We start from the raw sequence: 144,179 nt of genomic DNA on the forward strand, positions 1-144,179 counted from the left end.
TCAGAGTTTAAAACATCAGCAACGAGAAACAACATTTTCCTGGGATAGCTGTCTTCTTCCAGTTCCTTGCCCAAGTGACCTTCACTTACATGAAAAACTGAACAGTGTGTAATAGCTACTTGAACATGGCTGGGTGGGAGCGAGAACCTTAGATCTATGCCTGATCTAATCTCTACCAACTATTCACATTTACACATGTCCCTAACCAATATTCACAAATATACATATCATAGTATCCCTACAGCACTGAAGGAGGCCATTCAACCCATGGAGCCTGCACCGGCAACAATCCCATCCAGGCCCTATCCCTGGAACCGCATGTATTTACCCTGCTAACCCCCCTGACGCAATTTAGCATGGCCAATCAACCTAACCCACACATCTTTGGACTGTGGGAGGAAACCGGAGCCCCTGGAGGAAGCCCACGCAGACACGGGGAGAACGTACAAACTCCACACAGACAGTCACCCGAGGCTGGAATTGAACCCAGGTCTCTGGTGTTGTGAGGCAGCAGTGCTAACCACAATGCCACCTTGCATATCAAGGATAATCTGTTTACTCAGTACCAAAAGAGTTGCTGAGGATGATCGTAATGCTTGTGTCAATACGTGACACAAAAGTAGCTAATTCAGGTCATCAATCCAGGGACCTGGTTTGCACAAGCATTACTCACTGAGGAGACATTATAAACTTAATAGAATTCTTCCCATAATAACTTCTTCGTTTACAAGTGTTAAAATATTTATAGTGTTATAAAACACACAGCAACATGATCAATTAAATTGCCAAAAGTTGTATCTTTCTCCCTTTGCATTGAGTGGGCAGTAAAATGACCCGTTATCTGAAAATGGGAAATGAAATTTATTTTATATTTACAAGTCATGATAAAATTTTCAGGTTCCACTTCCACTGATGTTTTTCGAAAGGCTTCTTGTGATCATTCTCTGTAAACTGCCACACATTCAAAATATCATGGGCAGTATCTCCACCTTCACAGTCTCTTATTCTACTCACTGTGATCTTTCTGAGTCCCACCATCTTCCCACTCCTGAGGAAATTGATCTAGATTCTTGTGCTCACTTTCAAATCCTTCCCTTGCCTTCACAATGCCCTCAGCTGTACCGCCGTTCAGGAACTCTGTGACACCAGGGCCTAGCTTTTTGTGGAATCACGGAGACTCCATGCTTTATCCATAATGGCTTTGGGAACACCAATCTTGTCATGTGTTGGCATTAAGTTAGAAATTTCCCAAATCTTTGGACCCACCTCAGGAGTGAAAATTTGGGCTGTTAACCCTTTGCGTCCAAAAACCTTTTCACCCCCACCCCCACCCTCGGTGTGCCACCATATCAGGACACTAAGGGGCAATTTATCATGGTCAATGCACCCAACCAACACATCTTTGTGGGATGAAACTGGAGCAACTGGAGGAAACCCACGCAGACACGGGAAAAATGTGCAAACTCCACACCGACAGTGACCCAAGCTGGGAATCAAACCCATGTCCCTGGTGCTCTGAGGCAGCAATGCTAACCACTCTGCCAATGTACTGCTTGAATCAGGTCATAAAACTTTTTCCTGTATTACACCCATGTCTATCAAGCAATACCCAAGTATTAACCTCAGTTGCTGCTGCTTCCGACTTCATCCTAAACATGTGTCAGGAGGGTTTCCTGCACCATAGTCCACCCCCATCCATGAATATAGGACATCTCTCCTTCGCTCCATGTCATACATTGAGACCTCCAGGACATCGTCAGAAAATCTTGCTCATTCTCTCACATATTCAGCAATTCTTCAGAGTAGCCTGATCTCGCTTTTCAAAAAACTCCCACCACTTTTTTTCCAGCCACAATGCATATTCCCTATAAGAGGTGTGCAGAATGCCTTTAACTGCCGCTAGCCAGGTACCTTATCAGACCGCATGCTGTTGTGTGCATTCAATGAAACAGCATGAGAAGTGTTAGCTGCACACAGCAATCATCCAAAACAGCAAGCAGCATCAATTAAACTGCTGCTTGGAACGCAATGAAGAGTGTGGCTTAATCTGGAACCACAATCCTGTAAGGTTTTATCTGTATTATCTGTTAACATTGAAGCAGAAAGCAGTATATCATCCTTGAAGTAGTCACATCTTTGACATTGTCGCATAGGGCTGCGGGGGGGGGAATGGTCGCTGGCCAAAGAATTAGTCCACCCTTTTCATCCCCCCTGCCCCTCCCCCCCCCCCCCCCCCCCCCGACCTGAAACAACCGCTAGTAGCAGCCTTAATAGTTTCAGAGTGGGACTTCCATACTCATCTGGGAAAAAGTCCCATTCTAAAGAGCTCGTGGCCAATCAGATTATCTGGCATCTCTGTAGTCCCAGCAGCACCAGGATTGTACAGTGACCACTGCTGGGACTATAGGCAGTCCCTGAGGGAGAAGAAATAATGTAGCCTGGACTTCAAGCCAAGTCAGAGTTTGGCAGATCCCAATGAGAGATTTAGAGGTCAGAGGGAAAGGGTTAAATAGGTGCGTATGATCTTGGGGGTGCATCTTTGATGGCTCAGCGGTCCCCCTCCAAGGGAGGCAACCTTCACTTCCTGCTTGTCAACATCCTGTGCAGTAAAAGCTGTTGGGCCTTGCCTCTGCCTGTCCCTGCCAGCCCCAGAGGCAGAATGAGGCCCTTAAGTGGCCATTAATTGGCTTTAGGGTGGGTGGGCTGCCTAACGCCTTCTCGGCCATTGTAATATGGGAGACAGGTCGGGATGGGCATGAAGATGGTGTGAAGGCCATCCACTTTATTTTCTGAGTTGCCCCTACTTTCGAATATTCTGGTAGGGAGGGGAAATGTGGCCTGAAATCCAGTCCATAGTTTGGGAGCAAAGTGAGTCACAGAGCACAGCAATAAATTATACTCAGGGACAACTATAGTGGCACTTGTGAAGTTAAAAGGGAAATATGTTTTTGGGTTTATTAAAAATTCTATAGCTGAATGCTTTATCGTGTTTTCCTAATTCTGTTTGTCAATAGCTTTTGGTATGCTTTAGAAAAATGACATTAGAAAATGAAATATTGTGATATTTGCTGATGTCCTGACAGACTTATTTGAAATGGTTTGCTGACTATTCACATAGCCAAGGTCTAGTTCGACCAATTATTGTTCTTTTTGTCATATGCCAGATAGACTAATTATGCTTTAGATTTGCTCTGGCTGTGCTGGCAATATTTAAGAAAATCCTGACATTTTGAATTTTTTTTATTCATTCGTGGGACATGGGCATCGCTGGCTGGCCAGCATTTATTGCCCAGCCCCAGTTGCCCTTAAGAAGGTGGTGGTGAGCTGCCTTCTTGATTCGCTGCAGTCCATGTTCTGTGGGTTGACCCACAATGCCATTGGGGAGAGAATTCTAGGATTTTGACCCAGCGATTACAAAGGAAAAGGGATATATTTCCAAGTCAGGTTGATGAGTGGCTTGGAGGGGAACTTGCAGATCCCATGTATCTGCTGCCCTTGTCCTTCTAGATGGAAGTGGTTGTGGGTTTGAAAGGTGCAGTCTAAGGATATTTGGTGAATTTCTGCAGTGCTTCTGCTGGTACTGAGTGTCGGTGGTGGTGGGAGTGGATGTTTGTGGATGTGGATGTGGTTTGTGGATGTGGAGCAGGCTGCTTTGTCCTGGATAGTGTCAAGCTTCTTGAGTATTGTTGGAGCTGCACCCATCCAGGCAAGTAGTGAGTATCCATCACACTCCTGACTTGTGCCTTGTAGATAGCAGATTGGCTTTGGGGAGTCAGGAGGTGAGTTACTCACCGCAGTATTCCTAGCCTCTGATCTGCTTTTGCAGCCACTGTGTTTATGTGGCGAGTCCAGTTGAGTTTCTGGTCAATGGTAACCCCAAAGATGTTGACAGTGGGGGATTCAGTGATGGTAACACCACTGAATGTCAAAGGGCGGTGGTTAGAGTGTCTCTTATTGGTGATGATTATTGCCTGGCATTTGTGTGGCGTGAATGTTACTTGCACTTGTCAGCCCAAGTCTGGATATTGTCCAGATCTTGCTGCATTTGAACATGGACTGCTTCAATGTCTGAGGAGTCACGAATGGTGCTGAACATTGTGCAATCATTAGCAAACATCCCCACTCCTGTCCTTATGATGGAGGAAAGGTCATTGATGAAGCAGCTGAAGATGGTTGGGCCGAGGACACTACCCTGAGGGACTCCTGCAGAGATGTCCTGGAGCTGAAATGGCTCACCCTTCCATGTGTCAGGTATGACTCCAACCAGCAGAGTGTTTGCCCCCGGATACCCATTGATTCCAGTTTTGCTAGGGCTCCTTGATGCCACTTTTGGTCGAATGCGGCCTTGATGTCATAGGATGTCACTCTCAACTCACGTCTTGAACCAAGTCTATAATTAAGTCAGGAGCTGAGTGACCCTAGTGAAACCAAAACTGGGGCATCATTGAGCAGGTTATCGCGCTGTTGATGACCCCCTTCCATCACTTTACTGATGATCAAGTGCAGACTGGGCGATAATTGGCCAGGTTGGACTTGTCTGCTTTTTATGTACAGAACATACCTGGGCAAATTTCCACATTGTTGGGTAGATGCCAGTGTAAATGTACTGGAAAAGCTTGGCTAGGGGAGCTGCAAGTTATGGAACACAAGTCTTCAGTACTATTGCCGGAATGTTATCAGGGGCCATTGCCTTTGCAGTATCCAGAGCCTCCAACCTTGATATCATGTAGAGTGAATTGAATTGGCTGGAGGCTGGCATCTGAGAAATACTGGGGACCACTGGAGGAGGCCGAGATGGATTGTCCACTCGCCATTTCTGGCTGAAAATTGCTGCGAATGCTTCAGCCTTATCTTTTGCACTGGTGAGGGGGACTCCACCATCATTGAGGATGGGGATATTTGTAAAGCCCCCTCGTCTAGTGAGTTGTTTAATTGTTCACTACCATTCACGACTGGATGTGGCAGGACTGCTGATCCATTGGTTGTGGGAATGCTTAATTCTGTCTATCACTTGCTATTTATGCTGTTTGGCATGCAAATAGTTCTGTTTGATATCTTCACCAGGTTGACACCTCATTTTTGGGTATGCCTGGTGTTGCTCCTGGCATGCCTTCCTGCACTCTTCATTGAACCAGGATTGATCCCTGTGGTGAACCATAGATGGTTACCACTATGGGTACTTGTACATATGTTACTCTTGTTACTGTTGCGGTTAGGGTTTGGGTGTTCCACCTGTTATTATTGTTTATGTGGTACACTCCGATCGGCTCCGCCTTCTTACAGGAGTATAAAGGTCACTGCTACTTCCTAGTAGCCCTTAGTCTGGGATAATATTGTTAGGTAGTGTGCTCCAATCTTGTTGTGAATAAAAGCCTTTATTCCCGGATACGTCCTAGCCTCCCGTGTGAATCAATCGCGCATCAATTTTATTCACAACAAAATACTGAAAATGTTGTTCGGAAAAAAATGGAGCAGATGCTAAAGCCCGATCGGCGAACCTTGGATCCGCGTGCCGCTGGGGCATCGAATACTTTCGACCATTGGTTGAAGTGCTTCGAGGATTACGTTGAGGCCTCGACAGCAGTCCAGTCCGACGCCGACAGATTGCGGGTCCTCCATGCCAGGGTGAGCGACACTGTGTATGCAACAATTCGCGATTCCCAAAATTACAAAGATGCTATCGAATTGCTCAAGAAGCTGTATAATAAACAGCCGAACGAAATTCATGCTCGTCACCTATTGGCCACTCGACGGCGGCAGCCCGGCGAAACTACGGGACAGTACCTGCGCGAACTTCAACAGCTAGCCAGAGCCTGCAACTGCAAGGAGGTGTCGGCTACTCAATACACCAACGACCTTATTCGGGACCCGTTCGTGGCGGGAATCGGCTCATCCTATATTCGTCTGCGGCTGCTAGAGCAGGGTAACCTGGACCTGCCTAAGACGGTAGAATTGGCCGGTGCAATGGAAACGGCCCCCAGAAGTCTCGAAACCTACCCCACCGACCACATGGGAACAGCGTGGCAAGCACAGCCGCCGCTTCAACTGTACTCGGCGGCTCCTCGGAATCTGCCCTATTCCATAGAGGATGTCAGGTCGATAACTCGAAGCTGCCAGGTTTGTGCAGAGTGCAAGCCGCACTTCTACCAGCCTGACAGGGCACACCTCATTAAGGCCACTCGCCCTTTAGAACGATTGAGTGTCGACTTCAAGGGGCCCCTTCCTTCGACAGATCGGAATGTGTATTTCCTCAACGTGGTTGACGAATACTCCCGATTCCCTTTTGCCATCCCCTGTTCTGACATGTCCTCTGCCACGGTCATCAAAGCCCTGCGGAGTCTTTTTACCCTGTTCGGCTACCCCAGTTATATCCACAGTGATAGGGGTTCGTCGTTTATGAGCGACGACTTGAGGCAATACCTGCTCTCTAAGGGAATTGCTTCAAGTAGGACTACAAGGTACAACCCCAGGGGAAAGTCGTGCTTGACGAACATGTTGGATTTTTATGAAGATGTGACTAGGGCGGTTGATGGAGGAGAACCGGTGGATGCGGTGTTTTTGGATTTCCAAAAGGCGTTTGATAAGGTGCCCCATAAAAGGCTGCTGAAGAAGATTAGGGCACACGGAGTTGGGGGTAGTGTGTTAAAGTGGATTGGGGACTGGCTATCCGACAGGAAGCAAAGAGTCGGAATAAATGGGTGTTTTTCCAGTTGGAGGAAGGTAACTAGTGGCGTGCCACAGGGATCGGTACTCGGGCTGCAACTGTTTACCATTTATATAGATGATCTGGAGGAGGGGACGGAGTGTAGGGTAACGAAGTTTGCAGACGACACAAAGATAAGTGGAAAAGTGAATCGTGTGGAGGACGGAGAAGATCTGCAGAGAGATTTGGACAGGCTGAGTGAGTGGGCGAGGATATGGCAAATGGAGTATAACGTTGATAAATGCGAGGTTATACACTTTGGAGGAAATAATAACAAATGGGATTACTATCTCAATGGAAACAAATTAAAACATGCTACCGTGCAAAGGGACCTGGGGGTCCTTGTGCATGAGACACAAAAGCCCAGTCTGCAGGTACAACAGGTGATCAAGAAGGCAAATGGGATGTTGGCCTATATTGCGAAGGGGATAGAATATAAAAGCAGGGATGTCTTGATGCACCTGTACAGGGCATTGGTGAGGCCGCAGCTGGAATACTGTGTGCAGTATTGGTCCCCTTATATGAGGAAGGATATATTGGCATTGGAGGGAGTGCAGAGAAGGTTCACCAGGTTGATACCGGAGATGAGGGGTTTGGATTATGAGGAGAGGCTGAGGAGATTGGGTTTGTACTCGTTGGAGTTTAGAAGGATGAGGGGGGAATCTTATGGAGACTTATAAGATAATGCGGGGGCTGGATAGGGTGGAGGCGGAGAGATTCTTTCCACTTAGTAAGGAAGTTAAAACTAGAGGACACAGCCTCAAAATAAAGGGGGGTCGGTTTAAGACAGAGTTGAGGAGGAACTTCTTCTCCCAGAGGGTGGTGAATCTCTGGAATTCTCTGCCCACTGAGGTGGTGGAGGCTACCTCGCTGAATATGTTTAAAGCGCGGATGGATGGATTCCTGATCGGTAAGGGAATTAAGGGTTATGGGGATCAGGCGGGTAAGTGGTACTGATCCATGTCAGATCAGCCATGATCTTATTGAATGGCGGGGCAGGCTCGAGGGGCTAGATGGCCTACTCCTGCTCCTATTTCTTATGTTCTTATGTAACGGACAGGTCGAGAGAGAAAACGCTACAGTCTGGAAGGCTGTTTTACTGGCGCTAAGGTCTGGGGGTCTTCCAGTCACCCATTGGCAAGAGGTACTTTCTGATGCGCTCCATTCGATCCGGTCCCTCCTGTGTACGGCAACCAACGCTACCCCACATGAACGGATGTTTACCTTCCCTAGGAAGTCTTCCTCTGGGACCTCACTGCTGTCTTGGTTGACGTACTCAGGACCTGTCCTCCTGCGGCGGCATGTTAGGGCCCGCAAGTCCGACCCTCTGGTTGAACAGATCCATCTCCTCCACGCCAACCCTCAATATGCCTATGTGGCATATCCTGACGGGCGAGAGGACACGGTCTCTATCAGAGATCTGGCGCCTGCAGGGGACCTGGAAACCCCCGTCACTCCCGCACCCCTGGTTAGGATTTCTTTGCCCATTCTCTCCCCTCCTGACACAGCGCGGGCAGCATCGGGACCTCAACTTAATCCTCTTACTCCCGTGTGCAGCTTGCCTGAGTCCAGGAGATTGTCGCCATCTCGAGGTCGACAGGCGGGAGAGGAACTGAAGGAGTCAGTGGACACCACCTCGGAGAGAGGGTCGTCACCACGGTCACCAGAACCGGCACTGGAGCCAGTGCTGCGGAGGTCGCAGAGACGGTGCGGACCCCCGATACGGCTGAACTTGTGAACTTGTGGACAGTTCGTATTGTCTCCTTACCCCACTGGCCTTTGTTTTTAAAGGAGGGGTGAATGTGGTGAACCATAGATGGTTACCACTATGGGTACTTGTACAGATGTTACTCTGGTTACTGTTGGGGTCAGGGTTTGGGTGTTCCACCTGTTATTATTGTTTATGTGGTACACTCCGTTCGGCTCCACCTTCTTACAGGAGTATAAAGGTCACTGCTACTTCCTAGTAGCTCTTAGTCTGGGATAATATTGTTAAGTAGTGTGCTCCTATCTTGTTGTGAATAAAAGCCTTTATTCCCGGGTATGTCCTAGCCTCCCGTGTGAATCAATCGCGCATGAATCCCCTAGCTGGATGGTAGTGGTTGAATGAGGGGTATGTGTGGTAAACCACTGTAGCTTATTGCCTGTGTGTGTGTGTGTCATGCCTGGGCATGCCTCTGCCAGCCCTGCCTGAGACTCCTCCCCCCCTGGTCCAGGTATAAAGGTGGCTGCTCCCAACCCCCCTGTCTCAGTCCCCAGGCCAGTTCATCAGCATGGGTGTGCTCCAAGTCTCTTGCGAATAAAAGCCTATTTGTTCTTGCATACAAACTAGTCTTTGCTTGATTGACAGAGCATCAGTATGCTGGGCCGTGAGTTTGCAGATTGTGCTGGAGTACAGTTCTGCTGCTGTTGATGGCCCACAGTGCCTCATGGATGTGCAATCTTGAGATGCTAGATCTGTTCGAAGTCTGTTCCATTTAGCACGGTGATAGTGCCACACAACATGATGAAGGTTAATCTCAATGGGAAGGCGGGACTTTGTCTCCACGAGGACTGTCATGAAACGCAGCCAGAGTCTTGCACCCTTAAAACTTGCACCGTAATCCTAGTTGAAAGCAACATGTTGTATCTGCCACCTGGATTAGGCAAGACAGTCCTTCATACTTGAATCTATTACCAGTATGAAGTTAGTGTACCTTTCAGAAGTGTTTTTTTTAATCATGTACTCTGCAGTTGTAAGCAAACTTTTTCAGTTTGTTTTTCTCATTGTTGCCAGGCTGTCTACAAGAGTCTTTTTATTGCTGCTTAAAATGGGTTTGTTTATTTTTACTGGGATGTTTATGATTGCATTGTTTGGAGAAAAACTGCTTGGCAGGTCAAGTGACAGAAGTTTGTTTTTCATTTTCAGCTTGGAGCTGCAGGTTTGAGTTTTAGTTTTAGAAGGGGCATCAAGCTGAAAAGAAGTCCCTCTTACTCTCTCCCTGGTTTTGGAAATCCTGCTGAAATTCAGGTTAGCTGAAAGCAAGGTCTTGTCTTTCTGAAGGGGGGAGTTGGCTGTTGGTGGCTTGCCTAGAGTCCCTGGTGTTTTGGGAAGCTGTTCATGACTTCAAACTGTTTTGAGTCTATCCAGAGAACTGCAGATTTCATCCAAAGGTCTCAAATCCAGTATCACGTGAACTTAATCTTTGCTGTCTTAAACCTGTGAAAAGGCTCTTTTGTCTACGAGATTAGTTTGATTGGAACACGTTCGATATATTTGATAAGGGTTATACATTATAGTGGTTGTTTTGTTTCTTGTTTGTAATTGATGAAAGTTCTTGCTAATTTTCTTACTATACATGTTAAATATATTTTAAAATAAACTTTATTTGATAAAAGCTCCCTCGTGGGTCATTTGAATCATACCTGAAGTGAATCACCTCATGCTTGTCCTAGCCAAATTCAAGAGGCAAAACTTATGATCCAGGTGGGCTCCATAAAACATTTTGGATTTTCTGACCTGAACCATAACAATAGCTGCTCTGAACTCCGATAGCCATTTCCAATATGAATGACTCGGCCATGACTGCTGATACTACTGGAAGAAATATCACAGTCACCTGCGAGAAATGGTCTCACACTGCAAAGGTCGGTCATTGGTACATCAAAGTAACTTGATCAAAGCTCTATCTAAAAGCTGTGAAAAATGAAGCACCATTCAATGAGAAATAGGTCAAACAAAAGTGCTTCTTTTGTTAACGGACGGAAATGGTTATCACTCAGTCATCTGTTGTTGTTTACCGCACTATGCCATGATAACGACATATTGAGAGAGTGGCAGGTCGGGCAGTTTGATTGATTGAAATGGTTTTCATAAAGAGCTCAAGATTTGAAGAGGGTTGCTAATGCTGTTGAAAAATTAACTGAAACTCTTCAGTTGCCTTCAGCACCACATTTTATTTTGTTTCTTTCCCATCTTGACTGTAATTATGATACATTGCCGTACCACTTCTATGCACAGTAATTTGTATGTCATCAATAAAAATTTGGCTCCCATCTTGATATTTGCAAATATTTTTTGAAATAGAATTGATGATAATTGGAATGCTTTGCCTGATTTTGTTCTGAATGTTGGAAATGTGGTGACTTTTAAAAGACTTGTCAGAAACTGTCAGTGTGGAGTTTGCACATTCTCCCTGTGTCTGCGTGGGTTTCCTCTGGGTGCTCCGGTTTAGACCATAAGACATAGGAGCGGAAGTAAGGCCATTCGGCCCATCGAGTCCACTCCACCATTCAATCATGGTTGATTTCAACTCCATTTACCCGCTCTCTCCCCATAGCCCTTAATTCCTCGAGAAATCAAGAATTTATCAATTTCTGTCTTGAAGACGCTCAACGTCTCGGCCTCCACAGCCCTCTGTGGCAATGAATTCCACAGACCCACCACTCTCTGGCTGAAGAAATTTCTCCTCATCTCTGTTCTAAAGTGACTCCCTTTTATTCTAAGGCTGTGCCCCCGCGTCCTAGTCTCCCCTGTTAATGGAAACAACTTCCCTACGTCCATCCTATCTAAGCCGTTCATTATCTTGTAAGTTTCTATCAGATCTCCCCTCAACCTCCTAAACTCCAATGAATATAATCCCACGATCCTCAGACGTTCATCGTATGTCAGGCCTACCATTCCTGGGATCATCCGTGTGAATCTCCGCTGGACCCGCTCCAGTGCCAGTATGTCCTTCCTGAGGTGTGGGGCCCAAAATTGCTCACAGTACTCCAAATGGGGCCTAACCAGTGCTTTATAAAGCCTCAGAAGTACATCCCTGCTTTTGTATTCCAAGCCTCTTGAGATAAATGACAACATTACATTTGCTTTCTTAATTACGGACTCAACCTGCAAGTTTACCTTTAGAGAATCCTGGACTAGGACTCCCAAGTCCCTTTGCACTTTAGCATTATGAATTTTGTCACCGTTTAGAAAATAGTCCATGCCTCTATTCTTTTTTCCAAAGTGTACGACCTCGCACTTGCCCACGTTGAATTTCATCAGCCACTTCTTGGACCACTCTCCTAAACTGTCTAAATCTTTCTGCAGCCTCCCCACCTCCTCAATACTACCTGCCCCTCCACCTATCTTTGTATCATCGGCAAACTTGGCCAGAATGCTCCCACAGTCCAAAGATGTGTTTCCTCCCACAGTCCAAAGATGTGTGGGTTAGGTGAATTAGCCATATTAAATTGACCCTATTGTCAGGGGCATTAGTAGGGTAAATGTGTGGGATTGCGGGAGTGGGGCCTGGGTGGGATTGTGGTCGGTGCAGACTTGATGGATCAAATGGCCTCCTTCTGTACTATCGGGATTCTATTCTATGATTCTATGAAACATAAAACATAGGGTGAAATCTTACAGAGAAATGGCAGTGTTGGTTCTGGCGCAAAAAATGGAGTGTTGCACGCCGATGGCACAGGTGTATTTTTGGTCCGAATCTTATGGCTCATGAGTATTAATTTTTCGCAGAGGTTTCGTGCCGCTCAGACATCCCTTCTGATTCACCTGCCGCGTAACAACTTAACTGCTGCAAGCACTGGGGAGCTCCATATAAATGGTTCCTCAGCACTTGTTCCACAACGACTGTAGGGGATGGCAGCCAAGAAGGCAGCACTGCGCTTCACAGAGATTTCACTGAACAGCCTGCTCGACGGAGTGATGCAGAGGCTTGAAACCCTATACACCCGCTCCAGGTGACGGCCGTCTAGCAGGGTCACCATCCTCACCTGGGATGTAATAGCAGCTCTGGCCAGTGCAAGTGCACTACAGAAGAGGACAGGGTAGCAGTGTCAGATGAACATGACTGATCTTCGCTTAGGCAGGGTAAGTGAACCACTCCCAGTATCCCACTGGAGACCTTCGCACACATCTCATATGCCCAACAACTTCTCTCACTCAGTCACTTTTGCCTTTGCCAACACCAGGCCCCCAGGCCCCCCTTACCCTCCTCCCTCCCACACTCACCATGTTTCCCCAGTAGCTGCTATGCTCCGTACATTCCAGCTCCCACCCAGCCCCACGCCTGCCACACCTCATCACCACCTTAAATGTCCACACTCCCAACTATGCTGTCCATATCCGTGTCACTGCAGGACAAACTAGAGCACCACAGGCATCAGCGGGCACAGCCAGCTGGAGTATTGCCTAGCTGGAGTACAGCCCATGTCTCCCAAATCCTCTCTGGTGCCTTGAACAGTGCACACTGCGAGGGTGCTGGCTGCCTGAGTGCTGACTTCCGAAACCCCCCTCCGAGGTAAAGGCGCTAGGTTCCCGCTTTTGTAGAGCTGTGGTAAATGGCACCGGCTTGATGTCATGCTGACATCCGCTGAATATCTGGTGAGGTTTGGGGGGGGGGGGGGGGGGGGGTGGCGGGGGTGGGGGGGGGGGTGGAAGGGTCTCGGAAAGAGTGCTCGCTAATGACATGCTAATGTATTAAAATGAGCATTCTGTGTTCCCGGCATGTTTCACGCTACTCCACTGGCAAGGGTCCGGGAGGTTCAGAGCTCAGAAATTGAGCACATGCCGCCATTCCCGCAGACGGAGAGTGCAGACGCAAAATCACCCCCGGCGTGTGATTTCTGTGTAAGTATTGTCTGATGTTGTTGTCACCGTTCTTGTTTTTAATACTGTGCCAATGTGCTTTGAACTGTATGGCAATAAAGATAAATAAAGAAACAAATTTTATTTGGCCTATCATATTGCTGTTATATTAGATAAACCAAAAGAGCAAACAGATTAAACAAAGGCATTACTGATTGGTTTGAAGGACATCCAATTTAGGGTTTTGGTTACCTGCCAGGAGCATAGAAATAAGTTGGATCCTGAACAAAATAAAAGGATTGAAACTGTTGGAAAACCATTCAGAAAAGCCACAATAGTTAGAAAAGCACATGGCACATAATTGAAAAGCTGATAACTCAATTCTGAATGATGTGGTGGCAATCAGATAGAACAACAATGCATTGTGGCACATAATGGTGAAATATAGCTGCACCATTCTGTTCAGGAATAAAAAAAAGTTTAGCTAATTTCCGGATAATAGGGAAATCACCAGGCTACCTGATGCACCTTATAGTTTAAAGCTACCCAGGATCTGACAACCACTTCAAATTATTAGGCAGTGACAGCCTTTTCTTCAAAGGATTTATGCAGCCAAATTTCAGGCTGAAAATGTAGGTAACCATCTTGATGTAACAGACAACATAGCTACTCAGATCGTAAAGGAAGAGTTGTGGCAGCTCATCATAACGGATTCACTGAACTTGAATTAGAGATAGTGTGGAGGAGGAAGGATGTCAATGTTGAATGCTGCTACTGAAATTCCCAGTCGATTTGATAATGATGTTGGATAATAGTGTCATGTGACATGGACAAGTTACTTAATTTATTAAATTATTGCCTGATTTCAGGAGAGTAACATTACTTCTCATAGCAAACCAAATTAGAACCAGTTTTTAAAATATTTCACGGATTTTAAAGACCTGTAAAAATAATTGAGCACTTTCCAAGAGATGTTCAAATCTCACAGTAGGAATTTCACAGTAACTTCATTGCAGTGTTAATGTAAGCCTTAATTGTGACTAATAAATAAACTTTAAACTTTAAACTTGTTGTCATTGATCTTAAAAAAATGATTGGCTTCCCGGCAGGTTATGCTGTGCACCCAACATTATGTTGTGTACATCCACCAGCCTTTTTGTGTAAGCTGACCCACAAGTCCTCTGCGCTTGATCTCGTGGGCGGTCTCACCCTCTGGTGAGCTGGCATCTGGTCTATCATTTCCTCTTGTCTTGGCTGCAGCCCACTCAGGCCCAGTGTCTCACAGTGTGATCCCTCCACCTTCCAATCCTCAAAGTTACATGGTCTGAGCTGCTGAATGTAACTGAAATGGAGTGATGTTGTTTCTTCAGCTCCACTTTTTTTCTACTCATCCACTGCTCTCTGGTATTGATATATCTGAAATGAGGAAGTTGGGTTATGGTGAGGGACTGGAGAGAAGAAAGTAAAAAGTCTGTGCTCACACCATCAGCAACTTCAAAGTCAGATAAGAATTGGAGACGAAGGAGAAGAGAAATGTAAGAGGGGAGATTAGCTGGGAAAAACAATTTCATCTTCAATGGCTTCAACCTCTTCGATAGCCATGGCCTCAGTAATGGCCCATCCCACGGTGACTGTCTCCTTCACATAGGTTAGAATCTGCACGACTTGTGATTTTCCCCATTTGCTTAGTTCTTGCTGTCTCCAGTCTGGCCCCTCTCTCTCCTGCAAGAGAGAGAGGTAAGCCTGTCAGTAAGAGATGTGAGATTTGGTGGGGTGACATGGTTGAATAGCTGGTGGCATGTGCAAGCTGTTAGAATTGGATTTGAGACTTGAAAAAGTGTGAAGTATGTGCTGGGGAGGTGAAGCATGTTAAGTGTGGCCCTGATAGACAAACATTGGTGGATTCTTTTGACACAAAATCCAACTTCTTAGGACCCAGGTTTTCAGTGCAATTAATGCAATTTTGCTCCAAAATATGTCCACACACATTTCTGGCATGATTCCACTTTGGTAAAGATGTTACCATCTGCTACATGTAGGCAGATTGGAATGGAAACCTGCTAACTCCCTACCTTAATGTCTAAATATTGTGTGAGAATAGATCGTGAACTATATAAGTCATTGCTCAATATCCTGACGGCGGTTATGATTCTTTCATTCTGCAGCCATACACTATGCCATCTCTATTTGAGACATTGGCCACGATTCTCCCATCCCCACCCACTAATGTTTTGGTGGGTCAGGTTGGGAGAATTGCATGTGCGCTGATTCACAGGATTCTCGCATGTGTGCCCGACACACGCGCACATCTCCCAGAAACGGACATCCAGCGCGGTCAGGACCATGCTGGAAACTAACAGGAATAGCAGGTAAGTTATTTTAATCTCATTTGAATGTAATTCAAATGTGATTATTGGGGCTGGGACTGAAGCCTCTGAGCCCGATAACATCTCCCATCCCGCCAGTGCAATTTAATTCCAGCAGGGTTTAGAGTAGCTCCCCACTTTCGGGGAACTAGCGGGAGACTCTGCCGGACTGAAAGGGGGTGCATTCAGGGCCTCTCAGGGGGCCGGACAGCGGGTGGTGGTGCCCCCTGGGCATGGGCACCCTGGCAGTGCCAATCTGTGCCCCCTGGCACTGCCCAAGGGGCACAGTGCCCATGCCCAGGTGGCATCTTGGCACTGCCCACCGGGCATCGGGCAATGCCAAGGGGCGGAGCCCAGGGGGCGGGGCCTAGGGACGGGGCTCAGGGGTGATTGGATGGGGAGGGGGATCTGCCGGGGGAGGGGTCTGCCTCGGTAGAGGGGAATGGGGGGATTGTCACTGCTGGGGGGGGGGGGGGGGGAGGCTGGAGATCGGAGCGCTCTAGAAAGGGGTGAGATCGGCACTGGCCCATGAATGGACAGGGGGGCTGCGATCGGGCCATGGGGGGAAGTGGTTGGAGGGGCAGCACTGCGGGGATCCCAGGCTGGCCAGCAATGGAGCTGGCCAGCGAACTGTAGGCTGTCAGTTTGGGGCCACTACACATGCGCAGAGGCCCGGAACTGTCAGGCGCTTGCGTGAATAGGCCCCACCCCCGAACTTTTAATGATAGTCACGATTGTGACCTCTGCATTGCACAGAGTGTGGGAGATTCGAGTCTGAACTCGCACTAAAAAAACAATCATGATTTACATCAGTTTTCCCACGAATCTAGCACTTAGAACCTTTTTGGGAGAATTGTTCCCATTATTACAAATCAGAGAGGGTGGCTATTGGGTGACTATGCCCCCCAGGAGGAAAAATTAGATCTGCCCATTTAGAAATTGGTACCAAAGAAAAGCCCTCAGCTGAGTGCCTTAATAACTATCTTCCGGTGGCTCTGACATCCATCATTACGAAGTGCTTCAAAAGGTTAGTCATGGCACGAATCAATTCCGGCCTCTCAGATTGCCGGGATATACTACAGTTTATCTATCGCTGCAACAGATGCCATCTCCCTTGCCCTACACTCAACCCTGGAACACCTAGAAAACAAAGACACCTATGTCAGACTCTTATTCATAGACTACAGCTCAGCCTTTAACACCATTATTCCCACGAAACTCATCTCCAAACACCATGGCCTATGGCTCGGCTCCTCCCTCTGCTACTGGATTCTAGACTTCCTAACCCACAGAACGCAATCAGTAAGGATAGGCAACAATACCTCCTCTATGATCATCCTCAACACTGATGCCCCACAAGGTGTGTCCTCAGCCCCTTAGTATACTGCTTATACATCTATGGCTGTGTGTGGTGAACCATCGTTGGTTCCCACCAGGTAGTACTGAGCCAGGGTCTGGCCAGTACTACGAGTATGTATATATGTTGCTGTTGGGGTTAGGGATGGGTTGTTCTACTTGTTGCTGTTGGGGTTAGGGTTGGGCTGTTACACCTGTATTATAGTTATTATGGTACATCCCAGTCGGGCTCCGCCTCCTGGGAGAGGTATAAAGGTCACTGCTCTGTCTGGGACCCCTCAGTCTGGGATCGTGTACTATACATGGTAGCTTCGTTGTAATAGTAAATAAAAGCCTTTTTTTCCTTGAGCATCCCAAGCCTCGTGTGTGATAACGCGCATCAATTTTATTTACGATTGATTAAACTCTCCTCGTTAAAAAAAAAGAAAACGATACAGAGAGTTTGGAGCAAATGTTAAAACCCGAACGTCTTACACTGGATCCACGTGCGGCGGGCGCCTCTAACATCTTCGACCACTGGTTGAAATGTTTTGAGGACTACCTTGCAGCCTCCGCAGCGGTCACCACAGACGACGACAGACTCCGGGTCCTCCACGCGAGGGTAAGCGACACCGTATATCTCGCGATCCGTGCGGCCACCGACTACACAAGGGCCCTCGAGCTTCTTAAGAAGCGTTACATTAAACCACCAAACAAGATGCATGCTCGATACCTCTTAGCCACTCGACGACGGCAGCCCGGCGAAACGACGGAAGAGTACGCGAACGAGCTCCTACAGCTAGCCAGGGGCTGTAACTGCAAAGCAGTGTCGGCTGACCAGAACATGAACGACCTCGCTCGAGATGCGTTTGTGGCAGGAATCGGATCATCTTATATCCGACTCAGACTGTTGGAGCAAGGTAATCTTGATCTCACTAAGTCGATAGAACTAGCGGATACGTTGGAGACGGGCTCCAAAAGCCTAGTATTGTATCCCGGAGATCACGTGGAGACAACGTGGCAGGAGCAGTCGCTGATCCCTCCTCGTCCCTCGGGTTCGAAAAGCTGCGTGATGGCGTGCCCACACTCGGGCCTGACGACAGCAGCAGCTCCAGGCGGCCCGCGGTGTTACTTCTGTGGGGGAGTGAAGCACACTCGGCAGCGATGTCCCACTAAAGCTGTGTTGTGCTCCGCCTGCGGTAAGAAGGGGCACTATTCGAAGGTATGCCGATCCAAACTTACTTCCAGGAACAGCAGTGCGGCCTGTGACTCCCCGGAGCCCGGTTCTTTGTCGTCGGCATCGTCGAAGGTTTCGTCCACGTGCGAGGCCAGGACGCCGCCATTACAGTCAACGGAGTCGCAAGAGATGCGTGACCACCAGGGGTCGCTGATTTTGGCGCTATCACCCACGTGCAACCTATGGGAGCAGTCATGTTGGTCGGCACCGACCGCGAACGACCAGCAGGGGTCATCTTCATCTATCTCAGCTGCCTGCAGTGGCGCTCACGAACCAACGGTGGCGTCGATCATCCTGGACCAGGCCAAGCCTCACAGACTCGACAAGTCTATGATGGACATTCAGGTAAACAAACACTTGATTTATTGTCTGTTTGACAGCGGGAGCACTGAGAGTTTTATTCACCCAGACGCTGTGAAGTGGTGTGGCCTCCAGATCCAACCTGTCAAACAGATGATTTCGATGGCATCAAGGTCCCGGTCTGTCACCGTGCTAGGGAGTTGCGTGGTAAATTTAACGGTGCAGGGCACAGTTTACGAGCGCTTCAAACTCCTGGTGTTACCGCACCTTTGCGCGCCAATACTCCTCGGACTAAATTTCATGGTCCACTTGAAGAGTGTAACCCTACAGTACGGTGGGCCACTCCCTCCGCTTTCAGTGGGAGAACAGCAGCTTCCAAATTGCCCAACGCGCCCCGCCTGTAGCCTCTCGACGCTGAAGATTACCACACCCCTGTTCCAGAATCTTGTGCCAGGCTGCAAGCCCATCGCAACTAAGAGTAGGCATTACAGCGCTGAGGATCGGATCTTCATTCGATCTGAAGTTCAGCGGCTCCTCAAGGAAGGGATCACACAATCTAGCGCTAGTCCATGGAGAGCTCAGGTCGTGGTGGTCAAGAGTGGGAACAAACCTCGGATGGTCATTGACTATAGTCAGACCATTAATAGATACACGCAGCTGGATGCGTATCCCCTCCCGTGCATATCTGACATGGTCAACCAGATTGCGCAGTACCGGGTGTTCTCCACCATAGACCTCAAGTCTGTCTACCACCAACTCCCCATTCGCCCAGAGGACCAACAATACACGGCTTTTGAGGCGGATGGTCGCTTGTATCACTTTCTCAGGGTTCCCTTTGGTGTCACCAATGGGGTCTCGGTCTTCCAGCGTGCTATGGACCGAATGGTGGACCGTAACGGACTGCGGGCTACCTTCCCATACCTGGATAACGTCACCATCTGCGGCCATGACCAGCAGGACCATGACACAAATCTCCTTAAGTTCCTACGCACTGCATCTCGCCTGAATCTGACCTACAACAGGGAGAAGTGTGTATTTCGTACGTGCCGTTTAGCCATCCTCGGATACGTGGTGGAAAACGGGGCCATTGGCCCTGATCCAGACCGTATGCGTCCCCTCCTTGAACTTCCCCTGCCCACGAGCGCAAAAGCACTGAGAAGATGCCTAGGCTTCTTCTCTTATTATGCACAGTGGGTTCCCAATTACGCGGACAAAGCCCGTCCGCTCATCAAGTCCACCTCTTTTCCCCTAACACCAGAGGCTCGATTGGCCTTTGATACACTAAAAGCCGACATCGCGAAAGCCACGATGCACGCTGTTGATGAGTCCATCCCCTTTCAGGTGAAGAGCGATGCATCTGATTTCGCCCTGGCCACCACACTTAACCAGGCGGGCAGGCCCGTCACCTTTTTTTCCCGCACCCTCCAAGGCCCCGAAATTCGACATTCAGCGGTGGAAAAGGAGGCCCAGGCCATTGTGGAGGCCGTCAGGCATTGGCGCCATTACTTGGCGGGAAAACGGTTCACCTTGATCATGGACCAGCGGTCCGTGGCGTTCATGTTCAATAACACGCTGCGGGGCAAGATCAAGAACGACAAGATCTTGAGGTGGAGAATCGAACTCTCCACCTATAATTACGACATCATGTATCGTCCAGGGAAACTCAACGAGCCCTCGGATGCCCTGTCGTGTGGAACATGCGCCAGTAAACAGGAGGACCGTTTGCAGGCTCTCCATAATGACCTCTGCCATCCTGGGGTCACTCGGCTCTACCACTTCGTAAAATCCCGCAATCTGCCCTACTCGGTGGAGGATGTCAGGTCCATAACGAGAAGCTGCCGGGTATGCGCGGAATGCAAACCGCACTTTTACCGACCTGACCGGGCACAACTAGTCAAGGCCACTTGTCCCTTCGAAAGACTGAGTGTCGACTTTAAGGGCCCCCTTCCCTCGACAGATCGGAATGTGTATTTCCTCAACATCATTGATGAGTACTCGAGATTCCCTTTTGTTATTCCCTGCTCTGATACATCCGCTGCCACGGTTATCAAGGCATTCCGTGATCTTTTTACTCTGTTCGGGTACCCCTGCTACATTCACAGCGATAGGGGCTCGTCGTTCATGAGCGATGACTTGAGGCAATACCTGCTCTCATACGGGATTGCCTCTAGTAGAACCACGAGCTACAACCCTAGGGGTAATGGACAGGTGGAACGTGAGAATGCTACAGTCTGGAAGGCTGTCTTACTGGCGTTGAAGTCAAAAAGCCTTCCAGTCTCCCGTTGGCAAGAAGTGCTCCCTGATGCGCTCCATTCCATACGCTCACTCCTGTGTACGGCAACCAACGCTACTCGTCATGAGAGGCTGTTTTCATTCCCTCGGAAGTCTTCCTCTGGGACCTCATTACCGTCTTGGTTGACGTACTCAGGACCTGTCCTCCTGCGGCGACATGTAAGGGCCCGCAAGTCCGACCCGTTGGTCGAACAGGTCCATCTCCTCCACGCCAACCCTCAGTATGCCTATGTGGCATACCCTGACGGGCGAGAGGACACGGTCTCGATTCGAGACCTGGCGCCAGCAGGGGACGTAGAAACCCCTGTCACTCCCATACCTCCTGTTAGAGACCCCCCCAACTATTGTTTCCCCTCCTGACACGGCACGGGCAGCATCGGGACCATTACTTAACCCTTTTACTCCCGTGTACAGCTTGCCTGAGTCCAGGAGATGGTCACCACTTCAGGGCGTGTCGGAACTCAATGGATTATCATCACCTCGGGGTCAGCCGGCCCGTGAGACTGTGGAGGAACCGTTGGACATCACCTTGGGGAGAACGCCACCGCGAGTGCCTACTCCGGTGTCATCAGCGGTGTTGAGGAGGTCACAACGACGGTGCGGTCCCCCTGACCGTCTGAACTTATAGACTGATGACAAATGATTCTGTTTTTTTTGTACCCCGCCGGCCTTTGTCTTCAAAGGAGGGGTGAATGTGGTGAACCATCGTTGGTTCCCACTAGGTAGTACTGAGCCAGCGTCTGGCCAGTACTACGAGTATGTATATATGTTGCTGTTGGGGTTAGGGATGGGTTGTTCTACTTGTTGCTGTTGGGGTTAGGGTTGGGCTGTTACACCTGTATTATAGTTATTATGGTACATCCCAGTCGGGCTCCGCCTCCTGGGAGAGGTATAAAGGTCACTGCTCTGTCTGGGACCCCTCAGTCTGGGATCGTGTACTATACATGGTAGCTTCGTTGTAATAGTAAATAAAAGCCTTTATTTCCTTGAGCATCTCAAGCCTCGTGTGTGATAACGCGCATCACTGTGTGGCAAATTCCTCTCCAACTCGATTTTCAATTTGGCCGATGCCACCACAGTCGTGCGTTAGATCTCAAACAATGATGAGATGGAGTACAGGAAAGAGATAGAGAATCTGGTGAGCTGGTGCGATGACAATAATCTCTCCCTCAATGTCAACAAAATGAAAGAGATCGTCATCAACTTTAGGAAGTATAGTGGAGGACATGCCCCTGTCTACATCAATGGGGACGAAGTGGAAATGGTCGAGAGCTTCAAGTTTCTAGGTGTCCAGATCACCGACAACCTGTCCTGATCCCTCCATGCCGACGCTATAGTTAAGAAAACCCACCAACGCCTCTACGTTCTCACTTCCCACAGTGTTTCCATGATCAACTCCCTGCCTGCACTTCTTCCCTGACCTCCTTCCACTTCCATCCCTTTTCAGCTGCTGAAGCAGCCCCAGCGTTTCTATCTCGTTGCGCATAATTGTAGTTTTCCGCAAAATGAAAATATATCGGAGCCGCATCTTCAAATGATTATTTTCTTTTATGACATTCTCAAAATAAATTTACATGTCTGTAAAAATCTGTGTACACAGAGAGGAGTCATAATAGTGGCTTTGGAGATAGATACATCTACTCAAATAAACAGTATTATGCCTGTCAGCTGAATGAAATTTCCATTGTCGAGGATATAAAAAAAAGTCAATACAGTTTCAATTCACAAACTTGATTGCATCTATCTTCCATGTAACTTTGCAGCATAGGCTTGCATTCACCCTCTCACACATCATGCATTCTGTTAATTTCACTTGGGTCCACCTATGCCTTATTGGGAAATAACTTGGCTCATTCCTTACCTGCAATTACAGTTCATATCAACCCAGAGCGATTGGGCCTGAGACACATGCCTCATTTAGTGCCATGCTGTTTGGGAAATATGCAACATAGCTCATGTCACTAAGCTCCATTCTAACACTGCCTTGGTAAGGATGGCAGATTTCTTTCTCTAAAGGACATTAGTGAACCAGATGGGTTTTTCTGACAATTGGCAATGGTTTCATGGTCATCAGTATATTCTTAATTCCACATACTTTTTATTGAATACAAATTCCACCATCTGCCATGGCGGGATTCGAACCCTCAGAACATAGCTTAATTTCTGGATTAATAGTCTAGTGATAATACCATGTGGCCAGTGCCTCGCCTGGCCAGGGAAGTCTCTCTTCAAGGATCTCCTGGGATTCATCATGCTTCTGCTTCGAGCTGAAATATGTGAAGCAGAATTTGCAGACTAGTGCTGAGCTTGCAACTTGCCATACAAGAATGGCAGACTCCACATGAGGGGGAACTTATTTAGCATTTGTGAAATAACCCCCTGTACTCTTTCAACTGTTACTTCATGTGCCAATTGCAAGATTCAAAGGGTAAGCATGAATGTGTCCACAAAGGTCCCCACACGCTTTAGCAGAAGTGTCATTAAATGCACATTGTTTGTCATGGCAGCATCACCATACAGCTTCTGTGTCCTTGCCACAAATATGTAGACCAAGGCATGAGAGCTGCTTACCTCATCGGGTGCAATTGATTTCTGTGATAGGATGAAGGAAACCTGGACAAGAACAGCTTAGTGCTCCAGATATTCATCATTCAGAATCCCCTTTAGTCATGGCAGGTTGTACCATTCTGAGGCCTCCAGTATTTCCTGTCAGCTAATGGTCTCAGTGCCCTCACCACAAAACTTGGTGGCATTGGTTAAATCCTCTTGCCAGGGATGGTTGTTTCCTGGCACTTGTGCAGCACAAATTTTATTTGCCACCTGTCAGCCCAAGCATAGATATAGTCCAGATCATGCTGCATGTGGACATGATTGTTTCAGAATCTAAGGGGTCGGGAATGGTGCTGAACATTGTGCAATTGTTAGCAAACATCCCCATTTCTGACCTCATGATGTAAGGAAGGTCATTGATGATGCAGCTGAAGTTGATTGGGACTAGGACCTACTACCTTGAGGTACACCTGTAGTGATGTCCTAGAGCTGAGGTGATTAACCTCGAATAATCACGTCCCTCTTCCTTTGGGCCAGGTATGGCTCCAAACAGAGGAGAGTTTTCACTGATTCCCATTGACTCCAGTTGTTCTGGGGCTCCTTGATTCCACACTCGGCCAAATGCTGCCTTGATGGTAAAGACAGTCACTCTCAAGTCACTTTGGATTTCAGCTCTTTTCTCCATGTTTGAACCAAGGCTGCAATGAGGACAGGAGCTGAGTGACCCTGGCGGAACTCAAACTGAGCTCAGTGAGCATCGGCGACTATCTTCTTGGGCGGGGATCCTGGATTCAGGATTCAATCCTGGACCGGGGAGCGGCGCGGGCTTGGAGGGCCGAAGGGCCTGTTCCTGTGCTGTATTGTTCTTTGTTCTTTGTTCTTCTGATGGTCTCTATTTTTGCACTTCCCCATGGGTGAAAACATTCACTCTGTAACTAGTCCATCAAAATGCTTCATAATTTGAAATACCTCTAATAGTCACCCCTCAGCTACCTTTCTTCAAAAGAGTAAAGACTCAGCTTGTCAAAATTTTCCTGATATAAATTTTTTGTATAATCCTTAGTCAATCTTCTCTGAACTCTCTCTAGTGTCTCTATATCAGTTTTATGGTACATTGACCAGAACTGGAAGCAGTATTCTTAAGTATGGTCAAACAAAATTTCGATACAGGTTCAGTATACATATGAGCAATACATATGAGCAGATGACATACGAGTGAGCTCTGATGAAGGGACATCCAGACTTGAAACGTTGGCTCTATTCTCTCTCCACAGATGCTGTCAGGCCTGCTGAGATTTTCCAGCATTTTCTGTTTTTTTTCCCCTTAGGATCTTAAAGGTTTTGAAAAAAATCACCTCTTCTAAACTCTAGTGGATACAAACCTAACCTGTTCAACCTTTCAGCATAAGACAACCTGCCTATTCCTTGTACTAGTTTAACATTTTTAAAAATTCATTCAGGGGCACGCTTGTTGGCCAGCATTTATTGCCCATCCCTAGTTGCCCGAGGGCAGTTAAGAGTTAACCACATTGCCGTGGCTCTGGAGTCATATGTAGGCCAGAACTGGTAAGGATGACAGATTTCCTTCCCTAAAGGACATTAGTGAACCAGATGGGTTTTTCCGACAATCGGCAATGGTTTTATGGTTATCAGTAGATTCTCAATTCCAGATATTTTTTATTGAATATCAAATTCCACCATTTGCCATGGTGGGATTCGAACCCGGGTCCCCAGAACACCAGCTGAATTTCGCCTCCCACGAAACATCTCTACTTTTCAATTCTGTATAAATTCTATTCTGGTCCATGTAAACTTCAAATCCTAAACAAACCATTTTACTTCAAATTATTTTAAAAGTGACAGGATTACAATTGTTTTATTTCTGTTCAGTCGAAAGTGAGATTATGATTCTCAACGTGAATTTTAAAATGAACAGCAGACAAATTGATCAGTCCTGGACTGCACATTAAATGATTGTTCCAAATGCATTGGGAGTGATGTTCTGGCTTCTGAAGAACTAACAGTGTTGCTTCCATTCACTGAGTTAGCAGTGGGAAACCTATTTTCTATTAATTAAATCAGATCAGATTGCTTTAACCACAATCACAAAAGAGGTTACTATGTTAAAATATTCCATCTGCTGTTTTGATGTAGATTTGATGGGTTATGCCCCGATTGCTTTCTGTGTGTGCATGGCTAACAAGTTGCTTCAATCAACCTGTTCAATTACCTGCCCTGCACTGTGTGCAGAGTGGTCGTGAGGTACAGCCTGACCTCTAGGCCAGAGGTTTCGGGTTCAAGTCCCATTTCAGCACTGGATGGCCACAGAAGATGTGTTCATAATGTAGGCAAACAGGTTGATCATCAGTCCGTAAATCCATCCAATGTTCCTGATGGCAGGCAGTAAGAGCAGGATAATTTCCTGGTGAACCATGTTGTAGAAGGCAATGGCAAACCACTGCAGTATTTTGCCAGATTTATTCGTGAATCAATCCAGTGGAAGTCCATGGTCACCAATGCCTTCTTCCGGCATGGTGTGAAGAGCAAAGTATGTACACACTTGGGGAGACAGAATCCAAAGAAGCCCTCCACCATCCTCCTTTCCATAGGTAGGCACTTAGTGAACAGCAAGGGCTGACTTTTCTCTGCCCTGCTCTCAAATAACTTTCAAGAATGGGTGCAATGCAAGGAAAAAGTAAATGCCGAATACCTACTTCCATTTTGGTCCAGGGTAGTTCTGCAGTGTTTTTTCCCATGGTCATGTCTGAAGATGCCACAGAATTATAAATTACTTTCAAATGAATGTCAGCAGCCTGATCACAGAGATTTCCTCTGACAGCACCAAGTGCAACTTTTCCCCCATTTAAAACTAGTTACTAGTGCTAGCAGTATTAAATAAGCAATATATCAGATGTTGCAAAGAGCTGAAACTTCGGTAAATTGCTTGCTGATTCATTTTGTTGCGTCCATTGTTGCCTGTAAAGGCTGCAGTAGTGCCTGAGTACTGAAGGGGCTAGTTAATTCACTCTGCAATTCAGCCACAGGGGTACTATTTAGTATACCCTTATTTAAGTTTGATTAAGAGTGGGTGGATGAGGAGGAGAAAAAATAAAGCAGGGATGGAAATTGCTGACAGGGATAGAAGGGAAAATAAAAATCTATAATTCATCAGTATACTCCAGACAACCATGCAGATAAAAGCAACGCTTTGAGGAACAGTGACTACTTCGACTGAGATGCCTCAAAGATGGTAGAAATTGTGCCATCTGTTATATACAACCTTCCTTTCCTTTAATACCCAGTTACATTCCTAGATGCACTGATCTATCTGTGAGATTTGCAACTGTTTTTTTCAGTGGTGAACATTAGCTAATCTGTCATCTATAATTGCATATAGCCCTCATCACAAATGGCATTTTTAAGAGGACAAAGTTTAGCTTTAACAACAGCATACCAATGCACTTCTTTAAAAAGTTTATTTATTAGGCACAAGTAGTCTTACATTAACACTGCAATGAAGTTACTGTGAAAATCCCCTAGTTGCCACACACTGGTGCCTGCTCGGGTACACTGAGGGAGAATTTGGCATGGCCAATTCACCTAACCTGCACATCTTTGGATTGTGAGAGGAAACTGGAGCACCCGGAGGAAACCCATGCAGACAAGGGGAGAACGTGCAAACTCCACACAAACAGTGAACCAAGCCAGGAATTGAACCCGAGTCCCTGACGCTGTGAGGCAGCAATGCTAACCACTGTGCCACCATGCCGCCACCCCCCCACTCCCCCCCCCCCACCCCCTCCACCCCCCCCCCCCCCCCCTCCCCCGGCCCCCCGCCCCCCCAGTTCTTTCTTTGAGCAGCAGAGTACACCAGAATTCCATATGTCATGACATGGAATCAATTTGACCTTTAACGTTCTCACAGGAAGATGTGTCCCGTATACACATTTCATTGTCTTCTTTTCCTTTAATACCCAGATACATGGTAATCATCACCCATGTGTATAAATGTGAGATATTAGAGATGAGCATATGATTCTTGGTCAACAAATGAGATACGGTCTGTGCAGTGGAACATAGGAACAGGAGTAGACCATTCAGCCGCTCAGGTCTGTTTTGCCATTCAATGAGACCATGGCTGATCTGTGGCTTAACTCCATATACCTGCAAGCAGTGGCATAGTTGTATCATCATTGGACTAGTAATCCAGAAACCCAGGATAAAGCTCTGGGGACCCAGATTCAAATCCCACCATGACAGATGGTGGAATTAAAAATCTAATGGTGACCATGAAACAATTGCCAATTAACATAACAACCTATCTGGTTCACTAATGTTCTTTCGGGAAGGAAATCCGATATTCTTACCTGGTCTGGCCTACATGTGACTCCAGACCCACAGCAATGTGGTTGACTCTTAAATGCTTCCTCATGGCAAAGAGCAACTAGGAGTGGGCAATACATGTGGGCCCAGCCAGCAATGCCCACATCTCATGAAAGAATAAGAAAAAAAAATACCTTCGCTGAACAAAAAAAAGAATCTATCTCAGATTTAAAATTAGCAACTGATCAAGTATCAATCGTCATTTGTGGAAGACAGTTCCAAACCTCTACCACCCTTTGTGTGTAGAAGTGCTTCCTGAATGGTCCGGCCTTAGGATGTGTGGTGAACCATCGTTGGTTCCCACTAGATAGTACTAAGCCAGGGTCTGGCCAGTGCTATGAGTATGTATATATGTTGCTGTTGGGGTTAGGGATGGGTTGTTCTACTTGTTGCTGTTGGGGTTAGGGTTGGGCTGTTACACCTGTATTATAGTTATTATGGTTACATCCCAGTCGGGCTCCGCCTCCTGGGAGAGGTATAAAGGTCACTGCTCTGTCTGGGACCCCTCAGTCTGGGATCGTGTACTATACATGGTAGCTTCGTTGTAACAGCAAATAAAAGCCTTTATTTCCTTGAGCATCTCAAGCCTCGTGTGTGATAACGCGCATCAATTTTATTTACTATTAATTAAACTCTCGTCGTTAAAAAAAGAAAACGATACAGAGAGTATGGAGCAAATGTTAAAACCTGAACGTCTTACACTGGATCCACGTGCGGCGGGCGCCTCTAACACCTTCGACCACTGGTTGAAATGTTTTGAGGACTACCTTGCAGCCTCCGCAGCGGTCACCACAGACGACGACAGACTCCGGGTCCTCCATGCGAGGGTAAGCGACACCGTATAGCTCGCGATCCGTGCGGCCACCGACTACACAAGGGCCCTCGAGCTTCTTAAGAAGCATTACATTAAACCGCCAAACGAGATGCATGCTCGATACCTCTTAGCCACTCGACGACGGCAGCCCGGCGAAACGACGGAAGAGTACGCGAACGAGCTCCTACAGCTAGCCAGGGGCTGTAACTGCAAAGCAGTGTCGGCAGACCAGAACATGAACGACCTCGCTCGAGATGCGTTTGTGGCGGGAATCGGATCATCTTATATCCGACTCAGACTGTTGGAGCAAGGTAATCTTGATCTCACTAAGTCGATAGAACTAGCGGATACGTTGGAGACGGGCTCCAAAAGCCTAGTATTGTATCCCGAAGACCACGTGGAGACAACGTGACAGGAGCAGTCGCTGATCCCTCCTCGTCCCTCGGGTTCGAAAAGCTGCGTGATGGCGTGCCCACACTCGGGCCTGACAACGGCAGCAGATCCGGGCGGCCCGCGATGTTACTTCTGTGGGGGAGTGAAGCACACTCGGCAGCGATGTCCCGCTAAAGCTGTGTTGTGCTCCGTCTGCGGTAAGAAGGGGCACTATTCGAAGGTATGCCGATCCAAACTTACTTCCAGGAACAGCAGTGCGGCCTGCGACTCCCCGGAGCCCGGTTCTTTGTCGTCGGCATCGTCGAGGGTTTCGTCCATGTGCGAGGCCAGGACACCGCCATTACAGTCGACGGAGTCGCAAGAGATGCGCGACCACCAGGGGTCGCTGATTTTGGCGCCATCACCCACGTGCGACCTTTGGGAGCAGCCATATTGGTCGGCACCGACCGCGAACGACCAGCAGGGGTCATCTTCATCTATCTCAGCTGCCTGCAGTGGCGCTCACGAACTAACGGTGGCGCCAATCATCCTGGACCAGGCCAACCTCACAGACTCGACAAGTATATGATGGACATTCAGCTTGCCTGAGTCCAGGAGATGGTCACCACTTCAGGGCGTGTCGGAACTCAACGGATTATCATCACCTCGGGGTCAGCTGGCCCGTGAGACTATGGAGGAACCGTTGGACATCGCCTTGGGGAGAACGCCACCGTGAGTACCTACTCCGGTATCATCACCGGTGTTGAGGAGGTCACAACGACGGTGCGGTCCCCCTGACCGTCTGAACTTATAGACTGATGACAAATTATTCTGGTTTTTTTGTACCCCGCCAGCCTTTGTCTTCAAAGGAGGGGTGAATGTGGCGAACCATCGTTGGTTCCCACTAGGTAGTAATGAGCCATGGTCTGGCCAGTACTACGAGTATGTATATATGTTGCTGTTGGGGTTAGGGATGGGTTGTTCTACTTGTTGCTGTTAGGGTTAGGTTTGGTCTATTATGGTACATCCCGGTCGGGCTCCACCTCCTGGGAGAGGTATAAAGGTCACTGCTCTGTCTGGGACCCCTCAGTCTGGGATCGTGTACTATACATGGTAGCTTCGTTGTAATAGTAAATAAAAACCTTTATTTCCTTGAGCATCTCAAGCCTCGTGTGTGATAACGCGCATCAGGATGTAAATGCAATGCAAGGCAAAGTGAAATCCAGCAGTTGTGCATGCTATAAAAATTAATAAAATAATGCAAATAAAGCCAAGAAAGGCTCAGAAAGGAAATATGGAAAAAAAATTCAAACAATACTAAAGTTAATAAGAGTTTTTATTGAGAAAGAGAGTCATAAAGGGTAATCTGAGTTCATTAAAACCAATAAGACATGAATGAGAGAAAATAGAAAATGCATTAAGTAAGAATCCATTTTCACAGTGGAAGAAAAGGACAAAATACTACTGGCACAAGAACACTTAAAGTAAATCAACCTGGGAGACCTTATTGGCATCAATTCATAATAATACATTTAATATATTGGAGAACATAGTGGAACTTTAATTATACAAATCTCTATCACCTGATACTCTAATTTCCAGAGTATTAAAATAAATAGATGAATAAACAGTCTAAATTTTTTAAAACTCGAGATTCGCCAAAGAAATAGATGAATAAAATTATGATCTCTTTTTTTTCAAACTCTACAGTGTGTTGTTGGATTGGAAAATTGAAATTAAATTTGTGATTTAAGGAGGGAACGAAAGGGACACTAAGCAACTACAAACTTGTCAGTTTAACAGCAGTTATGGGATAGCTATTGAGAGACAGCGTGACTGAGCACTTAGACCAGTGTGAGCTGATCAGAGAGTCAGCAAGGAGATGCCAGGAATTTGAACACTGAATACTGAAGCATTCACTCCCTCCATCACTGGTGCAACATGGCTACAATGTATGTCATTTGAAAGATACACTGCAGAATCCATCTGGTTCACTAGTCTTCTTTTGGAAAGAAAATCTGCCATTTGGTCTGGCCTACAAGTGGCTCAAGACTGTGGTTGACTCTTAAATGCCCTCTGAAATGGCCTAGCAAATCACTCAGTTTAAGGGCAATTAAGGATAGGCAGTAAATGCTGCCCCAGCCAGTGATGCTCATATTTTGTGAATAAATTTAAGAAAAGTATCTCCTATATCCTCAAACTCTACCACCTCTAAGGACACTCGTCTGATGCTCCGAAAGCTCCTGATTCCAAATAAACCTGTTGGACTTTAACCGAGTGTTGTGAGACTTCTTCCTGTAGCTCTAAGGATAACTAGGTAATGGAAGCATCACCATCTGCATGGATCCCCTTCAAATCACACACAATCCTGATATATTGCTGTTCCTTCATTGATGCTGGGTCAAAATCTCGAAACTCTCTATTTAACAGACTGTGGGAGTACATTCACCACACAAACTGCAGTAGTTGTAAATGACAGTTCACCACTGCATTCTCAAGGGCAGTTAGGGGATGGGCAATAAATACTGACCTTACTAGTGATACCTACATGGATGAACAAATAACTTTTTTTTTTACAAGAAATCAAAGAAGGCCCAAAGGATGTTCAACTGCTCAGCTCCTGATCCCCATAGTGCACTTCTGCTGTGCCCTGCACTAATTGCCTGCAGAAATCCATGGGAGGCATGATCATGTTCTATTTATAGGAGATTTCCTTCCCTATAACTCTTGCATACTTTCTTTTAAAGGTGCACAAATCTTCAACAAACTACTGTTTGGAAATTGAAATTTTTTGGTCCTACCTTTATCTCTCTACATTTCCATCTAATATGCTGTGCTCTTCCAGCATTTTCTACTGCTATCCCATGTGATTTTTAGCTGATGTCCATACATTGACCAAAATATTCTGGCCCTTCCCACAAGCATGATCCTCCGGTCCGGCTGATGGCATCACACCGCCCCCCTGCCCCCTCCCCCACCACTCCCACTACCCCCTGCATTGTGGTACGCAAAACCCTGCAGATATCGTCAAGATGAGAATATCTCATCACTGGCCAACGGTGGGCCATCTCTGCTGCCAAAGTAGGTGCTGAAGGGGAGGGGTGGAAAATCCTGCCCATTCATGACTTTAATCATAAATTACTTCAAATGAGTTGGGGACCTAGCTGATGCTTTTCATTGTCTACCTCAGAAACATTGAGGCCAATTGTAGCACTCCTTTGCTGCTCAATTGAGCTTAAGTTTAAAGTTTAGTGTCACAAGTAGGCTTACATTAACACTGCAATGAAATTATTGTGAAAATCCCCTATTCGCCACACTCTGGCGCCTGTTCAAGTACACTGAGGGAGAATTTAGCATGGCCAATGCACCTAACCTGCACATCTTTTGGACTGTGGGAGGAAACCGGAGCACCCGGAGGAAACCCACGCAGACACGGGGAGAATGTGCAGACTCCGCACAGACAATGACCCAGCTTTACCATCACCATTTATTTTCCCTCCTCATGACTATACACATGAGAGTACCCAGATGAGACTGGGAAATCTGCCTGCATTCTCCCATTCTACTGGATAGCACGTAGGTCATCTTCTTCTGCTACCCTAAAGTCAATTTTTAAACTTGTTGCCATCAATAAAAACACTTCCTGAGAAGAAGGAGCTTGGAAATGATTGATTTTTTTTCAGTCAATCAGAGAATATGATGATGTGACTCATTTCCAATTAATTTCATGCAGATGATTCTATCTTCCAATGGATTGGATCGTTTGAAGTACACCTTGAAAATGGAAATTGAACAACAGCAGCAATTTGCTAGCTTTGTTGCTGATTTAATACCGAAATACTCTCTTCTGTTCATCAAAACAAAGAAAATGTAAACCACAATTACTGCACATTTATATAATCCTGGCTTGTCTTTGCATTAAATCAGTGAGTTGCTTATAGAACAGGATTGAACCCTGGGAGCAAGGGTCTTTGGGAGGCTCAGCGTGTCCATTGTCAGCATGGAAGAATGGGTTTCCTGAAAAGCCAGTCGAGTTTAACTGTAGGGCTGTTATAATTCTGTTTTCCCTGTCGGTTTCCTGCCCACAGGAAGCATGATGGACTCCTGCTCCTACTCCACAAGCAGTGCTAACCTTCCACAACCTGATGAAAGTAGCTGCCCAGATAAAGAAAGCAGGAAACCTGGCCCAGAAACTGGCAGGCACAAGCCGAGGAACATCAGTGTCAGTACTTTGGACATCAGCAATGGCCCTTGTGTACTCTGTTTCTGAGAACTAAGCAGGTGCATGGATCAGAAGTAGCCACCTTTGACTTGTTGATGTCCAACTGCAATGCGGTAAATCCTTGGAATGCCTAACATATTTTCCAGTGCAAAGCTGATGTTGAGTATAAATCAGAAGTCTCACAACACCAGATTAAAGTCTAATAAGTTTATTTGGAATCACGAGCTTTCAGAGTGCTGCTTCTTCATCAGGTGAGTGGAGGTAGTTTCACAAACATGGCATAGATAGGCAAAGACACAATTGCAAGATATTTACAGATTGGAATGTGATGAATGGCTGCGGTGCACGTCTTTACAGGTAATCAAGTCTTTACAGGTACAAACAGTGAGAGTGGAGAGAGGGATAATCACAGTTAAAGAGATGTGAATTGTCTGTACTCCACATCATGAATATAAGTTGAATAGATTAGATTTCTGATTTTTCCGAACTCCATTCATATACAGGTCAAAGTGGCGTATAAGATGCGATCAGACCAGATCAGACCAGACCAAAAAATGGGTTCAGTTCAATTCAGTTCAAATTTCTTATTAGTACATTTATTAATGAGAAAGAAAAATCATGCAATACTAACACAATAAATTTGTAACAGGCAGCTCTGCCAAGACAACTGCAAAACCGTGTTGTGTTTTCTCTATGTTAAGGGTTGTGGGTTTTCACAAAAAGAAACGATGTGCTTTGCACACATAAATTCAAAGTAACATAGTTTGTTTATTGAAAGAGATATTCTCTGCACTGCACAGATAATGAAGAGCATTAAATTCAACAATTTTACAATAAGAGGCTAAGCAGATAAAACATGAAAAGGGCAAATCCTAAAATTTTAATATTGTTAGTAGCGCAGAAACATGGATTTTATTTTAATAAAGTTACTGATGTCGACAAACTCTCTAAACTGAACTTGTAACTCTCTAATTCTGCTCCGTGCCCAAGTTTCTGCATGATCAGAGTGGCACCAGTTTCATTACTGATGTAATGCAATAAGGAGGCATAGAGATTAATGGATACATGACAGCAAATCACAGGAAGTAATTTAAAGAAAAGTCTTGAGGTGACATTGCAAACTTCAGAAGCAATGCTTGAAGATTTAAATTTAAGTTGAGATGCAGCCTTGAAATAACTCGAGTTCAAGCTTTTTAATCAGTTTTCCAATGGTACAAGTTTCCTGTTAAAGAAGCCTGACCTCTTGAAAACAAACATTCATGTGCCTTGGACTGCTGTCATGATCAACAATGATAGTATTTTGCAGTGACACCACATACTGGAATTTGCAGTGTTACTGAAAAATAAGGTAGCAATTTTCATTATATGTCTAAAAACAAGAAACAGTACAAATCTAACCTAGCCAATTACTGCCCCATCAGTTTACATTCAATCATCAGTTAAGTGATGAAAGTGGTTATCAACAGTGCTATAAAGTGGCACTTGCTTAGCAATAACCAGCTCACTCACTGATGCTCAGTTTTGGTTCCACCAGGGTCATTCAGCTCCTGACCTCATTACAGCCTTGGTTTAAACATGGACAAAAGAGCTGAATACCAGAGGTGAGGTGAGAGCGACAGCCCTTGACATCAAGGTCACATTTGACCGAATGAGACATCAGTGTGACATCAAGGAGCCCTAGCAAAACTGGAATCAATGTCAGCCAATGACCATCTCCAACAGGAGATGATCTAATGTCCCTTGACACCTAATGGCATTAATATTGCTGAATCCCCCACGATCAACATCCTGGGGTTACCATTGACCAGAAACTGAACTGGACTAACCATATAAATACTGTGGCTGCAATAGCACATCAAAGGCTAGGAATCTTGTGGCAGGTAACTCACCTCCTGACTCCCCAAAGCCTGCCCACCATCTACAGGCACAAGTAAAGAGTTAGATGGAATATTCTCCATTTGCTTGGATGAATGCAACTCCAACACACTTGAGGAGCTGGATACCAACCTAGCCAAAGCAGCCCCCTTCATTGGCATCCCTTCCACAAACATTCACTCCCTCCACCATGATGAACAGTAATAACAGTGTGTACCATCGACAAGATGCACTGCAGGAACCTATCAAGGCTCCTTTAGCAGCACTTTCCAAACCCATGGCCAGAACCATCTGGAACTACAAGGGCAGCAAACACATGGAAGCACCAACACATGGAGGTTCCTTTCCAAGTCACTCACCAACCTAACTTGGAAATATATTGTCATACTGTTGGTAGGTTTCAAATCTAGTGTGACTATCATTTTGTAGTTTGAATTAATATGTTTTAAGCATTTTTTGCTAAAATTGATGGAAGTCAGTTTAATAAAAACTAAACCAGTATTATTGGAAATCAGCCAGATTCGCTAAGTAAACAGCCTTAATTATGAGACAATTAAAGAATGAGTAATTTATTAATAGATATGTTAGAAAGGCTAGAAATGTAATTTGGAACACAAATATAATTATAAACATATCATTAAAACTGTTTATTAATACAGAGTCTTAAAGAGCTGTGGGAATTAGATTATTATGTATTATTCTCAGGCCACAGAATAAAGAGGTAACATGAATGTTATCCTTGACTCGGACTGAGTAGGCCCTAGTCTAAGGGACCTCAACTTCAAATGACAGACATTGACCAATTATTTGGTGTGACTCAGCCTACCTCAAGATATGAGAGAGATTTTGAGAGGAAGCATTGTCTTAAAACTGAGGCAACATGCATAATTAGCTGAACACCAATATCTTGATTTTGATTTGAATGTTGACAAGTTATAGACTATTGGCTATTTTTCCAACAATTTGCTATAATGGGCTTTCAACTTGTAAGGTATAAGAAAGAGGTCTCGAGAGATCATTTTGGGAAAGGAAGGGCAGAGGCAGAGAGAGATGTAAAGAGAAAGATGTGGGTAGCAAGGGGAGGGGGTGGTAGAGATGTTTCAGGAGGCAGAGGCAAAGAAGAGAAGTGGGGAAAGAGTGATGTTTATGGAGAGGTGCTGAGAACTGTTTTTGATTTTTCTTGGGATTGTAACTTCACAGCTTCGTCTGAGAAGGGTGGTGAGAATTCTGTTCAATTATTAAAGTTAGGCTTCCACCTCTTACTGTTAATTACGGCTAATTGCTGCATATTGGTATTTTGCTTTTATCTTTCCTGACTTGTTACCTTTTTAATGGTTAATAAACTTTCCGAATTCATCATTTAAAGTGTTCTTTCTTGCTATTTGCATAAGGGTTATGATGGCGGGGGTGGGGGGTGGGGGGGGGGGGGGTGGTTATTGCAAACAAATGAACCCCATAAATCTTTGTTCAGACTTTTAAAAAACTCATGATTCCTTCACTGTCACTAGGTCAAAATCCTAGAACTCCCTCCCCAACAGCACTGTGGATGGACCTCCACCTCAGGGACCGCAGTTGTTCAAGTAGGCAGCTCACCACCACCTTCTTCAAGAGCAATTAGGGTAGGTCACTGAATGCTGGCTTAACCAGCAATGCCCACCTCCCGTAAATGATTTTTTGAAAACCAGAAAGTGTCATACTCAGGACAGAACTGTACAGGTTAAAATTAATAAAAGTGCTTTTAAGGGCTGGAATTCTGTGGTCTCAGACACCCCAAATTTATACTTTGTCACAGGGTATTTTTGAGTATCTTGGGAACAATTTTGTGTATGTGTCTTTGCTGGATTCTGTTGGTAGCTGGCTGATCTGATTAAAGGCTAGTCTGGTCATTCATTATCCTCACACATATTACTTTAATATATATCTCTGCTCTACTATTACAAGTATCTGTGCTGTGATTTCTTTGATCATGATTTTCAGCATTATTTCAAAGAGTTTTCAACAGAAGAACATTTCACCATTCAGTAGTTCAGGCATTAGGATAATATGTGTTCTGATTTATGGAATTTCGTGACCGGTTTTGTTCACTTATTCAGTTTTGTCTGTTGGTATGTGGGACACTTCCAAAGCACAAAATTACATGATAAGACTTCTCTGGTTCAATCGAAGAAATTATTCAATTACTCCCAAGAAGTATATGGGAGACCAACCAGCATTGGAATAGTGAAGTCTGGAGGTAACAAAGGCATGGAGAAGGACTTCAGCAACAAGACAGTCGCAAAGTCGGGCCATGTTACACAGGTAGAATTACACAGGAGTCAGAATCAACATTTATTCTTCAACCAGCACTTGCAAAAACAAATGTATTACTCCTTCGCATCATTTGTTTTTTGTGGGACATTGCTGTGCACAATTTACTGTGTAACTTGTTTTTTTTTTTGCCTACATCCAGTTGCATTTCTAAAGAAAATGCAGTTCATTATTGAATTGCTTTGTATCATCCCGAGGGTGCAATGAAGAAATCTATCAATGCAATTTCTCTTCATCTTTCTTTTTTCAAGTGCAAAGCTTGAGCATTGAGCTCAGAAAAGATTATTACCGTTAGATCATTGCATATTGTACATGTAAGGTACACTATAAATTTTTATTCAGATTCAGGAACAGAATTTGTCAAAAGCAGCTCTTATTTGCTTGTGTGCTGCATACTGGCAGGAAGCACGCAGGTGGGGTTGCATTGCTGGCGGGACCGGAGAATCCCACTGGCGTGAACAACTGGAGAATTCTGACCAATTTAATTGAACCTTCCCTGAATCTAGGGCATTTGGGAAAATTAAAACCAATGCATCAACTATCTCAATGGACACTTGCTGCACCTTTTCATTGCTGCTTTTGGCATGTTGCTTGTATCCTCTTAGTGAAGACTGATGTAAAATGCCTATTCAATTCATCGGCCATCTCTTTGTTTTCTATTATCAATTCTCCAATCTCAGTTCCTACAAGACCAGTGCTTACTTCGTTAACTTTTTAAAAAATATTTATACAATCTCCGGTTATCTGTTTGTATATTTTTGGTTAGCTTTAACTTGTACTCTAATCATTTCCTCCTTACTAATCTTAGTAATGCTTTGCTGCTCCTTTATATTCTTTCCAATCTTCTGAAACTGACACTTGTCTTTGCACAATTATCAGTTTTTCCTTTAAGTTTGATGCTATGTTTTCTTTGCTAGTTAATCAAGGATGGTGGATCGATCTCTTGGACTTTTTCTTCATTGTTGGAATGTATCTACTCTATGTATTCTGAAATATCCCCTTAAACGCTTGCCACTGCATCTCCAATGACCATCCCTTAACATAATTTTCCAATTCACTTTAGCCAGCTCAGCTTTCAAGCATTCATAATTGACCTTCTTAAAGTTTAGAGACATAGGACAGGATTTTATGGCCTCGCAAAAGCTAGACTGGAAATTCCCGTTCGAGGTCAATGGACATTTCCGTTGCCACCCCTCACCTGCTCCGATTCCAGGGCAGGCAAGGCAGTAGAATTCTGGCAATAATCCCAGACCCACTCTTCTCTCTCTCAAACTAAAAGTAAAATTCAATCATATTATGGTCGCTGCTACCTAGGGACACGTTCATTATGATGTAATTAATTACCCCCATCTCATTGCACATTATCGGATCTAGTATAACCTATCTCTGTTTGACTCCAGAATGTACTGTTCTAAGAAACTATCCTGAAAATATTCATTTAACTTTTTTTCCCGGCTACCTTTGCCCATCTGACTTTTCGGGCAGCGTTTTCCAGCTGCACTCACCCCAAAACCGGAAAATCTCACCTGACGTCAACGGGTCTTTGCATGTTCTGCCCCCCACCCACTGCGATTCCCATGGCGGGCAGGATGGGAAAGTTCTGCCTTTCCAGTCTATTTTGCCCATGATTTTTGTCATGCCTTTCTGACAAGCTCCCATTATTTCTTCCTTTATGCTCCACCTTACCATGTGGTTATGGTCAGCGGGTCTGTATATGACTCTCACAAATGACCACTTGCCTTTATCATTTCTCATCTCTACCTGAACTGTTTCCACATCCTAGTTTCCTGAACTTAGTCAACCCTCTCTATTCTACACATCATCAATAACTAACAGAGCCCCTCCATCTTTCATTGTTCTTAAATATCCAGCACTCTTCAATATTCAGGTCCTAATCCATCTCCTCCTGCAGCCATGTCTTTGTAATGGTTATCAAATCATACTTATTTCTATATGCACCCACAGTTCATCTGTTTTCTTTCAAATGCTACATGCATTCAAATACAGAGCTTTGAGTTTTACCATTTTATTATTTTGATAACTGAAGAAGGGAAAGGGTTAATGTTTTTTTTGTACTCAATGTATTTTGTACCTAAAAGGTTGAACTTTGTACCTGGAATGTATCACAAACATAACCCTTCCTTATGGCTAGTCTCCCTTTGTTTATATTGCTCCTGGTAGTAGTATAAGCCATTTGTTCATGTCTTTCATCTTTAACTTTTAGTAGCACAAGCCATTTGTTCTTGGTTTCATCTTTAACTTTTAGTAGTATAAGCCATTTGTTCATGGTTCCCTTGCTTGTTTATATCATTCTGATAAAACAGACAGTTAAATGTAACTGTAGGGTTGTAAGTCTTACTTTTTCCGTAGGCTTGTGTATGATTTAAACAAAGGAAGCAGCTACCAAATGGTAGAGTGCGAGAATGGCCGTTTGAAGGAGGACTCCCACTGGGACAGCTGCAATCGCACACAGTCACTTCAAAGGAAAGACCGCGGGAAGAGCAGGGGACCAGAGGTGGCACCTTGACTGCAACGACCAGGAGAATTGTGCTTTATGACCCAAGGATACCAGATAGTCTCTAACCATGATCCAGAGACTATCAGAAGCTGTTAAAGGAACTATAATTTATGATCAAGGACTGTTAACTGGACTTTGCTTTATGGCTTGTATTGGGAACCCTGATGTATAAATGTCCATGCTTCTTGTGTTCAGAGAGAACTTTGGCTTCTGCTTTCAAGGGGTCAAGTTCTCCCATAAGCTTGTGAGAATAAAGCCTACTCTATTTTGACTCATACCAGCCTCAAGAGGTATATTTACCGACTTCATTTGGTGCCGAAACCCGGGAGACCCCCGGATCTGTTTGCGGGCCTCTGTTTGCGGGCTCAGGTTGAATGGCCACAACCTGGGTACTGGAATAAAGTTCTGAACCTAATAGGGTGAGTCAAACTACAGTGGGCTGATCATATGTGATGAGAGAGTGTGAGAGTGAAAGACATCTGAGCTGAACACATACGGACAAGGAGGCATTTGTCTGTTATGGATTCTCAAGTGAGTGTAAAGACTGGAGAAAAGGTGCCTGAGGTGTGATGTTCAGACATGAATGAGAAAGAAACTGTCTGTGTGAGAGAGAGACTGTCTAAGTGATCACCGGAGTAGAAGTAAGCTTAATAGTGTAAGCTTAATAGTGTAAGCAGTGGTACGGAGGGATTTGATCACCCCTGACAGGTAACACTGGACTCTGATAAGAGCAGCCTAGGAGTGGGAGAGCGAGAAGGGAGAATAGAAGGCTCCAGGTGGTGAGTATAAAACTTATCTGTATTATGGTGGGATCACAAGCACAAGGACAGTGGGGACTTCCGGAATCCCTGATGACTGTATGACTGAGAGGAACAAATTCATTAAACAGATGAGAAAAGGGGGGTGGAACTTATCCTACCCTCTGGGCCAACAGCATAAGTGGTTGGATAAAGAAAAGAGAAACATTACAAAGAAAATAGGAGTATTGTTAATACATCAGTTAGCTGGACTAATTGAGCAAGTAGTCACCTCTACTCAGAAGTGGAGTGAGGATAAAGAAAGGATTAGGGAGCTAGAATGCAGAGTAAGGGAACTGGAGAAACAAAACCAAGTATTAGAAGAAAAGCAATGGAGAGGGGAAACCATTCCTCTACCTCCTTATGAGTCCACACAACAGGGACTAAACACACTTCCAGAGGAATGGGACGCACTAGAACACAACTTAGTGCCAGTAACCCAAGGGGGAACAGATGCACAGCCAAAAGTAAATTATGAACCCTTCACCCTGGGTGAGAGGCAGCAGATAATGACTTCCCTGGGTAAATTACAACCTAGAAGCGCAAACACTAATTTCTGGGAAGAATTAGACACAATCTGGGTAGGACGCCTATTAAACCTGAGAGACGTACACCAGCTGGTAAGGGCAGCCTGTCCAGCAGATAAGTGGAGAAAGGTAGCAGATGGACCCGCCGCTCCTCCAGCACAGGATTATAGTGGGGGACGGTGGACACATGTAGTCGCCCTAACATCAGAGATAGATGCCCAACAGACACCCTTCACCCAGTTTAAGGTAGAAATTCTGAGAGTATTAGAGAATGCTCCCACTAACTGGAGCAGAATGACCACAACGAATCAGCTAAAAGGGGAAGGAGCTTCTGAATGTGGGGGATGGTTGTTCCAGGTACATCAGGAGTGCTCTGGACAAGGAAACCCAGGTCGAGGAGATCGAGCGTTCATCCAGGCTTTTAAGGATGAATTCTTTAGTGTTCACCAAAAACTCCTTAAAATGGGAATTCTCAGTACCCCGAACTATGATGAGTTGGTAGAATGGGCTAATGGCATACCTGGAGGTGGATAGGAGAGATCTTAGTTTTTGTATTTCAGTGTGTTTGTTTGATCTATATGCGAGTCGAATGTAGGTGGTTGTTGTTGTATTAAATTGAGAGCAGCAATTGTTGAAGCTTTTGTTTGTTCTTGTGGAGTGTTTATTGCAGGTAATAAATGACCTTAGTTTAGCCTCAGGAGAGCTGGGGAGGTGTTAAGACTGTTAAAGATTAAAGTGATAAGATTTCTTGCATTTACTTCTGTTTTGAGTTTTAATTACAGTTTGGAAGAACGAAGAATAAAAGTGACTGTCTTAATCCAAGTTCTGTATTCTTTTAAATGTTTTACTTACATCTCAGTTTAAGATGTTAAGTTTGAATGAGTGTTGGAAGCTTCCATGTGTGTCTGTGTGTTTAACAGAGTTGTTTGTTGTGATGTAATTTTACAACAGTGGGTTTGATACAAAGTTTAAATAAAATTAGAAGGTAAATTGAAATTTCAAAATCAAAGAGCATAATTTGAAGTTTGAAATAGCCAATTTGAATTTTGATTAAACCTGTGTTTGAATTTTGTTAAGAAAGGATTTAAACCTTGGAGGGAACCATGTGCTCTCTCCTTTGTCTTAAAGTGAAGATTATGAGAGAGTTAGTTGAGAAATTGGGAGAAGAAATTAAGTAATTTTATGGAAAAGTAGATAAGCAAGAACAAAAGAATGAGGTAAATGTACTGTCTATGAGTCAGTTTAATATATATTAAGTTAAGTGAAATGAATTGTAATTCTGCTTATTTCAAGTTCCAGCAGGAGGTTAATCAGTTAAATCTTAGTTGCCAATGCAAATTGTCCTTACAAATGTCTGATAGTTTAATATTCTGTAACCTGGATAAAATTATGTACTGCCATTGGAATTTTATGTGCTATCTATTGTTCAAAGTTTGCCAAATATTGAGCACTGTCAAGCTTAAAATCTAGCCAGTTAAAATCAAACCAAAATATTTTTGATTAATTAACTAGTATGTATTGTACCTACTTTGGTTTTGATTTGGTGCCTGTTGTTTTCCTCGAGTGCGGGGGGGTTTTGATCTGGAGCTCAGTTTAAAATTGGAAACGGATTGGATTAAAGGGGTTTGGATATCACAGTTATGGTGTGTAAAGTATGATACAACTGCCGCTTGATTATTTTTATTATACAGTATAGCACTGCTATATGGACCCGAAAATAAATTCCTGAAAAGCCTTCACCAATTTTGTATAATATAGTTATATATTATACGTTGTGTATTGATAAAACATAATTCTGTAGGAGCTTCCTGTTTTCCTCGCCATACAAATAATTAAACTAGAGATAATGTCGGGGTACATTATATAAAGATTGGAGCTGTATGGTATGTGATTTTAATGAGGAATGCAATGTTTTTTGATGAGATTATATACAAATGAATAGATGTCCAACTGCAGCCAAAAACCAGTGTAAAGTGTTATTTAATTCACACTAAGCTTTCTATGGAAGGAGGGTGTGTAGTTAAATGTATAATGTACTAGCTAAAGCCATACAGATATCGGGAAATTGTGGACAGAGATATTGCCCACTATACTGATGAGATTAAGAATTACCACAAACCAGACAACCGGATTAACCCCTTATGAATTAATGACAGAATGGGTGATGATGTAGGTTCACTAAAAGATGAATTCAGGAGATATGTGTTGGAACTAAGCACCCAACTTAAAGGGATGCGCAAATTGGTAAAAGACAATCCGGAACAAAGAGACAGAGAGAGAGAGAGAGCTTGAAATGCTCCCTGACGGGCGGGAAGTTGCGTCCAAGTAAAAGCACTACTTGACAAACCTGGGTTCGCCCCTAAATGGGAGGGCCCCTATAAAGTTAAAATTGTGTAGTGTGCTTAATTCACAGATATGTGAGACGGTTGACCTCCAAGCAAGCTGAACGGGTTCGCGGGCAATAGTGCGCGGGCGGTATAGCCTTTGGACCATTGTATAATGGTCGCGCGGGTTATTAGTTTAGTGATAGGATGATTTTCTTGCTGCTTCTCACGACCCTTGCCCTGCTAGTTACGGAGGGGAAGTATAGATGGAATTGTGTAGACTTGAGGATAGAGCATCGCAAGCATCTCTGTAACGATGGCTCTGTCTATTGTAACCTTCCGACACATGGAATAAGTCCCTGGGAGGTAACCCATAGGGACCGCTGCTTGGGAGTCCTTAACCATGCCATGTTGCCAACTCTGTTGGAGGGGGCGAGGTGATTGGGGTCTCCCATGCAATGTAATGTGGTGTAACTGGAATTTTTGGTGTTTAGTTGAGGGACCGGGATGGATCTGTACCCGGCAACAGCAGAGGGTTCGGGAGGATGAGTACATCAACACAAGATTTGTTTGATCCAAGCGATCATCGTACCAATCCTCTAAAATCCGACCCTATCACATGAACACTTTCATGTATATATCTCACTTGTATGTATTGCAGTCAAAATTTTGAGCAAGTGCTGGGTCTGCTTACATATTCCCATGCACGAAGAAAAGGGGGGAAAGTCCTTTATTCCCTATCCCTTTGTCAACTCCAGGAATGGTAGAGGGGATTTCGAATCAGAATGGAACCCACGATGGGACAAGGAAAGTGGCATTTAAAAAACCCCATCAGGCATGTTGTGAAAAACCAACAAGGGGGGGATCTATCTGCTTGGTAAGAAACGGAACCATACCTGTGGGCCTCAGCTACTGTACCCAGCAGGTTAATGTCACCAGTGGTCCCTGGGCTTTGGTGCAACAGATTACAGTCCATTGCCCCACTGCTGATGTCCTGGTCAGCCTCTCCTCTACTTATATAAGCAGCATGACTGCATATAATGGTACCTGTTGTGTCTGTGGAAACAATGCTTACCCATGGCTTCCTTGGGATTGGGTAGGATCGTGTTATTTAGCATATGTGGTACCCTATATTCACCATTAGTGAGACAGAACGGTTCTTTATGATAGCTTTCCCACTTTATGGGACAGCAAAAGCAGCTCAGGAACTTATACATATGGCCTCGACCTTGGAGAGAATTGCAAATGAAACTAGAGACAGGTTCGAGGAGGTGAGCATTGCCTTCTCTGAAGTATCAACTGAGGTTGTAGCTATCCGGACTGTTGCTTTATAGAACCGATTGACATTTGATTATATGTTGGCTTTCCAGGGAAGAACATGCGCTATAATTGAATCCGAATGCTGCACGTATATCCCAGATGTTTCGGAAAATATAACTCGTTTGGAAGATCATATCAAACGAGTGACGATAACAGTACATGGTGAAGGGAGCCAAGATCATAATTATAACCCTCCGGGATGGCTGGGGCAATGGTTCGGGTTGTGGGGATCATACCTGATGCCCGGGTTAATTGTATTAATTGTCATTCTTATTGCTTGTTGTATTTATATGACATTATTGAACAAACAGCCTGAATTATGCCGAGTGCAAGTGTACAGGCAGAAGGGGCAGACTTCCTGATGAAGGAGATAGGCCCATATATATTGGTAACATTTGGCTCTGAGTTGGTCATGGGGCCATGTTTGGCCTCTGACCAAAAGGGGGGATTGAAGAAGTGAAAGGGTTAATGTTTTTTTTGTACTCAATGTATTTTGTACCTAAAAGGTTGAACTTTGTACCTGGAATGTATCACAAACATAACCCTTCCTTATGGCTAGTCTCCCCTTTGTTTATATTGCTCCTGGTAGTAGTATAAGCCATTTGTTCATGTCTTTCATCTTTAACTTTTAGTAGCACAAGCCATTTGTTCTTGATTTCATCTTTAACTTTTAGTAGTATAAGCCATTTGTTCATGGTTCCCTTGCTTGTTTATATCATTCTGATAAAACAGACAGTTAAATGTAGATGTTGGGTTGTAAGTCTTACTTTTTCTGTAGGCTTGTGTATGATTTAAACAAAGGAAGCAGCTACCAAATGGTAGAGTGCGAGAATGGCCGTTTGAAGGAGGACTCTCACTGGGACAGCTGCAATCGCACACAGTCACTTCAAAGGAAAGACCGCGGGAAGAGCAGGGGACCAGAGGTGGCACCTTGACTGCAACGACCAGGAGAATTGTGCTTTATGACCCAAGGATACCAGATAGTCTCTAACCATGATCCAGAGACTATCAGAAGCTGTTAAAGGAACTATAATTTATGATCAAGGACTGTTAACTGGACTTTGCTTTATGGCTTGTATTGGGAACCCTGATGTATAAATGTCCATGCTTCTTGTGTTCAGAGAGAACTTTGGCTTCCGCTTTCAAGGGGTCAAGTTCTCCCATAAGCTTGTGAGAATAAAGCCTACTCTATTTTGACTCATACCAGCCTCAAGAGGTATATTTACCGACTTCAATAACCTCTGGTCTCATCTATTGATTTGCTGTTAGATTTGCACTCTCTATCCCTTCCTGTTTTTCATTTCCCACCATTCTCTTTTGCCCTATCTCTACTCTTTGACTTACCACATCTTCCCCAATTTGGTCCCCTGCCTCCACTATTATTTTAAAACCATTTCAATATTCCCAGATACGTGGCTCGCAAAAGCACTAATCCGAGCACGATTTGGGTGTTGAAGATTCCAATGGTACAGATCCCATTTGGTGTTGGTGCCAGTGCCCCTTGAACTGGAGTCCACTTCTCCCCCACCAGTCTTTGTGCCACGCATTAATCTCTCTAATTTGATTTGCCCAATTCCACCTGACTCAGGTAATAATTCAATGATTGCTCTATTCATTTGTGGAACACAGGCGTCGTTGGCTGGCCAGCATTTATTGCCCATGCCTAGCTACCCTTGGAGGGCAGTTGAGAGTCAACCACATTGCTGTGGGTCTGGAGTCACGTGTGGGCAGAACCAGGTAAGGAGATTTCCTTCCTTAAAGGACAGTAATGAACCAGATGGGTTTTTTCGACAATCGACAATGGTTTCATGGCCATCAATAGACTCTTAATTCCAGATTTTTTAAATTGAATTCAAATTCCACTATCTGCCGTGGCGGGATTTGAACCTTGGTCCCCAGTACATGAGTTGAGTTTCTGGATTAACAGTCTAGTAATATTAACACTAGGCCATCGCCTCCCTTGCTTTAAGGTTCTCTTCTTAATTTGGTGTTTAGGTCCTCATATTGACTGTGCAAAACCTCCTTCTTCATCCTGCCTATGTTGTTGGTACCTACATAGACCACAACAACTGGGTCTCCTCCTCACACTGCAAGTTCTTCTCCAGCCCCGAGCAGGTATCCTGAATCCTGGCACCTGGCAGGCAACACAACTGCCTGGGCTCTCACTCTTTGCTGCAGAGAACAATGTCAATCCTTCTGACAATACTGTCCCCTACTACCACTACATTTTTTTTTTCCCCCACTTGAATAGCTTCCTGTACCACAGTACCACGGTCAGGTAGTTCATCCACGCTGCAACGCCCACTCTCAGTAAGAAGTCTAACAACACCAGTTTAAAGTCCAACAGGTTTATTTGGTAGCACAAGCCACAAGCTTTTGGAGCACTGCCCCTTCATCAGGTGAGTGGGAGTTGTGTTCAGAAACAGGGCATAGATAGACACAAACTCGATTTACAAGATAATGGTTGGAATGCGATTCTTTACAGGTAATCAAGTTTTAAAGGTACAGACAATGTGAGTGGAGAGAGAGTTAAGCACAGGTTAAAGAGATGTGTATTGTCTCCAGCCAGGACAGTTAGTGAGATTTTGCAAGCCCAGGCAAGTCGTGGGGGTTACAGATAGTGTGACATGAACCCAAGTGTGGTGAACCATCGTTGGTTCCCACCAGGTAGTACTGAGCCAGGGTCTGGCCAGTACTATGAGTCTGTATATATGTTACTGTTGGGGTTAGGGTTGGGTTGTTCTACATGTTACTGTTGGGGTTAGGGTTGGGCTGTTCTACCTGTATTATAGTTATTATGGTACATCCCAGTCGGGCTCCGCCTCCTGGGAGAGGTATAAAGGTCACTGCTCTGTCTGGGACCCTTTAGTCTGGGATCGTGTATTATATATGGTAGCTCTATTGTAGTAGTCAATAAAAGCCTTTATTTCCTCGAGCATCTCTAGCCTCGTGAGTTATATCGCGCATCAATTTTATTGACTACTAATTGAACTCTCGTCGTTGAAAAAAAAAAGAAAATGACACAGAGAGCATGGAGCAAATGCTTAAACCCGAACGGCTTATGCTGGACCCACGTGCGGCGGGCGCCTCGAACACCTTCGACCACAGGTTGAAATGTTTTCAGGATTACCTCGAAGCTTCCGCAGCGGTCACCACAGACGACGACAGACTTCGGGTCCTCCACACGAGGGTAAGCGACGCTGTATATTTAGCGATCCGTGCGGCCACCGACTACAAAGGGGCCCTCGAGCTTCTTAAGAAGCGCTACATTAAACCGCCAAACGAGATGCATGCTCGATATCTCTTAGCCACTCGACGACGGCAGCATGGCGAAACGACGGAACAGTACGCGTGCGAGCTCCTACAACTAGCCAGGGGCTGTAACTGCAAAGCAGTGTCGGCAGACCAGAACATGAACGACCTCGCTCGAGATGCGTTTGTGGCGGGAATCGGATCGTCTTATATCCGCCTTCGACTGTTGGAGCAAGGTAATCTCGATCTCACTAAGTCTATAGAGCTAGCGGATGCGCTAGAAATGGCCTCCAAAAGCCTGGCGATGTATCCCGACGACCACGTGGAGACAGCGTGGCAGGGGCAGTCACAGACCCCACTTCATCCAGCGGGACCGAAAAGCTGCGTGATGGCGTTCCCACCCTCGGGCCTGACGACGGCAGCAGTTCCAGGCGGCCCGCGGTGTTACTTCTGTGGGGGAGTGAAGCACACTCGGCAGCGATGTCCCGCTAAAGTGGTGTTGTGCTCCGCCTGCGGCAAGAAGGGGCATTATTCGAAGGTATGTCGATCCAAACTTATATCCAGGAACAGCAGTGCGGCGTGTGACTCCCCGGAGCTGGTTTCCTCGTCGTCGGCATCGTCAAGGGTTTCTTCCACGTGCGAGGCCAGGATGTCGCCATTCCAGACGACGGAGTCGCAAGAGACGCGCAACCACCAGGGGTCGCTGATTTTGGCACCATCGCCCACGTGCGACCTATGGGAGCAGCCATTTTGGTCGACACTGACCACGAATGACCAGCAGGGGTCGCCATCATCCATCTCAGCTGCCTGCAGTGGCGCTCACGAACCAACGGTGGCGTCGATCATCCTGGACCAGGCAAAGCCTCACAGACTCGACAAGTCCATGATGGACATACAGGTAAACAAATGCATGATTTATTGTCTGTTTGACAGCGGGAGCACGGAGAGCTTTATTCACCCAGACGCCGTGAAGCGGTGTGGCCTCCAGATCCAGCCTGTCAAGCAGGCAATTTCGATGGCGTCAAGGTCCCGGTCTGTTACCGTGCTAGGGAGTTGCGTGGTAAATCTAACGGTGCAGGGCACGGTTTACGAGAGCTTCAAGCTCCTGGTGTTACCGCACCTTTGCGCGCCAATACTCCTCGGACTAAATTTCATGGTCCACTTGAAGAGTGTAACCCTACAGTCCGGTGGGCCACTCCCTCCGCTTTCAGTGGGAGACTCGCAGCCTCTAAATTGCCCAACGCGCCCCGACTGTAGCCTCTCGACGCTTAAGATTACCACACCCTCCTTATTCCAGAATCTCGTGCCAGGCTGCAAGCCCATCGCAACTAAGAGTAGGCGTTACAGCGCTGAGGATCGGATCTTCATTCGATCTGAGGTTCAGCAGCTCCTCAAGGAAGGGATCATACAACCTCGCGCTAGTCCTTGGAGAGCGCAGGTCGTGGTGGTCAAGAATGGGAACAAACCCCGGATGGTCATAGACTATAGTCAGACCATTAACAGATACACGCAGCTGGATGCGTATCCCCTCCCGCGCATATCTGACATGGTCAACCAGATTGCGCAGTACCGGGTGTTCTCCACCATCGACCTAAAGTCTGCCTACCACCAGCTCCCCATTCGCCCAGAGGACCGAAAATACATGGCTTTTGAGGTGGATGGTCGCTTGTACCATTTTCTAAGGGTTCCTTTTGGTGTCACGAATGGGGTCTCGGTCTTCCAGCGTGCTATGGACCGAATGGTGGACCATAACGGACTGCGGGCTACCTTCCTGTACCTGGATAACGTCACCATCTGCGGCCATGACCAGCAGGACCACGATACCAAACGTCTTAGATTCCTACGCACTGCATCTCGCCTGAATCTGACCTACAACAGGGAGAAGTGTGTATTTCGCACACGCCGCCTAGCTATCCTCGGATATGTGGTGGAAAACGGGGTCATTGGCCCTGATCCAGACCGTATGCGTCCCCTCCTCGAACTTCCCCTGCCCACTAGCGTAAAAGCACTGAGAAGATGCTTAGGCTTCTTCTCTTACTACGCACAGTGGGTTCCCAATTACGCGGACAAAGCCCGTCTGCTCATCAAGTCTACCTCTTTTCCCCTAGCACCAGAGGCTCGTTTGATCTTTGAAAAACTAAAAGCCGACATCGCGAAAGCCACGATGCATGCTATCGATGAGTCCATCCCCTTCCAGGTGGAGAGCGATGCATCTGATTTCGCCCTGGCCGCCACACTTAACCAGGCGGGCAGGCCCATCGCCTTTTTCTCTCGCACCCTCCAAGGCCCCGAGATTCGACATTCAGCGGTGGAAAAGCAGGCCCAGGCCATTGTGGAGGCCGTCCGGCATTGGTGCCATTACTTGGCGGGAAAATGGTTCTCCCTGCTCACGGACCAGCGGTCCATGGCTTTCATGTTCAATAACACGTTACGGGGCAAGATCAAGAACGATAAGATCTTGAGGTGGAGAATCGAACTCTCCACCTATAATTACGACATCATGTATCGTCCAGGGAAACTCAACGAGCCCTCGGATGCCCTGTCACGTGGAACATGCGCCAGAATGCAGGAGAATCGATTGCAGGCTCTCCACAATGACCTCTGCCATCCAGGGGTCACTCGGCTCTACCACTTCATAAAAGCCCGGAATCTACCCTACTCGGTGGAGGATGTCAGGTCCATAACCAGAAGCTGCCGGGTATGCGCGGAATGCAAACTGCACTTTTACCGACCTGACAGGGCACAACTCGTTAAGGCCACTCGTCCCTTCGAAAGACTGAGTGTGGATTTTAAGGGCCCCCTTCCCTCGACAGATCGGAATGTGTACTTCCTCAATGTGGTTGATGAGTACTCACGATTCCCTTTTGTCATTCCCATTTCTGATATGACCGCAGCCACGGTTATCAAGGCATTTCGTGATCTTTTCACCCTGTTTGGTTACCCCTGTTACATCCACAGCGATAGGGGCTCGTCGTTCATGAGCGATGACTTGAGGCAATACCTGTTCTCATATGGGATTGCCTCTAGTAGAACCACGAGCTACAACCCTAGGGGTAACGGACAGGTGGAACGTGAGAATGCTACAGTCTGGAAGGCTGTCTTACTGGCGTTGAAGTCAAAAGGCCTTCCAGTCTCCCGTTGGCAAGAGGTGCTCCCTGATGCGCTCCACTCCATACGCTCACTCCTGTGTACGGCAACCAACGCTACTCCCCATGAGAGACTGTTTTCATTCCCTTGGAAGTCTTCCTCTGGGACCTCATTACCGTCTTGGTTGATGTACTCAGGACCTGTCCTCCTACGGTGACATGTTAGGACCCGCAAGTCCGACCCTTTGGTTGAACAGGTCCATCTCCTCCACACCAACCTTCAGTATGCCTATGTGGCATACCCTGACGGGCGAGAGGACATGGTCTCGATTCGAGACCTGGCGCCAGCAGGGGACATGGAAACCCCTGTCGCTCCCATACCTCCTGTTAGAGACCCCCCCACTATTGTTTCCCCTCTTGACACGGCGCGGGCAGCATCGGGACCATCACTTAACCCTTTTACTCCCGTGTACAGCTTGCCTGAGTCCAGGAGATGGTCGCCACTTCAAGGCGTGTCCGAGTTCAGCGGATTGTCACCACCTCGGGGTCTACCGGCCCGTGAGCCATTGGAGGAGCCATTGGACACCGCCTTGGGGAGAACGCCACCGCGAGTGCCTACACCGGTGTCATCGCCGGTGTTGAGGAGGTCACAACGACGGTGCGGTCCCCCTGACCGTCTGAACTTATAGACTGATGACCAATTGTTCTGTGTTTTTTATTTGTACCCTGCCGGCCTTTGTCTTCAAAGGAGGGGTGAATGTGGTGAACCATCGTTGGTTCCCACCAGGTAGTACTGAGCCAGGGTCTGGCCAGTACTATGAGTCTGTATATATGTTACTGTTGGGGTTAGGGTTGGGCTGTTCTACCTGTAATATAGTTCTTATGGTACATCCCAGTCGGGCTCCGCCTTCTGGGAGAGGTATAATGGTCACTGCTCTGTCTGGGACCCTTTAGTCTGGGATCGTGTATTATATATGGTAGCTCTATTGTAGGAGTCAATAAAAGCCTTTATTTCCTCGAGCATCTCTAGCCTCGTGAGTTATATCGCGCATCACCAAGATCCCAATTGAGGCCATCCTCATGTGTACAGAACTTGGCTATCAGTCTCTGCTCAGCGACTCTGCATTGTCGTGTGTCGTGAAGGCTGCCTTGGAGAACGCTTACCTGAAGATCAGCGGCCAAATGCCCGTGACTGCTGAAGTGTTCCCCAACAGGAAGAGAACACTCTTGCCTGGTGATTGTCGAGCGGTGTTCATTCCTCCGTTGTCATAGCGTCTGCATGGTCTCGCCAATGTACCATGCCTCGGGACATCCCTTCCTGCAGCGTATCAGGTAGACAACATTGGCCGAGTTGCAAGAGTATGTACCGTATACTGGTGGATGGTGTTCTCATGTGAGATGATGGCATCCGTGTCGATGATCCGGCACGTCTTGCAGAGCTTGCTGTGGCAGGGTTGTGTGGTGTCGTGGTCACTATTCACCTGAAGACTGGGTAGTTTGCTGCACTAAATTGAGTTTGTGTCTATACATGCCCTGTTTGTGAACACAACCCCCACTCACCTGATGAAGGGGCAGTGCTCCGAAAGCTTGTGACTTGTGCTACCAAATAAACCTGCTGGACTTTAACCTGGCGTTGTGAGACTTCTTACTGTGCTTACCCAGTCCAATGCCGGCATCTCCACATCATGACCCCCACTCTCACCCAGACAAACTTGTTGAACAATTGCTGAGGCTGACACTCTTGTCCTCCTGCCCTCTGGGTCGACTTAATTGCCTCTCTCATGGACACTTTCCTTTATTTCCTGCCCCTGAACAGTGACCAAATCTGAAGACTGTGTCCTAAGAGGTGTGACTGCCACCTGGTACAAAGAATCCAGGATACTTTCCTCCTCCCTGATGCGACGCAGTGTCTGTAGTTTAATTATTAGATCTGGGATTCCCTCTAATCTCAATTGTAATATTCAAATTAAGTACAATTGTTGGAATGAGTTGGGAAAGATATCTAAAAGGTATTCATAGGTCCTGACTAGTTATAAACCACTGTGGATGAAGTATGTTTTCACAAGTTTCACAGAACTTAAGTTAATTATAATAAGTACAAAATTACAATACTTAACAAAGGCAGTGGATCAGTCCATTCACTCGAACACCGGCTCTCAGCTTTAGTTGACTGTGGCACTATCTCTTGTTCTGTCAATCGCATTCTATCTTCTTTTTCCTTACTTCATGTTGTATTGCACACCTTGGGCCTGATTTTACCATTTTGATTCTAAGTTCTGAATCTGGGCGCAATTCATATCCGACTTGGAAACCTGCTCTCAGGCACTCCCCGTACGCACTTAGCCTGAAAAAAAAAATTGCAAGTCTGAATTGCGCTATGGGCAGGGCTTATCACGCCCGAAATACTGCAGCTCTGATCGAAGCTTTGAACTGCGCATGCGCAGTGAGAAAAAAATTTGAAAAAACGCGCCGCTGTCACATCGCTCCTGGGTCGCAAAAAAGTGGCCTGGGAGCAAAAAGCGGGAGTGATGGCCCCCACAGACATCACCCCACCCCCACAACATAACTGTCCCCCTTATCCACCCCCCCATCACTGTGCCCTCGGTACCCAGACTGATCGCGACCCTCTGCCCCTCTGCCCCTCTTCCCTCTCACTGATCACCCACAGAGTGGCAGTGGTCCCCCCTGCACCTGCACCCCCCCCCACCAGAGATCTATCTGGCCTCCTTCTCCCCTCCACCAGAGAACAATCGGGCCTCCCTCCTCATCCCCCCCAACCAGAGGTTCTGACCCACTTCCCTCCTCCCTCCCCCCACCAGAGAATGATTGGGCCTCTCACTGTTCCCCCCCCGCCCCCCCCCCTCCTCACACCAGAGAATGATCAGGCCTCCTCCCCTCACCAGAGAATGATCCCTCCCTCTCCCCCTCCCTCACCAGCGAATGATCTGGCCCGCCTCCCCCCCCCACCCATACCATCACCAATCTGAGTCAGAAAGCCGTTGGAAGCTCTGAACTTACATTTTCAGAAGCTGGAGCGCCCGAAACAGACCTTTGCCGAGCATGTCTGTGTCACACCGAATCTGGATGGGCGAACACGATCGTAAAGGGGGAATTGCTGATAAAGTTGGCGCGCAGTCCATTAATTCAATTTAAATGCATGCAAATGCATTTAAATCACAGTTCCGCCCGTTTCAGGTGTGGTTCAGATCACGGCCATTTTCAGGCATTGGTAAGAACAAAGAAAGAACAAAGAACAATACAGCACAGGAACAGGCCCTTCGGCCCTCCAAGCCCGCGCCGCTCCCCGGTCCAGGATTGAATCCTGAATCCAGGATCCCCGCCCAATTTTCCAGCCTATCTACATACCAATATCCTATCCACCGAGCTGTCCCTCACAGCTACGATGCTTTGTTCATCACAACCTATTAACTCACCCCCACGTCCCCATTCCAGACCATGTGATCTCCAGGGAGAGGTGAAAACCCAGAGTGAAAAACCCCAGGGCCAATATGGGGAAAAAAAATCTGGGAAATTCCTCTCCGACCCCCTGAGGCGATCGAAACGAGTCCAGGAGATCACAATGGCCCTGATCGGAAAATGCTTCCCAACCCTAGTCATTTCCACTTCCACGAACACCATATGAATTCCCTGCCCCCGAGACAGGTTCCCAACTATCCGCAGTCTCGCTCTGTACTGGCACCAGCAAGATGATCATCGAATGAAGCCTTGAAACGAGAAACAAGGAACAATTAGCCCGCGCCGCTCCCTGGTCCAGACTAGACCACTCTTTTGTATCCCTCCATTCCCACTCCGTTCATATAGCTGTCTAGATAAGTCTTAAACGTTCCCAGTGTGTCCGCCTCCACCACCTTGCCCGGCAACACATTCCAGGCCCCCACGACCCTCTGTGTGAAATATGTCCTTCTGATATCTGTGTTAAACCTCCCCCCCTTCACCTTGAATCTATGACCCCTCGTGAACGTCACCACCGACCCGGGGAAAAGCTTCCCACCGTTCACCCTATCTATGCCTTTCATAATTTTATACACATGGGCGGCACGGTAGCACAGTGGTTAGCACTGCTGCTTCACAGCTCCAGGGTCCTGGGTTCGATTCCCGGCTCGGGTCACTGTCTGTGCGGAGTTTGCACATTCTCCTCGTGTCTGCGTGGGTTTCCTCCGGGTGCTCCGGTTTCCTCCCACAGTCCAAAGATGTGCGGGTTAGGTTGATTGGCCAGGTTAAAAAAAAAATTGCCCCTTAGAGTCCTGGGATGTGTAGGTTAGAGGGATTAGCGGGTAAATATGTGGGGGTAGGGCCTGGGTGGGATTGTGGTCGGTGCAGACTCGATGGGCCGAATGGCCTCCTTCTGCACTGTAGGGTTTCTATGACTTCTCTGACCTCTATTAAGTCTCCCCTCATCCTCCGTCTTTCCAAGGAGAACAACCCCAGTTTCCCCAATCTCTCCTCATAACCAAGCCCCTCCATACCAGGCAACATCCTGGTAAACCTCCTCTGTACTCTCTCCAAAGCCTCCACGTCCTTCTGGTAGTGTGGCGACCAGAACTGGACGCAGTATTCCAAATGCGGCCGAACCAACGTTCTATACATCTGCAACATCAGACCCCAACTCTTATACTCTATGCCCCGTCCTATAAAGGCAAGCATGCCATATGCCTTCTTCACCACCTTCTCCACCTGTGACGTCAAAGATCTGTGGACTTGCACACCCAGGTCCCTCTGCGTCTCTACACCCTTTATGGTTCTTCCATTTATCGTGTAGCTCCTCCCTACATTATTCCCACCAAAATGCATCACTTTTCATTTATCAGGATTGAACTCCATCTGCCATTTCCTTGCCCAAATTTCCAGCCTATCTATATCCTTCTGTAGCCTCTGACAATGTTCCTCACTATCTGCAAGTCCTGCCAGTTTTGTGTCGTCCGCAAACTTACTGATCACCCCAGTTACTCCTTCTTCCAGATCATTTATATAAATCACAAACAGCAGAGGTCCCAATACAGAGCCCTGCGGTACACCACTAGTCACAGGCCTCCAGCCGGAAAAAGACCCTTCCACTACCACCCTCTGTCTTCTATGACCAAGCCAGTTCTCCACAGTAAAGTGGGCATCTGCGTGGACGCGGGCGCGGATCATGCTAATCGCCTCACGCACGACTTTACCAAGTTTTCGCGCCCGTTTTCGGGCATGACGCAATGGTAAAATTGGGCCCCTTGTTACTGAAAGTTGTGGTTTATGAACCCTTGCTCGCAACTATCTCTACGCATGATCAATAGCATCCTTTTGTTCTGATTGGATCAAACAGTCCCTGATTAGTTAAATAGTGCATGATCATTGTCTGATTGGTCCCTTAAAAGTGAAGGTTAAATTGCTGATGTCACTTCCCATTAGCTCCTAACTAGTTCCCTAAATTGTCTTTACTCGTGGGAACATCCTTCCCTTTATTGCATTTCCCTATTATTTGATGAGGTTTATAGATTTTCCACTAAGATAACAAAAAACTATACGGTAATCAGTGGGCAGAATTGTATTATTTCATAACAAAGACCGGAATTTTCCCGTCCCGCCCTCCATGGGAATAGTAGCAGGCAGGACATGGACCATGCAAAGGTTCGTTGACTCTGAGTGGGATTTTCCAGTCTTGAAGCAAGCGTGGCTGGAAACTCCCGCCCCTCATGTTCATAAAAAATAGAAGTCATAAAAGGTACATAACTACAATATTATTATAAAAACTGATAATAGAAACCGAAGCAATGCACACAATCTGTTGTATACTTTGAAATAAAGTGATTATTTCTCTTTAAGGAGCTATAAGTCAAAAAGTGAATACAATTGAAGACTTAGAACTAAAGTTTGAGACCTAAAACTATTTTATTTGACCCAACAGACTTTGGAGAAGAATACAGCATCTGTGTCAAATCACTTCCTAAAGCCAAGTCTCTTTTGCATTTCTGCAGCATTTGCTTTTACAATTATACTGCATGAAACTTCATATGTATTCTCTAATTAAGCCATAAAATGTAACAGTGAGCTTCCTTCATTTGTCCTATTGTAAAACCAACTTTGGCCTATGGCAATATGGCACACATCACTTGTCAAGGAGGAATTCTGGAATCACATAGTCCGCCATATTGAGTAAATTGATTAATACACTTTGGTACCTTGAACATAACTTAATTAAAACTTATAATTATTACACATGGACTTCCCTACACTGTATGCTGATTTTGACCAATTGATTAATTTGGATGAGTTGTTTTATTGGTTATTTGGATGTGCGAAGCTCAGGAGATGTCATATTGGGGTCTCCTTTGTTGTCCTGAAGTGGTGGTACTGGTGGGAAACACATTGTTTGAATGACCAAGAGTCAAACTGTGGAGCACTTGGGTTGTTATGGTTGTCCAGCAACCTACCATGATCGTAGAAATCATAGAAACCCTACAGTGCAGAAGGAGGCCATTCGGCCTATCGAGTCTGCACCGACCACAATCCCACCCAGGCACTACCCCCACATATTTTACCCGCTAATCCCGCTAACCTACGCATCTCAGAACTCTAAGGGGCAATTTTTAACCTGGCCAATCAACCTAACCCGCACATCTTTGGACTGTGGGAGGAAACCGGAGCACCCGGAGGAAACCCACGCAGACACGAGGAGAATGTGCAAACTCCACACAGACAGTGATCCGAGCCGGGAATCGAACCCGGGACCCTGGAGCTGTGAAGCAGCAGTGCTAACCACTGTGCTACCGTGCCGCCCTTAAGGCATGATAAGGCATGTTGTATTCACAACTTGTAAAATATGAACTTTATTCAATGGGGTGTGCTTCAAGATGGCCACTAGAGGACAATGACCTGGTCCATGTATTCCAAGAACTAAACCAAGGACTGACTAATTGGGGATGATCATACTAAAAAAACTCTAAGTGCCAAACAAGCGTGAAAATGGGAGAGAATTGCACCAATTCTTTGGGTGAGTTAAAAATTCAATCTTATCACACTCAGCAAAAAATATTGCTGAACCTGTTTCTTGCCAGGAGGGGGAGGGTTGAGGCCTAACTTGCCCAAAAGCTGGAAGCTAACAGCATAGGGTGCAATCGCGCATTGCTGTTGCACAGAACAGAGAGATCTGTCACTGCCGCCCCCCGCTATCACTGGCCTCTGCAGTTGATCGTTCCCCCGCTATTGCTGTCCTCCGCGCCCGATCCTCCCACACAGACCAGCTGATCGTGCCCTATGTGTGGACCGGCCAATCGCTCCCTTCACTCCACCCACCCTCCCCCCCCCCACCCCCCACCATGGGCCGGCTGATCAACCCTTCCATCCTAGTGAGGATCTTCACTGGCGAGGCCACTCAGACAAGTTAGCCCAAACGATAGTGCCCATGGCTCACTAATAATATTTATTTAAAATAGCTTTTAAACGTTGAGATCAGCCTTGTGCCTGAAAGGGCGCGAAGCTGATCTCACTGGATATCGATGCCGGTAAGATTGCAAGAGGTAAGAAATCAGGCACGAACCCGATTTTTCGTCTCTCTGGTGATCTTACTGGATCGCCTCACCCATTAAGACGATAAGGTAAGATCACCCCCACTGTCTCACAGGGACAAGAGGTGCATTCCAGCCTTCAAGATTGCAATTATACATATCCTAAAAGTCCATTAGAATGCATTCTTGAATTGAATGGGTCTTTTTGAAGAGGAAGAAAGTGGATGTCTTAAGTAAATGGGACAGCAGTCCAGAAACAATAAAGCATTATGTGGCTCATCAATCTAAGAACACCACTATATTTAGTAAAGAAACCACAATTGTGAGGCATCACATGATGGAACAGATGGAGCAGCCATGCTCCTTCCTTTGATTCTTCAGATAAGTAAAGCTTTCTGCAGAAGAGAGACACAGAAAATGCAGAAACATCTGTGCCTCAGAAAGATCTGAAGGCTGTAGCATCCATCGTAAGATTTCCGAGTCCATTCCATTTCAGATCCATCAGGGAAACCACACTCCCTGCCAACAGACTACATGGAACTGATGTTGTAATCTACAGAAAGTCCATCACTTCAACAAAATACTGCAAAAAATCTTTGGCACACGAATGTGGCTATTGAACTCACCTAAACGTAGTTTAGGTTTGAAGAAGACTTTCCAAAAGAAGTATGCTTTCTATGGTGCATCTGTAAAAGTTGGTGAGAGTCAGAGTGGGCATGTCAAACTTCGTTAGTCTTCTGAGAAAGTAGAGGCGTTGGTGGGCTTTCTTAACTATAGTGTCGGCATGGGGGGGACCAGGACTGGTTGTTGGTGATCTGGACACCTAAAAACGTGAAGCTCTCGACCATTTCTACTTCATCCCCATTGATATAGACAGGGGCATGTTCTCCACTACACTTCCTGATGTCACTGACTATCTCCTTCGTTTTGTTGACATTGAGAGAGAGATTACTGTCGAGACAATCATGAACTATTTATTTTTTTGAAAATGTTTAACGGTGCACTATTCTCTCCAATTATACTTTCTTCGGTGTGCTTGTGTAGTGTTAGATTTCAGGGTGAGTGCGTAAATAAACAATCATCTTTCTTTGTTTAAACCCACAAAGAGCTTGCTGCTGGTTATTCAAGTCATCTGTATAGTCATCAACATTCTTTTCCTTCTCAAAAATTCACTGATTATAGACGGTTGAGGAGGTAACAAGGATTCTCTCTTACCCCACCCATAACAATACCAAAAAATATTAAACTCAACAGAGAGGATTTTTACATACTGTTGATTGATCAGTCTCCAATTTCAAGAGTGTGGCATGTAGTGCATCAATAGAATTAAATGAATGAAGTTCTCATTCATTGAATAGGTAAACGATTAAAATCCATTGGCTCCTTGAATAGGTAAACGATTAAAATCCATTGGCTCCTTGCAACCATTTGCAGCATTTGCTTTCTTTCTGAATTTGGTACATCATATTGGATTTGGTGCATTTAAGGCTCAATGTTAGTCATGATAAACAAAGGAGACTTGGTCATGGAGCAGGGTTAGATACTTACTTTTATTGTTGGGACCTCAAGTTTGAATAAATCCCCAAAGATTTCCTTTGCATCCACTTGAATGCTCTTTGTGGAATCAATTTGGACACATTAACAAGATCCACAGCATAAAATGGGCACTATTGACAATTACACTCATCAAAAGAACATTCCTGACAGGCCATTCACCTCCCACCAGACTAGCTCCTCAATGGCAGCCACTACAAATAAGGTAAAAGGCTGACCCAGGGAAATAATTCCGTCAACTACACATGGCTTCCCGATGATAAGGAAAATCCTAGCCTATTTGGTGTGGGAAATGCAAAACAAAATCATGTTGTGGTCAGGGATTATGGTTGAAACACATTTCAGAAGCAGAGCTTCTGGAGAACGAGAGTATAAAACTCTCAAGGGTTCCATTCATACAGTAAAACAGTGGGAACAGTGAGCCTTAAAAATTCCAAACAAGCTCAGTCCAGAAATAGCTCAGGGATTTTTTAAAAACCATTTGGCACTGAGTGTGAAATAACTGAACAGTGAATAATGATCCATAAACTCCTTACAGTTTTTTCCCCATCAGATACTGAGAGAGTGTTGGATAGAGAGAGAGAGAATGTTTCAAAGGATTTTAATACAGTGTGCAGATTTAACATTCCCAACTGGGTGGGTTTGGGCTGGGTGTGTGGGGGGTGTGGGGGCAGTAAAATTCCTCAGAAGGCCTTACCACCATGCTTTTGATTTGATTTTGATTTGATTTAATTTGATTTATTATTGTCACATGTATTAACATACAGTGAAAAGTATTGTTTCTTGTACGCTATACAAAGCATACCGATCAGAGAGAAGAAAACGAGAGGGTGCAGAATGTAGTGTTACAGTCATAGCTAGGGTGTAGAGAAAGATCAACTTAATGCAAAGTAAGTCCATTCAAAAGTCTGACAGCAGCAGGGAAGAAGCTGTTCTTGAGTTGGTTGGTACGTGACCTCAGACTTTTGTAGCTTTTTCCCGACGGAAGAAGGTGGAAGAGAGAATGTCCAGGGTGCTGGGGTCCTTAATTATGCTGGCTGTTTTGCCGAGGCAGCGGGAAGTGTAGACAGCGTCAATGGATGGGAGGCTGGTTTGCGTGATGGATTGGGCTACATTCACAACCTTTTGTAGTTCCTTGCGGTCTTGGGCAGAGCAGGAGCCATACCAAGCTGTGATACAACCAGAAAGAATGCTTTCTATGGTGCATCTGTAAAAGTTGGTGAGAGTCGTAGCTGACATGCCAAATTTCCTTAGTCTTCTGAGAAAGTAGAGTCGTTGATGGGCTTTCTTAACTATAATGTCGGCATGGGGGAACCAGGACAGGTTGTTGGTGATCTGGACACCTAAAAACTTGAAGCTCTCGACCCTTTATACTTCATCCCCGTTGATGTAGACAGGGGCATGTTCTCCTTTATGCTTCCTGAAGTCGATGACAATCTCCTACGTTTTGTTGACATTGAGGGAGAGATTATTGTTGCTGCACCAGTTCACCAGATTCTCTATCTCATTTCTGTACTCTGTCTCATCATTGTTTGAGATCCGACCCACTACAGTGGTGTCGTCAGCAAACTTGAAAATTGAATTGGAGGGAAATTTGGCCACACAGTCATAGGTGTATAAGGAGTATAGTAGGGGGCTGAGAAAATAGCCTTGTATGGCACTGGCATTGAGGATGATTGTGGAGGAGGTATTGTTGCCTATACTTACTGATTGTGGTCTGTGAGTTAGGAAGTTCAGATTCCAGTCTCAGAGGGAGGTGCCGAGGCCCAGGCCATGGAGTTTGGAGATGAGTTTTGTGTGAATAATGGTGTTGAAAGCTGAGCTGTAGTCAATAAATAGGAGTCTGACATAGGTGTCCTTATTATCTAGGTGTTCCAGGGTTGAGTGCAGGGCCAGGGAGATGGCGTCTGCTGTGGACCTGTTGCTGCGATAGGCAACTGTAGTGGATCCAAGTAATCTGGAAGGCTGGAATTGATTCGTGCCATGACTAGCCTTTCGAAGCACTTCATAATGATGGACGTCAGAGCCATAGGCTGATAGTCATTAAGGCACGCTGCTTGGTTTTTCTTAGGTACCGGGATGACGGTCGTCTTCTTGAAGCAGATAGGGATCTCAGATTGTTGTAAAGAGAGGTTGAAGATGTCTGTGAATACTCCCACCAGCTGATCCACACAGGATCTGAGTATTCATCTTCTTCTAGGTGCGCTGGCCTAAGCTTCACTTCTGCCACCCTAAAATTGCGAAGAGATTGAGGCTTCTGTTTGCCCCAACCTCTTTGCAATTTTAGTGCGGGAGAGGTGAAGCTTAGGCCAGTGCACCAACCCTGGCCCCAGTTGAGGCCCTTAAGTGGCCATTTATTGACCATTAAAGGTCTGTTTCCCGCCCATTCTCAATTTTCTGTCTCACGAGTGGAATGTACTGGCGGAGGAAGCTTCAGGTGGGAAGGGGCAGATGCATCCATCAACAGTCTCCTTTCAACACTGAGCCCTCCACCTCCACAAAATCTGCCCCAATAGAAGATCCTTCCCCCAGCATCCAGCCTCTCTACCAGCATCCTCAAATTCCCCTCTGCCCAGCCGTCTGGGTGGGCCTTGCCTTCTCTCCCTACCCGGAAACCCCCACGCTTACCTGGTCTAAGTGCCTGGGACTTAGACTCTGAGGATTGCTTGTATTCTCAGCCCTGTCTACTACAGCTGTTGGTGCTATATAGCTGTTGGCCAATCAGATGGGCCAGCAGCTTTCTGAGGTGGGACATCCTCCTGAATGAGGGGCAGAAGTCCCATTTCCAGTCAAGTAACCCTCATTGCGGAGTTAGATGGCTGCAGGCAGACCAGTATCGATGATGATCCATTCACTGCTGATTCCTCCGATGCGGGAAAGGAAACCTCATCCTGTGAAAAATCTGGCTCAGTGGTCTTAAGACAGTTTGGGCACCACACTTTAAGAAAAATGTCAAGGCCTTAGGAAGGATACAGAGGAGATTTACAAATGAAGCCGCAATTTACTTGTACTTCTTTCAACTTAGTATACATTATTCGCTGTTCACAATGAGGGTGGCACGGTGGCACAGTGGTTAGCATTGCTGCCTCACAGCGCCAGGGACCTGGGTTCGATTCCTGCTTGGGTCACTGTCTGTGCGGAGTCTGCACATTCCCTCCATGTCTGCATGGCTTTCCTCCGGGTGCTCCGGTTTCCTCCCACAGTCTGAAAGACATGCTGGTTAGGTGCATTGGCCATGCTAAATTCCCCCTCAGTTGTACCCAAACAGGCACCGGAGTGTGGCGACTAGGGGATTTTCACAGTAACTTCATTGCAGTGTTAATGTAATCCTATTTGTGAGTATTAAATAAACTTTAACTTGTGTGGATAAGGGGGAGATCAAATACAGATAGGGGATTATTTTATGGAACACTGTCCTTCATCCACTTGACAAGCGTGACCCTGACCTTCCGGTCATTTCCATTCTCCACCTCATTTCCACTTTGACCTCTCTGTCTTTGGCCTCTTACAGTGTTCCACAAAACACAACATAAACTTTCAACTTGACACTCTACAGCTTCCTGGACTCAAAATAAAACAATTTTAGATCATATCCGCTACCTCCATTTCTTTTCTTTTTTTGCGAGTTTTTTTTTCTCATTTAGGAATAGAAATAGATGCAAATTTACAAAGAATAAGACAGATGGATCACTGCAATTTGTTCATAGATCCACGAACGCCTAGATGGTGCAGGCTCCAGGCAACCCTACCTTTCTACTGGCTCTCATCCAGATGAGGAGGACCCAGCACAGGTTAGCCCAGGCCAGGGGGTAAAATAGCCTGAGCAGTAAGAGGCAGCAGAGCCTCAAGATGGTCAGGATGCTGGTGATCAGGGGGTCAGTACAAGAGCGAGTATTGGCATGAACCTGGGCGTATTGCCAACAGTGTAGCTTTCTACAGCAAAAGGCAATGCCGGAGACATCTTAAGATGTCCTGGAATGTGGTTGCTCACATATTCCAACTGCTCTGTGAAGACCTGAATCCACAAGGAATTGGAAGCAATCCCATGCCAATGGCATTAAAGGTCATCACAGCCCTAAATCTCTTTTCCAGTGGCTTCTTCCAAGACTCCACTGTAGGCTTGTGCGGCACTTTAGTGCATCTGAGAAGTGACAGATCCCTCTTCAGGAGAGTACACACTAATTTATCAAATTCCGCTTGGATCCTGTAAGTCATGCAGCCAGAGCATTGGGTTTTGCAGCAATCGCAGGATTCCTTTCAGTGCAATTGACTTCATGTGGGGTTGAGATCTCCCTGGCATCAGCCAGTCATATTCACCAATTGGAAAGATCTCCACTTTGAACGGAAGGCAAATCCTATGGAGCAATAGTTATAGAGGACTCTATAGTTAGGGGTGCAGATAGGCGTTTCTGTGCATGTGAAAGAGACTCTAGGATGGTGTGTTGCCTCCCTGGTGCCAGGGTCCAGGATGTCTCTAAATGGACAGAAAGCATTCTGAGGGGAGAGGGTGAACAGCCATTGGTACTAACGACATAGGTAGGAGGAGAGATGAAGTCCCGTATCAGCAGTTTAGTGAGCTAGGCAGAAAGTTAAAAAGCAGGACCTCTAGGGTTGTAATCTCAGGATTACTCCCTGTGCCATGTGCTAGTGAGGAAGATAGTGCAGCTCAACACATGGCTAAACAGCTGGTGTAGGAGGGACAGTTTCAGATATCTGGACCATTGGGGTCTCTTCCGGGGCAGATGGGACCTGTACAAGAAGGACGGGTTGCATCTAAACTAGCAAGGCATAAATATTCTGGCCGGGAGGTTTGCTAGTGTCACATGGGAGGATTTAAACTAGTTTGGCAGGGGGGTGGGAACCAAAGCAAAGGTGAATTGCTAAAGGGGAACCAGAGAGTAGGGCCAGTAAGACTCAGAGAAACAGCAGGCAGGGTGGGGTTGCTAATCAAAGAGACTCTGGTGGACTGAAGTGCACCTGTTTCAATGCGAGAAGTGTAACAGGTAAGGCAGATGAACTTAGAGCTTGGATTAGTACTAGGAACTACGATGCTGTTGCCATTACAGAGACTTGGTTAAGGGAAGGATTGGCAGCTTAACATTCCAGGATACAGATGTTTCAGGCAGGATTAAGGGGGATGTAAAAGGGGTGGGGGAGTTGTACTACTGGTTAAGGAGAATATGACAGCTGTACTCCTGGAGGACACCTCGGAGGGCTCATACAGCGAGGCAATATGGGTAGAGCTCAGGAATAGGAAAGGTGTAGCCACAATGTTGGGGGTTTACTATAGGCAACCCAACTGCCAGTGGGAGATAGAGGAACAGATATGTAGGCAGATTTTGGCAAGGTGTAAAAGTAACAGGGTTGTTGTGGTGGGAGATTTTAACTTCCCCTATATTGACTGGGACTCACTTAGTGCTAGGGGCATGGATGGGGCAGAGTTTGTAAGGAGCACCCAGGAGGGCTTCTTGAAACAGTATAGATAGTCCAACTACAGAAGGGCCCATACTGGACCTGGTATTGGGGAATGAGCCCAGCCAGGTGGTTGATGTTTCAGTAGGGGAGCAGTTTGGGAACAGTGACCACAATTCAGTAAGCTTGAAGGTACTGACGGATAAAGATAAGTGTAGTCCTCAAGTGAAGGGGCTAAATTGGGGGAAGGCTAATTACAACAATGTTAGGTAGGAACTGAAGAATGTAGATTGGGGGCAGATGTTTGAGGGCAAATCAACATCTGGCATGTGGGAGACTTTCAAGTGTAAGTTGATAGGGATTCAGGACTGGCACATTCCTGTAAGGATGAAGGATAAGTATGGCAAATTTTGGGAACCTTGGATAACGAGAGATATTGTGAGCCTAGTCAAAGAGAAAAAGGAAGCATCTGTCAAAGCTAGGAGGCTGGAACACACGAAGCAAGTGTGGAATACAAGGAAAGTAGAAAGAAACTTAAGCAAGGAGTAAGGAGGGCTAAAAGGGGTCACGAAAAAGCATTGGTCAGCAGGATTAAGGAAAATCCCAAGGCTTTTTATACATATGTAAAGAGCAAGAGGGTAGCCAGGGAGAGGGTTGGCTCACTCAAGGACAAGGGAGGGAATTTATGTGTGGAGCCAGAGGAAATGGGCGAGGTATTAAATGAGTACTTTGTGTCAGTATTTACCAAAGAGAAGGACTTGGTGGATGATGAGTCTGGGAATGGATGTGTAGATAATTTGAGTCATGTTGAGATCAAAAAGGAGGAGATATTGGGGTTCTTGAGAAGCATTAAGGTAGATAAGTCCCCAGGGCCTGATGGGATATACCCCAGAATACTGAGAGAGGCAAGGGAAGAAATTGCTGGGGCCTTGAGAGAAATCTTTGTATCCTCACTGGCTACAGGGAAGGTCCCAGAGGATTGGAGAATAGCCAATGTTCTTTCTTTGTTTAAGAAGGGTAGCAAGAACAATCCAGGTAATTACAGGCCGGTGAGCCTTACATCAGTGGTAGGGAAATTATTGGAGAGGATTCTTCGAGATAGGATTTATTTCCACTTGGAAATAAGTGGACATATTAGTGAGCGGCAACATGGTTTTGTGAAGGAGAGGTCGTGTCTCACGAACTTGATCGAGTTTTTTGAGGAATTGACGAAGATGATTGATGAGGGTAGGGCAGTGGATGTTGTCTACATGGACTTCAGTAAGGCCTTTGACAAGGTCCTTCATGGCAGACTGGTGCAGAAGGTGAAGTCGCATGGGATCAGAGGTGAGCTGGCAAGGTGGATACAAAACTGGCTCGGTCAAAGAAAACAGAGGGTAGCAGTGGAAGGGTACGTTTCTGAATGGAGGGCTGTGACAAGTGGCATTCTCTGGGATCAGTGCTGGTGCCTTTGCTGTTTGTAATATATATAAATGATTTGGAGGAAAATGTAACTGGTTTGATTAGTAAGTTTGCGGACGACATAAAGGTTGGTGGATTTGCGGATAGCGATGAGGACCATCAGAGGATACAGCAGGATATAGATCAGTTGGAGACTTGGGTGGAGAGATGGCAGATGGAGTTTAATCCGGACAAATGTGAGGTGATGCATTTTGGAAAGTCTAATACAGATAAGAAATATACAATAAATGGCAGAAGTCTTAAGCATATTGATAGGCAAAGGGATCTGGGTGTACAGGTACACAGGTCATTGAAAGTGGCAATGAAGGTGGAGAAGGTAGTCAAGAAGGCATACAGCATGCTTGCCTTCATCGGCCGGGGTATTGAGTTTAAAAATTGGCAAGTCATGTTGCAGCTTTATAGAACTTTAGTTTTTACACAGAGAGTAGTGGATGCCTGGAACTCGTTGCCAGGGGAGGTAGTGGAAGCGGATACAGTAGTGAGTTTTAAGGGGTGTCTTGACAAATACATGAATAGGATGGGAACAGAGGGATATAGTCCTCGGAAGGGTAGGGGGTTTTAGTTCAGTTGGGCAGCATGGTCGGTGCAGGCTTGGAGAGCTGAAGGGCCTGTTCATGTGTTGTAATTTTCTTTGTTCGTTCTTCTTTGTTTGTTCTCGGTTCCCAGGAGCTCTCACGATGCCACATTCTGAACTACTCCCTGGTGCCATAGGTTTTTGAAGGACTTCAGTGATTGCAGTGCTGGCCTCTTGGGGACAAGGGATACCTGAAGAAGATAAAAGCAGAAAGCAAAATATTTCAGATGCTGGAATCTGAAACAAAACAGAAAATGCTGGAAAATCTCAGCAGGTCTGATAGCATCTGTGGGGAGAGAATAGAACCAACGTTTCCAGTCTAGATGATCCTTTGTCGGAGTTGAGAGCAAAGGGAATAAGCAGAGATTTGTATTATGAGGGTTGGAGGGGTGGGGGGTGGTGGAATGGGACAAAGGGAATGTAAATGAGGATACAAAAGGCTGAGAAAGGTGTTAAAAATGTCCATTAAATGATCAGAATGCGTGAATGGCAGAACAGAGGTGCAGATGGTTAAGGGACTGTCTGGGGATCATGGCAGTTGCCCTGAAGGAGGGGGGGGGGGGGGGGGGGGGGAGGGGGGGGATGGGGAGGGGAGAGGCAAGAAGGAGAGCTGGAATGGAGAAGTGAAAAAATGGAAGTGAGAAAGAAGGATGATAAAATGGATGAATGAGATGATACGAAATGAAATAAAATAAATGGAAATGGGATGAAGGTGGAAGGGAGAGTTCATGCTCTGAAGCTGATGAACTCAATGTTCTGTCCGGAAGGCTGTTAAGTACCCAATCAGAAGATGAGGTGCTGCTCCTTTGGGTTGGGGTTCACTAGAACATTGCAAAAGGCCAAGGGCGGACATGTGGACAGGAGAGCAGGGTGGTGTGTTGAAGGGGCAAGTGTCAGAAAAATCTGGGCTCTGCTTGCGGACAGACCAAAGGTGTTCAGCAAGGTGGTCACCCAGTCTGCGTTTGGCCTCTCCAATGTAGAGTAGACCAGAAGAAGATCTGGCTGATGACACCTGTTCACTTCCTCAAGAGCCACCATTGAGAAGACAATATGTCTCCTAAATAAGGAGATCTTGATATTTGAACTGCTCAGGTGAGCACTCAAATACTCCCCACAGGGTGTCTCCTGGATCATTGTTGTCTGCTGCACATTGCACAATCTCGCACAACAAAGCGGGGTGTCTTGGCAGAGAGAGACATGGAGGACCAAGATGTCTCCTCCATGATGAGGCTGGAAAGGCGATGGTGGGGATGAAAGACATGATATTGTGGAGGCTCATGTAGCAGCCATTGCAAGGGTACAACGCGGCAGACAACCTAACAGCTAACTGGTTCCAGCCCATAAAGTAAACAGCTGATACTTACCCGTTAATATTTTGTTTTCAATCCTCTGTTGGCTGCAGGCTACAGCTCCTTATCTGTAACACACATTATAGTTTACCCTCATGAAGCCTGATTTATAACAGTTTAATTAAATTGTACAACTTAACGACAGCCTTGCTGCTGTTGTGATCCTTTGCATGCACCGAAACATGCTGTTATACAGTCAAATGCACGTATCGGAACTTGCACATCACACCACTCTCCCAAAATCTTAGGCACCTGTAATTAGAAATTATATTATTCCCTCATCCTCACAAAGGCATGACACATGATTTCTTATCTCGAAGGGGATGCACACATGTCAGCCTCACAATAGAGGTTGACCTTGCACAGAGCACTTCAGGTGGAATCCAAAACAATGGTGCACAGGGAAGAACAGTATGAGTCGTCCATTTGGTCCTTCAAGATTGCTCCTCCATGCACCTTGATCAGAGAAGTTCTTGCTAACTGGTCGCCAATCACTAATTGCCCTCAGTAATCCAAACCCTTGATCTCTTTGCTGCATATTTTGCACAAACATCATTCACAGAGCTCAGGATCTGATGAACTGCAAGTAATGGATTGCATATGTATGTTTAGGCGTACACTCACCAATGATGACCAATGCTTAAGAATGTTCATGCTGGAATTCTCAGTGAGCACAATGTTGCTAATGTGAAAGAACCGACTCGATAGGAAGACATTATCAGACTCTGATGGGAGATTAAGTTCCACACCCTTAAATGCCTGAGTTGAACCAGTTAGCAGCAAGATGAGAATTCAGGAAACTGTGCAAGTCGAAAGTCTATACAGTGGTTGTACACCTGTGTGTCTTTGAAGCTTCTTTATCTTTCTTTTCCCCTTAGGCGCAGCCCAATAGCCACAGCTGAATGGAGGCAGCTTGCTGACTGCAGTTCCCTATTGACCGTGGTGACTTTGGCAGGCTTGCTTAAGCAGCCCAAGGCCTAGAGAGCTCTGACCCATTAGCGGTCCCCTGCTAAGCAGCAGGCACACCTCCTTGGCCTGACCTGCTGGTGGATATAGGGCGATTGGCAAAGGGGAGGTAGAGCAGCAGGGCACCTTTGGAGTCTCCTGGGATGAAGACCTCAGGGTGTCTTACTGGCCCTCCTCCTCATTGTAGGTGTGTGATAGCACGTGCCTGAATCCTTGAGGAGCTGGGGCTAGAGGGAAGTCAGGGTGCCTCATCTCCCTCTTGCCTAGCACTGCATCCCTGGCTAGAGAGGTAGAGTGCAGGTCCAAGTGCATATTCAGCTGCTACTGTAGTTCAGGTTGACTTGGGTCTCCAAGGTGGCCGCCACTCTACCCATGGGGGTAGCCAAGCGATTGCATGTTGCAAACACTGAGCCAGAAAATGGACTAACTCCTCCAGCCTGCGGTACAGTCCGCACATGATCCCTTACAACTCTGCCTAATGTTCTCTGCCTGTTTCTGCATCTCTACTTAGGGCTGAGTCCAGAGGCTCTTCAACTTCATGGGTTAAGCAGAGGCTTGGTCTCCAGGAATCTTCTGAGTGACTGTGAGTTTCTCCATCAGCTGTGGACCTGTATCTGTAATGTGCTCACCAGATTGTGACCCTGAACCTATTCTAGAACGTGCCCCACTGAGAGGAGTTTCTCTGTGCAAGCGAACGCCATGATGGTGCATCCCCAATGGGGTCCATTGCTCCAACAAGGCCTAGAAGCCTTCCTTTTCTAAATGGCATCAGGCTACCCTCCACAATGGTGGCCTGGCTGTTGCAACTTTAAAAAAAAATAAAGTGTAAAATGTTTGGAGAGACGGCATCTTAAAACGGAGGCACCCATTTTCTTCCTCACTCACTTGCCTGTTTTTTCCTCATTTCTGGAGGGCCTCCTAATGGTTCCTCAGTAGCAAGAGCCCACCTGCCATTCTTAATGGGACAGTAAACCTACCCTCTAGCCATTAATTGTCCAGTTTGGATAAACCACAGCTGGGTAACTCTTTCCCACACAGTTATGTCTTCTTACCCTATTTGACCACGACAGCGGGGTTCTGGCACGGTAGCACAGTGGTTAGCACTGCTGCTTCACAGCTCCAGGGACCTGGGTTCGATTCCCGGCTTGGGTCACTGTCTGTGTGGAGTTTGTACATTCTCCTCGTGTCTGCGTGGGTTTCCTCCGGGTGCTCCGGTTTCCTCCCACAGTCCAAAGATGTGCGGGTTAGGTTGATTGGCCATGCTAAAATTGCCCTTAGTGTCCTGAGATGTGTAGGTTAAAGGGATTAGTGGGTAAAATATATGGGGTAGGGCCTGGGTGGGATTGTGGTCGGTGCAGACTCGATGGGCCGAATGGCCTCTTTCTGTGCTGTAGGGTTTCTATGATTCTATGATTCTATGACATCACCCTGGCTTAGAGATATATCACCATTTCCTCATTGCCAGTGTTAAGCTCCTGGTACATCATGCCTAATATGAGAGCACCTTCTGTACAAGGCTACAATGACTCAGGAATTTCATCACCATCTTCTCAAGGGAAATCAGGGATGAGAAATAAAATGTCAGCCTTGCCAGCAATGCCTTCTTCTCATTTTGTTTTTAAATGCTGTGAGCGATTATAGGCATTTGTGTAACTGCACATCAGCAAAGGCAGCTTTTTGTTTACAAAAAAGTGTATCCAATAAGCTTAAGTCCAAGATTTCCTCTGCCCTTCCCATTTCTTCTTTGCTTCATTGATTAGCATATTTGTTTGAAACACTTTTTTAATTATTTTATTTATGAAAATTGTCATCTCAGTTAGTCTGGCACAGTAAGAGAAGTATTAACCATGCATTAATGCTAGTTACAGAAGCCTGCAGCAAAAATCTTGCATTTCTCCATCTGCTGCAAATTATACTTGACAACTTGGTTTCTTTAGTCCCTTGCTCTGCAGCATTTGCTAAGCCTAAGTGCTCTGAAAAATTCCCTTGTTAAGATGTGTTTCACTTTGAGACATATGTGTAGCCTACATCAAGGTTAATGCAGAAATATGTCAGATTTTGCTCGTATATCAAAAATCTGAAGCCTGACAAAATTTTTAACTCGTGAACGTTGAAGATTCCTTTAATTCCAACTCATACTCCAGGGATTTCCTCCTTCCCAGGCACCAGATTAACCTAACGCTGCTGTTGCTGAATTGTACAGTTAATGCATTACGTATTGAGCAAAAAGTTAGAAATTAAACCGAAAACAGGCAGATATGCATACGCAATCTGTAATAACTTTGAAGGCAAATTGTTGAGGCTTAAAGTGATAAAGGGTTCATTACCAAAGATAAATTGATATGTACAAAACAAGGCTCTGACAGTCCTGAATACACAACTATTCTCCACTCCTCCCTGACTGCAACTGAGGATCCTCCCCAATCCATGGCGTGCTTCTTGCACCTGATTGGCTCGGATTCTCACGCTGCCACTCCCTCACGTCCAACCCGATCACGTGGCCCTCAGGGATCATCCCCTTTAAGGGGCCATGCTACCACAGCGTTACTGATGTTCTGCAGAGCTTCACCACTGTTGGACTTGGTAAATCTGGTTGGCTATCTGATGAGATTGTTTCTTTCCCAACAATTGCTCCTCCTCTGCTGAAAGTGTCAACTCCATGTGAGCTTCAGTAATCAGTCAAGTCTAGTTGTCATGCAGAAGCCTATGTAGTGAGTATTGGCTGGTTATTTGACAACAGCTGAACACAATAATATCTCCCCCCTGCATCTTTATACATTTTCAGCAAGGGCTGTTCACAGAATCACAAAATTGTTATGGCACAGAAGGAGACCATTTAGCTGATCATGTCTGCACGGGTTGAGCCAATCGCGGCCTATTAGGCAAGGTCCGTGACCTTCAATTACCAGGACAAGTAACTGCACCATTTGGATTTTGTAGGACAAGGTAACTGTTGCTGATCCTAAGGTCTTCAATATCTTTCCTGTATATGTAAGTCATATAGCTCCTGACTGGCTCAATCTCAATGGTTGGAGGCCTTTTTGAAGGTAACAAAATGCCTGTACCCATATAACTGTGGCCATGGCTCCTGTGTTGACTTCCGATTTATGAGATCTACTATTTCCCATCAAGGCCACCTCCATATGGGGCACTTTACTTGGTTGGACCTGATTTAGGGTATACGAGGGAAGTTAAATGGTCGGGGTCTAGGTGGGGGAGTGGATAGAGTGGGCCCGGGGGTTTGCTAGGGGGAAAAATGAGTTCTCAGGGCATGGGGGAGGGGGGAGAGGAGCAGAAGCAGGTCTGTAGATCGCTGGGTCCGATGACCCGCTGTTTGGGGGGGAAATTCTGGCCCATGTGAATTTATGATGTGGAGATGCTGGCGTTGGACTGGGGCAAACACAGTAAGAAATCTCACAACACCAGGTTAAAGTCCAACAGGTTTATTTGGTAGCAAAAGCCACTAGCTTTTGCAGCGCTGCTCCTTCATCAGGTGAGCGGGATTTCAGTTCACAAACAGGGCATATAAAGACACAAACTCAATTTACAAAATAATGATTGGAATGTGAGTCTTTACAGGTAATCAAGTCTGAAAGGTACAGACAATGTGAGTGGAGAGAGGGTTAAGCCTAGGTTAAAGAGATGTGTATTGTCTCCAGCCAGGACAGTTAGTGAGATTTTGCAAGCCCAGGCAAGTCGTGGGGGTTACAGATAGTGTGACATGAACCCAAGATCCCGGTTGAGGCCATCCTCATGTGTGCGGAACTTGGCTATCAGTCTCTGCTCAGTGACTCTGCACTGTCTTGTGTCATGAAGGCCGCCTTGGAGAACGCTTACCCAAAGATCAGAGGCCGAATGCCCGTGACCGCTGAAGTGTTCCCCAACAGGGAAGAGAACACTCTTGCCTGGTGATTGTCGAGCGGTGTTCATTCATCCGTTGTCGTAGCATCTGCATGGTCTCCCCAATGTACCTCGGGACATCCTTTCCTGCAGCGTATCAGGTAAACACAGTGGTGTTGTGAGACTTCTTACTATGTTTACCCCAGTCCAACGCCGGCATCTCCACATCATGTGTATCAGGTAGACAACGTTGGCCGAGTTGCAAGTGTATGTACCTTGTACCACGACTTGCCTGGGCTTGCAAAATCTCACTAACTGTCCTGGCTGGAGACAATACACATCTCTTTAACCCTGTGCTCAACCCTCTCTCCACTCACATTGTCTGTACCTTTAAGACTTGATTACCTGTAAAGACTCGCATTCCAACCATTATTTTGTAAATTGAGTTTGTGTCTTTATGTGCCCTGTTTGAGAACTGAAATCCCATTCACCTGATGAAGAAGCAGCGCTTCGAAAGCTAGTGGCTTTTGCTACCAAATAAACCTGTTTGACTTTAACCTGGTGTTGTGAGACTTCTTACCATGTGAATTTAGGCAGGGAAGAACGAAGGGCACAATGAGCAAGAAAATTAAGAGGATTGTAAGACTTTCATCTCATTTTTAAAATCCTATTCAATATTCCGGGTAAACAAAGTCCAACACAAACCGTAAATCAATAAAGTGTACACAGAGAATTTTTGACCCGATAAGTAAGAAACAGCTAAGAAGCACTAATTGACATTTAAAAATGGCACTAATTAAAAAGAATGCAGACAATTAGTTCAATGAAAGGAAGGATATCTACACTATAGTTTCCTCAGAGATTGTAAGCAGACATTGCCAGACAGCTTAGATGTTCTGTCTCAGACGTTGGATATTCCGTCTGTCACTACACAGCAATCACTCAAGAATTTCCCAGTGGAAACAAAAAAGCTGAATAAAACTGAAAGTATCTCCACATACAGTCGGCAATGGTCAAACTGCAAACTGGTAAAGTGTGAAATAAAATCTTAAAAGCAAAACATACGCGGATGCTGGAAATCTGGGAACACTCAGTAGGACCAGCAGCATTTATGAAGCAGGAGATGAACTGCATGACAGGAAGTTGTTAGACTGCAGTGTTGGGAAAATTCAGAACAGAATGGATCTACAGCTTGCAGGGACGGCTGGCAGTGAACGGGGAACCTGTGAGTTATGTCACGGGGCTTTGTCTTGACTCTAACTCAGCCATGGAATTCACATTCTTCCCTGACCAGAGGTGGGAGCACAATGATGCATCGAATCCATTAAAGGAAGGATTTCTAATTCAAGGGAGAACTGGGGGTGATGTGGGAAGGGACTGGTTCTTGCCCCTCCAGTGGCAGGTGCCTTTGACAGTCACGAGCAATGTGTGCCCATCATGTGCACTTGGAAGCAGTTCCTGCGCCAGAAGGCTGCATACGTTGGCAGAAAGGCTAAGCCTCCTGGACACTGGTGCTCATACACATTGAGGGAGCTGAATCTCTGCTCAGGGCTATTGTGTTCATGGGTGTCTCCCTCTTTTGAGCTGCATCTCCATATCCAACCTTTCTGTCCGTGGAATGATGTGTGCTGAAGAGAAGGCAGCTGATACTGCCCCTGGTGCTGTTGCTGCTCCTCTTGTTCCTCATCAGAGCTGCAAGGTATGGTTGTATAAGCTGTTCCAATGCAATGGAGGAGGCTGACAGCAGGGAAGTGCCAATCAGGTGAGTTCAGGTCAAGAAGCTGTCAAGCAGTAAGAGCATATTCTCAGAAAGTGCTGTGAGCAGCAACCTCTCGCCATGGCTGGGCTGCAGCTCCTCAGTCTGCTTGAAGGCTTCCCAGCCTAACAGTTTCACTATATGAGCTCTTCCTGCTGTGGTCTCAATCTCGATAGCTTTAACAAGTTCCATACAGCTTGGGGAAAGCTGTGCGCTGGCTGTTAATGGCAAAATATTAGGTTAAACCCTGAGCTCATTGTAGCTTTGCTTAATTTAATAACTTATCCAACAGTTTCAGTGATGAGAGTTCTTCTAGTTAGAATTCCCCTTGTTAAATCTGCCTCTCTCTACTGATGCTGCCAGACCTGCTGAATATCTCTACCACCTCCTGTTGGCATTTTAGATAAAATAAAATTTCAGCCTGATTAAAGAAAATCAGTACTGAAATGTGTTAATTAATTCATCTTTTCCCATCTCTAATTTCAGCACTGGGTTGGCCGTATGTCTCACCACACCAGTTCCTTTGCCAATGTAGAGGGCACAATGGCAGCCACTTGGTGTCCGAATGCAGCCAGAGGGTCTGAATACAGAAATGGAAATGTCAGAGGGCTCTTGTGAGTCCAAAATGTGATATGCACAACAGATTGTGTTTTCGCAAATAATGTGTGCTATTCTTATTGACCTCATTTCTGTTATACGTACAGATGCTGTTCCAAAAGAGCTTTAGGCATGTTTTGCAACTAGTGCCATATTGTGTACTTTTAAGTGAGATCTTGGGGAGGTCTTTTTTTTTTAATGGAGCAGTCCCACTGTATCCTTCTCCTTAACCCACCTCCCAATTGCTTACACCGCTTCGGCGAATTGGAAAGACAGCTTATCATTAACCATTATGATTACATGACTATGTTAGCTGAACTTTAATGATTATTACTTTTACATCAGTGTATTGGTGCAATAAACTATCCTCGTCCAATAATCAGCATTCTGATGATGCATACTCAATTCCACAGTCTGTTAAAAGTTGAAATAAAGGTCACGATTCTCCCATCGCAACCCGCAACTTTTCTGGCGGGTCAGGCCAGAAGATGCGCGTGTCGGCCATTTTGCGGGTTCCCCGCCAGCTTTTATGACCCACACGCATCTCCCAACCGGAGAAACATGGTGCCACCGGGATCCTGCAGAAAACCGGCGGGCTGCTGATTAGCATGAATTTACATATCTTTATATGCCTTATCAGATCCACTCGGCAATCTCCGCCCACATCTGCGTCTCCCATCTCTTTGTTAGCGATATAACTTTGGCGCGAATCAGAGTAGGTATTTAAAAGTCTCAACCTGGCGTGACAGCGTTGAACTGGCGTGAGGAGGTAAGTGCTGCTAGTAGAGCACGGGGGATGTTGCAAGCAGGCCCTGGAGATGCCTGATGGCCTTCCTCCTGCTGCCTTCAGGTGTTGGCCTTTGGACCAGTCATATCGGGGGTGGGGGGGTGGGGGTCGGGGTGGCATCTATTTGCTCTCTGGGTGAGGTTCCGTCAGGGAGTTCTGCTCACCCTCCCCCCACCCCACTCCCCAGGCAGCGCTCCAGCACAGTGTGGGAGGCAGCCTCGAGGGCTCCCGCTTCCGCACCCGCTCTTGGGCAGCGCTGTCGCACAGTGTGGAGGCAGCCTCGAGGGCTCTTGCTTCCCCCACTCTGCCCCCCCATTTCCTTGGCAGCGCTGTAGTGCAGTGTGGGAGGCAGCCTCAAGGGCTCCCGCTCATCCTCCCCCTCCAGGGCACTTTGCAGTGGTATTGTTTTGCTGTGGGGTGTAGTCAGGGACTCGACTGAGTGCTGGTGTTCCAGGGTGGGGGAAGAGTGTACCATGTGCTGACTGAGGCTTAACCAGATGAAGCAGCTGCAGCTCCAGGCCGGGGTGCAGAGGTTCAGACATGGACTGCATGGAATCTGCTGTCACTGGGCACACATCTGGTGCTGATTTGCAGTCTATCCCTGCCCTGTGACACGGACCAGCAACACATGCCTGTAACAGATGCTGCAGTTGCACACATAGCAACGGCTCAAGGGTGTGTATTGCCCACGGCTGCACATTATTCGACCTGCATAATCTGTGCCAGCATTTGTCATGATGGGAATTTAACACAACCCTAATCGGGCCACGCATGGCACCATGGATTCTGTGGTGTTGCCAGCACCCACAAGTGGGGGTACTGGCCCAAGTGAGGGATTGGGGTGGTGCTGTGTCTATGAACCAATGATAATAATCCGTCATTCTATGCTCTTTCCAAACCCCACTGTGCAAATGGATCTTGGTTTACTCGATCTGCAGCTGGCCATGATGGTGGCAGCAGGGGCAGAGGAGGAGGAGGAGGCAGCGGCTCAAGAGGTGGTGGGCATGGAGAGACCACTGCAGGAGCAGCCACCACCAGACCCTCAGGAAAGAGGGCAGGGGGCTGCCACTGAGGGCCAGGAGGTGGGTGAGCAGGCTCCCGAGAGGGTGCACAGAGGGCGGAGGGTGCCGAGGGCAAGGAGATACAGGCCCCGCAATTCCTTCAAGGCTCTCTTGGAGGAGATGTGCCGTCGCCGGCTGTGCCTGTCCAAGACCACAGTGTGACACATTTGTGAGGTGCGCGCACACCTGGCACCCTGTGGACATGAAGGTGACGGCTGCCCTCGATTTCTATGCCTCCAGATTATTCCAGGCACCCAGTGGTGGCCTAGCTGGGATCTCCCAGGCCTCTGTGCATAGATGTGTGCTGCAGGTCACAAATGACCTGCCGCACACATGCCTGGGCAGGGCAGTTCATAGAACCATAGAAACCCTACAGTGCAGAAGGAGGCCATTCGGCCCATCGAGTCTGCACCGACCACAATCCCACCCAGGCCCTACCCCCACATATTAACCCGCTAATCCCGCTAACCTACGCATCTATGGACTCTAAGGGACAATTTTTAAGCTGGCCAATCAACCTAACCTGCACATCTTTGGACTGTGGGAGGAAACCGGAGCACCCGGAGGAAACCCACGCAGACACGAGGAGAATGTGCAAACTCCACACAGACAGTGACCCGAGCCGGGAATCGAACCCGGGACCCTGGAGCTGTGAAGCAGCAGTGCTAACCACTGTGCTACCGTGCCGCCAGTTCATTCATTTCAATGTGGGCCGTGCACAGCAGGAGGCCTGGGCTCTCGGCTTTGCATCCATCGCCGGGATTCCCAATGTGCAGGGCACAGTGGATGGCACGCACATCATCTTGCGGACTCCCAATGCAGGGCTGCAGCAATTTGTGAATCGGAAGGGGTTCCACTCCCTGAATGTCCAAATTGTTTGCGACCATCAAATGAAGGTCATGCAAGTCGATGCACGCCACCCAGGGAGTGTCCATGACATCTTTGTGATCTGACATCCCTGGGCTCTTTGAAGACCAGCCCAGGCTCCCAGGGTGGCTATTGGGTGACAAGGGTTACCCGCTAAGGCCATGGTTGATGATGCCTGTGTGGAGACCCGAGACCGAGGCGGAGACCCGCTACAACGAGGACCATGCAGCCACCTGGTCCATTGTTGAGCATCGGCCTGCTGAAGATGTGGTTCCGCTGCTTGGACTGCTCTGGGGGGCCCTCCAGGATGACCCTGTGCGTGCTTCACACATCATTATTGTTTGCTGCGCTCTTCACAACATCGCCCAGCAATGGGGAGACCAGCTGGAGCAGAAGGAGGAGGAGGAGGGAGAAGCAGCGAGGGGGTGAGGTGGACGCCCCGCCATATGAAGAGCCGGAGGAAAGATGGCGGGCAGCGATGGCAGGTGTCTGGCAGGGAAGGGCAGCGAGGGACACCTTGATTGCAGTCCCCTTCACCTAGCTGGTGCTGTGCAGTGAAGGGGGTGCAACCAACACACATCCACCACACTTCAGGAGCAAGTGCAGCCGCTATTCTCCCTCCAAACCGACCTGGGCCCTCAAACCGCCATATCAACCTTCCCCTGCTCCTGTCATCCCACCACCATATCCCCCAAAAACATCCGACCCTATCAATGTGCCTGGGCTGGCAATGGTTGCGAGTCTTGGTTGAAGACTGAAGGATGATGACGACTCGTTGCTATGCACACTGGGATCCTGCCCCTAGTGCAACTCAAGTCTGACTCCTACCTGTACTCCGAATGCACACTGCCACCCTGGCCCACGTAGCTGTAAGGGTTGGGGACACATACATTTTGGCTGAGAGGGCGGAGGGTGGGGGGGAGGGGGGTACTTGCACCAAGGGTCTGGTGGATGTTGGGGAAGGTAGGACAGGCACTCTGAAACATGTGGCTGAGTCTGCAAGGCTCAAGGGACAGTACCTCTGAGTTTGGGAGTCGGGAACACTGAGCTGCGGGGGGGGAGGAACGAATCAGAGACACATAAGTCACAGCGTGGTGTGCAATTAACAGTTTATTGTGCTCTTAACATAAATGATTACCAAACCCTGACTAATGCTGACCTTCACCCGTGCCCTCTCGTGAACTACAACTTTCTAACTTTGTGCTGTCTACAGCTTCTTCTCGGTGCTACCCCAGGATGCACATCGGAGATGGAGGTGTCCAGCTGTGATGCCCGCCCCTTGCCTGTGATGCCCTTGGCGGACGTCCCCTGGGTGGCCGGGACGTGGAGGGCCCCGCTGACTTGAGGATGGCACTGTTTCGGTGTCACCCTGTTCATCTCGCTGGCCCTGAGATGCCCCGGTGTGAGAAAGGGGGGAATCGGAAGGTCTCGGGACATCCGGAATCTCCCAGGTGGAAGATCTTGGCGTGGCCCAAGCCCTTTCTCATCCCTTGGGGTGCCGAGAGGCCCCGGGGGCACTCCAAGGGACGCCAGGGTAGCTGGACTGAGCTCCAGAAACTCCGGCGTCACCTGATTCTTGCCAGTCCTGGAGGCCTAGAAGCGTCTGCCCAGGATGTGTGATCCCTCAGCCCTGGGCCTCTGAGACTGGGCCAAGCTCCGGAGCACCTCGGCTACAGCATTCTGTGAGGGAGCCAGGCTCTGGAGCCCCTCAGCAGTAGCCCACTGAGCCTGGGCTAAGTTGTCGAGGCTCACAGTCAGGGCCTGCTGTGTCTCCAGAATGCCAGCAAGAGTCTCAGCCATGGCCAGCCGTGTCTCCCATGGTCATCGAACGCTGTGCCTCCTGGATGCCAGAAACACACTCACCCATGGCCTGTAGTGTCTCCAGGATGGCCTGGATTCTGTCATGCATGAGGACAGATCCCTGAGCCAGACTTTCCACCCTTGCAGTGTTGGCCTGGGTCTCACGCTGTGTCGGCACCACCTCCTGCAACAACACTCTGTTTGACTCCCCTAAACAGCCTTTCAGTCGCAGCCTGGTTGCTGACAACCCTTCCACAACTCCCCAGGTTTCCTGATGCATCTCCACCAGCCTTGGGAGGAACACACCCAGAGCTAGCTTGGGGACAGCTGAATCCTGGCCTCCAGCAGACCTCCGTGTGCCCCGAGCCCTCAGATGTGTCTCCACCCAATGTACATCAGTGTCTGTGATGTGCTCACCAGATTGCGACCCAGAAGCCTCAACACTAAAGGTACCCACCGTGGTGATAGAATCTGTGTTGGTGGGTTGTGTGGTACGTGCCGGTGCCGCTTCAGTGGTGCTGCCTTCGGAGGATTCCTCAGTGCCTCCCTCTGAGGTGTCATCCATGGGCAGTTTGCTACCGGGCAGCAGGCGCGGCGGCAACACCCGCAGGGCCGGGTTCCTTTGGGTCCGGAGCTGCAATAAAGAACACACCTTAGGGGAAGGGAGGCAAAACATTCCATGCAGCATCGCACTTACTTCGAGGAGGACCTAGGTTGATGATGCGCTTCTGCTCACTTGTATGTGGACGCCGACCTACCTGTCGGCAACAAATATTTGTGAGAAATTTTGAAGGCTGCATTCAGTTGAGTGTCATGCATCCTTCGGGGTGCTGATTGGCTGCCATTCAATAGGCTGCTGTGTCCAGAGGGGGTGCAATACTCAGGACTCCTAATCGATTAGCTGCAGTGTCCAGGGGTGGGGGTGCAATACTCAAAGCTCCCATTCAAGAGAGGGAATGATCTCAAGTTGGGGTTGTGCTAGTCCTCTGCAGGGCAGCAGTGAGGACAGTATGTTCAAGGGATGGAGGGATTGGGTACCCGCATTATCCGGATCCATGGGGGCATGAGGTGGGCAGGCAGCCATGTCTCTGTGTGGGGGGAGATGGCGGAGTGGGGGGGGTGGTGTGGGGAGAGGGGTGCAGCAATGAGGCCAGCGATATCTGTGGGGGGATTGTGCGGGCCAGCAATGGGACCAGCGATGTGTGTGTGTGGGGGTTGTGTGGGCCAGCAATGAGGCCAGCGATGTCTGTGTGGGGGGGGGTTGTGTGGGCCAGTGATGAGGCCAGCGATGTCTGTGTGGATTGGATGGCAGTGATCTGGATGCTGGGAGGTCTTTTCAGTGATCTCGCAGCGATGTGCGCATGCGTGGGTTCCCGCTCATCCCGCCTATTTCAGGCTCTTTGGCGTGAATAGGCCCTGCCCCCCCTCCCCCTGGGTTTTTAATGATGTTCACGATTGTGACTTTTACAGTGCACAGAGTGGGGAGATTCAAGTGAGAAGCTGAACTGAGAAAACAGCCGTGATCTAGAACAGTATTCCCGCCAATTCAGCACCTTTGGGAGCATCGTGGCCAAAATTTCTAGGATAAACTGATATCTGTGCGCCAGGTATTGGGTCAGGAGAAAGTGCATCACTGAGTTATGCAAGCTGCTTCACTGAGTTTAGCTGAATGAAGATCATTATTAGAATATTGTGCATGTGGCAAGTTGCCACCTGATGCTATAAAATATTACTGTTCTTTTAATTAATGATAAGGTTGGTTTCTTTTTCCAAGGCAGCATGCTGATCCACAATGGGCTGGATATATTTTTAACTGTAGGTCAGAGAAATACAGTTGTCAACAAGTTGGGGCTTGATTTTGCCATCATGATGCAGAACAAACCCAGGTCAGGCAGATGGAAAAAGAGGCAAGAATCCCAAGTTTTATGAACATCCCAAATACTTCCCAATATTATTATAGAGCTCATAAGCTCTGTCCATAACTGTATTGGGGTGAGGGTTAGAGAAGATATGGGGGATATGATTGGGCATGGTGGGGGTGATGGGCTAAAGGCTACAGCGTCTAACACTCATGTTGAGGACTTGACTGATGTTCCAGTGAACGGAAGTGGGCTTTCTAATTGGCTAGCCTCAGCATCTTTCTATCATCCCTTGCTGCCTTGGGCCTGCTGTGGGAAGTGGTGGCCATGCTTCTAGCCCATCCCCTCCACACCACCATGAAGATAGCAAGGGTGGCATGGCCACTTGGAAAGTGGGATAGTAATGTCGAGAAATGGCAAGTCTTGCAATTCATTCCTTGATGGGGAAGTTCAGCTCTTAGGAGTTCATAAGTCAACTTTCTCTGTAGAGTCAATGTTGCCTGCAATATCTGGGGAAGTTTAAATTATCAAGCAGATTGCCCTCATTCAAGATCACTGACTTTTTAAAAATTAGTTTATTTAATTTGTTTTGATTTGATTTATTATTGTCACATGTATTAGTATACAGTGAAAAGTATTTTTCTTGCGCTATACAAAGCATACATAGAGAAGGAAACAAGAGGGTGCAGAATGTAATGTTACAGTCATTGCTTAGGTGTAGAGAAAGATCAACTTAATACGAGGTAGGTCCATTCAAAAGTCTGATGGCAGCAAGGAAGAAGCTGTTCTTGAGTCGGTTGGTACATGTCCTCAGACTTTTATATCTTCTTCCTGATGGAAGAAGGTAGAAGAGAATACGTCCAGGGTGCATGGGGTCCTTGATTCTACTGGCTGTATTTCTGAGGCAGTGGAAAGTGTTGACAGAGTCAATGGATGGGAGGCTGGTTTGAGTGATGGATTGGGCGTCATTCACGACCTTTTGTAGTTTCTTGCAGACTTGGACAGGACAGGAGCCATACCAAGCTGTGATACAACCAGAAAGAATGCTTTCTATGGTGAATCTGTAAAGATTGTTGAGAGTCATAACGGACATGTTGAATTTCCTTAGTCTTCTGAGAAAGTAGTCGTGTTGGTGGGCTTTCTTAACTGTGGCGTTAGCATTGAGGGGCCAGGCCAAGTTGTTGGTGATCTGGACACTTAAAAACTTGAAACTCTGAACCATTTCTACTTCATCTTCATTGATCTAGATAGGGGCATGTTCTCCACTATGCTTCCTGAAGTCGATGGTGAAATTTAAATTCAATAAAGTCTGGAATTAAAAGTTTAAACCACTGTGCCACTGTGCCGCCCTATTTCCCAAGAATCTACTCTCCTGAAGGCAGCTACTTGAGCTTGGTACAGTTCCACTAATCTCATGAATCTAAATGGTCATCCTGCATCTGGGAAGATTGAGAGAATTTTTTCACCATGTTGTGAGCGGATTATTTTACATTGCAATCAATAGTTATGTGTGGAACCGGAGGAGATTGGTGAAGCATTGAACCAATATTTCTCTTCGGTGTTCACGCAAGGGGACATGAATATAGCTGAGGAGGACACTGGGTTGCAAGGGAGTAGAATAGACAGTATTACAGTTGATAAGGAGGATGTGCAGGATATTCTGGAGGGTCTGAAAATAGATAAATCCCCTGGTCCGGATGGGATTTATCCAAGGATTCTCTGGGAGGCAAGAGAAGTGATTGCAGAGCCTCTGGCTCTGATCTTCAGGTCGTCGTTGGCCTCTGGTATAGTACCAGAAGATTGGAGGTTAGCGAATGTTGTCCCATTGTTTAAGAAGGGGAACAGAGACTTCCCCGGGAATTATAGACCAGTGAGTCTCACTTCTGTTGTCGGCAAGATGTTGGAAAAAATTATAAGGGATAGGATTTATAGTTATTTGGAGAGTAATGAATTGATAGGTGATAGTCAGCATGGTTTTGTGGCAGGTAGGTCGTGCCTTACTAACCTTATTGAGTTTTTTGAGAAAGTGACCAAGGAGGTGGATGGGGGCAAGGCAGTGGACGTGGTATATATGGATTTTAGTAAGGCGTTTGATAAGGTTCACCATGGTAGGCTTCTGCAGAAAATGCAGATGTATGGGATTGGGGGTGATCTAGGAAATTGGATCAGGAATTGGCTAGCGGATAGGAAACAGAGGGTGGTGGTTGATAGTAAATATTCATCATGGAGTGCGGTTACAAGTGGTGTACCTCAGGGATCTGTTTTGGGGCCACTGCTGTTTGTAATATTTATTAATGATCTGGATGAGGGTATAGTTGGGTGGATTAGCAAATTTGCTGATGACACCAAAGTCGGTGGTGTGGTAGACAGTGAGGAAGGGTGTCGTAGTTTGCAGGAAGACTTAGACAGGTTGCAAAGTTGGGCCGAGAGGTGGCGGATGGAGTTTAATGCGGAGAAGTGTGAGGTAATTCACTTTGGTAGGAATAACAGATGTGTTGAGTATAGGGCTAACGGGAGGACTTTGAATAGTGTGGAGGAGCAGAGGGATCTAGGTGTATGTGTGCATAGATCCCTGAAAGTTGGGAATCAAGTAGATAAGGTTGTTAAGAAGGCATATGGTGTCTTGGCGTTTATTGGTAGGGGGATTGAATTTAGGAGTCGTAGCGTTATGTTGCAACTGTGCACAACTCTGGTGCGGCCGCACTTGGAGTACTGTGTGCAGTTCTGGTCCCCACATTACAGGAAGGATGTGGAGGCTTTGGAGAGGGTGCAGAGGAGGTTTACCAGGATGTTGCCTGGTATGGAGGGGAGATCCTATGAGGAGAGGCTGAGGGATTTGGGATTGTTTTCGCTGGAAAGGCGGCGGCTAAGAGGGGATCTTATTGAAACATATAAGATGATTAGAGGTTTAGATAGGGTGGATAGTGATAGCCTTTTTCCTCTGATGGAGAAATCCAGCACGAGGGGGCATGGCTTTAAATTGAGGGGGGGTAGTTATAGAACCGATGTCAGGGGTAGGTTCTTTACCCAGAGGGTGGTGAGGGATTGGAATGCCCTGCCAGCATCAGTAGTAAATGCGCCTAGTTTGGGGGCGTTTAAGAGATCCGTAGATAGGTTCATGGACGAAAAGAAATTGGTTTAGGTTGGAGGGTCACAGTTTTTTTTTAACTGGTCGGTGCAACATCGTGGGCCGAAGGGCCTGTTCTGCGCTGTAATGTTCTATGTTCTATATCTTAGCCCAGGGCCATTCGGGCTGATTATGGAGAGCTACAGTGCAAAGCAGGTTATTGAATAGTAATGTAAAATAAGGCCAAAAGCTAAATTACAGGTTTTTGATCATTCAAAAAGGACTTTGAATCAAGTTCCATAATGTATGAGAATAAGTAATAGACTGAAAATGCAGTGGCACATGAACTTGCAACTTAAGCTTGAGCCTGCCTCACTGTCCATCACTGGGGGAAAATAGAATGTATATGAAATTGCAGGTTTTGCTGTGATTTATTGAGAGATTTCTGAATGCCAATTGTAAGAATTGAAGGCTCAAGGTTTGTTTGAGAGTGTTTCTTGGGGCATATCAGTCATATCGGAAGACCACCACCTTAGAAATCCGCTCCATATCACACTCTGGTGGAATGCTGTGCACTCAGTGGTGGTGAGTTTGAAGGCTGGAAGAACATTTACTTAAATGGGACAGTGGCATGACCAAGCACTGCCATTTTCCCATTCCTTAACAATTCAGTCTGAATTAAGTTCTGGGCAGGATGATCATGGTCGACCTTCTCACTCCGCCTCCAACTGAGGCCCTCAAGTGACCAATTAAGGGACACTCAAAGGCCTCATTCCCCAGTGCTGGAATTAACCCAGCTTCTGATCCTCCTGTCCCACTCTTCCCACCACCAATTTCCTGGTGCATTCAATGGGAAACCTCGTTGATAACAGTGAAACCAGAAAGTCCCGCAGCTGGACAATGGCCGGCCACCTCCCGCCACCACGAAACATATAGCACATCTTTGGATACTAAAGGGCAATTTAGCATGGCCAATCCACCTAACCTGCAAATCTTTGGACAATGGGAGGAAACCAGAGCACCCGGAAAAAACCCATGCAGGCGCAGGGAGAATGTGCCAGCTTCACACAGACAGTTACCCAAGGCCGGACTCAAACCCAGGTCCCTGGCACGGAGGCAGCAGTGATAATCACTGTGCCACTGCGCCGCCCTGGAAAATCCCAACCCGAGGTTGAATTAATCTTGCATTGTCAATTTCTATTACTTGTACCAATTTGGAGGCATTAACTTTAAGCTAGTTTTTAAAAACCATATGTACTAGGATAGGTACATTTTTCATGTTTTTTAATTTCCTGGGAAGTCAATTACTTTGCACCAATGTAACAAATTTAATGTAACAAATTGAGTTGTGGCTCAGGTCAAAATCACAAGATTTTACGTTCATGTCCCACTGAGCACAAAAATCAAAAGTCTTTCAGATAGGATGTTAAACCCAGGTCCTGTCTACCTGCTTGGGTGGATGTGGAAGATCTCATAACAGTAGGAATCATAGAAATCATAGAAACCCTACAGTACAGAAAGAGGCCATTCGGCCCATCAAGTCTGCACCGACCACAAACCCACCCAGGCCCTACCCCCATATCCCTACATATTTACCCACTAATCCCTCTAACCTACACATCCCACGACACTAAGGGCAATTTTTAGCATGGCCAATCAACCTAACCTGCACATCTTTGGACTGTGGGAAGAAACCAGAGCACCCGGAGGAAACCCACGCAGACATGAGGAGAATGTGCAAACTCCACACAGACAGTGACCCAAGCCGGGAATCGAACCCAGGACCCTGGAGCTGTGAAGCAGCAGTGCTAACCACTGTGCTACCGTACTTCAAAGAAGAACAGGGGAGTTATCTAGTGTGTCTTGACCATCGCAGGAATGGGTTATCTGATCATTATCACATTGTATTAGTGGAAGTTTGTAGTGGGGAATTGGTTGTTCTGTATCCTACATTACAGAAATGACAACACTTCAAAAGTACTTAATTGGTTATAAGGCACTTCATGAAAAGCACTATATAAATCCAAGTCTTTTTTTCAAGAGAAGGTTATTTTCTTGTAAATGTATTTTCAAATGTTTAAAAGTGGATTGTGCCAGGGGCCTGGTTTTGATTCCCGGCTTGCGTCACTGTCTGTGCACAGTCTGCATGTTCTCCCTGTATCTGCGTGGGTTTCCTTGGGGTGCTCCAGTTTCCTCCCACAGTCCAAAGATGTGCTGGTTAGGTGCATTGACCATGCTAAATTCTCTCTCAGTGTACCCAAACAGGTACCTGAGTGTGGCGACTAGGGGATTTTCACAGCAACTTCATTGCAGTGTTAATGTAAGCCTACTTGTGACATTGATAAATAAATAAAATAAAGATCACCCATTGGAAAATCTATTGTGTGCAAACAGACATGCAATGATTAAAATGCTGATGTTTTGTGATAAATGCATTTTGGTTCAATAAAGCATTCGAGGTTACCACTCTTGAATATGTCAGGTGTGGCAACGTGGCCCCTTTAGGAGGGCGATCCCTGAGGGCCACATGATTGGGCCAGACCCTATGGAGAGGCTGCACAGGAAGTCTAGTCAATCGGGAATCAGGACGCCGGTCTGGAATGGGGAGGAACCTCAGTTGGAGCCAGGGAGGAGAAGAAAGTAGACTTGTGTATTAGTTCCCTCAGACCCTTATCTTGTATTTACATTATATTAACAATAAATTGTTCATTGTTGAAGCCACAACGAATCGCCTTCAACGTTACTACACCAGGGTATATTTTTATGCATTTTCTTGTAAATATGTCTGTTTGCACACAATAGATTTTCTAATGGGTGATCTTTATTTTATTTATTTATCAGTGTCACAAGTAGGCTTACATTAACATTGCAATGAAGTTACTGTGAAAATCCCCTAGTCGCCACACTCCGGCACCTGTTCGGGTACACGGAGGGAGAATTTAGCATGGCCAATGCACCTAACCAGCACATCTTTGGAGTGTGGGAGGAAACCGGAGCACCTGGAGGAAACCCACGCAGATACAGGGAGAACATGCAGACTGTGCACAGACAGTGACACAAGCCGGGAATCAAAACTGTGAAGCAGTAGTGCTAACCACTGTGCCACCATGCCGCCCTGGTCCTTTCCGAGAGAATAGTGAAGGTGTGGTAAAGGCTGTTGGCTCGTACAGTGAACGCTGACTCACTGAATCCTTTCAAGAGAGAATTAAACCTGTTTCTGGTTAAGATGAAGATCACTTTGTATTAAACCACAAATTGACAGTACAACATTGCATTACACTTACACTGCAATAGTGATCACACTTCAATTGGCTGCAAAATGCTTTGAGACATGAAAGACACAATATAAATGCAAGCCTTTGTTTTGGATGAACAGAGGTCACTCCATGAACTAGTTTTTCTAGTTGCATCTGATGGATCACATGGCTTCAATGCCTGCCAGCACTAATTATTTGTTACATGCCAGCCATCTGCTTTTTAAATAGACTTAGTATTCATACTTGCCATTAAAAATTAAGTTCCTGTAGTCTTTGCAGTTTACTCAAATGTCACCATGTAGAGCAATTTGTCGGGCCTCTGGTTATGTCAGGAGCTTTGACCTGAGTTACTTGCTCATTTTTAAAACTGCACATACAAGAGTTCATTAAACTCATCCCAACCAGTCACGATACTCTTAAGTGTCACGACTTTCAGTGCACCTCCCATTGGTGGTCACATAATCTGCAGTGAAAGTAAAAAAAGAACGGATGAGATTTCCTGGGAAAGTTCAGGGGAGACAAAGGCAGGATTCTGCACCTCGTTTGCCCTGCCCCAGTGAGAATGGAGAATTTGGCGCTTAACCAGGACCTCATTCACGGCAGTGGCATCAAAGAATCCCAGTCACGGATGAAGCCCAAGGGTTAAATATTTGAATATTTTGGAGATTTCTCTCTTTCTCCCAAAGGTGATCAATGGAAGTCCAAGAGATGGCAATGACTTAGAGAGTTAACCTCCCTCCTACCTGCAGGGCTTTCAAGTGACTGCTGTGAAATATTAATCTTAGTCACATCATAATCATCCACCCCTCAGTTAGAATGTTTCTTCATCACAATTACCTGGCGAATTATTCATTTGGCTCATACCATGATTCTAGCTCAATTGTATTGCCCTAGCAGTCTAGCTAAAGCTTGCACCAACCTTGCCCCTCTATGCAGACATGCAGTACCCTAATCCCACCAAGCCATGAAGCCCCAGTTACTGTTGTGTCTCATTGGGTAACCCTGGAGGAGTTGGATGTTAACAAGTGCAGAGGACGGGATGCTAGGTACAAAATTCTGACTCTGTGAAACATGAACTGTTGGCGTGTACGTTAATAAGAGAAGCCAGCATTCCATCTCCTTCACAAGCCTGCAACAGCAGGTAGACCTTTCTACTAAACAGAATGTTGCCCAAAGACAAGAATCCCGTCAATCACAGAAGTCTGGCTAACAGACCTATCACACACCAATTTAATCCTGTAGCATTGAGCTGGAGAGGAAAGAAACTCAACATCACAGTGCAATAGTCATCCATTGTCTTGCAACCCATTCCAGAATTGCAAATTTAAGAAAGATTTTGCTTAAAATATAAATTTAAAAGTTGAAGTTGATTTTTTTGACAAGGGTTTTCCTGAATAAGATGTATGCATGCCTAATGTTGGACTCTGTGTTAAGTTTAAGTGCTGTCTTTTATTTATTTCATTCATCCCCAGGTCTAAAAATATCTTTTATCTGCACCAATTGTCAGTGATTTGTTCTGCTTAATATGGGGGTGGAGGGGGCGGGGGTGGGAGCGAGGGGGCGGGGGGTTATCAGTTTTGGCTCTGTGGTAACACTCTCGACTTCAAGTCAGATAGTTATGGGTTCAAGCCACACTCCAGAGCAGAAAATCTTCACTGGCTCCCGCACTGTCCAAGGGGCCACCTTTCAGGTAAGACGATAAAACTGCAATGTTGCCTCACAACCAGAGTTGATGTAAAATATCCCGTGACACAATTTGAAGAAGACCAGAGAAGTTCTTTTGATGGCCAACATTGGGTCCTTAACTAACACCCAAAACAGATCATTTAGTCATTTATTTTGTTCTTGTTTGTGGTACTTTGATGTTCACAAATTGTCAAGTGACTTGGGACATCTACAAGTTATATGGAGCCACATTTTTCCTCCATTAGCTCTGTTATGGTGAAATTAAAGTGATGGACACAAAATGGTTACCTGGCACACAAAATGGACTCTGGGAAGGGACATTAAAAGGCACTGACATTAAGAGACACTGACAGTTACACAGAGTTAAAACCTGCAGTATCTGAATTGCTGCAGGAAACTGGTCAGACCTGGGGCACTTTAAGACTTGAGATAAAGAGCAAACCCAGAACAATGAGTTTTATAACGAGGTCAGCCACTGATGGGGACATAAATGCATAAATGTATGTATATCGAAACCAGTCATTGATAGAGGACATAACTGCATGAATGTATCCATTCTATGTACAATGATGTGTTAACTGTCCATGTCCGTACCTGTCTGCTTGTAATGATGTGTTAACTGTCGATGTCTTTATCTGTCTACTCAACTTGTAACCATGTGTTAACGGCTAATGTCCGTACTGCCTATTGTCTAAAAAGTATAAAAGAGATGCTCAACTACCATTGTGTAGTTGAGAAGGTAGCTGCCAAGTACTGCGGAGTACCAGTGCTTTCTCCCAAAGCTTTGTCCGAAATAAAACTGTTTTGTTGAACCTCCAAGTCTGACTCCGAAGTGGTAAATTTCCCACAACAGCTCTATAGGATGGAGCTGCTCCTCTGCATAGCATCCCGAAATGCGTTAGAAGTTTGAATCTGCAATGATATTATCCACTGATAAGCATTAATAGTTAGCCTATGTGCAAGATGGAAGCTGAGTCCTTACTGCCACACAGGACACCCTAAGCCACAAAGAGCTATTGATACCTCACAAGTCATTTTCCAGTAGGCAAGATTTCTGATAATTGGACAGCTGATTAAGGGTATGCGTGGGTAGGAGTTGGGTGAATGAAAGGTGCGGCATTCACAAGCTCAACAACATGGTTTTATTAAGGTGCCATTTTTGGAAGCTGTAATCAGCTATCATTCCCATCTTGGTTAATAATTTGTTGGACGATTTCTATGCAAAATAAACTTATTTCATGTTACAATGACATGATTACTGTTGTTTGTTTTTCTTCCCACACCTAGTGGTGCACAAGGCAAGCATTCACCTGATTTCATAGCAAGTATTTTCCAGGAACAGGTCGCTAACCTGCCGCTAGAGGTTTATAGCTGGAGGGGTGCCACTCTTCATCAAGCATGGCTGACTTGGAGTCTCTTTCACTCTTACTGCCTGCCTTTGGTGTGTGCTGGAAGGATTTTGCAGGTTGATACTCAACCTGTTTGGCCACATTATGCATACACCTTCCTTTGCCATCAAGCCCTGGGGTGGGACTCCAAATCTGGAGCTTTTGACTCAGAGGCACTACACATGGTGCCACAAGACCTCCAAGGTCATTATTACCAACACATTATCCCTCAGAAGGTTAGTTTAATTGGGAAAACTGCAAGTAAATCAATACAGGGAGTATTTTGACAAAAACAGTATCACTGATTATTTTGTCTATTGATTCACAACAACGCAGAGATTTATAATAAGCTCATGTCCTGCAATTTGGTACAAGGTCAAGAATCTATAATACGTGGAATAGAAACTTAAAATGCAAGTACAAAATTATATCAAACAGCTGTAGATTCACCATAAATATTGCATCACATATTTGGCATAATTAAAATATTTGTAAAACCTTGCACTGAAATATGGATAGTTTTCCTTTGTGTGGAGTTATTCAGCTTAAATACAAGACAAAAACAAATTCTTTCTATTGTAATTTATATTCGACTGCTAGATGGCCAAACTTCACACACCAGTGCAAACTCACCAATTTCAGACACTTCATAGTTGGTAGTTTAATCCTGAATTATTGAATTAGTTTTCTTCATGGCCTGATTCATCATTCACTTTCTCTCTCTCACACATTCCCTTCTCCTCAATTAATTGATGAACCAGCCAGCTAAACAAACAGCTACAAAAATGGCTGCCTTGATAAAGTACTCAATTCACTCTTGTATCTTGTCCAAGAATTGCAGTGTACTGCAACATCTATTTTAGACATTTGGCAATATAATCCCATAGGTGGATAACATTTTTGGAACTCATTCCTGTAAACATACTTAGTGAGTGATTCCCATAAATGACTTTTTCCAACCGTAGTGGATTTAAAAATAAATGGCATTGGAACTTTTCTCAGGATGGGGTGATGAATAGGAATGGATAAATCTACTTACTGTTAGTGATACCTTAAACTAAGGTCTTTCAGCAGGCAGAGAGAACACTCACCATATGAGGCCCAACCCAGTGGCAACCCCCAACCTGAGAGCCTCCGGCCCAGCCCAAGAACCCACCCAAGCCCCTGCACCGTGAATGCCCCCCCTTGCCTCTCCCTGCACCATGGCAGTGGCTGACCTGCCCTTTTACACTCTGGAGGTTAATGCTAAATGGTACTCACCTCCTCGCTCGCACTTGCAATAAATCCATGGTGTCTAAACCACACTTCAACAGTCCAGCAGTGATTTGCATCAGTGTGTCCTCCCGTTACAGAGGTGGGAGCATTCTAGGACGGGGGGGCAGGCGGGGGCAGGAGGGGGGGGGGTGGGTGTGGGGGGGTGGGGGGGTGTTGTGCAAAGTCACTAATGAGATTGAAATCCAGTCAGTCAATCTCATGCTAATCAGCCTCATGTTATTTCTGAGTCTGATCCACTTTATCCCAGTAGGAAAGAACCGGCACCATTACAAACCGATTTTTAGGCCTGCATGTTATTTTCTGGGACCAGCGCGATCTGCACCAGGCACAGCAAGGTCAGAAAATCGCCCCCTTTATGTTTTGTTTCCTTTCTCAAATACTTTTGGACTTTCAATCCAAAGCTCGCAGCTTTTATTTTTGAACTCAAGGATCAGAGGCAGGGATTTTCTAGCCCTATTATGCCGGGACCTGCTGTGGGAGATTTGGCAACCCAGTACTTGAGTACTTGTGGCAGGACAGAGCAATCCAGCCCAGAACTCCTGAAAGAACTGATTCTGCTGCAAGTACATTGTGCCAATTGAGATAACGTTACCCGATATGTTATATACTGCACATGTTGGATAGAAGAACATAAAGTGACAGTACATGAAGTTGGGTGAAAACAACAACACAAGTTTATTGATAAGTTGTTGACGCTAAAAGAGGCTTGGTCTAGAGTAGGCAAAAGCCTGCAAAGCAGCTAAAAACACCACAACCTACACTCGTGACTAGACTGCTCAGATGAGGATGATCGCAACAGATACCTCCAGATGCTGAAAGATGCCCTCATAAGAACAGGATATCGCACTTGACTCATCGATCGACAGTTCCGACGCGCCACAGCGAAAAACCGCACCGACATCCTCAGAAGACAAACACGGGACACGGTGGGCAGAGTACCCTTCGTTGTCCAGTACTTCCCCGGAGCGGAGAAGCTACGACATCTTCTCCGGAGCCTTCAACATGTCAATGATGAAGACAAACACCTCGCCAAGGCCATCCCCACACCCCCACTTCTTGCCTTCAAACAACCGCACAACCTCAGACCATTGTCCGCGGCAAACTACCCAGCCTTCAGGAGAACAGTGACTACGACACCACACAACCCTGCCACAGCAACTTCTGCAAGACATGCCGGATCATCGACACGGATGCCATCATCTCACGTGAGAACACCATCCACCAAGTACAGAATACATACTCTTGCAACTCGGCCAACGTTGTCTACCTGATACGCTGCAGGAAAGGATGTCCTGAGGCATGGCACATTGGGGAGACCATGCAGATGCTACGACAACAGATGAATGAACACCGCTCGACAATCACCAGGCAAGAGTGTTCTCTTCCTGTTGGGGAACACTTCAGCGGTCATGGGCATTAGGCCTCTGATCTTCGGGTAAGCGTTCTCTAAAGTGGCCTTCACGACACACGACAATGCAGAGTCGCTGAGCAGAGACTGATAGCCAAGTTCCACACACATGAGGATGGCCTCAACCGGAATCTTGAGTTCATGTCACACTATCAGTAACCCCCACGACTTGCCTGGGCTTGCAAAATCTTACTATCTGTCCTGGCTGGAGACAATACACATCTCTTTAACCTGTGCTTAACCCTCTCTCCACTCACATTTTCTGCACCTTTAAGACTTGATTACCTGTAAAGACTCGCATTCCAACCATTATTTTGTAAATTGAGTTTGTGTCTTTATATGCCCTGTTTGTGAACAGAACTCTCACTTACCTGAGGAAGGAGCAGCGCTCCGAAAGCGAGTGGCTTTTGCTACCAAATAAACCTGTTGGACTTTAACCTGGTGTTGTGAGACTTCTTACTGTGGTTACCCCAGTCCAACGCCGGCATCTCCACATCATGACTAAGTTCAGAAACCAGGACTGGGAGATGTGATTGAGCTGAAATCCATACGAGGTTGTTGCAGGAAGCCAAGTTCTGCATTGCCACACGGGTAATGCTCCTCACTGCCGAGCTCTGCAGTAGCCTCCTCAAACTCAAGAGAGGTAATTGCTCTCTGCTATCCCTCCCCCAGCCTAGGCTCGCCCTTTCTTATTGTTCTCAAGTTTGGCCTGTGTGGAGGTAAAAGAAAGAGATGTGATGAGAGGGGATGGAGCAGAATTTGGGTGAAATTCATGTCCCCTGTGTGCAGTTTTTTCTCTGCAGAAGGAACAGCGATTGGAGTTGGAGTAACAAGACAAGATGGGATGATGTTGTGAAAGTCTTGTTGAGAGAGTGAGGGTGTGAATACATGTAGCCACTGATGAATGTGTGAGATTGGTGAAGAGAATAGCTGTTTGAGTACACGATGCCGTGATGTGAGTTTGATAGTGAGGGCTCTGAGAGAGGGCTTACCCTGGTGGATGTGCTGGATGGTGCTTTGCTGGTGGGTAACAGCCGAGCTGACTTCCTGGGCAAAGGCCTGCCAGGCCAGAGAGGTGAGATTGGCATGCTGCTTTGAGCTACACTCTGAGAAAATGCCAGTGGGCCTGTGCTCCCCAAATAAGGGCCTGGAGGGCCCTGGCACTGAACGCTGCTACTGCCTTCATCTTGAGGCTGCTAGCCTTTTCTGTCTGGGTTGCTGGCATTCTGCAACAGATGGGCTGGAGAGAAAGTGATATGAGTGGGCTGGACTGGTGTTTAAATATGGAATCGGATCCTTCCAACCCACCAGCGGGTGGACAAATCAGCTGCCGGCCGCCAAGAGATTTGGAGGGGAACTCACCTGTACATAATGAATGAGGTTCCCATTGCTGAATTTGGTTTGGGATCCCACCATTCTGGCCAACGGGAATGGCACCAGCAGAGTACCAGCCTCCGCACTTAGCCCCAAGCTGGGAGAATTCTGTCCACGTCTTTGAAAGGGGATGATAAAGCTCGGTGCACAAGAAAACGACACTAGCTTTTGGTAGTTTTATACAAGTTAATCAAAACACAGTGCAGCCAATTTTCTGTGTTCAGCATTTCACCTAAAAATATTGTTAACAGTTATCAAAATAGGATTAGCACCAAGAATAGAGCGAGGATCTCGCTAAATCGTGCTAAAATATTTCCTCTATGGTTCTCAAGGGCTGGTCCAATGACAATTGACAGAATATTAGTGTAAATAATGAATGATTTATAAAAGAACGACAGGGTTGAGTACAAAACCTAATGGACAATCCTTTATTTATGGGAATCCCATTTGAATCCAGCCTAAATAAACAGGATTAAAGTATTTATTTGGCAGTGTAAGAAGCTCCATGTGAAGCAAGTTTGAGCAATCACCAAACTAGTTCCCAATGGGTTTGGATAAACAAGCATTAGAACAGCAGAGATTGGCACGATTACAAAGTAAAACCGAGTGGAACGGTCAGTTGTGGCAAAATGTAAACTTTACAGTTGTGCAGCAGAGAATTGCTTCACTCAGGATGGTATTCACACAGACAGTTGGGGCTGTGCAGAGGGAGCTACATTCTGTTTCTGACCCATACTCAACCTGAGCCTGATGATGTCAAAGATTGTAGAAATGCATTCAATTTCAAAGCTGGTAATGAATGAGAACTTTTATTGAAACACACGGACAAAAGAACAGTCAAAACTCATCCAGACAGGAAGTAAATTTAAAATTAATAAAATGAAATCAAAATGCCATGGATGTTGGGTATAGAAAATTGTGGGCTCCCTAAATCACTGAGAGCAAGGACTTCCAATAAAGGGAGTTCATTCCTAAACTCAACAGCTATATGCAACACTTGACTGTGCTCCCGGGGATAATTCCACCATGTTGTTAAATCTCTTAGTACGGAGGTGTCCCCTCAAGAACTATGCCACAGCCAGGCTTCAGGGAACACAGATCTTTATTCAGTCAACTTGCTCCACACTCCAAACGCTGACTCAGGGCGGTTCCTAACCAGCTCACCCCACATACCGCGTCCCATTTCCCGTTCCCTTAAAGGGGCTATGCCCCAACGTACATAACATACATGGCCTCTTTTATAGCTGTGCTCTCACATACCACTCGGTCTACGTTGGAAATCTGAAATAAAAATTTAAAAAGCTGGAAAGGTTCAGCAGGTCTGGCAAAATCTGTGGAGACATTTTAAGTCCGTATGACTCTTTGCAAAGCATTAACTCTGTTTCTGTCTCCATAGATGCTGTGGAGATGCCGGCGTTGGACTGGGGTGAACACAGTAAGAGTTTTAACAACACCAGGTTAAAGTCCAACAGGTTTATTTGGTAGCAAATACCATTAGCTTTCGGAGCGCTGCTCCTTCGTCAGATGGAGTGGAAAAGGAATATATCATTTATAATTAAGAGCAGGGGTGGTCAGGCAGGGCACTTGACGGGAAAGTCCAGTTGGGCCTGAGTAGGGAAAGTCCCCTCGGGGTTCAGAAGGGTGCGGGGTAGGGAGGGCAGGGTGGTGTGTTATGTGCTTCCATACAATAGTTACCCAGAAGATATAGATAGATATAGTTTTCTTGGTGACTCACAGTTGGAACACACAAAGTTTGCAATTTAAGTTACATTTTCAGATGGTTGTGTGTGCAGGACAATTGTTAGTGAAGGAAATTAATATAATATTTTCTATACACAAATATTAGCCGGAATTCTACCATTTCACCCGTCATGGAACTGGCATGGGCGAGGGTCCGACAACGGAAACTCCGTTGATCTAGGGCGGGAATTTCTGGTCTTGCCCGAGCAAGGCCGTAAAATCTCACCCATCTTGTCTAGAAAGACACCATGGTACAGCGACAGTATGTTAGTCTTTATTGCAAAACGGTTGAAGTATAAGGTAAGAAAGTATTACTGCAATTATATAGGCATTGGTGAGGCCATACCTCAAGAACTGGGTCCATTACACTTGCCTTAGAGTTCCACTGTGCACATTCCTGGTCAAAGAGTTCTATAAGGCGAGATCAAATCAAATGGGCTCATGATATTTTAAATTTGGAAGATCAAGACGAGGTCACATTGGAAGTTATAATGGCTGGAACTCTACCAGCTCGCCCGCCATGGAATCGGCTAAGGTGAGGATCCGGCAATGAAAATTTCAGTTGACCTCAGGCAGGAATTTCTGTTCTCGCCGGTGACCATAAAATCCCGTACAATATTCTCAGATGGCTTGACAGGATAGATACTGAGAGATGATTTTCTTTGGTTAAAGAGTCTGGAACCAGGACTCATCGGGTGGGATTTTACAGCCTCACTCATCCCGAAACGGACCTTTCCATGGTCCACTTCCAATTCCTGTGGTGGGCGGGGTGGTAAAATTCCAACCTTGGTCTCAGGAAAAGGAATATATCATTTATAATTAAGAGAAGTATCTTCATTCAGAGTGCTGTGAATCTTTACCTCAGATGGTTATGAGTGTTCAGTCAATGAATATATTCAAGATTGAGTTTGATTTCTGGTCACCAAAAGAATTGAGGGATTTGAAGATTGTTTGGAAAAGTGGAATTAATATGGATAATCACAATCCTATTGAATAGTGGAGCAGACTCCAGGGATCGTATGCCCTTATTATTTCTTATATCCTTAAGATTGCAAACATTCTTTGTAATACAGCAAAAAGTCTAATTGAAGGAACAGTAAATTAATTATTTATGTCTATTGGATAAACATTTCTTCTCTGATGGTAATGAGTATTATGTACCTATATGATTTTTGCATTAGCAAAACAGCTTAGGGTAGCAGTAGATTCACAGCACAAAACCCAGCATGATTCAAGATTCAGTGTCGTTAGAATGTGGATCCAGCCCTTCACATACTATAACACATTCAAAACAGGACAGCCTATATACTCACCTACATTAAGTTTCTAAAGAAGATTTATGGGGTTCAGGTCCCCAGTTGTAAATCATACCACGTTCTACAGACGTAACCATCCTGCAAGAATTAACATTTTAAATGGTGAATTCAGAAAGTTTTTTATCCATTAAAAAGTAACAAGTCAGATAAACAGAAATCAAAATGTTAATTTACAGTAATTAGCGGTAAGAGGAGAAAGCTTAACATTAACAATTGAACAGACTTCTCGTTAACCTCCTCAGTTGATCAGACCAAGCTGTGAAGTGATAGCTCCTAAAATGTGGTTAACATTTTAACAAAGATTACTTCTTGAGACCTTGATTTTATACCTTAAGGAGGTTGTAAGCCTAATTTAGCTATTTTTAAAAAATAGTCAATTAGCCTTAAATTTGTCAATAATGAAATAAGAGCTGACCAATTGGTTTTGGTTAATTGTACACACTGGGGCAAATTTTCCCATTCCACCCGCCACAGGAATCGTAGCGGGCGAGGAGCGGACCATGGAAAGGTCCGTTGACCTCGGGCAAGATTTTCTGGTATTGGGTCGAGCGCGGCCAGAAATTCCCACCCATTGTCTTAGCTTTAAGGCAATGGCTTCTCTTTAACTATAACTCTTATATTGAGTTAGCCACAGTGTCAAACACTAGTTGATTAACTTAAATGTCTGTTAATTTATCATGGAAAGAGTGTGGATAAAACCATATTCATTCATGCAATCATTTAGTCAAGGTTAACTAAGAACTTAATGTTCATGTATCTTTCCAGACTGCCTGGGAAGACAGAATCTACCACTACAGTTCTCATAATTTAATACTAAGATCAAGTGTTAAATGTTTATAATGATAAAACATCATAAACTTTGTGTTGCAGGTTATATTACCCGCCTTACTAATACATCTCTTGATTAATTGCATATTCTTTAATTGTCTCACCATTAAGCTTCTCTATTTAACTGATCTGGCCTATTTTCTATAATGCAGTAACTGGTTTAGTTTTTGAAATGACTTCTCAGCACAAAATGACTTCTGACCATGTTAGGTTTACCATGTTAAATAACATATTGGTTCACATTACAAAATGATCATTACACTAAAGGCAGGATTCTCTCTGATCTTGTTCACCTCACCCCCAATGCCAGCAACAATTTGGCGCTCAGCCAAAACTCCAATCCCTGCAATGGCAGTGGAGGATCCCAGCCCCGGGCGAGGTTGGATGTTTCCGGCATAAAACTATTGATTTTGAAACTACCAACAAGTTCCATAATTCCTCCACCCATGCTTGTAATAACCTCCACTTACAGAAATAACCCAACAAGTTCTCTTCAAATCCTTTCCATAGCCTTGTCCCACTTGACCTGCTGATCTCCTCCAAGTCTTACACCCGCCCCCCTGCCCATACTCACTTGGCACTGACACCAAGAAGTTCCTTGTCCTAGCCCCTCTGGTTTTCTATTGGCACCAATTTAATTGGTGTTGTTAAACCTGGTGTTGTTAAACTTCTTACCAATTTAATTACCAGGATATTGTCCTTTAAGGATGCAGCTTCAGCTCCTTTCAGTTTTTTATCCTCATTGGCAGCCATATGTCTCAAAGCATCTCCCTGCTCTTTTGAGTGCAGTGTAGAAATCTACCTAGTTTTTGATGTAATTACAAGCATCAATAAAGAACTGCTTGTGTGAGAAGTGCTAAACTTGTATATCAGATGATACCCGCCTGAGGTTTAAGCTGGCATTTCCATTCGGGAAGAATGGAAGGATGATTACTTTGTATCTATCCATTCAATACTTCCTTCAGACTGTTTGATATGGAGAGCGAGAGGAGAAAGTACTGTAATTTTCTGAATATAAGTGTCCAAATACAATGCACACTCTGATTCTCATGAACAAAGACAGAGGCAGATTTACCTCATTACCATATATAATATGTGCCTAGACTTCTGCAATAACTGTGATCAAAGTGACCTTCCATTGATAAAAGTACTGAATACACCCTAAACATCTCAAGAATTGGTTCCCACCCTAAATTGCTGAACAGCTGGCTCCCACACTGATGCAAAAATATACTAAGACAACCAAATGCGATGACAATGTTTATCAATCAATTGAATGTGACATGCAGACGTATTTAACATACTAAGTGCATCACCTCAGCCTAAGTTGCTTTAAATTTATTTATTAGCGTAACAAGTAGGCTTACATTAACAATGCAATGAAGTTACTGTGAAAATCCCCGAGTCGTCACACTCTGGTGCCTGTTTGGGTACAATGATGGAGAATTTAGAATGGCCAATGCACCTAACCAGCATGTCTTTTGGACTGTGGGAGGAAACCGGAGCACCCGAAGGAAACCTGCGCAGACACAGGGAGAACGTGCAGACTCCGCACTGACAGTGACCCATGGTGATCGAACCCGGGTCCCTGGCGCTGTGTGGCAGCAGTGCTAACCACTGTACCACCTTGCTAATTGGTTAATTTCATTAACAGAGCAATTTTTTAAATGATGGGACACTTTATATAAGCAGGATTCTTTCTTCATGATATTTTGTGTTAAACAATTTTACCATTAGCATGGCAGACAAAAGAGCAACTCGTACGACGGTCTGAAACATTTCACCTTCAAGATCACAAACTGAAATGCCCAAAGTCAATTTAGAACACAGAACATGAATCCTGCAAGGAACTGTTCATGTGTTACCTTGGGGCTCACTGCAAACTTAGTCTTAGCTCAAATGATCCTTATTTGAATTCAAATCAGCCTGGTAATATGAAACACTGCCCAGGTACATCCTGTACACAAAAAGCAGTAAGAAGCCTCACAACACCAGGTTAAAGTCCAACAGGTTTATTTGGTAGCACAACCTTTCGGAGTCTCGCTCCTTCTTCAGGTGAGTGAGGAGTTTTGTTCACAAACAGGGCATATATAGACACAAACTCAATTTACAAGATAATGGTTGGAATATGAGTCTTTACGGGTAATCAAGTCTTAAAGGTACAGACAATGTGAGTGGAGAGAGGGTTAAGCACAAGTTAAAGAGGTGTGTATTGTCTCCAGCCAGGACAGTTAATGAGATTTTGCAAGCCCAGGCTAGTCGTGGGGGTTACAGATAATGTGACAAAATCCCGTTTGAGGCCATCCTCATGTTTGTGGAACTTGGCTATCAGTTTCTGCTCAGCGATTCTGCATTGTGTGTCGTGAAGGCCGCCTGGGAGAACGCTTACCCAAAGATTAGTGGCTGAATGCCCGTGACTGCTGAAGTATTCCCTGACAGGAAGAGAACACTCCTGCCTGGTGATTGTCGAGCGGTATTCATTCATCTGTTGTCAGAGCATCTGCATGGTCTCCCCAATGTACCCGGCCTCGGGACATCCTTTCCTGCAGCATATCAGGTAGACAATGTTGGCCGAGTTGCAAGAGTATGTACCCTGTGCCTGGTGGATGGAGTTCTCAAAAAGCAGGACAGAGCAACCCAGCCAATTGCTGCTGCATCAGCCTTCCTGACGTATTCACAAGAACACTGGAGAGAGCGAAACATTTGGATTTCTACGGTAAGTTCAGGTTTACACTCTTAGCTAAATGCAGTTTAGAATAACATTTACTAAGTGGAATTTTTAAAGCTTGCACGCTGTAATCTGGAAGATTTTTCATCAATCAGTGGTGTATTTGCTTAAATGCAGAAATAAAACATTCCTATCTTTTCCGTAAGATTTTCAATTGGCCTATTTCACGATTATCGAGAATGAAAAAAGATTATTGTTTAATTCCAATTATCTGGAACAATGTCTGAGGGCTCAATAGTTCATATTGTCCGGCAAGTTCCCATAGCATGCATGGGAACAATGATCACTTATTTGTAGAAGGCTTTTTTTTGATGTCACTAAATAGCCTCAATGCACAGCAGTAATGTAAACAAGCTGATTGAATTAATCCTTACCTGATCATTAATTTCCTTGAATGTGAAGTTTAATATAGAAGCTGTATCACCTATTTGATTTTTGATGATTCAAGCATGCTTTTAGATGGTGCTGTCCCCAAGGATGTGCCACACAGCAAGCTACCTCAAGTAAGGTGCCCAAAGCTCCGATTCAAGGATGCTGTCAATAGGGACAGAAAGGCACTCAAAATCAATGATGGAAAGCAGGAAACTCCAGCTGACAACCAACACAAATGGTAGCACCAGGTGCGGGCGAAGGATCACCACCAGGATTTCATGTAGTTTCTGAAGCTCCGAAGCAAATGCCTGCTTTGGGTCGGCAAAGATCACCCCACACCATCAACAAAGAGCAACTTCATATGTGGCACTTGTGACATTCTTCACCTTTCCAAAATTGACTTTTTCAACCATCAAAAGAAATGCAGCAGATAATGTCATCTGACCTCAATTCCCATTATCCTTCACAGATGGAAGAATTCTAACATTTGAGTAAAGATTTCATTCTTTTCCTCATCACCCAAGCTGAACTAATTTGTCTATCCTTAGAATTGTTTGATCACTCTTTTTAAATGTAGGAATTGAATTAACTGCCTAGCGATCCTTTAGCATGCTCCACACACTATTGGGAGGCAGTGGCACAGTGATAATAGGTGGTATTTTCCCATCCTGCCCGCCACAGGAATCGTAGCGGGCAGGGGGCAGACCATGGAAAGGTCCGGTAGCCCTGTAGATTACTAGTCTAGTGACAGTGGGCGGGATTTTCTGGCTGCGCTTGCCCCAAAATTGGAAAATCCCACCCACTGTCACTAGACTAGTAATCTAGACACTCTGGTTAATGACCAGGGGACACAACAGAATTTGAACACAATTAATAAATCTGGAACTTAACAAAACTATTCTCAGTAATGGTGACCATGAAACCATTGTAATTGTCATAAATATCCATCTAGTTCACTAATGCAAAGGAAATCTGCCATCATTACCTGGTCTGACCTACATGTGACTCCAGACCTACAGCAATACGTCCTCTGAAATGGGCCAGCAAGCCACTCAGTTTTATTAAACTGTTGCAATGTCCACAAAAAGGAATGAAACTGGATAGTCCATCCAACATTGACCAGAAACAGTAACAGCGAACCCATCCTTCTTGACCCTGCAAAGTCCACCTTACTAACATCCGAGGGCTTGTGGCAAAATTAGGAGAGCTGTCCCACAGACTAGTCAAGCTACAGCCTGACATTGTCATACTCAGAATTATACCTTACAGGCACCACCATTCCCATTCCCAGGTATGGCCTGTCTCACCAGCAAGACAGACCACCAGAGGTGGAGGCACAGTGGTAAAAAGGGGAGGGAGTTGCCGTGGGAATTCCTAAATACTGACTCCAGATCCCATGAGGTCTCATGGTCTCAGGTCAAACATGGCCAAAGAAACCTCCTGCTGATAATCACATACCATTTCAACCTGTCATTGGATCAAGACAACATTTGATCAAGTGTAACATCAAGGAGCCCGAGCAAAACTGAAGACAATGGGGATCAAAAAGAAAACTCTTCAATGACTGGAATCATACCTAGCACTGTGCTTCCACCTCTGGTTTTAAGTGGGTCAAACATGTCAATAGAGACAGCTTCAAAAGGGAATAGTAGATTTTTAAAAATACGAGAGTTCCTGGGATGGCAAAAGATCTAGAAATTAAGGTAAAGAAGGAATAGTGTGCTTATGGCAGGTTTCAGATAGGAAAAAACCATTCGGTTCAGAAAGGGGGTGAAAAAACAAAGGAAGAGAAGCAAAGAGGGAGAATGGAAAGAGATGGCAGTTGACATAAAAGGAAATCACAAAGCCTTTCATTGGCATACAAATTGGAGGAGTAGGGCTAATCAGGGATCAATAAGGGGGGTTGCACATGGAAGCAGAGGGCATGACTAAAGTATTAAATGAATACTTTGTCTTTGCTGAGGAGCTACCCATGTCATGGTGAAAAAGGAGATAATTCAGCATTCGCAGAATTCAAAATTGATAAAGTGGAGGCATTGGGTAGGCACCAGAACCAGATGAGAATCATCAAAGGATGCTGAGGGAAGTGAGAGTAGAATTGGTGGAACCACTCACCATTATTTTTCAGCCTTCTTGAGACTCGGAGGATTAGAGAAGTGCAAAAGTTGTACCTTTGTTCAGAAAATGTTGGTGAAAGGTAACCCCAGAAACTACAAGCAAGCCTGATTAACTGTGGTGATGGAGAATCTTCTAGAAACAATAATTCAAGACAAAATTAATTATCACATGAATAAATGCATGTTAATTAAGGGGAGCCATTGCCTGAAGGATTTCTGTAAAAGATTATGCCTTTCTAGTTGCTGGAGTATTTTGAAGAGGTAACAGAGATGGTTGGTAGGGGCGATGCTGTTGAAACACTTCCAGCCAGAAGTCTTAAAAATAATTATTTTTGAAAATGAGGAGATGTTTCACAAATTTCACTGGAGGTGACAGGGCTATGACACCTGACTGTGATTGAAGGGAAAATTGTAATGCATTCCAAGCTACAAGCTGATTGTGAAACCACAAAAAGCATGTTTACAGAACTGGAACCTGCTCAGCCTTTACTAGAGACAGACCTGGTTAATAGTGAAATCAAAAAGAAAAAGCAAACGCAAGGCTGTGTAGCAGATGGAAAAAGAACAGGTAGAAGTAAGATTTGAAAATGTTCGTAGCAAAACTGAATTGGAAGATTTGAAGCATATGATAAACTAAAGGCTCCAATGAACCAAGCTATTCAAGATCTAAGTCAACAAATTTCTGACGTGTCACAAAGGTACAAATAGGCTTTGAAAGAAAAAGAGAGATCGAATATGAGGAGGATGCAATAAGTGAAAATTTGAGTATGTGCCGACTCCATACATATCTTCAGAAAAGCACAAAGAGGAATTCAGAACTCTTAGTTCTATAGTTAGCACATCGAAGAAGGGGCTGGAGAAACTTAACCAGGCACAACAGCAGGTAGAAAACGTACTCCAAGAATTCGCTGCCCTGAAAGACTCTGAAGAATCGATGTGGGGCCCTGAAAAAACATGAGGAGTTAAAAAGGATGTTAAATACTTTAGAAAATGTTATGTTGGAAATATCAGTAGCAACAAAGCAATGCATTGAAGTGCAGCATGAGTTAGCAAGAAGTTAACAAGGAAATAATAGCTGGTTTGCCTTCAATATAAAATGGAAAAAGTGGACATAACACTTCAGCAGTATGAAGAAATGAATACTACCTTGGATGATAGAATGGATGAGTAGCAGAAGAATGTTGAGGACACTGTAACATTACAAAGAAACTCAAGATGAAGAAATTTAGTTTCACAAAGAAAAGGGAAAACTTTTGAAAAATCTTTAAATGTGACAAGGATCAGTTTAGTCAAATTTAGACCCTCTGGGAAATTACAAAGAGAAGCAAAATTAGTTTCATGTCATTCCAAAGGGACTGAAGAGTCAATTGACAGATAGGATCAGAATTGTATAATATTGGAGGAGGAAGCTAAGAGGTACAAGTAAGAGCTGAATAGCTGAAGAAAACAGTTGGACATTTAGAAGAAAACTTGGGAAAACATTATGGCCCATAATTTCCGACTAGTAGCGGAGAGCCATGGACCACTAAATATAGTTGAATTTTACTTGAGTTGAAAAATTGCGATCTAACTTCCAATGGGAAAAGAAGTGTCCAGCCTTCAACAGGACAATCTTGCAGGCCCCAGTGCGGCGACACAGAGGACTCTAGCCATGCTCCCTGATGATGGGGCCAGACTGGGAATGCCCATAAAGGTCTAGCTTTAGGTCTAGCTGGGGCAACACGGTGGTACAGTGGTTTGCACTGCTGCCTCACAGTGCCAAGGGCCCAGGTTCAATTCCCGCCTCGGGTTACTGTCTGTATGGAGTTTGCACATTCTCTCCGTGTCTGCGTGGGTTTCCTTCGGGTGCTTTGGTTTCCTCCCACAGTCCAAAGATGTGCGGGTTAGGTTGATTGACCATTCTAAATTGACCCCAGTGTCAGTTGGACTAGCAGGGTAAATATGTGGGGTTACAGGAATAAGGCCTGGGTGGGATTGTGGTTGATGCAGGCTCAATGGGCCGAATGGCCTCCTTCTGCACTGTCGGGATTCTATAATTCTTTGAAGCAGCAGTTTTAAAGTGAAGACAGGGAGATCAAAAGGATTCCCTGCTATTGTAAAACTCTTGTTTTTTTTCCTTGCTATTTCTTTTAAGCACTTTACGTATGGCATACTGAAAAGTGTTTGTATGTTTTAATTTAGAAAATGGAAACAGAAAATGTAACAGACCATGATTTGGATACCTTATTACATGAGGTTGTGCAATATCTAAACCACCATGGAAAATCTAAATGACCATTTGTTTAGAATTAGTATTCTTCTGCTTCATTCATAATTATCTCAAATTTAACTTGTGTTTTGATGTTTCAATAAAGCATTTGTATAATTTGATATTTACATATTTTATTTTAATGTTTTCAATAAAGCTTTTTATAATGCTTTCAATAATGTTTCAGAAATTTGTTTCCTGGTTTACATCTCCTTAGTGGTATCAGCTCACTAATGTTTATGAACCTGCCAGTGGAGGTCTATATCAGCAGGGATCACATATAGTCCCCAGCAACCAGGTGTGATGGCCTTGCTGGTGGGACTGGAGACCATTGAGCCCCCGCCCCGGGAGGTCAGGGGCAAGGCCCCTTGGGCAGTGCCAACCTGACACCCTGGCACTGCCAGTTTGGATTGTAGCAGTGCCAGTGGGCAGGAGGTAGGAGGGGAGGGAAGGGAGGAACTCTGCATAGGCCGTGGGGGTTGGTGTTGGGGCCAGCAGTACTCAGAGACTGGGGCCGGGATATCCACTGTGGGGATTAGGGATGGCCATCAGGAGGCCGGTGATTGGAGGGGGTGGGGGCGGTGGGGGGGGGGAGGACTGCATGTCAACCAATCTTACAGTATACTGGGAGATCAGCACATGCGCACCCCCTGAGCACTCTGATACCAGCCTCTCCAATGGGTTTTGACACCCCACCCACCGGCGTTAATCGCCTGACAGCTTGTTGTTGCAGAGTGCTGTAAATTCATTCCACTAAGCTCGCCCAAAAATGGGTGGGAAATCTTCCTGTTTTCCCGCCCATTGGGCACTTAGAATTTTTTTGGTAAGATCGCTCATCGATGTTCAGCCATACAAGCCTCCAAACCTCTGAGACCCCAAACAATCCTTACAAATATTGCGACCCTTGTTTTTCCTGATATATATGAATGACTTAGAAACTGGTGTGCAGGACATAATTTGAAAATTTGCAGACGGTACAAAATTTGTAAGCAACTGTGAAGAGGATAGTGTAGAAAATCAAAAGGGCATGGACAAATTGGTGGAGTGAGCAGAAATATCAATGTGGAGAAATGTGAAGTTACTAATTTAGGTAGTAAGAATATGGAGAGTCAAAATAAAATAAACAATTCTAAAGGGGATGAAGGAGCAGATGCATTCAGGTGCAAATTACATAACCCATTGAAGGTAACAGGACAGGTTGAGAAAGCAGTTAATTAAACATACAGTATTCTAGGAATTTATTAAGAAGGGAAAAATAGAGTATGAAAGTAAGCTAGCGGGGGACATAAAAAACTGAACTTAAAAGTTTCAGAGAAAAAGATTGACAAAAACGAATGTAGGCCCCTTAAAGACAGAAGCTTAAAGCAATGGCCAAGGAATTAAATTCGTACTTTGCTTCAGTTTTCACAAAGGAAGGCATGAATAATATACCCAAAGTTCTGGGAGAAAATTTTTAGTAAGAAGCTGAAGAAAATCGGCATTAGTAGAGAAATGGTTTGGGGAAAATTGATGGGATTCAAGGTGGATAAATCTCCAGGTCCTGCTAATCTTCATTCCAGAATACTTAAGGAAGTGGCCTGGGAATAGTAGATCCATTGGTGGTTATTTTCCAAAACCCTTTGGCCTCTAGACTGGTTCCTACAGATTGGAGGTTAACTAATGTCAGCCCACTATTCAAAAGGGAGGTAGAGAGCCTGATATTGGTACTGTGGAAGTTGCTAGACTCCATTATCAGGATTTCATAACTCAGCATTTGGAAGACAGTGGTATAATCAGATAAAGTAGGCATGGATTTACAAAAGGAAAATCATGTTTGACACATCTATTGGAAATCTTTAAGGATGTAACTAGTAGAGTTGACCAGTGGATATGGTTTAGTTAGACTTTCAGAAGGCTTTCAACAAGGTATCACATAAGTTAAAGCACATGGGATTGCAGGTAATGGCTTGCGATGATTCGAAAGCTGGTTAGCAGAAGCAAAGAGTTGGCATAAAGGGGTCTTTTTCTAATCAGCAGTCAGTGACTAGTGGGGTTCCCACTAGGACCCCCAACTGTTCACATTATATATTAATGATTTTCAAGAGGGAACTGAATATATTATCTCCAAATTTGCAGATGATACAAAGTTGGATGGGAGGGTGAGCTATGAGGAGGATGCAGAGATGCTTCAGCATAATTTGGACAGGCTGAGTGTGTGGGCATATGCATGGTAGATGCAGTTTGATGTGGTTAAATGTGAGATTATCCACTTTGGTAGCAATAATAGGAAGACAGATTATTACTTGAATGGGTGTAAATTGAGAGAGGTGGATATTCAGCGAGACCTTGGTGTCCTTGTGCATCAGTTGCTGAAAGTAAGCACGCAGGTACAGCAGGCAGTAAAGAAGGCAAATGGTATGTTGGCCTTCAAAGCGAGAGAAATTGATTATAGGGAGAGGGATGTTTTGCTGCAATTGTATAGGGCATTGGTGAGGCCACACCTGGAGTATTGTGTGCAGTTTTGGTGTCCTTATCTGAGGAAGGATATTCTTGCTCTAGAAGGAGTACAGCATAGATTTACCAGGCTGATCCCTGGGATGGGAGGTCTTCATATGAAAAGAGACTAAATTGGTTAGGATTATATTCATTGGAGTTTAGAAAAGTGAGCAGGGATCTCATAGAAACTTATAAAATTCTAACAGAGTGAGACAGGGTAGATTCAGAAAGAATCTTCCCAATGATGAGGGAATCCATACCTAGGGGTCTTATTTTGAGGATAATGGGTAAACCTTTTAGAACTGAGGTGAGGAGAAATTTCTTCACCCAGAGGTTGGTGAATGTGTGGAATTCACGACCACAGGTGGTAGTTGAGGTCAAAATGTTGTTTGATTTCAAGAAGAACTTAGATATAGCTCTTGGGGCCAAAGGGATCAAGATATATGGGGGTGCGGGGGGGGGGGGGGGGGGTGAAAAAGGGTGATTAGGACATTGAATTCGATGAAATGCCATAATCAAAATGAAGGGCAGAGCAGGCTCGAAGGGCTAAATGTTCTGCTCTCGCTTCTAGTTTCGATTGATAGGGGCATAGAGCACAAGAGCAAAGAAGATTATGCTGAATTTGTGTAAGACTCTAGTTGGTCTTCAGTGGAAATATTGCAGCCAGTTCTGGACATCTCATTTAGGAAGGTATGTGAACGTGTTGAAAAAAATGAAGAAAAGATTTGCGAGAATGGTTCCATAGATGAGGATATTAGAAAAGTTAGGAGTGTTTTATTCAGAGAAAAGAAAGCTGAGAGTAAATTTGATAGTGTTCAAAATAATGAAGGGCCTGGACAGAGTAGATAGAGAGAAACTATTCCCACTCACAATAGGATTGAGAATGAGATGGCACAGATATAAACTAAATGGTGAAAGAAGCAAAATTGATATGAGAAAAGAAATGTTCATGCAGCATTTACTGTCATTAGTTGTGAATGTCTTGAATACGCTGCCCGGGGAGTGATGAGAGCAGCTATGATAGTGGCATTTAAGGGGCAACTAGATGAATACATGAATAGGATGGGAATGGAAAGATATGGACTCCGTAAGTACATATGGTTTTAGTTTAGGCAGGTATCATGATCAGCACACCGTTCCTCTGCTGCACTGTTCTTTGTAAATCGAATTTAGAGTATTTTACTTTCTTTCTAAGATTCTAAACCTTTGATTGGATGAAATAGTCATCCCATCTTTTGTGCTGTCAATTTAAGAGTTTTGCATTGAAATTATATTGACAAGCCAAGTTTTCCTATCCACTTCCTGCATAAGTATAACAAACAGACTCAGACTGATAATTGAAGTTAAGCTTAAAGTTTATTTATTAGTGTCACAAGCAGGGTTACATTAACACTGCAATGAAGTTACTATGAAAATCCACCGAGTGGCCACACTCCGGCGCCTGTTCGGGTACACTGAAGGAGAATTTAGCATGGCCAGTGCATCTAACCAGCACATCTTTCAGGCTGTGAGAGGAAACTGGAGCATCCAGAGGAAACCTACGCAGACACGGGGAGAACGTGCAGACTCCACACAGACAGTGAACCGAGCTGGGAATCGAACCCAGGTCCCTGGCGCTGTGGGGCAGCAATGCTAACCACTGTGCCACCGTGCCACCCATAAGTGTGCACAGTTTGATAAAATGAGCAACAAAAACTAGAGATTACACTTTTCCCAAAAACCTGGTGATTCATTGTGCATCCAGACACACGGGGGGATGATTTAATCAGAATTTGCAAAGTGTCGGTCTTGGTGAGAAAAATGGAGTGAATCCCGCCAATGGCTCTGATGTAATTTCTGCCCGGATCTTGGGCCTCATCGACCAAGGTTTCTTTGGCCACGAGAATCATGCTGTACATACAGTGGCTTCCCACTGGCTCGCCTGCCACTTCTGAACTTAATCGCGCAATCACTTGGGAGCGCATATAAATGGCTCCCCAGCACTTGTTCCACAGTGAATACAGGGGATGGCAGTCAGGAAGCCCACACCATGATTCTCAGAGGAGCCTTGACCAGACTTCTTGTTGGAGTGGAGCAGAAACAGGATGCACTCTATCCCCGCTCCAGGAGACAGCCTCCCACCAAGGTCACCAGCCTCACCTGGGATGCAATGGCAGCCCTTGTGGGTGCAAGCTTACTGCAGAAGAGGATAGGGCAGCAGTGCTTCAAGAAGATGAATGATCTTTTTCGCTCTGCCAGGATGAGTGCAGCCATGCGGCCATTTTCTGGGCACCCTCGCATACCTCTTCCACATCCGTTTCTCACCCAGCCACTTTGGCCTTTGTCAACATCTGTAAGGAGGCCCTCCTCCCCCCTTCTCACAATCACCATGTTCCTCCAGGAGCTGCTATGTTCCTCACACACCAGTTCCCACTCAAGACCCACGCTTGCCACACCTCATCACCATCTTAAATGTCAACACTGCCGCCTAAACTCTCCCTATCTGTGTCTTGCAGGACAAAATTAACCACAACACGCGTCAGCAAACATGCGCAGGCAGAGTAATGCTGGAACTCAGAACCCTCGCGCTATTTGAGCATAAAGCCCTCAAACTGGCCGGAGGAGGGCGCCCTCAAACTGGCTGGAGGAGGAAGACCGTGCCTGCACTCATGGTGAAGTGGGGGCAACAGATAAACTTGAGAATCCTCAAGACATGCTGTCATCCCTCATGTCTTAAGTGAGTAATCAATATTCCCTCCTTTATCCTCTGTAATGTACTAATGCCATCTCCCTTCTCTTGCAGGCAAAGCAGCCAAACAGGCCGGACCATCCTCACACCCGCTGGATTCGAACAGCTCTGAGGCTGACTTCTTGGACCCCACCGTTGGAGAGGAGTTACTGCTTTTACCAACACCTGGCACCAGCGCAAGATACTCACACCTCGGTGGGTTCACTAAGTAGGCAGGTGTTTGGGTCACTCACTGGTGAGTACCTCACAGCTGAAGATCCACAGCAGTTGGAGGCAGGGCTGTCCGAGGGAATCAGCAGTCAGAGAGATGACAGAGGCCAGGACTTTGCTGGGTGTCTGGTCGATGATGTGCCCCTGCATCAGCTCATCCCCAGAGCTGATGGGGCTCTTCTGTCCAAAGAGACTTCAGCACACTGAGGCAAAGACAGCGAGGTTGGCATCTGCAGTGGAGATTTTGGGTGCAGTACATGCACTCCATGGCAAGAGATGTCCACACCATGTTCACCTCATGACCTCCATGTCTGAGGACATGAACTCCATGGCACAGGACTTCAACTGCCTTGGCCAATTATATCTCTTAACCAACACCTTTATCAGATTATCGGGTCATTCATTCAATTTCTGTATTTGGGAGCTGGTTATGCATATATTGGCTGCCCTATTTCTTACATTACAGCAGTGATTACACTGTATTAGAGTAGAAAGGTGCAAAGGAAAGGAAATGGTGTATTGTGGATGATTAAGGAAAGAGCCAGCATGCCACAGAGGGTGTAGCCAATCCAATGGGAGGGTTAAACATATTTGGTGGAGGTAATGTTGGGGAATGATCTGTTGCATGTCGATGCTGGTGACGTCATAGGTGAAGCAAGGGAAACTGTGGAGAAGGAGTGAGAACAGAAATGTGAATGAAACATACAAGCATGATATTGTCAGTTGTTCAACTTACAAGACAGGTTAAAGATGAGATTTCTAATCTCAATATAGTAGTGAAATAATGATTAAGTTTTCTCCTGGTCAGCTATCTGCTTCCGCCCCACCTCTGTTAAACTTGGATGTGGATGGCTTGCTTTGAGATTTAAACAAAATGACATCCCACTCGACGCTAGCTCACACATGCGGAGGTGATTAAAATTAACCCAACGTTAAAATTAGTAACATTAAACTTGGAAGAGATGGAATAGAGATACTGAGTTTTGAGGGCTACGGCAAATGTCAAAATGGCTCTGAATCTTAATCATGTTTGCTCTGGTAATTGTGGTTTTACTCATTTCAAGGAACAAGGACAGAGCTCAATGTCATTGTGTGCTTTGAATCTACTACCTAATGAGGCTGGAACTGACCAAACCTTCCGACTAGAATTGTCATTTGCCAAATAGACGTAACCCCAATACAAAAGGCACTGTATGAATTAGCGTTTGAAAATGTGCCAATTGTAGGACCACTGGTACAGCCCATGAACCAGAGCTTGAGACCTGCAGGAATCAGATCCTACCCCTCATACGTAAACAAATAATAACTACCCCCTAGGAATCAGAGCCTGTACACTATCAGACAGATTGGAATTGGAGCTTTTCTTTCCTATGGCTGGCAATCAAACTTTCCTCTCCCTTTAACTCCAGTTAATTGCCGATTGATAAGTAATGGTCAAATGGCTTCATTTGCAGTGTAATTTTCTATGGGCAGAGCAGAATCAGAATCCTTTGGACCTTCCATCAGAAAGGTAAAAGCAATCAAAACGCGCTCTATTCATTGATGAGAATGAGGCATCACCATTGTTAGCATAGCAGGCTTCAAACCTGTTACCAATTCATTGAAATTTTTCTATGTGTAAATGGGGGTCAGATCAGCTACAAAATGAACTTTTGAAACATACTGCCTAGTAATCAGATTTGGTTGGACAAATCAACTGGAAAAGAAACACTGTCAATCATTCAGATTGAGACAAATTCCATGCTAATTTTTCTCCCAATTAAATTCACATCAGTCTGATTCAGAATTTATCCCTTACCACGCCGATTAAGCATAATGACACATCTCCCATATGAATTTTCTATATAACAACTCCTGCTCACACAGGCTTCATTAAGTGCCACTTTTTATTTAACCTAGGCGGAAACAAAGGAAAAGGTGAACTTTTATAAAACATTGGTTCAGCCTCAATTGGAGTATTGTGTCCGATATCGGGCACCCCATTTTAGGAGGACATTGGAGGGGGTGCAGAAAAGATTTGAGAGAGTAATTCCAAGGGATAGGGACTTCGAATACATGAATAGATTAGACAAACTGGGGCTGTTCTCCTTGGAGAAGTGAACGTCATAAAGGGAGAGTAGATAGGGAGAAACTGTTTCCGTCAACAGAAGGGCTAAAAAGCAGAAGAAACTGGTTTCAGATCATAAGCAAAGCAACCAAAGACAATGTGGGAGAAAACTTTTTCATGCAGCAATAGGATCTGGAATATACTGCCTGAGAGTTCAGGAGGCAGGTTCAACTGAGACCTTCAAAAGAGAGTTGGATAGTTATCATAGAATCATAGAAACCCTACAGTGCAGAAGGAGGCCTTTCGGCCCATCGAGTCTGCACCGACCACAATCCCAGCCAGGCCCTACCCCCACATATTTACCCGCTAATCCCTCTAACCTATGCATCTCAGGACTCTAAGGGGCAATTTTTAACCTGGCCAATCAACACAACCTGCACATCTTTGGACTGTGGGAGGAAACCGGAGCATCTGGAGGAAACCCACGCAGACACGAGGAGAATGTGCAAACTCCACACAGACAGTGACCCGAGCCAGGAATCGAACCCGGGACCCTGGAGCTGTGAAGCAGCAAGGCTAACCACTGTGCTACCGTGCCGCCCAATAGTTATCAGAAGAGCCAACTACCCTCTCCTCCCCCTCCACTGGCACAGGCACCCCCCCACTGGCACATGCACCCACCATCCCCTCCCCCAACTGGCACAGGCACCCACATCCCTCCCCCCCCCCCCCCCCCCCCCCACTGGCACAGGCACCCACCTCCCTCCGCCCCCCACTGGCACAGGCACCAACCCCCCCTCCCCCGGCACAGACACCCACCCACTCTCCCCCACTGGCACCCCCCCCCCCCCCACTGGCACAGGCACCCCCCCCCCTCCCCAATAGTTATCAGAACCACTGTGCTACCGTGCCGCCCATAATTATCAGAAGAGAAAAAAACCTTGCAGTACTACAGGGAAAGGGCAAGGGGAATGGAATTGCGGAGGTGTGCTTGCAGAAAGCCAGAACTAGAAATGATAGGCCAAATAGCCTCCTTCTGCATTAGAAAAGTTCTATGATTCTGTGAAAAATATCGCTGTTATACAATGAGGATAAAGTGCTCACTGTTTGCTTGTAATTTATGGAAGTGAGCCATTTATAACATGACTTGCATAAATGAACCCTCAGTACAGGGTTTGCTTTAACTAGAACAGTACAGCATTCCAGGAAGTAATTTAATTATGCAGAACAGTCAACTTAATGTACCAAGGGCAAAAAGGAATAAATTGATTAAATATCTTTTAATGGATCGAAAGACAGGAGGCAAGCTGGCTCTGATGTTCCCCTAACCAATGAGCTCACTATTAAAGCAATGTCATTACATTGATGTCAAGCACAAGCTGTGTACTTTTTAAGTAGGAAGAGAGATAAAATGACAGGGTTTATTGGTCTGGAAGAGTAACAATTCTGATGGTTTGAAGGAGCTGAATTAACTTACTCTGCTGATATCAAACATGTATGGTAATGCCCCTTGCCTTGGTAATTATGGCTGAAGAGTTAAAAGAAATATAGCCTGAATTTTGTGCACAACACGTGCCCTCGACAGTGGGTCCGGAAGCAGCCGTGATTACTGCTTCAAGCTGCGGTCACAACAGACATGCAATTTCACACTGGCTGACCAGTTAAAGGCTGGTCAGAAATGAGCATCTGAGGGAGCAAAACAATGGGCAGAATTTTCCCATGCCGCCCGCCACGGGAATCGTAGTAAGCGGAACTTGGACCTTGCAAACGTCTATTGAACTAAGGTGAGATTTTCCGGGTTTCCGAGCGCGGTCAGTGGTGTCGATAATCACATAGTCAGTGTGCACGTTAGGCAGGCGGGTGAGACTGTGGACAACTGCATCATAGTGGCATCACTGAGCTCTCTTGCTTAGAATGTCTCATTTGAGATGATACAACCCTACACTGTTTGCATTCTCCGCCAGTCTCACATCTGCCTACTGGACTCTTACCTTCCTCCGAGACCCCTGCCTCTTTGCGACCGAAGGACCTTCATCCACACATGCATTCCAACTCGAGGGTGTCCATCTCAAACTTGCTGAGTATGAGCAGGTTGCACACCCCTCACCCATTTGGGTGCACTCCATAACTTTACTGCAACTGCAACACCACTATTACAATAGCAAGCAAAGAAATGTAGTATAAACATGAGACCCCTTCATCACCTGATAATGTCAACAGCAACTTCAAACCATTTAAAGATTGTCCTTGTCCTTAATTACTCTGTACCTTACTGGCTGAATTATATAGTTACTCTTGAGGGGATGCAATGGCCCAGTGGTATTATTAATCCAGAAACTCAGTTAATGTTCTGGGGACCCGGATTCAAATCCCACCATGGCAAATGGTGGAATTTGAATTCAATAAAAAAAGCCTGGAATTAAGAATCTACTGATGACCATGAAACCATTGTCAATTGTCGGAAAAACCCATCTGGTTCACTAACGTCCTTTAGGGAAGGAAATCTGTTGTCCTTACCTGATCTGGCCTACATGTGACTCCAGAGCCATAGCAATGTAGTTGACTCTCAACTGCCCTTCAAGGCAATTAGGGATGGGCAATAAGCCAGCGACACCCATGTCCCATGAATGAATGAAAAAAAAATTCCGATGGCGACCGATCTGTTTCAAGAGGCAACACCTTTCAAGAGGCGTATGAACAAATGTTAATTCATTAGTCCACCTTCCACCTCCAATACCATACCAGCCTCACACTGATCACTACCACCCCCAACCTCCTGGAGAACCAGGTTGATTTGCACACCTCACCACCTATGCACCCTTTTATCCCACCCTTGGCTGAGACATGCAACAAAACGGATTGACCGCATGCCCGTGTTGCCCATGCAATGAGCGCAAAATTGCATGGCAAGGCAACAAAAAATTCTGTTCAGTTGCTATTTTAATGAGCTTAACTGCCCATTTAATTGTTAGTGGGGACACTTCGAACTCCCACACATGTCTGCCGACCACGGTATTGTGCGAGGTTGTGAAGATGTCAGGACACACGCCCATAATATTCTCGCATGAGTTCAGGTCTGGCGCACACCTGCTCAAAGTTCTGATCATGCTTACAGGGAGTTGGTGGGGGGAGAGGTTGTTGGGGGTACAGGTAGAAATTTCAGTTGGGAAATAGTGGGGAGAGATCCTGATTGTGGCGAGAAGGGGAAAATCATGGTTGGGAAAGAGGTCATTGTTGAGGGATGGGGTCAAGGGGAAGTGCATGGGTCAGGGGGCATCAGGTGCTTCACAGATTATGAAGGTCGGTGAGGTCAGCCGATGTTGGGCAAGGATGCAGGTTAACTTGCAAGGCCTGCTGGAAACACTGCTGCCTCTCTTGGCCCACAAGCAGAGCTGTAAATGAATCCAGTCTTTCTTGCCCCTTTATTAGCTGTTGAATTTCCGGATCCCTGGAAAGCTCAGACAAAATGAGTAAAAACAACAAGAAACCTACAAAAAGTAAGACAATGCATCCTCTTGAAAGGTGTTGCCTCTTGAAACAGATCGGTCGCCCATTGTAATTTTTTTTTCATTCATTCATGGGACATGGGTGTTGCTGGCTTATTGCCCATCCCTAATTGCCCTTGGAGGGCAGTTGAGAGTCAACCACATTGCTATGGTTCCGGAGTCACATGTAGGCTAGACCAAGTAAGGACAACAGATTTCCTTCCCTAAAGGACGTTAGTGAACCAGATGGGTTTTTCCGATAATCGACAATGATTTCATGGTCATCAGTAGATTCTTAATTACAGGTTTTTTTTATTGAATTCAAATTCCACCATTTGCCATGGTGGGATTTGAATCCGGGTCCCCAGAACATTAGCTGAGTTTCTGGATTAATAATACTACTAGGCCATTGCATTCCCTCAAGAGTAACTATATAATTCAGCCAGTAAGGTAGAGTAATTAAGGTCAAGGACAATCTTTAAATGGTTTGAAGTTACTGTTGACATTATCAGGTGATGAAGGTATCTCATGTTTATACTACATTTCTTTGCTTGCTATTGTAATAGTGGTGTTGCAGTCGCAGTAGTTAATTAAAGCATGTGTTAAAATAAAGGGCAAAAGGATTATGTTAAGCAATTTATAAATAATTTCATTTGTTTTTTTCTTTATTCTTTCATGGGAATCTGTGGCAAAATCAGGACTTGCTGCCCATCCCTAATTACCCTTGAATTGCATCGAATCCCTACAGTACAGAAGGAGGCCATTCAGCCCATCAGGTCTGTACTGACCACAACCCCACCCAGGCCCCATTCCCTATTCGTGTAACTCCAAACATTTACCCTGCCAATCCCCCTGACACGAGGGTCAATTTAACATGGCCAATCCACCTAACCTACACATCTTTGGACACTAAGGGGCAACTTAGCATGGCCAATCCACCTAACCCTAGCCCTAATCCTAACCCTGATCTGCTAGGCCATTTAAGAAGGCAGTTAAGAGTCAAGAACATTGCTCTGGGTCTGGAGTCACATATACCAGGCAGAGTAAGGACGGAAGATTTTCTTCCCTGAATGATATTAGAAAACAAGATGAGTTTTTCCGACAATCAAAGATAGTTTCATGGTCACAATTACTAAGATTAGCTTTATATTCCACATTTATTAATTCTGCCAGCTGTAGTGGTGGGATTTGGACCCACGTCCCTAGACTGGGCCTCTGGATTATTCGTTCAGTGACATTACCACTACATGACCATCTCCCCCATTTCTTACCCAGAATGTGAAGTAATATCTGTAGAATCCCTGAAGAATGAGGCCATTCAGCTCAATGACTCTTCAAAGAGCATCTTACCCAGGCATATCCCTCTACTCTATCCCTGTAACATTGTGCATTTACCATTGCTGCTCCACCTAACCTACACATTTTGGACACAAAGGGACAATTTAGCATGACCAATCCACCTAACCTGCACATCTTTGGACTGGGAGGAAACCGGAGTACCCAGAGGAAACCCACGCAGACACGGGGAGAACGTGCAAACTCCACATAGATAGTCACCCAAGGGGCACATCAAACCTGGGTACCTGGCGCTGTGAGGCAGCAGTGCGAACCACTGTGCCCCCCTGCTGCCCGCAACCAACAAAACAAATATACTTCGAGTTAAGAGAGAAATCAGGAGGGCAAAAAGAGGACACAAGATTGTTTTGGCAGAAAAGACAAAGGAGAATCCAAAGAGCTTCTACAAATACATAAAGGGCAAAAAAGTAACAAGGGAGAGAGTAGGGCCTTTTGAGGATCAACAAGGTCATCTATGTGCGGATCCACAAGGGATGGGTGAGATCCTAAATGAATATTTCTCATCAGTTTTTACTGTTGAGAAAAGAATGGATGTTAGGGAACTTGGAGAAATAAATAGTGATGTCTTGAGGAGTGTACATATTACAAAGAGGTGCTGGAAGTCTTAAAGCGCATCAAGGTAGATAAATCCCCGGGACCTGATCCCAGGACATTGTGGGAGGCGAGGGAGGAAATTGTGAGTCCCCTAGCAGAAATATTTGGATCATCGATAGTCACGGGTGAGGTGCCTGAAGATTGGAGAGCGGTAAATGTTATGCCTTTGTTTAAAAAGGGCTGCAGGGAAAAGCCTGGGAACGACAGACCAGTGAGCCTCACATCTATGGTGCGTAAGTTATAGAGTCATAGAGGTTTACAGCATGGAAACAGGCCCTTCGGCCAAACTTGCCCCTGCTGCCCTTATATATATTTTTTAAAACCCCTAAGCTAATCCCAATTGCCCGCATTTGGCCCATATCCCTCTATACCCATCTTACCCATGCAATTATCTAAATGCTTTTTAAAAGATAAAATTGTACCTGCCTCTACTACTACCTCTGGCAGCTTGTTCCAGACACTCACGATCCTCTGTGTGAAAAAATTGCCCCTCTGGACACTTTTGTATCTCTCCCCTCTCACCTTAAACCTGTGCCCTCTAGTTTTAGACTCCCCTACCTTTGGGAAAAGATATTGACTATCTACCTTGTCTATGCCCCTCATTATTTTATAGACCTCTATAAGGTCACCCTCAGCCTCCTACGCTCCAGAGAAAAAAGCCCCAGTCTATTCAGCCTCTCCTTATAACTCAATCCAACAAGTCCCGGTAGCATCCTAGTAAATCTTTTCTGCACTCTTTCTAGTTTAATAATATCCTTTCTATAATAGGGTGACCAGAATTGCACACATTATTCCAAGTGTGGCCTTACCAATGTCTTGTACAACTTAGAATCATAGAATCCCTACAGTACAGAAAGAGGCCATTCAGCCCATCGAGTCTGCACCGACCACAATCCCACCCAGACCCTACCCCCATATCCCGACATATCTTACCGACTAATCCCTCTAACCTACACATCTCAGGACACTAAGGGGCAATTTTAGCATGGCCAATCAACCTAACCCGCACATCTTTGGACTGTGGGAGGAAACCGCAGCACCCAGAGGAAACCCACGCAGGCACGAGGAGAATGTGCAAACTCCACACAGACAGCGACCCAAGCCGGAATCGAACCCAGGTCCCTGGAGCTGTGAAGCAGCAGTGCTAACCACTGTGCTACCGTGCCGCCCCTTCAACAAGATGTCCCAACTCCTGTATTCAGTTGTTGGAAGATATTTTGAGAGACAGGATCTACAGACATTTAGAGACGCAAGGACTGATTAGGGACAGTCAGCATGGCTTTGAGAGTGGAAAATCATGTTTCACAAATTTGATTGAGTTTTTTGAAGGGGTAACCAAGAAAGTAGATGAGGGCAGTGCAGTTGATGTTGTCTACATGGACTTTAACAAGGCGTTTGACAAGGTACCGCATGGTAGGTTGTTGCATAAGGTTAAATCTCACGGGATCCAGGGTGAGGTATCTAAATGGATACAAAATTGGCTTCTTCACAGAAGCCAGAGGGTGGTTGTAGAAGGTTGTTTTTCAAACTGGAGGCTTGTGACCAGCGGTGTGCCTCAGGGACCAGTGCTGGGTCCACTGTTTTTTGTCATTTATATTAATGATTTGGATGAGAATACAGAAGGCATGGTTAGTAAATTTGCAGATGTCACCAAGATTGGTGACATAGTGGACAATGAAGAAAGTTATTTCCGATTGCAACGGGATCTTGATCAATTGGGCCGGTGGGCTGACGAATGGCAGATGGAGTTTAATTTAGATAAATGCGAGGTGATGCATTTTGGTAGATTGAACCAGGGCAGGACTTACTCAATTAATGGTAGGGCGTTGGGGAGAGTTACAGAACAAAGAGATCTAGGTGTACATGTTCATAACTCTTTGCAAGTGGAGTCACAGGTGGACAGAGTGGTGAAGAAGGCATTTAGCATGCTTGGTTTCATCGGTCGGAACATTGAATACTGGAGTTAGGACGTTTTGTTGAAGTTGTACAAGACATTTGTAAGGCCACACTTGGAATACTGTGTACATTTCTGGTCACCCTATTATAGAAAGGACATTATTAAACTAGAAAAAGTGCAGAAGAGATTTACTAGGATGCTACCCCGCAGGACATGATGGTTTGAGTTATAAGGAGAGATTGGGTAGACTGGAACTTTTTTCTCTGGAGCGTAGAAGGCTGAGGGGTGGTCTTATAGAGGTCTATAAAATAATGAGGGGCACAGAGCAGCTAGATAGTCAATATCTTTTCCCAAAGGTAAAGGTAAAACTAGAGGCCATAGGTTTAATGTGAGAGAGGGGAAGTACAAAAGTGTCCAGAAGGGCAATTTTTTCACACAGAGGGTGGTGAGTGTCTGGAACAAGCTGCCAGAGGTAGTAGTAGAGGCGGGTACAATTTTGTCTTTTAAAAAGCATTTAGATAGTTACATGGTTATGATAGGTATAGAGAGATATGGCCAAATGCGGGCAATTGGGATTAGTTTAGAGGTTTAAAAAAGAAAGGGCGGCATGGACAAGTTGGGCCGAAGGGTCTGTTTCCATGCTGTAAACCTCTATGACTCTATGACTTTTGCTGATTCTGATTAAGTTGGAACAGTCTTGGGTTTTGGCACTTTTCTGACTACCACTCAAGTCACTCCATGATATATCAATATCAAACAGAACAAATTATTGTTGGGCCTTGCATGTATACCACTTTGAGATTCTGAGAAGCTGACTGTGTCAATATCTCTCTATAACAGGATAAAATCAGAATGATCTCAGAAGTGTCTCACCCTCTTGATTTTTTCCTCCTTTTATCTGATGTGTTTGGATCTCATTCAGAGACTTCCACTAATGATATGCTTGAACTCGGTAGCTCAAGAGAATCCCAGGCATCAATCCAAGCTGAACACTCTATAGTGCACTATGGCGAATCCTTAATTTAGTGTATCATAGAACAATAAAATTATATAATCCCTACAGTGCAGAAGGAGGCCAATCGGCCCATCGAGTCTGCACCAGCCACACTCCCACCCAGGCCCTATTCCCACAACCTAATGTACTAATGTTGATTTTTAAAAATAATATCACTGACTTAAACCCTCATTTTGTTCTGCACTGTTGTTAGGGGAACTTTGTTAAATCAGCATTTTTTGTGATTGAAGCATCAGGGCCTCTTATCACATGGTTACAGGCTTCAATAAACAATATCTTTACAATACCGGAATACTGCAAAACCTGAACATTTAAAAACAAAAATTGTTCTCTTCAAAGGTCAGCACTTTACAGAATTGAATGCGACTGGTTTAATTTCAGGTAGTCCCCATCACTGTTTACCCCCAGACATCAAGCAGAAAGACATGCAAGTAAACTCAAAAACACTCAAAAGTGTAGCCAGAAGTTGGATGCGTTCCAGTTAACGTGGCTCAGATCCAACAGCTGCTCAGTGGTAAATGAAATCTAATTGAAAAAGGTGCAAATGTTTTCGATTTGCCTTGGGGAAAGGAAAACCATTGTTTAAGCACTGTGCAAGTATTTATTTTAATTTGGAAAAATAATTGCAATACTTATCAAAGGAATAAGAAACACATTGTTCTGAGTACAATTATAATTATAAGCGACAGATTTAAATGATGGCTGGGAGTTTATAACTATTTCAGGAGCAATGCAGGAATGTGACAGGGTATGAGGCCCTCATTACTGTCAATGCTTTGGTAAGGAAGGATAAATAAGCGACTGATCTTAATAGCTGATTAGATTGTGTTTATGTCTTCAAAACAGCAAAATGCCAGGTAAAAGAAAGTAAGATCACTTAGATACTGTCCTTACTCATACTAATGTACTGATGGTAGGGTATGGTAGGATATGGAAACAAGCCATCTCACCTTCACTGTAGTAGTCTGGTTTCTAGGCCCACATCTTCACGACCATAACAGGTAGTTTGAGATGGGAGATTTCCTGATTCACTGGAACCACCTCAATAGGAAAGTTCTGAATGGCGGATGTGGAGTAGAGTCAGGACTACCACTTCAGAAGTAGATCAGAGGTGGCTACAGGGGCAGCTAAGAGCCAAGGCTGATTAAAGGTGAAATTTAGCTTCCGGGGACTTAATCTCAGTTGTATCAAAGGCTGTTCGGTCCCGTTCACCCTTCACATCACATCGTTGTCCTCTGCAACACAATCCCCAAAGCCTCTCATACTTTCCAAACCAACTCAAGGCCTTTTGTGCCCACTTGCGTTATGTACATGACCAATGAATCCTTCCATAACAAAGGCATTTGTACAATTTCTCAAATAAAATTCACAAAACTTTGGGAAAACACCTGTACCTATAGTCCCATAATAGGGTCAATCAAATAGACCATTGAACTATCAATAACATACCTCTTAATTTGTGCTGATAAACATTGCGACTTTGATAAAATAGATTACTGACAGAACGATTTACTATAATTGCTTAAAGATGTCAATCAAGCAAAATCGAACATTCTCTCCAGCTGTTAAAACCGAATCCCTGCTGAGAAAAGTCTTTCATAAACCTGGGCACACAGCCAAGCATACATAATAAGGCCATCCAGTTCTACTGAAAAAAATCTTATATTTGTCCTCTTTATGTATGCTTAGCTGCAGAGTTTCCTGTTCCTGTGAAAATCCGACCCTATACCCTAAAAGGAAACTATTTTCCACTCACAATAAACCGTGTCCCTGAAATCTTTGACTTTATTATAAATTTCTTCTGTCTATATTCATATATTGTGGGTAAATATCCAATGAAAATTGCAATCTTAGCATAATATCTCCATCCTACATGGTGCGAGTGTGATGAAAAGGAATTAAACAATTCTAGTAAAACTTCTAAACCCAGCAGAGCTACAGCATTGGAAAGAACAATCGAGAAATGTGCAAAAGTGGATTCAGTATGAAACGCTAACTATGGCAGACTATTTTCCCGAAGATCTCACACTGCTTGTTAAATTGCAAATGAGCATCAGTTTAGTAATTTCAAACCGAGTTATGCTCTGTTGACGCAAACCCAAAATTGCTACGTATTAAAACAGAGTGTTTTGCATAATTGGTTTGTTAGGAGGATGTTTTGCATATAGAAACAGAAAGGATCACAATTGTGCCATATTGCTAATAATTTGGGATTGGACCTTCCTTACGAAGGGGTAAGTGCATTTCTTATCTTGCCAAGTTGATTAGCATGATTTATATTAGTTGCTCTTTTCCAATTTTAAACTAGCAACATTGTATTGACAGAACCAATTACTTACAGTAATGACTGTACAGAATGTTTGTCATTTTTATACTATTTACTCATTCATTTGAAACATTAAATTGAGGTCCCTTTGACCTCTTAGGTGGATGTAATCGATCCCAATGGTACAACTGAGAAGAAGAGCAGGGAAGTTTGCCTCAGTGTTCTGGGGTATAATGATGCCTCAGCTAACCACTAAAAAGGTTTATCTGACCATTAACACACTGTTGTTTGTGGAACTTCGCTATGCGAAAGTTGATGGCAATGTTTCCTACATTATAACAGTGAATACACTTCCAAATGACTGCTTTGGGACATCCTGAGGTCAAGAAATGAGCAATATAAATATACGTTTTCTTTTCCATCACACAATGATTGAACATTTACTATCAGTTAAGAAAAACATGAGTAGGAGGCAGTAACAGGCCGGTAACTGTTTAAGTTAGCATAGTAATTATGGACAGGGTTTTCTGGTCACTCCCACTCCGAGACTGGGAATTCTCACCCCAGGTCAACGGGCCTTTACATTTTCCACCCATGACGATTCTCGTGATGGGTGGGGCCAGAAAATTTTCCCCCATAATACTAGCCTAGTAATCTAGAGGCCTGGACTAATGATTAGGAGATAGGAGCTCAAATCCCAACATGGAAGATGGGGATGTTAAATTTAGTTAATTAATTAAATCTGGAATTAGAAAGAGACTATGTAGTAGCAACCATGAAACTGGTTCTTTTAAAAACCCAACTCATTCATTAATGTATAAAAGCAAATTACTGCTGATGCTGGAATCTGAAACCAAAAGTAAATGCTGGAAAATCTCAGCAGGTCTGGCAGCATCTGTAAGGAGAGAAAAGAGCTGCTGTTTCGAGTCCAGGTGACCCTCTGTCAAACCTGCAGCTTTGACAAAAGTTCACCTGGACTCAAAACGTCAGCTCTTTTCTCTCCTTACAGATGTTGCCAGGCCTGCTGAGATTTTGCAGCATTTTCTCTATTCCATTAATTAATGTCCTTTAGGGAGTGCTATCTGCCATCCTTACATGACCTATATATGACTCCAGATCTACAGCAATGTGGTAGACTAGTAGGGGGCGAATTGGCATAAAAACTGAAGTAAGTCCTGCTGGTTTTTTCAGTGGGAGTTTCAAAATGAATTTCCTACACTCCATGCACTGCAGAGTGCTTTAGTGTGAATCACGCTGAAAATCAGTGGGTGGGGCCTATTCCCGCTGGAGAGGCCGGCAGCATAGTGCTGAGCGGGCCACTGCATATGCGTCGATCTGTCAGTGCCAAGATCGGTGCATACAAAGTAGCCCCGCACTACCAGCCTCCCGATCGCTGGCCAGTTTGATCACTGTTCAGCCCTGTGAACCCCACAACGCTACTCCTCCGACCACCCCCCCTGCAATTGACTGATCACTGGCCTCCCGAACATATCCGGACCAGCCTTGAACCCCCCCGGCAGCCCCAATCTCCCGATCCCCCCCCACCACCCCCACCACCCCCGCCCCTCACACCAGCAGCCCTGACCCCCCCCACCCTGCAGATAATCCAGGGTCCTGGGGGATAAAGAATGAAGCACCATGAGGTGAACTGCTCCTTCAGAGGGCCAGCACATATACGGCTGGCATGGGCTTCCTCCCAGGTGCTCTGGTTTCCTCCCACAGTCCAAGATTGCAGTTGGGTGAAATGGCCATGTTAAATTGTCCCTTGGTGTCCAAAGGCGTGCAGATTAGATGGATTGGCCAAGGTATATGCACAAGGTTATGAGGATAGGGTGGGGGTTGGGAAGGCTGAGCCTAGGTAAGGTGCTCTTTCGGAAAGTCGGTGCAGAATCAATGGGCTGAATGATCTCCTTCTGCATTGCAGGGATTCTATGGTTCGGTACTGTAAAACCATATTATTCTATGAATAAATTAAATAAAATGAAGGCAAAGGAGGAAGAGTTGAATTAATTTCTGTCAAATATTTGTTTTCAAAAATCCTTTTACAACTGTGCCCAATTCTACAATTCGTTCCATTGCTCCCAGCTTGAACAGAAAAAGCTGGAGAAATTAACTTAATTAAGAACAAAATAGAAGCAAGAGGACTTTGTAAATTAAATAGAGCATGGAGGCAGTCAAACAAAGTAGTAGGCTAAAAAATAATGTGATCGCTTGGAAGACATGCTTTTAAAAAGCATCCTAATTAAGAGTCTGCGAATTTTAAGCTGATTTATTGGCTTTGGGACATGTGTTTCTTTGAGTTGATTCAATACTTCAAAATCAAGTTCAGAACTTTCTGAACCTTGATCAATTACCTAGGGTAACAGGTTAGGGGGCATGGATGAGGAAAAGCTAAGAATTTTCAGGGACAAATGAAGTGAAATGCCATCCAAAGTGAAGAAACAAAATGGATTGATTCTGTGAGAAAGTGATTGCATGATGTGCCACTCCAATGTGTTAAAGATGACTGAATGGATATTATGTGGCCAAGGTTGGTTACAAGATGAATTTGGCAGTTCAGGGTCATGTAAACAGCATCTGATGATTACATTATGTTTCATGGTTGTCGCCTGACTGTTTGCCACAATGTGTTGCCGAGTCCTAACCCTCGACTTACCCTCGTGCAAATCTATAGCACATTCTTGCACCTCACTCAAATCTGTGCCTCAACATGATACATTTTCAAGATGCAATTTGCATTTATCTACCATCGTAAGTTGTTCTTCAAATTCTAACTTCACAAGATTATTTTATTGGTTATCATATTAAACCAATTTATTGGAGTTCTTTGAAGAAGTCACATGTGCTGTGAATAAAGGGGAACTGGTGAATGTACTTAGAATGAAATTAGATTTCCAGGAGGCATTTGATAAGGTGCCACAAAATAGGTTGTTGCAAGGGTGAAAAAAAGCTTGTGGTGTCAAGGATAACATATAGAAGATTAGCTAGCTAATAGCAAGCAGAGATAGGCATAAATGGGCAATGTTATGGCTGGCAAAATGTAATGAATGGTGTGTCATAGGGATCAGTGCTGGGACTTCAACATTTTACATTTTATATAAATGACTTGGATGAATGGACTGAAGGAATGGTTGCTAAATTTGCTGTTTTGAGACAAAGTTAGGTGAGAAAGTAAGATGTGAAGAGGGCATAACCTATCTATATCTCTTTGTAGCCTATTAAATGAGTGGACAAAGATCTGGAAAATGCAGTATAACGTTAGACAATGTGAAATTCTCCATTTTGGCAGAAAGAATAAAATAGAAATATGTTATGTAAATGGTGAGAGATTGCAGAGATTTGAGTTGCAAAGGGATCTGAGTGCCCTAGTGCATGAATCACAAAAGACAAATACACAGGTACAGCAAGTAATTAGGAAAACTTTAACCATTCTGACTGGCAGTCATGAAACTTACTTCATATCAAAAGCTTCGACTTGTTTCTGCTCTTTGTCTCATAAACACTTTGAGCACGTTAATAATCATTCATAATCCAAGGATTCAGGGATACATCGACGAGAATCCAACTAAACAGAGGCAAACAACTTAATGTCATTCACTACTTTAGAATTCTCTTTCAGTTCCGCCTCAAACAAAACTGGAAGAAAAAATATTGAATTCTGAATGCCTCAAAACAGAGGTACTTTAGTGCAGAGCACTGTATCATAAACTAATTACTCTTATTTTTGTTCCAGTCATGTTACCTAATCTTTTGTCACTCCCAGTTAAGAAGTTGGTCTTGTGTTCTGGAGAAACCAATTATTGTGTCAAAGACACATAACGCTGTAACAAGTCCTTCTGTATCTAATCAGGCTGGTCTGATGATGTTTATTTCGAAGTTTCAAAAAGACAGTTTTGGCCGATGGAGATGGAGTTTAATCCGGATGAATGCGAAGTGATGCATTTTGGAAGAAATAATGTAGGGAGGAGTTATACAATAAATGGCAGAGTCATCAGGAGTATAGAAACACAGAGGGACCTAGGTGTGCAAGTCCACAAATCCTTGAAGGTGGCAACACAGGTGGAGAAGGTGGTGAAGAAGGCATATGGTATGCTTGCCTTTATAGGACGGGGTATAGAGTATAAAAGCTGGAGTCTGATGATGCAGCTGTATAGAACGCTGGTTAGGCCACATTTGGAGTACTGCGTCCAGTTCTGGTCGCCGCACTACCAGAAGGACGTGGAGGCATTGGAGAGAGTGCAGAGAAGGTTTACCAGGATGTTGCCTGGTATGGAGGGTCTTGGCTATGAGGAGAGATTGGGTAGACTGGGGTTGTTCTCCTTGGAAAGACGGAGAATGAGGGGAGATCTAATAGAGGTATACAAGATTATGAAGGGTATAGATAGGGTGAACAGTGGGAAGCTTTTTCCCAGGTCGGAGGTGACGATCACGAGGGGTCACGGGCTCAAGCTGAGAGGGGCGAAGTATAACTCAGACATCAGAGGGACGTTTTTTACACAGAGGGTGGTGGGGGCCTGGAATGCGCTGCCAAGTAGGGTGGTGGAGGCAGGCACGCTGACATCGTTTAAGACTTACCTGGATAGTCACATGAGCAGCCTGGGAATGGAGGGATACAAACGATTGGTCTAGTTGGACCAAGGAGCGGCACAGGCTTGGAGGGCCGAAGGGCCTGTTTCCTGTGCTGTACTGTTCTTTGTTCTTTGTTCTTTGCATGTGCAGAAATTTGTGCATTTGGGACGCTTAAATGGCTGAAAGATTTTAAGCAAACAAAATGTAAAACTCAGCATTCTCTAAGCACATTAAGTTTATTTTTTAACATATTCACAGGACATGGTAAGGCCCCAGCATTTCTTGCTCAGCCCTAGTTGTCCCTCACAAGGTGGTGGTGAGCCACCACCTTGAATACAACTGAGTGCACTTTTGAAGCCATTTCAGAGAAAGATTACAGGGGGGGGAATGTCCCAGCCCACTGTGCTGCTTTTGTAGCGCAGCAGGCCAGGAGACTCAAGCAGAGCCTGTTTCGCAGGCTCCCTGCTGGGTGCAACTGCTTTGGCACATCTCCGGCAGCCGGATTTCTGGCGTTGTCAACTCCATGCCTGAAATCGGCGTGGAGCTGCATAAATTATTTAAATGCGCATTTCAAAGCAATTTGCATTTCATTAGCGGGCCCGGGATTGAAATCTCCGGGCCTGCTAGCCTCTCCACCTCCCCCCGCTGCCCCCCTGCCAGAAGTGAAACGGGGGCCATCTTTTCTTTTCCAGATAATTATCCAACTCTCTTCTGAATACCTCGGTTGACTCTGCCTCCACCACACTTGCGGACAGCGCATTCCAGATCCTAACCACTCACTGCGTGAAGAGGTGTTTCCTCATGTCACCTTTGCTTCTTTTGCCAATTACTTTAAATCTGTGCTCTCTGGTTCTTGATCCTTTTGTTGAGGAATAACCAGACAACGCACGATGAGTACTCAATCTCCCAAGCTTTTATTACTTGCTAGCAAGGAGAACAGACACAGTGAATTTCACTGTGATGTTTTGTTGATTCATACAGATAATTAGTAGTTATAGTTAATTGCAGCAAATGAGAAATGAGTAACTTTCTAATCCTTCATTTGCATACATAGTCCACCAATCATAGCATAGCTTTTTGCCCTTCCTTATCCAATAGAAAACTGTCTTCTTGATTAGCATAATATGTCACTATATCTTGTGTTTTTTGGTATTTGTCATGGTAACTTGTTTTTGTTTCATACTGTGGCCAAGGTGGGAATGCAGTGTTTATGAACCTAACATAACGTTAGATTAGTCTCTTTCCTGAATACGCAACTGCTGATCTTCACTGAGGCCCTGTCTGATAATAAGCCTTTTCCATCATTGCTGACAGAGCCGCCCGCCATAGTTGTTCTAGCTTAATATCCACACTTCCACCAGTTTCTCTCCATCTGCTCTGTCCAGGCCCCTCATGATTTTGAATACCTCTATCAAGTCTCCTCTCAACCTTCTTTTCTCCAATGAGAACAGCCCCAACTTGTTCAAACTGAAGTTCGTCATTGCTGGAACCTTGTTTGTGAATCTTTCCTGCCTTTCAGCTGCCAGTCAGGTCAGGGGGATAGTCATGTGTTGGATTGGGAAAGTTGCTGGGTCTTGTTGGGGAGTAGTCCCATCTAGTTGGGTTGTCAGGGAGGTAATTGGATCGTTGAAGATGTGGGGGTAGTTGGGTCTGCTCAGGCAAGTAATTGGGTGGTCGATGGAAGGTAGTTGGGTCTGTTCGGGAAGATCAGGTGGCCAGGTATCTAATTGAGTGATCGGGGGAATAGTCAGGTGATCGGGGGATGGGTGAGGGTTAGTCAGGTGATCAGAGGGTTTGTCAGATGATTGGGGAGTAGGCAGATGGTCTTGGGGTGATTGTAGGGAGTCAGCTGTGGTGTTGAGTACAATTTTACTGGCTCAGCACTGAGTTAGATCAGGTATCAAACTGTGTAACATTTCCTGGGCATGTGTGCAGTTAAGTCTCATGTATTTGACCGAAGTTTCTGCTCTGAGCTCAGAGTCAGAGACATTTGTGGAGGTTCCCATTGGGTCAAAATCCTGGAACTGCCCTCGAGTGGATATTCCTATAGTACATGAATTGCAAGAGTTCAAGAAGTCGGGTCACCTTTGTGTTCTTAAGAGTAAATAGACAATAGGTGATGACCTTACCAGTGTTGCCCACATCCAGGAATGAACACAACATTTAAAGCTAATTTCTATTGGGATTCTGCTGTCATTACAGACTGATAGGAAAGGACAAGTTTTCTTTTGACCCATTTAGATTTGGTCCCAATAGTTTTTTGCCCAGACTATGTACAGCATGCACTACAATGACCAAACACAGATATGAATTCTTCCACTGACCTTGTTGCTGGAATGTATAAGGCCTGGATAAAATCCAAGACTTGATTAAGTGACAGCTAACTTCCAAGATTCTTCACAAAATAGTCAAATCCTCACAGAAATCAATAGAAGCAATTTAAAATGGGATTTCCATGTACTCTACAATACTCTTATCACCTAATCTAAAATTACAATCTTCTCTACACATAATTTACAAGAGTAAAATTCAATTCTTTCTTTCTCTCAACTCCAAAACCATTTGATGTTCACGCCATAAAAGCTGGAAAACTATCTTTTAAGTATAAGTGCAGTTTCTATTTCAGGGGCGGCACGATAGCACAGTGGTTAGCACTGCTGCTTCACAGCTCCAGGGTCCCGGGTTCGATTCCCGGCTCGGGTCACTGTCTGTGTGGAGTTTGCACATTCTCCTCATGTCTGCGTGGGTTTCCTCCGGGTGCTCCGGTTTCCTCCCACAGTCCAAAGATGTGCGGGTTAGGTTGATTGGCCAGGTTAAAAAATTGCCCCTTAGAGTCCTGGGATGTGTAGGTTAGAGGGCTTAGTGGGTAAAATATGTGGGGGTAGGGCCTGGATGGAATTGTGGTCGGTGCAGACTCGATGGGCCGAATGGCCTCCTTCTGCACTGTAGGGTTTCTATGATTTCTATGTAATGTCGGGTTGATTAGGATTCCCTTTCTTGTGGGTTAAGGACCCAGCATGACTTTGGAATTTATTCACCAATCTCAAAATTGGTGAACCAGTGATTCTTGAAGGTCATTGTTGTTCTCATGAGTATCTCACTGAAAACAGCAGTCCAGTATTGATATAAAAACAAAATAACGCTGGAGATCTGCAATAAAAATGGAAATTGCTGCAAAAACTCAGCAGGTCTGGCAGCATCTGTGGAGAGAGAAACAGAGATTTGAGTCCAATATGACTCTCCCTGGAACTCCAAGTCAAGTATTGATGGTTGACAAATACGTATTATTTCCTTGATTTTATATTTCAAATCTCTGTCTCGTGAGCACTATTTGTTTGATCAACCTCTGCATCATATCGTCCTTAAAAATCTCAATTACATGCACATATCCAGCTGCCATTTTGTCATGGGGCAACACAAAGGCTAACTGATCCCATGACAGCGCTGGCCCCTTTCTGTTCTGTTTCTTTGCACGTATACAAAAAATATCTCCATCTTTATATGATGACCTCAGAATAGTGACATCAGAAGTTTAAATCACTGCTGTTTTAAGTTTATTTATTAGTGTCACAAGTAGGCTTACATTAACATTGCAGTGAAGTTACTGTGAACATTCCCTAGTTGCCACACTTGGGCATCTGTTCGGGTACACTGAGGGAGAACTTAGTATGGCCAATACATCTAATCAGGACGTCTTTCGGTCTGTGGGAGGAAACCAGAGCACCCGGAGGAAACCCACGCAGACACGGGGAGAACATGCAGACTCTGCATAGACAATGACCCAAGCTGGGAATCGAACCTGGGTCCCTGGTGCTGTGAGGCAGCATTGCTACCCACTGTGCCACCTCTGACATTGTTAGCCATTGATAAACAGATGCAATATTAGTAACAGTGGCAGTGAAACTACCAGATTGTTGCAAAAGCTCCATCTGGCTCACTAATGTCCTTTAGAGAAGGAAATCAGCTTTCCACACATGGTCTATTCTATATGTGATTCCAGACCCACAGAAATGTGACTTACTCTTGACCATCCACTGACATAGTCAAGCAATCCATTCAGTTGTCTGGTTCACGGCATCAAATGCAAGACCTGCCAATGATGCCCCTACCTTGTAAACAAGTGAAAAATAACCTGATATTTCTCATGTGTGCTAACCACTCGAACATAATCTTTCCCCTGAAATCAAGATATGACTACCAAAAGGAGTGATTTCTAATCGGTCTCTCATTGTGTCTTTTGGGGTTCTTCCAGAAAAAGTTTTCAGAACAACAAGGATAACAGCATTAATTAATTATACTAAATGTTACTAAATTACACAAAATGCTGATGATGATATTTTATCTGTGGATAGGAATGGTGGTCAAAATGATGTTTGATCATGGGTGAACTGTTTTTTTTCAGAAAAGTGTTGAAGGATTACATTTTCTTGGGTGCTGATCTATAATGACTAGTTGTCATGCATAATCATCAGGAACTGGCACATTTTAAATGATGTCAGGCCCTCTGACATAAAAGCACACACAGAATAATGTTTAAAGGAAACTGAATTAAAAAGATTGCAATCAAAATGTTGTGCCAATAAAACATTATAAAATAAACAAAGAACAATTTATAAATGTCACCTCAACATTGCCTTTCGATATCAAAGTAATACTGAGAAAGATATTTTTAGTATGCAATTAAGTTCATAATTCTTATTATTCTATTGTCAATGTGACATGCTGTTGGTTCATTGTGGGCATGTGGCAGGGGAGTTGTGTGATGTTCATGGAAGATATTAAACAGATTGGCAGCATCATTACAGGAGGCTTGTCAATAAATAAACAGGTTACTGGAAAATTGCCTATCCAGTATAATAGCTCGTCCTCTCATTGGCATGCAGAATGCATAAAGCACAGCAGAAATTAATGCCTAAATGGGAAGTGTTCATGCATATGCACGTTATGTAAATCAACTAAAAGTCCAATCAGTTTAGCAGCCTTTGGAAAACAGGTTGGTATCACTGTAAAATAACACTCTAAAGTAAAGCAGTTTACCCTATAGAAGACTACATTCCTGTTGCCTGAATTGCTCATACTTGCCAATCTCTAGAATATAGAACTTGAATACACTAAAGATCTGCTCATCAAGGAGGACTGTTACTGTTCTGGGAAGGGGGGAGAGACATAAATCATATTCAACATCTCTTTGTCACATGCAATTAATAAGATGCTGGTTTCTCAATTGTTGATGTTACACTTACCTCAGTAATGTGTTTCAATACAAAACACATTATTGAAATAGAAATTACACGAGTGCATTGCACCTTTATAGACATTGCTTCCCATAGAACAATTCAAGAGTGAGATGATCCCAATCAATCACAAACTGCTACGTGCACCTTTGTGCATTAAGGTGGAAGAGAGATTTTATTACTTTAAGTTAAAACTTTTTCCATCAAGTACTGATGATGATAATGATGTGTTAATTTGATAGTACATTTATGATAGGGTCAAGTGTACTTTCACGGACAAAAAAATGTTCTGTGTATTTAAGTTAATTATTTGCATTAATGTTGTTACTTCAGCATGGAAAATGACTCCAAAATGTTTCACAAAGCCTTAATAAGAAAAAATGGAAACTGAGACTAAGGCTAGAATTTTACCGCCCTGCCTGCCACAGGAATTGGAGCAGGCGAGGTACAGAGAATGGAAATGTCCATTGACCTTGGGCTGAGTTTTATGGTTTTGGGATGAGCGAGGCCGTAAAATCCCACCTAATGAGTCTATAAAGGTTGCTCCAGTTTTCAGCCAGTTCTGAACTGCCTCAATGTTGCTCGTGAATTCAAGGACTTTGTTCGAGCAATCTCTTCCTTTTCTGAAGTCAGCCTCCGGCTTGGGAGTGTGGCTTCTAAAGTTTCTTTCAGTTGGGGATGAACAGTTTGACCACCTTCCAGACAGTAGCCTGAGGTGTGATGGGATATGAGCTTTTAGGAGTCTGGGCTGTATTTCCTGACTTTAGGGTAACACAATGAACTTGGAATGGCGATGGACCTCTGAGATTATCCCTGTGGCAAGGATGTTGGAGAGGCAAGTTTGGCCAGCCTCATCAGTCCATTTGGGCCCTGGTTCCTGTTGTATTTCTGTGGTTGATTCCAGTTGTCAATCCCAGCAGCCTTTTGAGAGCTGGTGGTTATCACCGTTATCTCAACCTTTGCAGTGGGTAAGACAGCTGAAAAGGTGTTGTGTGGAGCGACCTTTTGCAGAGAATGTTTAAGCAGCCTTTTCAAACTCTGTTTATTTTCACTGGCAGTCATTGTCTCTTAGTTCAGTTTGAGGCAGGCCTAAGTGGCATTTGCATAGTCCTTCAGCATCTCTAGGTGGCATCAAACTGGTAAAGCAAGTTTCTACCTGAAAAGTGAGAAATCCAGGTTTTTCCATGACTCTCCCTCGATCTAATTGCCCTCTGCCTAGGGAATCCATGAGTGTTGTTGTTATATCTGGATCTTCTGTGTCAATAAACTATGCCAACATTCTCTCAAACTCCTGGGCCCAGCACGACCAAGGGGTGGCCAAACCAAATATCCCATTGTAAGCTTTTCACATCATGCAAAGGTAGTAGTTGTATTTTCACCTGCGTAAGCTCAAACTTTCCATTCTCTAAACATTTCAACACCCTGCAGCCATTCCTTGATTTAATCGTCCAGGCTTGACTTGTGTGGTATAATGTTCTAACTATTTACTGTCAACTGTGGAATATTAGCTACTAATTACAATTCATTAGTACTGTGGTACTGCAGAATTTATGGTAATTCGCATTGCTCTGCACAGTGCATAATATTAAACCCTTCTAATGGAAGCACTTTGCTAAAACACACAATGAAGGCAACCGTTAAGAGAGAGGTTTTATCTGAACATGTCAGATTGCTATCATCCTGTCCTTTCGAAAAACTAAAAATGCTTCAGATGAAAGTCCTCGGAGTATTAGATTTTACAATTTAAAAGAAAAGTTTGTGAAAAGTTGTAAAACTCCGGAGGTTAATCAAATAATACAATTTGAGCTTTCATGATTGTGAAGGAATTAATATTAATTCAAAAACTATAGGTGGAATCTTGAGCCCTCTCTTGCCATCTGAAAGATTGCTCATGTGTGCTCAAGTTGTGGGCGAAATCTGGAAGTTGTGGTTCTCAGTGGCGAAATCACGACTTCCAATTCTCGCTGCTCCTTGCTGGTGACATGATCAGGTTCACGCCCAATTTAATAGATTTCCATACCATTAAACACCACCCCCACCTGCCCCTACCCTGTCAGATATTGACTCGCTGCCGTCTATTTACACCACACCAACATGATATCACATCAGGATGGTTTACAACAGGTCACCCAGACATGAACCTGTCATGGGGATCCAGCGACAGTGAAGGAACTGCGATATATTAACAATGGTGAGTGACTTGGAGGGGAACTTGTAGGTCGTGGTGTTCCCATGTATCTGCTGCCCTTGTCCTTCTCGATGGAAATGGTTATGGGTTTGGAAGGTGTTGTCTAAGGCTCTTTGGTGAATTTCTACAGTTCACATCTGAATAGGAGTTTTATTCAAAGGTTACCTCTGAGGCACAAAACACAACAACCACTCTGCTATCGCTCCCCTGAGTTCCATAACCCATCTCAGAAATTATTTTTCTAATGGTGCAATTAGCAGTTTTATTATGTGGTGCTATTGAATGTGTGGCTCGTTACTGCACTTATGTTTGGTGGACAGTGAGAAAGTCTGAAGTTGGAACTGATCAAAACTGCTAAACTGAAAACCCACTTAGTCGGAGGCCGACCTAATTCAAATTCTGAAAGAGCTGTGAAGATCATTCCTCTGGGAAGGTGAAAACGATTGTACTTCAGCCGAGATAAATCACCTACTCTGACCTTCACTATTGTATTTCTCCAGCAATAAGATAGCTTTGACGGTGGCTGAGAGTTCTGATGGGCAAGAGACTTAATGGATCCCCCAGCAAAACAACAACTTCTTTCAGAATGACCAAATTAATCTAATCCTTCTCTCTCAGACCTAAGAAGACCTAAATACGTGTTGACTTTGAGCAATAGTATTAATTGGTGATAGACAATCCTAATGTTTATCCCCATTGAAGCCAGACCAAGAACGCTGAGGGACTGTAAAAACTGGCTGTGAATAAATGAAGCATGTTTAAAGCTTATATGAATCTTTTGGAAAGATTTTTCACTCCCCCCTCCCTTCCACAAACATTCACTCTCTCGACCATTGTCAAACAGTGGGAGCAGTGTGTACCATCTACATGATGCACTATAGGAACTCACCAAGGCTTCTTAGGCCGCACCTTCCAAACTCATGACTGCGACAGCCTAGAAAGACAAAAGCAAATATCTGGGAACACCACCACCTAAAAGTTCCCCTCCAAACCACTGACAATCCTAACTTGGAAATATATAATCGTTCCTTCACTCTCGCTGAGTCAAAATCCTGGAACTCACTCCCTAACAGCACTCTGGGTGTACCTACACCATATGGACTGCAGTGGTTTTAAAAAGGCAGCTCACCACCACCTTCTCAAGGGCAATTAGGAATGGGCAATAAATATTGACTTGGGCAGCAGTGCCTATACCCCATGAGCTCTGTACTCCATGATGTGCAACAGTTGTATTGTTGATGCATTGCGCAGGTAAAATAACGAAGTCCCAGAGAGATCCAGCATATTGATCGTACGTGGAAAAGCACACAAAGGCAGATACAGACGTGGAACAATTGAAAATCTGGGGTGGGATTTTCCAGCCGCACTCGTCCCTCGGCCGGAAATTTCTGCCCAAGTTCAACGGAACTTTCATGGTCTCCCTCTGCCCCTACAATTCCCATGGCAGGCGAGATGGGAAAATTCCGCCCCTGGGGTTGCTAACTCAGGATGTGGGGATGCCGGCATTGGATGCCTAACTCGGGTCAGACTTAAAGTGGCATTACGGAATCCCAGCGATGTGACGTGAGTGAGTGAGCCCATCTAGAAGTGGACAAAGTCCAAAGCCTCAAACACTAGCAGCTGAACCTGGGTAATGAGTGCCCACAGTGTGTGACATTATACTCCAGTTGAATCTATTATTGCCGGACAGTTATAGTTGAATTTTGCACTGGGCACCAACAAGCAGTCACCCAACTTACACTCTCTGTCTGGCGGTGGCCCTGGCCTGCATCCTCCTGATGGATACCGACGTGATAACATTTCCTGCTTCTGTGCGTACGATGTTACAGCAAATGTAAGTTAAACCCGGACGGAGCCAGTAGCCTACATAGAACATAGAACATAGTAAAAATGAACATTACAGCGCAGTACAGGCCCTTCGGCCCTCGATGTTGCGCCGACCAGTGGAACCAATCTAAAGCCCCTCTAATCTACACTATTCCAATATCATCCATATGTTTATCCAATAACCATTTGAATGCTCTTAATGTTGACATATTACCTTCAATAAAATAAAAGTGTGGAGACACTGTAAAGGCAGCCAACAACATAGTGGCACAGTGGTTAGCATTGCTGCCTCACTGTGCCAGGGACCTGTGTTCAATTCCAGTCTTGGGTGGCTGTCTCGTCTTTGCATGCTCTCCTCGTGTCTGCGTGGGCTTCCTCCAGTTTCCTCCCGCGGTTTAAAGATGTGCAAGTTAGGCGGATTGACCATTATAAATGCATGTATTATGGGGTTAGGGAGGAGGAGAGGGCCTGGGTGGGATGCTCTTTCAGAGAGTCGGTGCAGAACTCGATGGGCCAAATGACCTCTTTCTGTACTGTAGGGATTCTATGGTAGCACATTACTGACAGCTAGCATCTGAAAGTCTGGCACCAACCCAGGTGGCACTCCCAGTCTGTCATCCACTTCCAAGACACTGCATAAATAATTAAATGGACTAATCCAGCCTATGATGCAAGGCCAATTCATCTGGGTTCACATGCATGTGTTCCTGGTTAAGCACCAGCTAACTACTACTGAGGTGCTGCATATATCATGGAAGCTCGACAGATGTTGCAATCTTATCTCACAGCAAATTACAGGCACAGATGTTATTCCAACACTCCTGATACCAGAAAATAATTGCAAGAATGCAATTTGGAAAAATATACAAATAATAATTGAGCCTATCTGTCCTGGTAGCATTGTTGCGATGACAACTCTAATCTATTCTAAGCTGCTGACACAACTATTCATCTCGCTCTCCCTTTAAGACAATAATAAAGCTTTGTTCAACATGGCCCCAATTGACACAAACTCTTATATTACTCATTACTGAAAATGAAACTTCGCAATTACATCCAACTCCAAATGAAGAAGCAACACAGGGAAGCTAGCTGCACAAATCATATTTTGAAAATTGATATCCCAAAGGCACCATGTATTGTTTGCTGATCCACTGCTCTGACTAGCTTTTCCTTTCACAAAAGAACTTGATCTAATCAAGGCCTGCATGGTTAGCACTGCTGCTTCACAGCGCCAGGGACCTGGGTTCAATTCCAGCCTCAGGTCACTGTCTGTGTGGAGTTTTCACATTCTCCCCCTGTCTGCATGTGTTTGTTCCGGTTTCCTCCCATACTCCAAAGATTAGGTTGATTGGCTATGCCCTCGTGTCAGGGGATTATCAGGGTAAATATGTGAGGTTACGGGAATAGGGCCTGGGTGGGATTGTGGTCGGTGCAGACTCGATGGGCCGAATAGCCTCCTTCTGCATTGTAGGGATCCAATGATTCTAATCCCACCTGATGATATCTTCTCCAAGACAGTCCCAAAGGTCTGACGTGAAAATGGTGTGAATTTTGCCACAGGCATTGGAATCCCTAAAAGTGAGCCCCAAGCCCAGACTTGCTACCTTGACAATTTTAGTGCAGGTGATCTCCTGGTTGGCTGCCTGTGGGCCTGCCATGCAATTGAGTATGGCCGACTGGCTGTTGATGCTGCCCACCCAATCAAAGGGCTGGCAGCATTGAAGCCTCGGCCTTGCTACCAGGAGAGATGGTTACTGCTGAGGCAGTAGAAACAACTTGAAAGTTAAGCGGGCTGAGGGTCAGAAGGGAAAGTCCTCTGGGGGGAATTGTTGGGGCGTACCATCGCAGCCCATCATCACCCCCTCCCTTCCCATCATCACCCCCTCCCTTCCCACCCCCAGGCTGCTACTGGGAAGCCACTTACTTCTAGCAAATGATTTCCCAACGCCGGGGCACCATCTGCCTTTTGCAAGATGTTAGCAGCCCCAGAAAATGGTACTTAATTGGACTTTTGCTTTTAATTATGCTAATTGGAGGCAGCAACTAATTAAAATGCCCCAACAATGAAACCAATTCTGTGTGCTATCCCAACACAGCTGCCCAAGATTTAATCGGTACCCCACCACCTCACCTCCAGTAGCACTTTACCCATTAAGTCTGAAATCTTGAACTTACTTCTGGTTCTGAACCCTTGAATACAGCTCAACAATTGCCAAATATTTCCACTGGCACATTCACTCCAACATGGCAGAATCTGGTTCTGATCATTCCAGCTCAGAACTTGGGGGTGGCACAGTGACACAGTGTTCAGCACTGCTGCCTCACAGCACCAGGGACCCGGGTTCAATTCCCGGCTTGGATCACTGTCTGTGTGGAGTTTGCACATTCTCCCTGTGTCTGCGTTGGTTTCCTCCAGGTGCTCTGGTTTCCTGCCACAGTCCAAAGACGTACCAGTAAGATTGATTGGCTAGTGTCAGGGGGATTTGCAGGGTAAATATGTGGGGTTACAGAGATGGGGCCTGGGTGGGACTGTTGTCGGTGCAGGCTTGATGGGCTGAATGGCCTAATCCTGCACTGTAGTGATTCTATGAATCAAGGGACAGGTATCCAGCTTGAGTATATACATAATATAAATAAATAGATCACTGCCTTTAGCAGCAGTTTCCAGACCAGCAAGTGTAAAAGTTATTTCAGTGCTCATGATTCAAATGAGAAATTAAGCAGTATCTTGTCATGTACTTTGAGAGAACTTACATTCTTTCATAGTCTTTTTTTTCACATGGCCCTGTTATATTAACTTACCCGAGGTCGTACATAGCTGGAGGCAGTAGGCTGAGGGGGAACCTTTCAGCAAGTTTCAGGAAGGACCACTTAATGAGGAAGAGAAAATGCAGTTGCTCAGAGAAACAGCAATAACAGTAACAGCATCAACAAGGAGCACTCAAATGAAGAGAACAGGTCTCCACAGCAGTGTTCAATTTATCAGGAGCTCACTCATTCAAGACCTCTCACTGTTCTCAATGACATGTCAGGAGGAACCCTTGTCAGAAGAAAATTAAATGTTAACAAGTCTTTCAAAGAAAGTTGCACCCAATCGAAGGAATGGCCTGTTGGTGCAGGTGTGAGGCTGGGACCTTATTAACTCATAGAATCATAGAATCCCCACAGTGCAGAGGAGGTCATTTGGCCCATCGAGTCTGCTCAACTCTCTGACAGAGTATCTTACCCAGGCCCTCTCCCCTGACCTATCTCCTTAACACCTCACCTTTCCCATCTAATCCATCTAACCCAAGGGGCAATTTAACATGGTCAATCTACCCAACCTGCACAACTTTAGACTGTGGGAGAAAACTTGAGCACCTGGAGGAAACCCATACAGACATGGGGAGAACGTGTCAACTCCACACAGACAGTGATCTGAAGCCAAAATTGAACCCAGGTCCCTGGAGCTATGAGGCAGCAGTGTTCACCACTGAGTCAGCTTGTTGTCTGGCTGCCAGTGCCAACTGGCAACCTACTTCTGCACGGCAGGTTGGTTCCCATACTGGTTGAGGCTGGGGCAGGTGGTGGAGGTGATCCTGGAATTGTTCACAGTTTATTATTAGTGTCACAAGTAGGCTTACATTAACACTGCAATGAAGTTACTGTGAAAGTCCCCTAGTCATCATAACTCCGGAACCTGTTCGGGTACACTGAGGGAGAATTAAGCCTGTCCAATGCACCCAACCAGCACATCTTTCAGACTGTGGGAGGAAACCCACGCAGACACAGGGAGAATGTGCAAACTCCACACAGACAGTGGCGTAAGCTGGGAATCGAACCTGGGTCCCTGGCTCTGTGAGGCAGCAGTGCTAATCACTGTGCCACCATGCTTTTCACTCTCATACTGCCTTTTGCCAACATTCATTTCAAATGTGTACTAATGACACCCAACATTGCATTTCCATCATGAATCTAGACACCATTGGAATATGGGATTTGGGAGCAAGAGTAGGCCATTCAGCCCTTCTCATGTGCTCCACCATTCAATAACATCATGACTGATCTGGTAGTGGTCTCAGCTCCAATTTCCTCACTGCCCCTTGACTTCTTCGTCTATCAAAAATTCCATCTAACTCTGTCTTGAGTGAATTCCACGTTGCCCTTGTATTATGTACCTGCCTCTTGCAGACAAGACAGAATTTCTGGCAGCTATACATGGAATGACAAAAGCCATCCTATTCAATTGTCATCAGAGTCTCGCGTTCCATTCATTGGAAAGAATTGGACAGGAAATCTTCTGGATGCTGCCCCGGTGTCCTGCCATGACACCACCAGATTCCTTGCTTACATTGCCAGATGTCTGCTAAACTTACAATAGGGGTGATCTTGAGTGCGGCTCGATGTTCACAGGAATGGCAGCAGGGGCTCAAGATCTGGCAAAATCCAGAGGTCACGGGTCTCACCGGTGAGATCGCGGCTTCCGATTTTTGCCACCCCTTGCTGGCAATATAATCAGGTTCACGCTCACAAGGGATGTAAACCTGATTTGAATACATTTCCACACATCAGCATATTATGAAAGACTCTCCTAGCACATATTGACCCCAAAGCATATTTTCAAACCTTGCCGACATGCCATCACATCAGCACGGTTTACAACAGGTTCACCCAGATGTGAACCTGTTGTGGGGATACCCCCCAGGGGAGGATGGGGCGGCACAGTGTCTTGGGTGGCACGGTGGCACAGTGGTTAACACTGCTGCCTAACAGCGCCAGGGATCCAGGTTCAAATTCGCCCTCAGGTCACTGTCTGTGTGGAGATTGCATTCTCTCCGTGTCTGCGTGGATTTCCTTTGGGTGCTCTGGTTTCCTCCCACACCCCAAAGATGTGTGGGTTATGTTGATTGGCCATGCTAAATTGACCCTAGTGTCAGGGGGATTAGTGGGTATACATGTGGGGCTACGG

The sequence above is a fragment of the Mustelus asterias genome, chromosome 16, assembly GCF_964213995.1.
Source record: "Mustelus asterias chromosome 16, sMusAst1.hap1.1, whole genome shotgun sequence".
NCBI lineage: Eukaryota > Metazoa > Chordata > Chondrichthyes > Carcharhiniformes > Triakidae > Mustelus > Mustelus asterias.